This window comes from Malaclemys terrapin, chromosome 8 (genome assembly GCF_027887155.1).
Source record: "Malaclemys terrapin pileata isolate rMalTer1 chromosome 8, rMalTer1.hap1, whole genome shotgun sequence".
NCBI classification, from domain to species: domain Eukaryota; kingdom Metazoa; phylum Chordata; order Testudines; family Emydidae; genus Malaclemys; species Malaclemys terrapin.
This window is the reverse complement of record NC_071512.1, coordinates 39,982,183-40,126,361: the sequence shown is the minus strand read 5'-3', so window position 1 is coordinate 40,126,361 and position 144,179 is coordinate 39,982,183.

Below are 144,179 nucleotides of genomic sequence, written 5' to 3'. Positions count from 1 at the left end.
CCTTATTTACTTCCTCCACATCAATCATGAATTTATAGACCTCTATCATATCTCTCATTAGTCGTCTCTTTTCCAAGCTTATCCCTAACCCTAATCATTTCTGTTGCCCTTTTCTGAACCTTTTCCAATTCCAGAATATCTTTTTTGAGATGGATGATTTTATAGACCTCGATTTTATAGACCTCTATCATATCCCTCATTAGTCGTCACTTTTCCAAGCTTACCCCTTACCCCTAAACATTTTTGTTGCCCTTTTTTGAACCTTTTCCAATTCCAATATATCTTTTTTGAGATGGATGACCACATCTGCATGCAGTATTCAATATAATATTTTCTGTCTTATTATCTATCCCTTTCTTAATGATTCCCAACATTCTGCAAGTTTTTTTGACTGCCGCTGCACATTGAGTAGATGTTTTCAAAGAACTATCCACAATGACTCCAAGATCTCTTTCTTGAGTGGTAACAGCTAATTTAGACCTCATCATTTTATATGTATAATTGGGATTATGTATTACTTTGTGCATTACTTTACATTTATCAATATTGAATCTCATCTGCCATTTTGTTGCCCAGTCACCCAGTTTTGAGAAATCTTTTTGTAGTTCTTCGTGGTCTGCTTGGGACTTAACTATTTTGGGTAGTTTTGTTTCATCTGCAAATTTTGCCACCTCACTGTTCATCCCCATTTCCAGATGATTTATGAAAATGTTGAACAGCACGGATCCCAGTACAGATCCTTGGGGGACCCCACTATTTACCTCTCTCCAATCTGAAAATTAACCATTTATTCTTACCCTTTGTATCACGTTTAACTAGTTACCAATCCATGAGAGGACCTATCCCCCTTAACCCATGACAGCTTACTTTGCTTACAAGCCTTTGGTGAGGGACCTTTTCAAAGGCTTTCTGAAAATCTAAATACACTATATCCACTGGATCCTCTTGTCCACATGCTTCTTGACCCCCCACAAACAATTCTAGTAGATTGGTGAGGCATGATTTCCCTTTACAAACACCATGTTGATTCTTCTCCAACAAATTATATTCATCTATGTGTCTAACGATTTTATTCTTTACTATAGTTTCAACCAGTTTTCCCAGTACTGAAATCAGACTTACTGGCCTGTAATTGCCGGGATCACCTCTAGAGCCCTTTCTCAATATTGGCACCACATTAGCTATCATCCAGTCATTTGATACAGAAGCTGATTTAAATGATAGGTTACATATCACCGTTAGTAGTTTTGCAATTTCACATTTGAGTTTCTTCAGAACTCTTGGGTGAATACCATCTGGTCCTGGTGACTTATTACTGTTTAATTTATAAATTTGTTCCCAAACCTACTCTAATGACACCTCAATCTGGTACAGTTCCTCAGATTTGTCCCCTGAAAAGAATGGCTCAAGTTTGGGAATCTCCCTCACACCCTCAGCCATGAAGACCGATGCAAATCATTAATTTAGTTTCTCCACAATGGCCTTTTCATCCTTGAGTGCTCCTTTAGAGTCTCAATCGTCCAGTGGCCCCACTTGTTGTTTAGCAGGCTTCCTGCTTCTGATGTACTTAAAAAAAAATTGCTATTACTTTTTGAGTCTTTGGCTAGCTGTTCTTCAAATTCTTTTTCGGCCTTCATAATTATATTTTTACACTTCATTTGCCAGAGTTTATGCTCCTTTCTATTTTCCTCACTAGGATTTAACTTCCACTTTTTAAAGGATGCCTTTTTGTCTCTCACTGCTTCTTTTACTTCCTTGTTTAGCCACGGTGGCACTCTTTTGGTTCTCTTACTTTGCTTTTTAATTTGGGGTATACATTTAACTTGAGCCTCTATTACAGTGTCTTTAAAAAGTTTCCATGCAGCTTGCACGGATTTCATTTTTTGTGCTGTACCTTTTAATTTCTGTTTAACTAACTTCCTCATTATTGTATAGTCCCCCGTTCAGAAATTAAATGCTACAGTGTTGGGCTGCTGTGGTGTTTTCCCCGCCACAAGGATGCTAAATTTAATTATATTATGGTCACTATTACCAAGCGGTCCGGCTATATTCACCTCTTGGACCAGATCCTGTGCTCCATTTAGGACTAAATCAAGAATTGCCTCTCCTCCTGTGAGTTTCAAGACTAGCTGCTCCAAGAAGCAGTCATTTAAGGTGTCAAGAAACTATATTTCTGCATCCCGACCTGAGGTGCCATGTACCCAGTCAATATGGGGATAGTTGAAATCCACCATTATTATTGAGTTTTTTCTTTTAATCTCTAATCTAATCTCCCTGAGCATTTCACAGTCACTATTACCATCCTGGTCAGGTGGTCAGAATTACTATCCATAGAGATTCTATGGTACAATTTGGTTCATTTAAGATTTTTACTTCATTTGATTCTACACTTTCTTTCACATAGAGTGCCACTCCCCCACCAGCACGACCTGTTCTGTTCTTCAGATATATTTTGTACCCTGGTATTACTGTGTCCCATTGATTATCCTCATTCCACCATGTTTCTATGATGCCTATTATATCAATATCCTCATTTAATACAAAGCTTTCTAGTTCACCCATCTTATTATTTAGACTTCTAGCATTTGTATAGAAGCACTTTAAAAACTTGTCACTTTTTACCTATCTGCCATTACATGATGTAACTGAATGGGCCTTTTTTCATGTTACTGTTTCATACCTGATCCTACCTGTATTTTTTCATCTTCCATCTTCACCTCCTTACTAGGACATAGAGAATCTCCATTAATAGATCCTCCCCTAAGGGATACCTCTGTCCAAACCACGTGCTCCTCTGCACCTGTCGGCTTTCCCCCAACTCTTAATTTAAAATTGCCCAGGGGTTAAATTCTAGCACCCAAGGTACATGAAACGCTGGTGAGAATGTGGCAGCATAAATGTGACTTAAGACTAAAGTAGAAGCAAAGCAAGGAAGAGAGGACTGAAACAGAATAAGAGGATGGAATGGATAAAGAGCCCAAAACAGTGAGAAAAGTGGAGATGTAGGAGCATAGTGGGTACTGTCCCAGGAAGCAACTATCAAATGAGATTTTGGAGCTAAGAATGCAGGCCCCCATGCTCTCCTCTGTGGGATACACTCAGTGGCAGATTAACCACTGGGCTGACGGCTGGGCTAATTTGGGATCCCCAGAAAAATGGGCACTCCTGCACCCCAACCCTGGTCCCTGGCAGAAGCTACAGGTAGCGGGGTAAGCCCCAGCTTCTGGACCCTGGCTGTGGCCCTGGGACTGGAAGAGCTCTAGCTTCCTGCCATGGTCTCAGGGCTGGGGGAGCTCTCACTCCTGACTGTGGCCCCGAGCTGTAAAGTGGAGGGCAGATCTTGTCCGGTCTTGGGGCCGCAGTGCGGGGGGCATAAAGGAGCAAATGGGAGCCCCGAGCCCTTTTAAATTGCTGGCCCCAAGGCAGCTGCCCCTTTTGCCCCCCCCCCTCCACCCTGCTCCCATCAGCAGCCCGGGGTGGGGGTGGGGGTGGGCAAAAGAGGGCAACAACGTTTAAGTGCTGCCACAGCAGCGCTTTAACATCGGCTGCATACGGGCCGGTACTGGTGGCCACGTTTTACCGTTATGCCGTACCGGCCCACACTGGCCCACTTTCATCCTTGACCATGACCTTTCTGTTCAGCCACGGAGAGGAAAGATGGGCACTAGCCTATTCTGTGGGAGGCCTCACTATTCCTGAGTGAGAATGTGGAAAGTAAAACCACTTTTGCTCATTTTCTGAATGCTCTGGGGAAAACTGAAATTTCCCAATGAGCAAATTACAAGGAGGGATTTTTCTTGCAAAACGAGGAGTGCTTCAGCCAGCTCCCTCTGGAAAATCTTACCTTCTCATGACACAGCAATAGGGAGGAGTTCCACTCCTGGGCTCTTACAAGGTCCAGGTTCCCACCACTGTGTGCCACTCAGCTGCCAAAGAATGACTGAATTGGGCCCCACCTGGCCAGCCGAGAATCCCTGCAGGCTGGGAAGCTCTCCACTGGCAGAAAGCAGCTTAGCTAGTTCCTGTGTTGACAGCTCCCCCCTGACACACACACCTGGACTAGAGAATGGGAGAGGCATGCTGGGGTGGGCTGGACAATTCACAACTGGCCTAATGTCCCATAGAGACTGTGGCCAGTTGGAGTAAGTTAGATCTGCCCCTACACTGCTCTAACTGACACCAGTGGTTCAGGACTGGCGCGGATGCACCAAGATAAGCAGGGATGCATAACATGCTCCTTGATGCCATTCTCCCTCTATCTCCTGCCCTGAGCATATCTCAGTGCACTGAGCAGCTGGGCCTGGGATCTACCACTAGGCTCCTAAGGCCATAATTAAGCACTCAAATAAGTGACCGACTTTTCAAAAGTGTTGAGCACCCCCCACACACTCCCCTGACTTCTGGAAGAGTCCATCTGGAAACTGGGCCCCACAGGAGCCTTCGCTGGGCCATTTTGGAGCTCAATGTTAGATACTCACTTTGAAAATATTTGTAAGAAAAGCTCTTCTGCTCAAGAGCCAAACCCTCAGCCCATCAGTCATGGGCCAGCAAGCTCCCCATTAGGGTGATCAGATGTCCCGATTTTATAGGGACAGTCCCGATTTTGGGGTCTTTTTCTTATATAGGCTCCTATTACCCCTCACCCCATGTCCCAATTTATCACACTTGCTGTCTGGTCACTCTACTCCCCATCCACAGGATGGGCTTTCAGGCATAACAGCCTAGCCACTCCTGGGGTCTCTAAGGAAAACACAAGCACTATGAAGAACTGTTTATGCATGGGGAAACCCTTTCAGACATCTTTATCTACCCGAAAGAACAAAGAAAGTCACAAACCTGATACTTTTAACCCTCTTCAGGTCACCATTAAGCTAGGTTGCACTGTGGCAAACTTGGGGACAGTGGAGAAGAGTGATTTCTGATGCCAGTGCATGTATGGGAGCACTGTTGTTAGAGGCCGCCGTAGCATTAGCAGAGGGAGATCTCTTTGAGTGGTAAAGGCCTGTGCTTTGGAGCTGAAGGGACAACATTTGAGTCCTGGCTCTACAGGAGCATGTGGGTCACCTGGGAAAACACCCTGGTAGGCTCCCTAGTTCTGCCTGCCTGAGAGGCTACAGTAGACTGTACCACTCACTGTAGACTGTGCACTAGTTTAAATATGATCATGTGTGCTCTGCTGCAAGCTTCAGGGTCAGCCCCCTTCAGGAGGGGTCAGACGCATCTCTGGGCAGGGCTGGTTTAGTCAGAGTGGTGTGGTAGCGTTTATTTCAAATAAATATTTTCTAATCCTCATGATTGCAAAGAAAAGTTTGAAAATGTGACTCAAGTGTAACTGGTACAGTGCCATCTGCCCGAGTCTTCAGAGAGACTGAGAAAGCAGCAGCAACACACCCTTGAGCCAGGGAGGAGCCAGCCAACTTACACCTACTGCAGATCAGAACAGGCCCCCAGCGCTCTGGGGGCACTTGGGGTGATGACTGTTCTGTGTCACAATATGGAATTGTCTCTTCCTTGATGGCCATCAGATGCCCTCTGGGCTGCACTCCATCCCTCTGACCTTTTGGTTCCAGGGGTCAGATGGGGGATGGGGTGGGGAAATGATGGTACCAGAATGGGATGCCACTCACAGCAGATTGTGCAGATCTTCACTGTATGATCATCTTTCTCCCTGCCATACTTGGATCAGCAATGAAACTGTTAGCAGTGCTGACATTTAAACCACCATCACTGAGATGATGTATTCCCCCCACACACATCTATGAGCTATTCCTTCAGGCTACCTGCAGACTCAGGCATATGTCACTGCATCAGTTACATGCAGGACATGTTTTCTAGGGTTTTTTTGCAAGCCTAAGGCTAGATATTGACTTTTTTAAAGATGAAGACTGAGATTAAGGAGAACAAGATGTCAATCTAAGGCTATGTCTGCACTGGCAACTGAACAAGAAAACTTTTGTCTTTCAGAAGTGTTAAAAAAGCACACACACACACCCCCCGAAAGACAAAAGTTTTGCCGACGACAGACGCCGGTGTGAACAAGTGCTTTGTCATCAGAAGCGCTCTCCTGCCAACAAAGTTAATGATGCTCATTGGGGGTAGAAGTTTTTTGTCAGCAGGAGAGCAGACAAACAGCGGCTACACTGTACATCTTTTAGCGGCACAGCTGTAGCGAGACAGCCATGCCACTAAAAGCTGTGTAGTGTAGATATAGCCAAAAAAAAAAAAAAGTGCAGATCACTGATCGGGTGAGATCCAGTCCAATTCAAACCCTGGGTTTACTTAGGAATTATGTCCACAGCACCTGGCTTTGTTTTATTCTGCTTGCACTGAGACAGCCATCAGTGCAGTGAGACAGGGCAGCTCTGCAAGGTGTCAGCAAATCAAGAGATTTGTATTTAATGACTGCATTAGTATGGCAGAGATCTTTTCCTCTCCAGAGGTGAGAGAGGCCTTGAGCACCCTCTTTGTGCTAATGGACAAACAGGAGGGTTGGCATCCTGGCTTTGACCAGCCCACTTGATTGCTATATTGATTGTCTGTGCTGATACGCCTGCACAGTGGAGAGGCAGAGCAGCAACAACTAATTTTCATTTAAAATAGACGGGAAAATACAGGAAAGGAGCAGGGTGATGAGAGGGGTGAGAGAAGTGAGAGCATCAGCATGGCTGTCTGGGCATAGCAAGCACTGGGTGTGCCTGTCTTGGTCTCTCCCTTCACTCTGTTCCGGCAGGTCTTTCTCTCTCTTCTGTGCCTCTCTAGGCAGCATTTTCTGGAAATCTCCCATGGCAGCAGTGGCGTGGGAGCAGCTCCCCAGTGGCAGCAGTGCTGGGAATGCTGGTGTGGGAGCACAGAGGCACTTGAGCACTCTGTTCTGTTGGCCTCCCAGCAGCGGTGCTAGTGGAGTGTGCTCCCTACACTGCGTTGGCTGGGAGGGGGTTGTGAGAGGGCTTGAGACTCTTGTCCAGTTACCTTGCACAGGCAGGGACAGTACCACAGAGATGGTGATAAGTGGCTGTTTCTTGTCCTCTCCCAGATGTGACCACGGAGAAAGCCACAGCCCAGCAGCTAGAGCTAGCCAAGCGGCCAGCGAGCGCATAGCCACGCAGAGAAGTGCTGAGATGGCACAGTCACTCTCTACAGATGGATTTTTTAAATTAAGCTTTAATTTCCTCTTCTTCTGATCTCAATCCCTCCCCCTATGTTTTAATGAGCTCGCTCCCCCAGCATATCAAACAAGTCTGATCCCTAGTGCTCTCTCTTTGCAATTCCCAGTGGCTCCTAACCAAGAGATGTGCTGTTTAATTTTGCCAGGCTTCCAGTTTACATTGAAGCATTAAAAAAAAAAAAAAACCCTGAAGGGCTATATTTCTCCCAGCCTATTGATAGAGCGCAATAGGTATTAAATTCTATAATTCTTTCACTGGCCTTTAAGCAGCCTTGCTGTTAATATTTAATGATGAAAGATGCTGGTAATCAGCCCTGTATCCCAAGTGTCTGAATGCTTTATGTTCTGCCTTTGGGAGCCTGATTGTGAACCCAGCCCTCCAGAGCTTCCTACCCCAACTTAATAAACTTTGCCATTCAGGCATCAGTTTCTCCCCAAAGCCTCATAAATCTTCCTCCGACATCCCCAATACCAGGCCCAAGATGAGTAGTAGGCATGAGAAAGGGGGAAAGGGAAGGGGAAGCCAATTGGAGTCGTTGGCCAGCTTCTGTGCTACACCTAAGGAGACACAGCCAAGGAACGGGGGGGCAAAGGTGGCCTTAGACCCTCTTGTGCTTCCCGAATTCTGGTCTGCTCCAGGGGCTGCTCTAATTGACACCAGCTTGGCATGGCTGCCTATGGACTGCACTGCAGTCCAGAACTACCACCAACGCAAAGGCAGGTGTCACAGGTCTGTGTAGACTGGCCGTGTGCTGCTACTCCATGGGGGGTATACTCCTGGGGCCACGCTGCTTCTATGACCCCCTACATCATTGGGGCAGTCTACAGAGGCCATACCAGGGGCAAGAATCTGTCCCTTCGTCCTCAGCAAAGGCATTATTTATGGGGCTGAGTTGGGATTGCTGAGATGCTCCCTATACGTCTGGGTTTCCATGTGTGGTGCACTGGAGCAGAGGTGGGCTGAGCTATTTGCGTGTATTTTAAATAACTGGGGCAGGGGACCAGGATTGAGAAAGCTGTCAGGTGAAACAAGACTGGACCTGAGGCTCTCCTCTCTGACAGCGGATCTCTTCCATCAGGCAGCCTGAGGCCCTGCCATCCCACCCAGTGAGGGGCTTTCCCATCTCTCATGCCAGCCTGGGTCTCACGGAGGTTCGCCGCTGCCTGCTCAGCACTGGGATCCTGGCTCGGGATCCTGGGTGTCAGGTTCCAGGGTTTGATAGTATGTTGGAGTTGACCAGTGTGGGGCAGCTACACCACAGATAATACTGCCTTGGGCTGATTGGCCTCAGGCAAAGTGAGCAGAGCACTGTTACCTGCTAATAGTACTTAGCACTTACATACTGCAGCGCTATTCAGAGCTGTGTGCAAACATGATCTAATTAACCACTGGGAGGGAAGGGAGGATCTTCCTTTCTATTTTACAGATGGGGAAACTGAGGCAGACTACTTGAAGTGCAGTTACGGTAATAAAAGCCATATACACACATGTATGCAGTGCTGTTGTATACACACCACCTTACAGCACAGAATGCAGGGTTTAAGCTGTGACTTTTCTGACTTTGCCACTTTCACTATACCAGTATAGTGAAAGCCAGTGACACCCCATCCCCCTTAGTGTGGATGCAGTTATACCAGTACAAAAGTGCTTACACCAGTATATCTTATTTGAGAAACAAAATACACTGTACCAGTATAAGGCACCTTTATAGGGCTATAACGGCAACCACATTAATGTACTTAGACGTCTGTAAGGCATTTGACTTGGTACCACATGCTATTTTGATTTTTAAAAAAACCTCTAGAATGATATAAAATGAACATGGCACACATTAAATGGATTTAAAGCTGGCTAACTGATAGTTCTCAAAATATAACTGTAAACAGGGACTCATCTTTCAGGGGGTATTTTTCCAGTGGGATCCCACAGGGATTGGTTCTTGGCACCATGCTATTTAACATTTTTATCAATGACCTGGAAGAAAACATAAAATCATTACTGATAAAGTTTGCACATGATACAAAAATTGGGGGAGTGGTAAATAACGAAGAGGACAGGTCACTGATACCAAGTGACCTGGATCCCTCGGTAAACTGGGCACAAGCAAATATTATGTGTTCTAATATGGCTAAATGTAATTGTATACATGTAGGAACAACGAATGTACAGGATGGAGGACTCTATCCTGGAAAGCAGTGACTCTGAAAAACATTTGGGGGTCATGGTGGATGATCAGCTGAACATGAGCTCTCACTGTGATACTATGGCCAAAAAAGCTAATGCTATCCTTAGGTGCATAAATGGGAATTTTGAGTAGGAGCAGAGAGGTTATTTTATCTCTGGATTTGGCACTGGTATGACCACTGCTGACTCCTGTGCCCAGTTCTGGTGTCCACAATTCAAGAAGGATGTTGATAATTTGGAGAGGGTTCAAACAAGAGTCACAAGAATGATTAAAAGGCTAGAAAACCTGCCTTATAGTGATAGACTCAGGGAGCTCAATATATTTGGCTTAACAAAGAGAAGGCTCAGGGGTGACTTGATCACAGTCTGTAAGTACCTGCATAGAGAACAAATATTTAGTAATGGGCTCTTTAATATAGCAGCAAAAGGTCTAACATGATCCCATGGCTGGAACTGCAGCTAGACAAATTCAGACTGGAAAGAAGGCGTAAATTTTTGAGTGAGAATGATTAGCCATTGGAACAACTTACAGAGATTGTGGTGGATTCTCCATCACTGGCAATTTTTCTAGCAAGATTGGATGTTTTTCTCAAAGATCTGTTCTAGGAATGATTTGGGGGCAAGTCTCTGCCCTGTGCTATACAGGAGGTCAGACTAGATGATCCTAATGGTTCCTCCTGGCCTTGGAATCTAGGAATTTATGAACCACGCTAGAGCTTACACTGGTATAAGTATATCAGTCATTAATAACACCCCTAACTGACATCGTTGTAAAAGTGTAATTTTTGTATTGTGGACCAGGCCTAAGATATGTTTTAGTGCATTCACTGTGATGAGTCTTGCAGAGCCAGCATGGCTCTAGGAGAGGGAGTTGGAGTCTCTTCTTACCTGTCCATCATGAACAAAAAGCAGTTAACTGAGGCCTGATGTACACTTAAGATGTAGATTGACCTAGTTACGGAGCTCTGGCTCAGCAATGTTCTTAAGCTTACCTAAACCCTGGTGATTTTCTGTTGAGCTAGATACCACCACTTAGGGAGACAGATTACCTATATAGATAGAAAACCCTTTCCATCCCTGTAGTAAGTATCTGCACAACAACACTACATTGGTACAGCTGCAGCACTGGAGCTGTGCTGCTGGAGCTCCCACAGAGCAGAGATGGTCTAGGATTTTATCTACACTGGGAAAATGAGATATGTTCAAAAACGTGTTAAGTAATATGCTAAAGCTCTAGACTCCACCTACAGGACAGAGAAAGTGATGTTAACAATGTGTTAGGTACATTAGCATGTTTTCTAAAACCTTATTTTCCCAATGAAGACATAACCTGAGGGTATGTCTGCACTTCAAGCTGGAGGTGTACATTCCCGCTTGAGGAGACCTACCTGCCTTTGGGCTCATTGAGCTAGCATGTTAAACAGAGAGTGTAGCCCTGGCAGCACGCAGGGCTATCTGCCTGGAGTATGTACTTAATGTCTTGGGCAGTATGGAGGTGGGGCCCCTCCCACAGCTGCACTCTATTTTTAGCATGCTGGCGCTATCAGAGTTAGCGCAAGTACATCTCCTTGAGGTGGAGCACACACCTACAGCTCTGAGCATAGACTTACCCTTAGGGCGGGAAGTGGGGTGGGAATGTGCAGGGAAAGGAAAGAGACTTGCCCAAGGTCACATAGCATGACAATGGCTGAGTCAGGAATTGAACCTTGGTTTCTAGACACCCAAATCACTGCCACATCCACTAGGCCATGCTGCCTGCAAAAAGCACATGTCAATGCATGAGGCTCAGTGGAAATAATAGCAGTCTGCCAGCTCCCCCATCTCAGAGTGACAAACAGCAGCCATGGCTCTCAGACCAAGGGAGGGAGTTAGGGGGCATGAGAGCATACTCATCCCCTCCTCTCCCCTCAGTGCTGGCACTTGCCCCCATATCTCCCCTCAGGGCTGGCTCTCACCCTTCAGCCCCATCTACTGGCAGGATTAGTTCTCACCCCACCCCATTTCCTGCCTGAATAAGGAGTCACCTCCCCATCTCCTGGCAGCTGTGATGTGCTGTGTTTAAGATCACTGTAAGGGCTCAAATTTTACTAGGAATCTTTTATTTCCATCTGCTCATTCTGACTCTTAACATCAGACAAACACAAAGCAAGAGTCTGTCTCTAGCAGCAAATGGTGCAGGAGGGCACACTGTAAACAAACTAATGAGATTAGTGCCAGTGAGAATAGCCCATGCTATTACATCTCTCTTTTCAAAATGAGAGAATCCTTCAGATACAATTTACTAGCATCATTAGCAGGGTCTCTTGTGTTGCTGCAGAGTCCCTCCCTCCCCTTGGTTCAGCCCTCTGCTGCAGAAAACTTTCAGGTTTCAAATATCACATTCTAGCTTTATGGTTGAGAACTATGTGCAAGCAAGACTGTCATGTTCCTGATTCTGAGGCTGTGTCTACACTCCATCATTTACAGTGGCTCAGCTATGCCTCTGTAGTGCTCCTGGTGAAGACAGGCCAAGCCGATGGAACAGAGCTCTCTCATCAGTTTAATAACTCCTAGCTCTGTGAGAGGCAGTAGCTATGTCAGCGGGAGAAACTCTCCCACTGACATAGTGCTGTCTACACTGGCACTTAGTTTTGTAAAATTTATGTGGATTATTCACACCCCTGAGCGACGTAAATTATACTGAAGTAATTTGTAGCGTAGACATAGCCTGAGAGGTTTAAACTGCTCAGTTTCATCTAAATGGGTATTGACTCTGGAGTATAATGATGACAATGTGTCAACTTTGTTACCTATTTCACTGATTATCATTTTAGCAGAAATATCAGTTGATGTATTTATCTCATAATCTCAAACTGCTTCCCAAATCTTATCAGCTGACAATAGCCCCAATTGTCCCTTGGGCAGCTGAGCTTCCCATGACAACTTAGACAATGTAGTTATGTTTCTTCTCTTGAGCCATCTGCGGCACATGAAAGGTTGAAAGTTAAGAAGAGTATAAGGTTGGTTTAATATGAAAATAATTAATACTAGGGATACTGCACTCACTGTAGTGTTCATTGTCATATTCAGTTCAAAAATCATCTTTACCACTGAAATTATTAGAATGTGCTGTAGACTCTTCAGCCTGGCCCCCAGCATGCTGCAAAATGTAGGTCCCTCTTTCACAGAAAGCACTTGGTCTTCATCATCGATAATAAAGCTACAGGAACTCCGATGGGGTGTCTATTTCTGGTCTCCGCTTGCATTTCCTGGTGGTCTGGGCAGTGTCTCTCACTTAAATGGCTCTGAAGCAGCAGCTTCTGGAACTGTTGTGGCTCCTGCTCCACTGCAGCCTGCTTCAGCCATTCCTTCTGTAAGCAGGGTCTGAATGAACTCTCCCAAACAGCTAGTTGGGGAGGGGGAGAGACTTCAGGAGCAAACTGTATTTACATGATCAGACCTACTCTGCATAGGTATCCAGCAGACAGGAGCTATGTAGCTCAAAGTGATCAACTTTGGCTAGTGTTATGTTACAAATCACTTTAGTACTGAATGCAGAGGTAGTGAAATGTTATGGAGATATACCTATCTCATAGAGCTGGAGGGTACCTGAAAGGTCATCAAGTCCAGCCCCCTGCCTTCACTAGCAGGACCAAGTACTGATTTTGCCCCAGATCACTAAGTGGCTCCCTCAAGGATTGAACTCACAACCGTGGGTATAAGCAGGCCAATACTCAAACCACAGAGCTATCCATTGTTGTCTTTATTGTATTAGTAAAAGGGAGCAGAACTGTGTTGAGGCTGTCCCAATTGAGGGGTCACCGTCAGTTGAAAAGGACTCACTAAGCCAGGGACTTGAAAGCCAGGCACCTGGGAAAGTAAGAAAGATGGGGACAGGTATGCTAGGCAGGAAGCATGGACTCTCCCTAAGGGTCTCTGGTCTTGTTTAACCTCTTTCTCCCCACTGTTCAAAGGTAGAGCAAAATAGGCTCTGTTAGGAGCCTTTTGTTATGTTACATGGTCCCTAGAGCTGAAAACACTGGTAGGGGGACAGCATTTATGCCCAGCCTGTGTCACTAAGAACTGAAAGTCACTATGTGCTGACAATCACTAAGTGTTGGATGGACTCTCAAGAGGTCACAGCAGAGAGGCAAGTGGCAGACAGTGACCAGTGAGAGGAATGGTGGCTGACCAAGTGGAGTGGGACAGCAGCTGGCAGATGGCCAGCCCGAGACTTGATTTAAGCCTGCAGTTTATTCCATCACTGCTACAAGCCTGAACCAAGAACTTTGCCATTACTGTATGTAATTGATTCTATTTAACCAATTTTAGCTCTCATCTATATGTCTTTCTTTTATGAATAAACCTTTAGAGTTTAGATTCTAAAGGATTAGCAACAGCGTGATTTGTGGGTTAGATCTGACTTGTATATTGATCTGGGTCTGGGGCTTGGTCCTTTAGGATCAGAAGAACCTTTTTTCTTTTACTGGGGTATTGGTTTTCATAACCATTCGTCCCCATAATGAGTGGCACTGGTGGTGATACCAGGAAACTGGAGTTTCTAAGGGAATTGCTTGTATGACTTATGGTTAGCCAGTGGGGTAAAACCAAAGTCCTCTCTGTTTGGCTGGTTTGGTTTGCCTTAATAGTAAAGGAACTCCATCCTTGGGCTGTAACTGCCCTGCTCTAAGCAATTCGTTCTGAATTGATATTCTCAGTAGTGTCCCACCAGAAGCCACATCATTACAGAGGCACCCAGGGGTGATGTATAATTTTCCCAGGTTACTGGGTGCGGGCTCGAGATGGTTCTTTGTTGTATTATTGAAAACGAACCCCGATATTGAACCTGGCCCTGGATGCTGCCGGCTCCACCTGGCAGAAGGGTTACACTTCAGAAAGTGCTGCCAGGCCTACTAGGTTTGCTGTTGTTGCTATAGAGCTGCAGCCTGGGCTAGCTGCTACTGTCCCCACTGGTTGAACCACCTTGTTTAGGGCCTCTTCCATTTTCTCCCTCTATGCTGCCCCAGCTCTGCACAGACAGACAGCACAGCAGACCTCGAGCGAACTGCCCAATAACCACAAGATCCATTAAGGCACGAAGGCACCAGGCCAGGTTTATTGTTGACAAAGCATGATAATAGCACCTGACAAACTCTACAAGGATACTAAGACATGTATGCCCGTGACAATGGATGCAGCTTAGAGAATGGCGGGACTTTCCATTCCCCCCTCGGCTGGACCAAGACACTCTCTCAGAGATACCTCTTTATATCCTGATACAAACAAGTTATGTACTGCCACTCTGACGTAGTTAGTATTGCCCCCTGATGCGCTAGTTATCACCCATCACCTGCTGGTTTGAGCAAAACATCTTTATTCATCACATCCTGAGCTTATCTTTTAGGAGGGGTCAGTGTGTTCCTGTTATCCTTGGGGAATGTTTTTGTACCATCCTTGATATCGGAGTGTTCTGGTACCACTTGATATCGGGATGTGTTTGTGTGAATACTCTGTGCCTAGCACTTAGGAATGTGTGTTTCTTGAATATCAGCCCTGTTCTTGCCAGATTCTGTGAATCATAGAATATCAGGGTTGGAAGGGTCCTCAGGAGGTCATCTAGTCCAACCCCCTGCACAAAGCAGGACCAATCCCCAAATAAGTCATCCCAGATAGGGCTTCATCAAGCCTGATCTTAAAAATCTCTAATGAAGGAGATTCCACCACCTCCCATTCCAGTGTTCACCACCCTCCTAGTGAAAAAGTTTTTCCTAATATCCAACCTAAACCTCCACCACTGCAACTTGAGACCATTACTCCTTGTTCTGTCATCTGGTACCACTGAGAACAGTCTAGATCCTTCCTCTTTGGAACCCCCTTTCAGCTAGTTGAAAGCAGCTATCAAATCCCCCCTCATTCTTCTCTTCTGCAGACTAAACAATCCCAATTCCCTCAGCCTCTCCTCATAAGTCATGTGCTCCATGGCAGAGCCTGATGTTTGCTCACAGCCAGATATTTGCTAATTTTGCTTTATATCAACTTTGCTTTAGCTCAGGTCTCATGCCAGGCCTCTGATACAAGGGATTATATCTCAGGCTCTGAGATGCTTCTTCCAGAAATATGTGAAAATTCCAAACAACCGCACTGGCTGTGGTGAGCCAAATCCTTCCTGCCAGAACTGTTTTGAAATTGGTCTGTAAAGCAAAAAAACCCCAACAGCAAGCAAAACATATCCATAAAAAATCACCTTCCAGTAGGGACCAAAATTCTGTTTTGGGCCCAATGTTGTTTAACCCCTTTATTAATGACCTGGATGTAGGAATAGAGAGCATACTGATCAAGTCTGCAGATGACACAAAGCTGGGTGGGGAGTTGTCAACACTTTGGAGGACAGAGTTAAAATTCAGAGGGATCTTGATAAATTGGAGAATTGGGCTATCGACAACAACATGAAATTCACCAAAGACAAATGGAAGGTGTTACACTTACGGAAGAAAACCCAAATTAAAAAATACAGAACAGGGGAAACTGGCTTCACAGCAGCACTGCTAACAAGGAACTGGGAGTTGTGGTGGATCACAACCTCAACATAAGTCAACAATGCACTGTTGTTAATACAATCTAAAATTGCATTTGCTTTTTTTGTAAGAGAGGCATAACATGCAAGTCATGGGAGGTGATATAACCGCTCTATTCAGCGCTGGTTAGGCCTCAGCTGGAGTACTGTGTCCAATTTTGGTCACCACTGTATAGAAAGGATGTAGAGAAACTGGAAAGGCGCCAGAGGTGAGTGACAAAGATGATCAAAGGGATGGAATGCAAGCCATATGAACAAAGGCTGAAGGAACTGGGTATGTTTATTTGGAAAAGAGGAGATTAAGGGGGGATATGATAACAGTCTTTAAATACTTGAAAGGTTGATGTAAAAGAGATGGAGAAAAGTTGCTCTCTCTTGCCACAGAAGGCAGGACAAGAGACAATGGGTTCAAACTCCAGCATAGCAGATTTAGATTAAATCTCAGGAAAAACTTCCTCACTGTAAGAACAGTAGGACAATGGACAGACGGCCTAGGGAGGTTGGGGAAGCTTCTTCATTGGAGGTTTTCAAAAGGAGGCTGGATAGCCATCTGTCTTTGATGGTTTAGACACAACAAATCCTGCATCTTGGCAGGGGGTTGGACTAGATGACCCTTGTGGTCCCTTCTAACCCTCTGGTTCTATGATTCCATGAACCATTGTGGAACATCATAAGAATGGCCACTGATCCATCTAGCCCAGTATTCTGTCTCCTGACAGTGGACAATGCCAGGTGCCCCAGAGGGAATGAACAGAGCAGGCAATCATCAAGTGATCCATCCCGTCGCTCATTCCCAGCTTCTGCCAAACACAAGCTCAGGACACTTCAGAGCATGGTTTTGCAGAGGACAAAAGACTGGTGATTGCTCTCCCCACCCCATGATGAAGATGTGCAAGTGAATTGCTCTCAATACCTGAATTTGCAACTCAAAGCAGAAGAGGGGAAGGAATAAAATGCCCTAAGAAGGAGGAACTGTATGTTTTATGCTGCTTGGACTGTGAGGGAAAGGATTACTTGGCATAAGCAAAAGATCCTCTGTGCTTGGCCTGGGTTAGCCCTAAAGGACATATAGCGCTTGCTTATTATAGAAGCTTTTTGAAGACTGGAACTCATTTGTGTCTGTATGTTTACCTGTTTTAACTCTGTACAAACTCCTTTTCCTATTTAATAAATCTTTATATAGCTTTTTATAGGAGTGGCTACAAGCACTGTCTTTGAGTTATAAGGTGGGATTAATCTGGGGTAAGTGATGGGTCCTTTGGGACTGGGAATAGCCTGAATATTGCTGTGATCTTTTGTATAAGGAACCAGCTATCACAAAGACATGCTCACCTGGGTGATGAGATAGGTCAGAGTATCCAAGGGGACTGTCTGTGACTCCATGGTAAGGCTGTTATAGTGCCTTAGAGGTTCACAGTTGCTAATTGATTGGTGAAATCTAAGTACAGGACTCACACCCAGTTTGGGGTTTGTGCCCTGCTTCTTAACAACCTGCCCTGTGGCGGGTACCCGCACTCCTAAGTCACTTCAGGAGAGCTTGACACTGATATTTATCCATGATCTGGAAAGACAATGTAAAATTTTTGCAAGATTTGACAATGCCATAAAAATGGGTGGAGTGGCAAATAACAAGGCAAGTCAGTTACACAGAACAATATGGCTTGCTTGATAAGCTGAACTCATTCAAACAAGTTTTCACACAGCCAAATGCAAGGTCCTATATCTAGGATCAAAATGGCACTTCCAAGATGGGCACTGTATCCTGGGAAGCAGCAACTGGGAAAAAAATTTAGTGATCATGGTGAAATCAATGACCAGGAGCCCCCAGCGCACTGCTGTAGTTGAGAAGATGAATGTGATCTTTGCACATATAAATGGGACTATGGAGTAGGAGTAAGGAGGTGGCATTACCACTGTAAATGGCATTGGTGAGACTATCACTGAAATATTGTGTGCAGTTCTGGTGTCCACACTTCACAGGGGATGTTGAAAAAGGGAGAGGGCTCAGAAAAAATCCACAAGAGCAATCTGAGGTCTGGACATCCTGTTCCACAGTGAGAGGCTTCAGAAGATCAATCTCTTTAGCTTAATGAAGAGAAGTTAAAGAGATGACTTGATCATGGTTTATAAGCACCCACATTCAGAGATTTCTGAGAGCAGTGGGCTCTTTAATCTGGTAGACAAAGGCAGCAGCTGAGGCTGAAAGTGAAGCTAGCCAAATTCAGACTGGAAATAGGGCAAAAAAAAAATTAACAGTGAGGAAAACGAACCATTGGACAATTTACTAGGACTGTGGTGATTCTCCATCTCCAGGAGCCTTTAAATGGAGATGGGATGTCACGTTAAGGGACGTGTTGCAGCTCAGACGGAGTTTATGGGCTGGATGCAGGAATCAATCTGGCCGGTGCTATACAGGAGGTCAGAGCAGATCATCATAATGGTCCCTTTTGGCCCAAAATTCTATGAATCTATGACCACCTGTCACAGGGTCATTTTCTCACCCCATCGATAGGACTTTAAATGTGATGTCGATATGTCTGTCTGCACCTGAATTACCTTGACCTGTTCTATAGATTTACTCCAGCTGAGGCAGTGGCAGATAGCTCTGCTCCTGGGTGTACAGTGAGTGTGAGCTCAGGATCCAGCTCTGCACGGATAGACCAGGGCCTGCTCCCAGTAGGGTTGCCAGGTGTCCAGTTTTCGACCAGAATGCCCGGTCGAAAAGGGACCCTGGCAGCTCTGATCCACACTGCTGACCAGGCCATTAAAAGTTCAGTCGGTGGCGCAGCAGGGCTAAGGCAGGCTCCCTGCCTGCCGTGGCTCCATGGGGCTCCCGGAAGCAGTGGCATGTCCCTCGGCATAGGGGAAGCCAGAAGGCTCCACGCGCTGCCCTTGTCCCAAGTGCCAGCTCTGCAGCTCCCATTGGCCGGGAATCGTGGCCAATGGGAGCTGCGGGTGGGGCAGCACGCAGAGATGCCTGGATGTGCCTCTGTGTAGAAGTTGGATGGGGGACATGCTGCTGCTTCCAGGAGCCGCCTGAGGGAGCCTGCACCCCTAATCTCCTCCCGCACCCCAACCCCCTGCGCCCGGGGGGGTGTGGAGTTAGTGGGGGTGGGGTCTCTGAGAAGGGGCAGGGCCAAGGCAGGGCAAGGGTTTCGGTTTTGTGCAAGTAGAAAGTTGGTCACCCTAGCTCCCGGGTGCACAGAGTGTGTGAGCTTAGGACACTGCTCTACACGGATAGGCCCAGGCTTACTCCTGGATGTACAGTGAGTGTGAGCTCAGGATCCAGCTCTGTACGGATAGGCCAGGGCCTGCTCCCAGGTGTACAGTGAGTGTGAGCTCAGGATCCGGCTCTGCATGGATAAACCAGGGCAAGATGTCCTGCTTTTCAATACTATTTTACCAAGCTTGGGCCTCTCCCATTCATCTTCATTTTTTCTCTGCTACAAATCTTCAAACCTGGCTTGGTCTCCTTCTCCCTGACTTGTGGCCTCTCTCTTGTCTAGGACAGGCCCATGTTGTCTGCCCCTCGGGTGTCTTTGACAGAAAAGGACCCTGCTATAGGCAGCAGGTCTCTGTCTGATGCAGGTACTCCGCCTAGTCGGGCTGCGGAGCACTGTGAGGGCTGGCGGGTCATCGCTGTGCTGTGAGCAATTGACACTGGCTCTGAAGCCTTCATGGAGTGGGCACAGAGCAGCCATGAAACCTGGGGGAATGTTCCTGGTGTACGGGCATCAGCAGCAGGCACAGCACTGATGGTGCTAGCTCTGCACACTTTCCTCTGCTGCAAGGCTTGTGCCAGGGGCTTGCACCCTGACTTTCTCCAGCTGCTGCAAGGCTGCACAGTTCCCAGGCAAGTGTCCCTTCTTCCCCCTGACTAGACTGCTGTGAGGGACCCCAGCCAATGAGTCCCTCAGGAGTCTGAACAGCCACTGCCCCATCTTGGTGTCCCTAGGTGCATTCTCAGCATGCAGATCCTCTGTCTAGCACCTCCTTTAGAGAGCTGGAACCTGCTGTCCAGCTGCCCAGGGCCTGGGCTCAGTGCTGACCCTTCAGACTCCCCAGTAGCATAGACATGCCCTGTCCCAGAACCCCACCATGTGGTGTGAGCCTACTGGTTATCTCTTCAAGGAGCCGCATGGCAGGCATGCACACCCTGCACTCAGAATGACAGCTCTTGAATAGCACAAAAATCAACAGAACTATACAAAATAATAAACCCGACATGCCTCAGTTTCCTCACCACTCCAGAGCATTCTGGGTCCTCTGGGTCCTTCTGCTGCAGACCATGGTTTGTGTGCTGACCCATGGGGTGTTCTCAGCTCATCTCCTCTCACTGTGGCTGTCCACACTGTGCTTCCTCTTGCCCAGACTTCCTGGGTCTCGCTCACTTGCTTTCTCTCTGTATGTTCCCTGTTTATATACCCTCCTTCCAGCACCTGGCTTTCTTTGTTCTGCATGTTGGTAACTTTCCACTCTTCCAAACCCCCGCCCCCATCCCCTCAAACCCAAGGAGGAAGCATCTGTTCCTAGCAACTCCCTTGGCACATCTGTTGACCAGGTTTTTGGAATTAAGTGCTGCCCTGGTCTGGGAAGATGTCACAACCCTGCTAGCCCATGGTGGATACACATATACAGGAACATTAATGATACAGCAATTTCCATAGCAACAGTGGCTGTCTGGGATGGGCAGGGGGAGAGACACAGGGTGATCCTGCATATTCTGTAACTGCTGCAAGGCCAATATGAGCTGTGGCAGCCAGGGCACAGGGTTGGACAGCCGATGTTCAGGGAGCACAAACCCAGTCCATGCGCCAGGTTCAGCACTAGAGCAGGGACAACTGAGGCCCAGACAGAGTAACTGTCAGGACCCTACCGCTAGTATGTTGATAACAGTTGATAACAGTTTATTTTTATTGCAGAATGTGGGTTGGCTTTGTTCATTTATCTTTTAGGGTTTTAATTCTGATTCTATTTTGTTTTGCATAAACAAGTAAAATAAATAGTACAGCAAGACAGAACTAACTGAGAGTAAAAAGAGAGGAACCTAGCATATTTACGTAGCAGAATGTGTCACACTCCACTCCAACAGAGAACAGCAGGACTCACTCCTGAAAGGCGCTACCAGGAGCCTGTTGTGAAATACAGAGTTTGGATCTCTGTTCCCTCTTTCCCTCGCTTTAGCTACCTCTAGGACAGATGAGAAGGTGCCACATCACACTTCTCCAGCACTTAGCGCCCTTGTGTGGAACATGGCAAGGAGCCACAGTCTATGCTCATCCACAGCTCTCTCAGCACTGATACAACAGTTTGCAGTAACTTTCCAGAGTTGGAAGCAAACCTCTCCTTGGGAAGGTAACGTGAACTCTGGCTGAGGGCTGCCTGCTGCTGCTACGGCAGATAATAAGGTTTATGTTTTATAAGAGAGCAGGTTTTAATAGGGCTTAGTGGATCTGAGTCTCTGCTGTGTCATAAATTTCAGAGACAAGCTTTCGGTGTCACATTGCTTCTTGTTATAATGAAGGGGATTTGAATAGGATGTAATGTAGTTGGGAGCTGAGATATGGCAGCTATTCATCAAGAGAATCTGCTACAGTGCTCAGGGTAATGAAGGCTTTCTTCGATATAGATACACATAGATTGGAGATAGACTTGATGCTCACCCAGGAGTCTCCTTTATTACTGATAATATTAGGACAAAACACTGCTGGGCACTTGGCATGCTCTCTAATTGCATTCACATAGCAGTTGTGTATGTGATGCTCCCAGCCAGGAACTCCATCCCACTGGTGCCCAAAGTGTGGGAAGTAGGTGTGAGTATTGCTATGAATGGTGCTTAGTAAGCACAAGAGAAAGAGCCACTCAGATCCCCTTCTCTTCTGAATGAGACAAAAGGCACAGGCTAAATTCTGGCTTTTTCTCACTAGCTGAAAGTGTGAGTGTAAGTGTATGCCAGGGAGGGATAGCAACCACCTGCATTTCAAGGAAGAAAAGGAAAAATCCCTGGAAAGCCTGATTTGTAAGAGAAAGCATCTACAATGGATTCTTGGAGGGAGAAAACCAACTTTGCCTCACAGTGCATTGCGGCTGGAATGTGGGAGAAAGTGGGTCCTATATTGGCTTGCTATGGAGAATAGGTGCCAAATATAGGGCAGCCTTCGGAATAGGTCCCTTAAAGTAAGGCATATTTTATAGGGGTATGTAGTGAGTCGGTATTGGTGAACCGGGAAGTGGGCGGGCTCACCCGCCTACTACTTTTTTTTTTTTTTTTTTTTCCTCCCAGGATTGCAAGGGCTGCCGGGGAGACCCTGCAGCCAGACAGAATACCCTAGCCCCAGTGGGTAGTGAGTTGGTGTGGCCCCCGCCGCCCCGGAGAGGGTCGAGCCCCAGCAAACACTTGTACAGGGTATAATCATAGAGGGATAACACAGGTTCTCTTAGCCATGCTGCCTACCCTCTGGGCATGTCTGCTGGCAGTGTCCACTTCAGCATAAGCTGCACAAGCCCACTTGAAATCTGTCAGTTTGTGCATGCTGAAAAATGTGCTGCCGCAGCTTCACTGCTCTGGTACCCATGCTGGTAGATTAAAGGAGCTTGGGTACGTCTACCCCAGCTGCAGTCACACGCCTGTAGATGGCCGAGGAGATCTGCATGCAGGGAGCTCATCAGCAGTTCTTACAGCTGCTGCGGAAAGGTGCACTATGCAGCCCTTCTTGCAGCTGCCAATGGGCACTGAGGATGCCAGGGACCTGGCCAAGCCTTCTGGTCACACCCTCTTAGCTGGAAGTTAAAGCTAGACAAGTTCAGGTTGGAAATAAAGCATCAGTTTAAAATGGTGAGTAATTGACCACTGGGACAATTGGCCAAGGCCCATGGTGGATTCTCCATCACTGACAACTTTTCAATCAAAATTGGATGTTTTTCCTCAGAGCTCTGCTCTAGGAATAATCCTGGGGCAGGTCTCTGGCCTCTGTTATCCAGGAGGTCAGAATAGATGGTCACAGTACTGCTTTCTGGACCTGGAATCTATGAATCCCCCCTCCAGTCGCTGGACCACCTGAAGGGTGATAACCTACTACCCTGTTAGCTGAAGTGGCAGAAGTATGTGTAGTTCCTCTAAAGGTTCCAACCTTGCTGATGAGTAGGGCCCTAGTATGTTTCCTAGTAGGCCAAGATTTTTAAAATGTATTATTTACTAATGTTATCTTACATCATTGCTATCTTGAGAGGTCATCATCTTGGGGAGTTTCTGTACTAAACATTTTTATTATTATAATTAATTTTTACATAAGAATGGGCCAACTGGGTCAGACCAATGGTCCATCTAGCCCAGTATCCTCTCTTTCGACAGTGGCCAGTGCAGGTGCTTCAGAGGAAATGAACAGAACAGTCAATCATCAAAGGACCTTGCTGATGGGTTGTCTGAGGGATTGGAGCAAATTTGGTTGCATCTTGGGGCTTGGCTGTTGACAATGGATCATGTGAAGTATCCTGGATGGAAGCTGGAGGCATGTATAGTGGTCAGTAGGTTTCTGGTATAAGGTGGTGTTTATGTGACCGTCACTTATTTGCACAGTAGTGTCCAAGAAGTGGATCTCTTGCATGGACTGGTCCAGGCTGAGGTTGATGGTGGGGTAGAAATTGTTGAAATCCAGGTGGAATTCTTCAAGGATCTCCTTCCCATGAGTCCATATGATGAAGATGTCATCAATGTAGCACAAGTAGAGGAGGGGTACTAGGGGACGAGAGCTGAGGAAGTGTTGTTCTAAGTCAGTCATTTAAAAAAAGCCAAGCCCTAAGATACAACCGAATTTGCTCCAATCCCTCAGACAGAGACAAACACCTACAAGATCTTTATCAAGAATTCTTAAAACTACAATACCCACCTGTGGAAGTAAGGAAACAGATTGACAGAGCGAGATGGGTACCCAGAAGTCACCTACTACAGGACAGGCCCAACAAGAAAAATAACAGAACACCACTGGCCATCACATACAGCCCCCAGCTAAAACCTCTCCAGCACATCAACGATCTACAACCTTATCCTGGAAAACGACCCCTTAGAATCATAGAATATCAGAGTTGGAAGGGACCTCAAGAGGTCATCTAGTCCAACCCCCTGCTCAAAGCAGGACCAATTCCCAGCTAAATCATCCCAGCCAGGGCTTTGTCAAGCCGGGCCTTAAAAACCTCCAAGGAAGGAGACTCCACCACCTCCCTAGGTAACGCATTCCAGTGTTTCACCACCCTCCTAGTGAAATAGTTTTTCCTGATATCCAACCTGGACCTCCCCCACTGCAACTTGAGACCATTGCTCCTTGTTCTGTCATCTGCCACCACTGAGAACAGCCGAGCTCCATCCTCTTTGGAACCCCCCTTCAGGTAGTTGAAGGCTGCTATCAAATCCCCCCTCATTCTTCTCTTCTGGAGACTAAACAATCCCAGTTCTCTCAGCCTCTCCTCATAAGTCATGTGCTCCAGCCCCCTAATCATTTTTGTTGCCCTCCGCTGGACTCTTTCCAATTTTTCCACATCCTTCTTGTAGTGTGGGGACCAAAACTGGACACAGTATTCCAGATGAGGCCTCACCAATGTCGAATAAAGGGGAACGATCACGTTCCTCGATCTGCTGGCAATGCCCCTACTTATACAGCCCAAAATGCCGTTAGCCTTCTTGGCAACAAGAGCACACTGTTGACTCATATCCAGCTTCTCGTCCACTGTGACCCCTAGGTCCTTTTCAGCAGAACTGCTACCTAGCCATTCGGTCCCTAGTCTGTAGCAGTGCATGGGATTCTTCCGTCCTAAGTGCAGGACTCTGCACTTGTCCTTGTTGAACCTCATCAGGTTTTTTTCTGCCCAATCCTCTAATTTGTCTAGGTCCCTCTGTATCCGATCCCTACCCTCTAGTGTATCTACCACGCCTCCTAGTTTAGTGTCATCTGCAAACTTGCTGAGAGTGCAGTCCACACCATCCTCCAGATCATTAATAAAGATATTAAACAAAACCGGCCCCAGGACCGACCCTTGGGGCACTCCACTTGAAACCGGCTGCCAACTAGACATGGAGCCATTGATCACTACCCGTTGAGCCCGACGATCTAGCCAGCTTTCTATCCACCTTACAGTCCATTCATCCAGCCCATACTTCTTTAACTTGGTGGCAAGAATACTGTGGGAGACAGTATCAAAAGCTTTGCTAAAGTCAAGAAATAACACATCCACTGCTTTCCCCTCATCCACAGAGCCAGTTATCTCATCATAGAAGGCAATTAGGTTAGTCAGGCACGACTTCCTCTTCGTGAATCCATGCTGACTGTTCCTGATCACTTTCCTGTCCTCTAAATGTTTCATAATTGATTCCTTGAGGACCTGCTCCATGATTTTTCCAGGTACTGAGGTGAGGCTGACTGGCCTGTAGTTCCCCGGATCCTCCTTCTTCCCTTTTTTAAAGATGGGCACTACATTAGCCTTTTTCCAGTCATCCGGGACCTCCCCCGATCGCCATGAGTTTTCAAAAATAATGGCTAATGGCTCTGCAATCTCACCCGCCAACTCCTTTAGCACCCTCGGATGCAGCGCATCCGGCCCCATGGACTTGTGCACGTCCAGTTTTTCTAAATAGTCCCGAACCACTTCTTTCTCCACAGAGGGCTGGTCACCTTCTCCCCATGCTGTACTGCCCAGTGCAGCAATCTGGGAGCTGACCTTGTGCGTGAAGACAGAGGCAAAAAAATCATTGAGTACATTAGCTTTTTCCACATCCTCGGTCACTAGGTTGCCTCCCTCATTCAGTAAGGGGCCCACACTTTCCTTGATTTTCTTCTTGTTGCTAACATACCTGAAGAAACCCTTCTTGTTACTCTTAACATCTCTTGCTAACTGCAACTCCAAGTGTGATTTGGCCTTCCTGATTTCACTCCTGCACGCCTGAGCAATATTTTTATACTCCTCCCTGGTCATTTGTCCAATCTTCCACTCCTTATAAGCTTCTTTTTTGCGTTTAAGATCAGCAAGGATTTCACTGTTTAGCCAAGCTGGTCGCCTGCCATATTTACTATTCTTTCTACACATCGGGATGGTTTGTTCCTGCAACCTCAATAAGGATTCTTTAAAATACAGCCAGCTCTCCTGGACCCCTTTGCCCTTCATGTTATTCTCCCAGGGGATCCTGCCCATCTGTTCCCTGAGGGAGTCAAAGTCTGCTTTTCTGAAGTCCAGGGTCCGTATTCTGCTGCTCTCCTTTCTTCCTTGTGTCAGGATCCTGAACTCGACCATCTCATGGTCACTGCCTCCCAGGTTCCCATCCACTTTTGCTTCCCCTACTAGTTCTTCCCTGTTTGTGAGCAGCAGGTCAAGAAAAGCTTTGCCCCTAGTTGGTTCCTCCAGCACTTGCACCAGGAAATTGTCCCCTACACTTTCCAAAAATTTCCTGGATTGCCTGTGCACCGCTGTATTGCTCTCCCAGCAGATATCAGGGTGATTAAAGTCTCCCATGAGAACCAGGGCCTGCGATCTAGCAACTTCTGCTAGTTGCCAGAAGAAAGCCTCGTCCACCTCATCCCCCTGGTCTGGTGGTCTATAGCAGACTCCAACCACGACATCACCCTTGTTGCTCACACTTCTCAACTTTATCCAGAGACTCTCAGGTTTTTCTGCAGTATCATACCGGAGCTCTGAGCAGTCATACTCCTCTCTTACATACAACGCAACTCCCCCACCTTTTCTGCCCTGCCTGTCCTTCCTGAACAGTTTATATCCATCCATGACAGTACTCCAGTCATGTGAGTTATCCCACCAAGTCTCTGTTATTCCAATCACATCATAGTTCCCTGACTGTGCCAGGACTTCCAGTTCTCCCTGCTTGTTTCCCAGGCTTCTTGCATTTGTGTATAGGCACTTAAGATAACTCAACGATCGTCCCTCTTTCTCAGCATGAGACAGGAGTCCTCCCCTGTTGCGCTCTCCTGCTTGTGCTTCCTCCCAGGATCCCATTTCCCCACTTACCTCAGGGCTTTGGTCTCCTTCCCCCGGTGAACCTAGTTTAAAGCCCTCCTCACTAGGTTAGCCAGCCTGCTGGCGAAGATGCTCTTCCCTCTCTTCGTTAGGTGGAGCCCGTCTCTGCCTAGCACTCCTTCTTCTTGGAACACCATCCCATGGTCGAAGAATCCAAAGCCTTCTCTCCGACACCACCTGCGTAGCCATTCGTTGACTTCCACGATTCGACGGTCTCTACCCCGGCCTTTTCCTTGCACAGGGAGGATGGACGAGAACACCACTTGCGCCTCAAACTCCTTTATCCTTCTTCCCAGAGCCACATAGTCTGCAGTGATCCGCTCAAGGTCATTCTTGGCAGTATCATTGGTGCCCACGTGGAGAAGCAGGAAGGGGTAGCGATCCGAGGGCTTGATGAGTCTCGGCAGTCTCTCCGTCACATCGTGTATCCTAGCTCCTGGCAAGCAGCAGACCTCTCGGTTTTCCCGGTCAGGGCGGCAGATAGATGACTCAGTCCCCCTGAGGAGGGAGTCCCCGACCACCACCACCCTCCTCCTCCTTTTGGGAGTGGTGGTCGTGGAACCCCCATCCCTAGGACAGTGCATCTTTTGCCTTCCAATCGGTGGAGTCTCCTTCTGCTCCCTTCCCTCACTCTCACAGACCTTGGGAGGCAGGCTGGTCCTTGCTTAGAGACAGCCCCCCAACCTGAAGCAGATTCTCACCAGCAACTACACACCACACCACAGAAACACTAACCCAGGAACCAATCCCTGTAGCAAACCTCATTGCCTACTCTGTCCCCATATCTACTCTAGTGACACCATCAGAGGACCCAACCATATCAGCCACACCATCAGGGACTCATTCACCTGCACTTCTACTAATGTGATATATACCATCATGTGCCAGCAATGCCCCTCTGCCATGTACACTGGCTAAACCAGACAGTCTCTATGTAAAAGAATAAATGGACACAAATCGGACATCAGGAATGGTAACATACCAAAGCCAGTAGGAGAACACTTCAATCTCCCTGGACATTCTATAACAGATTTAAAAGTAGCCATACTTGAACAAAAAAATTCAAAAATAGACTTCAAAGAGAAACTGCAGATCTAAAATTCATTTGCAAATTTAACCCCATTAATTTGGGCTTTTTAATAGGGACTGGGAGTGGCTGGCTCACTACAAAAGCAACTTTCCCTCTCCTCCTGGCATTGACACCTCCTCATCAATAATTGGGAGTGGACTACATCCACCCTGATTGAATTGGCCCTGTCAACACTGGTAAGGTAACTCCCTTCTCTTCATGTGTCAGTATAATAATGCCTGCCTCTGTAGTTTTCACACCATGCATCTGAAGAAGTGGGTTTTTTACCCATGAAAGCTTATGCCCAAATAAATCTGTTAGTCTTTAAGATGCCACCGGACTCCTTGTTGTTTTTGTGGATACAAACTAACACGGCTACCCCCTGAGAGTTGACACCAACTTTTCCATAGACACCTCACTTGACCTCCTGTGTACAAGACCTGGTGCGACCATAGGACCCTGGTTGCAACAATGATCTATACGGTCACAGTTCATGTCAATAACGTCACAACAACATCCCCTGACAAAGAGTTCCATGGGTTGACTATATGTTGTGTGAAGAAGTATTTCCTTTTGTTTTTTTTAAACCTGCTGCCTATTAATTTCATTGGGTGACTCCTAATTATTTTGTTATGTGAAGGATTAAATAACATTTCCTTATTCACTTTTTTTACACCAGTCAAAATTTTATAGACTCTCATATCCCCACTTAGTTGTCTCTTTTCAAAGCTGAGAAGTCCCAGTCATTTTAATCTCTCCTCCTGTTTCATACCCCTAATAATTTTAATTTTGCCCTTCCCTGTACCTTTTCCAATTTCAATATATCTTTTTTTAGGATGGGGTGTCCAGATCTGCACACAGTATTCAAGATGCGAGTGTAATGTGGATTTATATAGCAGCTTTATGATAATGTCTGTCTTGTTAGCTATCCCTTTCCTAATGGTTCTTAACATTCCGTTAGCTTTTTTGACTGCCACTGTACATTGAGTGGATATTTTCAGAGAACCAACCACAATGACTCCAAGGTCTGTTTCTTGTGTGGTAACAGCTTATTTGGACCCCATCATTTTGTACGTATAGTTGAGATTGTTTTCCAATGTGCATTATTTTGCATTTATCAACAATGAATTTCATCTGCCATTTTGTTGCCCAGTCACTCAGTTTTGTGAGATACCTTTTGTAACTCTTCGCAGTCTGCTTGGAACTATTTTGAGTAGTTTTGTATCATCTGCAAATTTTGCCTCCTCACTGTTTACCCATTTTTCCAGATCATTTATGAATATGTTGAACAGTATTGGTTCCAATACAGATCCCTGGGGACACCACTATTTACCTCTCTCCTTTCTTAAAACTGACCATTTATTTCTACCTTTTGTTTCCCATCTTTTAACCAGTTACTGATCCATTAGCGGACTTCCCTCTTATCCCATGACTGCTTACTTTTCAAAAGTCAATTTAAATTAAATACATTTTTAAAAATATATATATTTGTTTTAGAAATCTAGAACTTGTGTTTTGATGTAATTTCCATTATCCTTATGTTAAATTTGCATTATCCTAACAAAACATTTAATTTATTCATATTTTATATGTTGCAGGTCAAAATGAAAATGAAAAAACAAAATAACAGTGCAACAATTTTTCCACTCAAAGGCCTCAAAAAACAACCAAGGTAAAGAACACACCAAGAACCAAGAATATCTCAACATGTCATCTGAAGGTTCAAGTGATGTATCTACATTCGACCAGCCCGAAGCACGAATACAGCTACCTACTGAAGAAACAGTGTCTTCAAAACCTAAAGGCAGTTCCCAATGTTTGTTGGTCAAAGTTTTCCCATTTATTGGGGTTACAGAAGATGGCTACTGGTGCACCTCTTGCAAAAAAAAAAAAAAAAAAAAAATACTTATGAAGAAGGAAAGCTTCCCAGTGCTATCATTGATAAAAGTGGAGGAGCTTGGTTAGCCAGACTGATCAGCAAAACCAGTGCTAAACTATGTGAAAAGGCTACAAAACACCAAGCCTCTGGTCTGCATCAACATACAGAAAGCCTTATAAGCCAGTCAGTTTCAAAGTCAATTTTAGAAGTACTTAAAGAGGCCGTTAAGAATGCTGGAGACACAACTCAGGTCATGTGAACAAACATGGCTGTGGTATCATACTTTCTATTTAATCAAGAGATACCACACAATACCAACTGGAGGCCAATGTTAAATGCATTGTCACTTATTCATCCTGAAGTTGGACACTGATTCCGAACAAGACTAACAAATGCTCTTTCTGCAAGAAACTCAACTGACTGGCTAGAAGCATGCAGTGAAACACTCAGCAGTTGAAAAAGTGAAAAACTCTCTCACAGCATTCAGAAAATGTGCATACGTGGCCGATGAATGCAGCGATGCAAGTGGGCGTCAAGTATTAAATCATTGCATACCTTAGCTTGATGTCTGTGGTAGGCCAGTAGACTCATTTCTAGATGTTCAGGTTATAGAAGACATATTGGCTGCATCTGTGACAACCCACATCTTAGAAGAGTTAAATGCTTGTAAATTGAACCCCAAACAATTGGCTGCTTGTGAATGTGATGGAACTGCACATTTTTCTGGAGTACAAGCTTTGTTTGGAGAAAAGTGTAACACTAATATCTCCTATATACACTGCAGAGGCCATCTACTCCAACTAGCACTAGTACAAGCTGCAGACTCTTCAAAAGAGATTTTAAAAGCCATAAATTTAATGTCTTCATTATATTCATTTTTCAGCAAGAGTCCAAAGAGACTGAACGTCTTGGAAAAAATAGAAGATACACTGGGACTGAAGTTCAAATTAGTCCAACCAGGGAAAACCTGCTGTTCACTAAGTGAGTACTGTGCATCCTGTGCACAGAATAAGGTACAGGGAACCTTAATTCTGGCATTTCTCAACTTTTGGGTGCTGGGCTTTGCAACCTTCATATTTTTTTAATGACATTTTTGTGTCTGATTTAATGTTTATCCTGTGGTAGCACCTAGAGGCCTGTAGAGGTCCTTCTCACCCCTGCAGCACCTCCTGATGGTCATCCAGGGAATTAGCTCTCCAGCCTCTGGAGCACCCTCTGCAAGCCGGTGATCCACCTGTCCTCTCCTTCTCAGCTCCCGTGTCCCTCCCAGGACCCCAGTGCCCCTTGCTCAGGGTGCTGCCTCCTGGCAGTACCCACACACTAGGTCTCCCCTCCCAGGGGAACCCCCACCCACTATCCCAACCTTGCCTCAGCACTAGGCCACTGCTAGTCACCAATTAGCCTGCGCTCCCTGGGGCAGACTGCAGTATAGGCCACTCATCACTGGCAAGGAGGGTTTGGACCTACTGCCTTAGCCTAGCCCTGGGCTACCCTCGGCAACCCCCAGTACCTCTTAGCCTTCCGCTAGGCTGTAGCCTGGGGCTATCCAGGCTGGAGGTCCCCAGCCTGTTCCCAGTCCTGCTACGCTATCCCTAGCTTGCTGCAGCCAGGCCCTTCTCTCTCTAAGTGCAGAGAGAGACTGCTGAGCTTCTGGCTGCCCTGGCCTTATAGGGCCAGCTGAGTCTGGCTGGGGCATGGCCCCAGCTGCAGCCACTTCCCCCAATCAGCTCAGCCTAAAAGCTGCTTTCTCCAGCCACAGTCTCCTCTGGACCGGAGTGACCACCCCTCTACAGAGCATGCTCAGTGTTCTCTGGTTGCCATGCTGGCTGGAACTCTCCTTCCTTCTTCTCCTCTCCAGTTGCCCTGTTAGCTGGAGCTCCTTCTCCCTTATTCCCTGGGTTGCTACTGCTGGCTAGAGCTCCTTCCCTGGACTGCTGCTGCTGCTACCACTGCTACTGAGCATGGGGTGGGGGGGCCTTTGCTGGCCAGCCTCTCCTCCCCACCATCTCTGGAGGGAGAAGCTAGGACCCCACCTTCACCATCACCATAGCCACCTGTGGGGGGTCTTTCCTGCCTGGCTGCCAGGGTTGCTGGAGCTGCTGCTGCTGCGTGTGTCCTGGGGAGCTGCTGGAGCCTGGAGGTGGAGGAAGACGACTACATAGATCATTGGCTGCTGGGGGAGTGCACAAGACTCTAGAGACCACTGTGGAGGGGGCCATTCAGGACTGAGTACTTTTCGAACTGTGCTTTAGTGGTGGGGGTCTAGACTGTGTTTGTTGGGACACAGGGGGTGTGGTGTGGCGTAGCGTGGAGCCTGCCCCCTGGTCCATCTGTGTCCCTTCCCCCCCCCCCCAAACCGCCACCACCACCGTTGCCCTCTCCCCACCCCCACAGCCCATTTACTATCTGCCTCCGCTCCTGCCTCTGGGACTCTGCTGCTCTCCTGGCCTGCCACGCCCTATTGACATCGTTTGGGCCTGCAGCGGCAGGCGGGCAGCCCACACATTGACTTTGCACAAGTGCTCGTGGGCGCACCTACCCCCCCTGGACTGACCCCTTCCCCTTTGCAACAGGCCTCCCAGCTTTGCCCCTTGCTGCCTACCCCATTTGTCCTCTGTAGCCTTTTGCCCCTCCCCAGCTTCAGTTTGTTTGCCTGCCCTGCACTTTTCCCTCTGTAGTTTGGTTCAGTTGTCCCGCCCCAGCCCTGCAGTTAGCCCCTTGGTTCCCCTGCCCCATTCCCAGCCTGGTTGCTCCCCTTCCTTTGCCCCCCCTTGCCCTGATTGACCCCTCCCCTCGTGTGCCCATGCCCCCTCCCATGCGCTTGTGCCCCCCATCACATTTTGGTTAATCACTGCCCCCCGATGTTCTTGTGACCTTCCCTCCCCTAGTGTAGCCAGAGGAGCCGGTGTCGGTGACTGTCCCCCCCCCCCAAGCCCTTGATACCCCCCATCTCCCCCCGTTTGGGTACCCTCTTCCCCTGCCTGCAGCATAGCGGGGAGGAGTGGCTGACCTGTTCCCCCTTTACCTGCCCCCCTTCTCTGGTGTGTTTTTCCCCTCCCACCTCGCTCATTATGAAGGGGAACACGACAGGCGAGCCTCCCCAAGTGGACTCTGCCGTCCCTCCCACGCCTGTCCCCTTAGCCTCTACCTCAACCTCCGCTGCCAAACCACCTGCCACCGCTGCAGCATCGGCAGCGGTGGGCGACGGGGTGACCTCCGCTGCTGCCACATCCCTCGCTCCCTCCAATTATGGGGGAGCTGCCCCAGCCAGCAGGAAAGGCCAGGGCAAGAAAAAGGGAAAGAGCCCCGCTAAAAAGACGGGGCCCTTCATGGCAGGGGCGGCCCCCACTGCTGCGGCCCCGCCACCGGCCGCGGCGTCCCTTCCTGCTGCTCCCTCCACCAGCTCTGCGGGTGCCCCTCCCCTGGCCCCCAGGGCATATGCCCAGGTGGCGGCGGCCCCCCCGCCTGCCGCTACATCATCTCGCCCATCCACCGCCTCTGCTTCCATCTATAGCGGCCTGGGCCCCTTCCCCACCTTGACTAGGTGGCGTGGCATCTGTAGCCTCCAGGTGCCCGCCTCGCCGCACGTGGAGACCTACGTGCGGGCGTTGGCGAGGGTGGTGGGGCCCACGGCCATCGTGGTGGCCTCCAAAATGTATGGCAAGGTTGTCTTCTTCCTTGCCTCGGAGGCCGCCGCCCAAGAGGCGGTGGAGAAGGGCCTGGCAGTGGGGAGCCTGTTCGTCCCACTGGAGCCGCTAGAGGACCTGGGTGTCCGTGTGGTCCTCACCTCCGTTCCTCCTTTCCTTCCCAATGTCGCCCTGCTGCCCGCCCTTTCTACCCTGGGGAAACCGATTTCCATCGTTAGCCCTCTCTCGCTGGGCTGCAAAGACCCCGCCCTCCGTCACGTCCTCTCGTTCCGCCGGCATGTGCAGCTCAAACTGCCGCTGGCTGCACGTGCCGGAGAGGCACTCGAGGGGTCTTTCTTGGTCCCCTATCAGGGGGCCCATTACCGGGTGTACTATTCCACGGGGGAGACCCGGTGCTACCTCTGCCGGGCGATAGGACGTGTCCGGAGGGACTGCCCCTTGGCCCGGCACGGAGGAGCGTCTGGGACCCCCGAGCCCCGGCAGGGCGCTAGCCCCACCATTGCTAGCGCCCCTAGTTGCCCGGTACCCAGAGCCGCCCCTCCTCCTTCTCGGACCACCACTGCTCCCGCTCGGGCCCAAGGGGTACCTCCCCCACCATGCCCAGACGAGCGGGAAAGCCCCGCCTCTGCTACGTGCATTGTGGCGGGGCCTGTAGAGGAGGGTGCGGTGGGGGTATTGCCAGGTGCAGGAGAGGGCCCTCCCCTGGGAGATTCCGCCCCTCCTCCTGCTGCCCCATTGTTACCTCCTCAGGTCCTCGAGCCGTCATCTCTGCCCCCTGACCCAATCCCTGTCACCCAGCCCGCAGACAATGCCATGGAGGGCTGGACCCTAGCACAGAGAAAGCGGGGGCAAGCGGAAGGCTCGAGCTCCGCTCCTGCCATCCGGTGCGGAGGCCCCCCGGAAAACTAGGAAGGGGGGCACTGCTGCCGAGCCTTCTGCCATGCCCGCGGGTACATTGCATCTACCGTTGCCGGCTGGGGAAGCTGTGGCAGCACCAGAGGATGCCGCCATCCATTCTCTGCGGTCCCTCCTCACGGAGGCCCCCGTTGAAACCCCTCCTGTCCCCTTGCCATCTGTATCCGCTGTGATGCCCGAGGGAAGTGTTGCCTCGGGTGCTAGCGGAGAAAACCCTGGGGTTGTGGGAGGTGAGCTCCCTTCTATTTATGAGGAGATCGAGGCCCTGGGTCTGACCCCGGTCACCCAGGGGGAGGACGACCCTCTGCCAGCGGGCCTCGATCTGGCTGACCTCACCCCAACCCCCCCTTCTCCGTCTCCTGTTCCCCTGACCGCTGCTCCTGCCTTAGAGGAACCCCTGGACTCCTTGACCTGCCCGGCTGCGGGTGACACCTCACTGACGGCCGCCGAGCCTCTTCAGGCGATGGCCGGTGCCTCGCGGCCGGGACCTGAGTTACCAGGGGTATCCCTCGTTGGCGTGGAGCAACCGAGTTCCTTCCCGGGTGGGGGCCCCGTTGAAGATTGTTCGCCTCCTGCTCCCGTGGCTGTTCCATCTGCCATAGAGCCTGAGCCCGGCATCACTGGGAACCCCCTTCCTAACCCTCAGACCCCTGAGCCCGACCGAGAGGAGCTACCTTCCAGTAGTCCAGCTCCTGGGGCCCAGGATCCCACCTCTGTCCCTCTTCCCGACCCTACTCCTGCCCCTGGCCCTGCCCTTACTCCTGACCTGATTCCTAACCCCTCCACCTCCTGTTATGCCATTGCCATCCCTGGGACCATCTCCTTCTCTTTCCCAGAGGGTGACCCCCAGAGAGTGGCCTTTGTGTTCCCCACTCCTGACCCGTTAGGGGCTGCTGTCCTCCCTCCGCCGCTGGCCCCCTTTGAGCTGGGGACTGAGGCGGGCCATGTGGCGCTGGTCCATCGGGCGCCACGTCGAGGGTCCGCCCCTTGCCTGCCCATCTCGCTGGGCCACGAGGCCGTGCCAGGGGCCCCAACGGGGGATGACCAGAAGCCAGTGACCCCACCCCCACATACACTGCGAGAATTGCTGCAGGAGTTTTTAGAAGATGTGCGTGGCTCCCGCAATAAGGTGCCGCTCGCTCTCCAGCGATGGGGGGATTTCCACCAGGCCGCGAGGGCCCTCATGGGGGAGGGTAAAAGGACCGGGAAGCAGGGTGCTGTGGCTTACCAGCGGGTCTGCAGCTTCCGTGACTCCTTGCTCACCTTCGGGGTGGGTCACGGTTTGCTGCGTGGCCCAATGGGGGTCGTGAGCATCCCTGCCAGCGGGGATCCCCACCCAGCTCTCCTCATGCCACCTATCACTTTCGCTACATTGAACACCCGGGGCTCCGGGTGTTCAATGTAGGGTGGGTCTCCGCAGGTGCCAGGTGCTCTTCTTCCTGCAGGAAGCGGGGTACTCTGTGGTTTTCCTGCAGGAGACACACACGGATCCGGCTGCCGAAGACAGCTGGCGGCTGGAGTGGGGGGACAGGGTCTATTTTAGCCATCTCACAGTTCGTACGGCTGGAGTGGCTACCCTGTTCTCTCCCGACCTACGGCCCGAGGTGCTGGGGGTTGCCGAGGTTGTGCCGGGCCGCCTGCTGCACCTCCGGGTCCGCATGGAGGGGCTTGTGGTCAGTCTTGTCAACGTCTATGCCCTGACATCGGGCCCAGAGCGGCTGCCTTTTTATCAGCAGACATCCGCCTTCCTCGGCTCCTTGGATCCTCGTGAGTGCCTGGTCCTGGGCGGGGACTTCAATTCTAGCCTCGAGGAGCGGGACCGCTCGGGGACCGAGCAGTGCCCGGCCCCCGCGGACGTCCTCTGGGAGATTGTGGAACATCACTCCCTGGTGGACGTCTGGCGCGACCACTACCCGGACGATGTCTCCACGTTCACCTATGTCCGGGTGGAAGCCCATCGGTCGTGCCACTCCCGGTTGGACCGCATTTACTTGTCACGTCTCCATCTTTCACGGGCCCACTCCTCCGACGTATGGCCGGCCCCCTTTTCAGATCACCATTTAGTCACCGTGACGGCCTCTCTCTGTGCGGAGAGGCCGGGGATGGCCTATTGGCACTTTAACAATAGCTTGGTGGAGGATGTGGGCTTCGTGGCATCCTTCCGGGAGTTCTGGCTGGTCTGGCGAGGGCAGCGGCGTGCCTTTCCCTCGGCGTGGCGATGGTGGGACCTCGGAAAGGTGTGCACCCGGGGCGCCAGCCGGCGGAGGGATGCGGCGATAGAGCAGTTGGAACGGGAGGTCTTAGAGCTAGAGAGGCGTCTGGCCACCAGCCCTGAGGATCCATCCTTTTGCGGGGCGTGCCGGGAGAAGCGGGAGGAGCTCCGGGCCCTCGACGATCATCGGGCCTGGGGTGCTTTTGTTCGATCCTGCATCTGCCTCCTTCGGGAGATGGATCGTGGCTCCCGCTTCTTCTACGCCCTGGAGAAAAGGAGGGGGGCCAAGAAGCACCTCACCTGTCTTCTGGCGGAGGACGGAACCCCCCTCACGGATCCGGTGGAGATGTGCAAGAGGGCCAGGGTCTTCTACGCACTCCTTTTCTCCCTGGATCCGACCGACCCTACCGCTTGCAGAGTGCTCTGGGACGGACTCCAGACAGTCAGGGAGGGTGACCGGGACCGGCTAGAGTTGCCTCTCTCTCTGGCCGAGTTCTCAGAAGCCCTCCGCCGCATGCCCACCAATAAATCTCCGGGCATGGACGGGCTGACCGTGGAGTTCTACCGCGTGTTCTGGGACATCCTCGGCCCGGACCTAGTCACCGTCTGGGCCGAGGCCTTGCGGAGCGGGGTCCTCCCTCTTTCGTGCAGGCGAGCTGTGCTCGCCTTATTGCCGAAGAAGGGGGACCTCCGCGACTTACGGAATTGGCGTCCCGTCTCGCTCCTCAGCACGGACTACAAAATCGTAGCCAAGGCCATCTCGCTGCGGCTGGGGTCCGTGCTGGAGGACGTGATCCACCCAGGCCAGACCTACACCGTCCTGGGCCGTAGCATCTTTGATAACCTCTACCTGGTCCGGGATCTTTTGGACCTTGGGTGTAGGGATGGTCTGTCGTTCGCCCTCCTGTCCCTGGATCAGGAGAAAGCGTTCGACAGGGTGGACCACAGGTATCTCCTGGGCACTCTGCAAGCATTAAGCTTTGGACCCCAGTTTGTGGGTTTTCTCCAGGTGCTGTACGCCTCCGCAGAGTGTCTGGTCAGGCTCAACTGGACCCTGACCGAGCCGGTCCGCTTCGGGCGGGGAGTGCGGCAGGGGTGCCCCCTCTTGGGCCAGTTGTATGGTCTGGCGATCGAGCCCTTCCTCTGTCTCCTCCGTAGGAGGTTGTCTGGGTTGGTGCTTCGGGAGCCGGAGCTGCGGCTGGTCCTGTCGGCGTACGCTGACGATGTGCTCCTCGTGGTCCAGGACCTGGGTGACTTGGTGTGGGTGGAGGCTTGCCAGACCGTGTACTCGGCAGCCTCCTCCGCCCGGGTCAACTGGGTCAAGAGCTCTGGCCTGGTGGTAGGGGACGGGTGGCAGGCGAGCTCCCTCTCACCCACGCTTCAGGCCATCCGGTGGAGCGTGGGTCCGCTGCAGTATCTCGGCGTTTACCTTTCTGCCATGCATCCATCTCCGCCGGAGAACTGGCAAGGTTTACAGGGCAGGGTGACGGAGCGGCTCCGGAAATGGACGGGACTACTCCGGTGCCTCTTCCTTCGTGGGAGGGCACTAGTACTCTATCAACTAGTCCTGTCCATGCTCTGGTACCGTCTCAACACCCTGGTCCCGGCCCCGGGCTTCGTGGCCAACGTCCGGAAGAAGATTCTGGAGTTCTTTTGGCCAGGACTGCACTGGGTCTCTGCAGGGGTTCTCCATTTACCCCTGGAGGAGGGAGGGCAAGCCTGAAGTGTTTGCACACTCAGATCCATGTACACCATTTACATTCCTAACATGGGGCATAAGTAGCAGGGAAGCCTTGAACTTGCCCTCCACTCTGGGTGGCTAGAGCATGCACATGTGCTGGCCCCCATCTCGACCAATACACCAAGGACTGAACCAAGTGCATCCAGAGCTAAAAACATGAGTCTCTCCAGATTGAACTAACTAGCCAGGCTCTGTAGCTGGGGCTGGCTTAGACTCACCACCTCTGTGTTTCGGGCGTTACTTCTGGGGGGAATTCTTCATCACTACACATGCGCAGAATTCATGTCCCCCACAGATTTCTTTGCTTCCCCGCAGAAAAATGACTTCTCACGGGGAAGCAAAGGGAAGCCACAAAAGTGGTCATGCGTCCCTCCCTGCCAGTGTAGTCAGCCTGGTTTGGGTGCCCAGAGCAGACGGTAGAGACTTAAATCACCACCAGGAGGGGGGAGGGGGCTGGGCAGTCGTGCATCTGAGAGAGAGAGAGAGAGAGACACTCTGTTTCTTTCGCTCACTATTGCAGCAAGCTCAGGATGTAGGGGCAGGGCTTTGGTCTGTTTCTGAGGAGGTAGGTGTGGGGCAAGTTAGAAGGTAGGCATGGGGCAAGTTTCTTCTAGTTATTAGTAAGGCTGTCACAGAGGTCATGGAAGTCACGGAATCTGTGACTTCCATAGACCTCCATGACTTCAGCCCTGGAGCCTGGGAGCTGCAGGGGCCCGCTGCCTCCCACAGCGGCAGGGAGCTGGGAGGTACCCCCACTGCCTGAGGCAGCCAGCCCCCAAGCTCCCAGCCACCATGGGCAGTGGGGATACCCTTCAGCTCCCCAGCCACCGCAGGAAAGTAGGGGTACCCCTGCAGCTCTGAGCCCCCCTGGGTGGCGGGTCCCAGAACTCCCAGATAACCCACAGCTGCCCAGCCCCTTCCCATTTTATCATGGATATTTTTAGCAAAAGTGAGGGACTGGTCATGGTTTCCATGAATTTTTCTTTATTGCCCCTGACCTGTCTGTGACTTTTACTAAAAATATCCATGACAAAATTTTAGCCTTATTTATTAGAAATAAAGGGTCAAACCTAATTACATTACTATTAGGCAAGGGAGTTTGGGGATTTCCTCCAATGCTCCTTAGTCCCATTCTCCATCCATTGTATTGTAGTTTAAATAAATTACCAAAATAATTGAAACCAGAGTGATTTTATTGAATTATTTTGACAAATAAAATACGCAGAATTTTAAAATATTGTGCAGAATTTTTATTTTTTTTAGAATTCCCCCAGGAATAGGGCATAGAGGGGGACACATGACACACACTAGCCAGTGGGTTATCCTTCATCTTTCAACACCTCTGTGAACTACCTGCTTGAGGGACGAAGGCCTTAGGAAGTGTGACCATTGCTCCCTCCAGTCCCAGCACACGTGTGGGTCCTCCATGCAACACAGTGCTCTGGCTTGCAGAAGAGCATCTGCTTTAATCAGCCCTAACGACTGGGAAGGCCCTCTGCACACAGAGACAGTGGCCAAATGGCTCCCACAGGGATCACAGCAAAGACCTTTGTGAGGAAGAGCAGATTAAAAACCATCACTATTATGACAAATGTCAATATTTGCACTGTTCCCTAAGGTAAGGCGATCCCTCCAGGAGAGACCCCTTGTATGGGTGTGAAAAAACATGGACCTGAAAACAATACCGCCAGAACCTGACAAAATTAATACAGGACATAGGATAATAAGAAGATATTAACAAGATAATTATCTCTCACCAAATTAGTCCAGAGGGAGTAAAGCATAGCATCTCTGTCGCCTGGAAGGAAAGGAACTGGCAGGGGGAAGCTATTTGCATAATAAAAATAATAATACTCTACCCTTCTCTAGCAAAGGAATAGAATCGTAGACTATCAGGGTTGGAAAGGACCTCAGGAGGTCATCTAGTCTAATTCCGCTGCTCAAAGCAGGACCAACTCCATACTGCAGTGACAGGCATTTTGTGAATGCAGATAGATAAACCCTTCCCACTGAGGAACTCAAAGCACTTTGCACTAATGAATTAAACCTCCCACTCCCAGTTGCTTTGAGATCAGTATCATCCCTGCTGTACAATGGGGAAACTGAGGCACGGAGAGGGGACAGTGACTCATCTAAGCCACAGAGTGAGCATTTAGTAGAACTAAAAACAGAATGCAACTTTTCTCTCTCCCAGAGCTGTGCTTTAATCACTAGACTTGGTTTCTGCCTGTCTGGCTGCAGAACTGATCTGCTCTGCCGTAGAGGACATGACCAGAGACTCGCTTTTTCCCTTTTGGTTTTCTTCTCTATCCCTTCCCTCTACCTCTTTCCTCCTTTCATCACATTTCTCATGCTCCTCTGGGCCCACAGAATGTGCTTTACATGTACTTGTCTCGTCTTTACTATCTGAATCTCACCTGGCTTTATTCTAATGTGATATTTTACAGTTCTTCTTTTTTCTTAAGACCTATTTCTATTAAAAAATCAGTACTGAAATCTGAGTGAATACAACTTGTCTGATTGCCGAGAACTGAAACACAGAGGTCAAGAAATGGGATGGGAAAGTACTGAGTGTAAATACAACTTTGAGGCCTTGTGCCAATATCTTGTGCTTGATTGCTTGCTTGTTTGTTTGAAAAGTGTGAATTGGGAGTGCTTTGTTCCAGGTGGGCCTTGAGTGGGCCTGACTGGTATATAAGGGCAGTCAGCAGCGAACCAGCTGAGCAGCGAACAGCAGAGGCTAACAGCGGGAGTTTCCCTGGGAGCTCGCTTGGGGAGAGCGCACTGAGGCTTTCATCTGCAGATTTCTTTGAGTAGTTCCTGCAACAGTTGAGGAAGTTCTTAAGAGGAGGGTGATATGGAAGGTGAGTGATCAGCTGTTGTCACCTGCACAGGCTGTGCCATGTTTGTCTTTCTTCCACAGGACAGAAGCGACTTCGTCTGTACAAAGTGCAAGCTGGTCTCCATATTGGAAGAGAAGATTCGAGGGCTGGAGAAATGTGTATCGACTCTGCGTTGCATAAGGGAAAATGAAGATTTCCTGGACAGATGTCAGGAGATGCTTCTACGGCCACAATGTTCTGAAGATTCAGAGCAGGCGCAGCAGGGACAGAAGGATTGTGAAGAGGTTTGGCAGCATGTGACCTCCAGAAGGAGAAAGAGGAGTGTCCATGCACCAGCAATGGAGATACAGGTGAGTAATCGTTTCCATGTTCTCTCTACAGGTACTAATGCGGAGAGTGGACTAGATGACCCATCTGAGGGAAGGGAGCAGAAGGAGACTCCACCGATTGGAAGGCAAAAGATGCACTGTCCTAGGGATGGGGGTTCCACGACCACCACTCCCAAGAGGAGGAGGAGGGTGGTGGTGGTCGGGGACTCCCTCCTCAGGGGCACTGAGTCATCTATCTGCCGCCCCGACCGGGAAAACCGAGAGGTCTGCTGCTTGCCAGGAGCTAGGATACACAATGTGACGGAGAGACTGCCGAGACTCATCAAGCCCTCGGATCGCTACCCCTTCCTGCTTCTCCACGTGGGCACCAATGATACTGCCAAGAATGACCTTGAGCGGATCACTGCAGACTATGTGGCTCTGGGAAGAAGTATAAAGGAGTTTGAGGCGCAAGTGGTGTTCTCGTCCATCCTCCCTGTGCAAGGAAAAGGACGGGGTAGAGACCATCGAATCATGGAAGTCAACGAATGGCTACGCAGGTGGTGTCGAAGAGAAGGCTTTGGATTCTTCGACCATGGGATGGTGTTCCAAGAAGGCGGAGTGCTAGGCAGAGACGGGCTCCACCTAACGAAGAGAGGGAAGAGCATCTTTGCCAGCAGGCTGGCTAACCTAGTGAGGAGGGCGTTAAACTAGGTTCACCGGGGGAAGGAGACCAAAGCCCCAAGGTAAGTGGGGAAATGGGATCCTGGGAGGAAGCACAAGCAGGAGAGCGCAAAGGGGGAGGACTCCTGTCTCATGCTGAGAAAGAGGGACAATCGATGAGTTCTCTTAAGTGCCTATACACAAATGCAAGGAGCCTGGGAAACAAACAGGGAGAACTGGAAGTCCTGGCACAGTCAGGGAACTATGATGTGATTGGAATAACAGAGACTTGGTGGGATAACTCACATGACTGGAGTACTGCCATGGATGGATATAAACTGTTCAGGAAGGACAGGCAGGGCAGAAAAGGTGGGGGAGTTGCGTTGTATGTAAGAGAGGAGTATGACTGCTCAGAGCTCCGGTATGAAACTGCAGAAAAACCTGAGAGTCTCTGGATAAAGTTGAGAAGTGTGAGCAACAAGGGTGATGTCGTGGTTGGAGTCTGCTATAGACCACCAGACCAGGGGGATGAGGTGGACGAGGCTTTCTTCTGGCAACTAGCAGAAGTTGCTAGATCGCAGGCCCTGGTTCTCATGGGAGACTTTAATCACCCTGATATCTGCTGGGAGAGCAATACAGCGGTGCACAGACAATCCAGGAAATTTTTGGAAAGTGTAGGGGACAATTTCCTGGTGCAAGTGCTGGAGGAACCAACTAGGGGCGGAGCTTTTCTTGACCTGCTACTCTCAAACAGGGAAGAATTAGTAGGGGAAGCAAAAGTGGATGGGAACCTGGGAGGCAGTGACCATGAGATGGTCGAGTTCAGGATCCTGACACAAGGAAGAAAGGAGAGCAGCAGAATACGGACCCTGGACTTCAGAAAAGCAGATTTTGACTCCCTCAGGGAACAGATGGGCAGGATCCCCTGGGAGAATAACATGAAGAGCAAAGGGGTCCAGGAGAGCTGGCTGTATTTTAAAGAATCCTTATTGAGGTTGCAGGAACAAACCATCCCGATGTGTAGAAAGAATAGTAAATATGGCAGGCGACCAGCTTGGCTAAACAGTGAAATCCTTGCTGATCTTAAACGCAAAAAAGAAGCTTACAAGAAGTGGAAGATTGGACAAATGACCAGGGAGGAGTATAAAAATATTGCTCAGGCATGCAGGAGTGAAATCAGGAAGGCCAAATCACACTTGGAGTTGCAGTTAGCAAGAGATGTTAAGAGTAACAAGAAGGGTTTCTACAGGTATGTTAGCAAGAAGAAGAAAATCAAGTGTGGGCCCCTTACTGAATGAAGGAGGCAACCTAGTGACCGAGGATGTGGAAAAAGCTAATGTATTCAATGCTTTTTTTGCCTCTGTCTTCACGCACAAGGTCAGCTCCCAGATTGCTGCACTGGGCAGTACAGCATGGGGAGAAGGTGACCAGCCCTCTGTGGAGAAAGAAGTGGTTCGGGACTATTTAGAAAAACTGGACGTGCACAAGTCCATGGGGCCGGATGCGCTGCATCCGAGGGTGCTAAAGGAGTTGGCGGGTGAGATTGCAGAGCCATTAGCCATTATTTTTGAAAACTCATGGCGATCGGGGGAGGGCCCAGATGACTGGAAAAAGGCTAATGTAGTGCCCATCTTTAAAAAAGGGAAGGAGGAGGATCTGGGGAACTACAGGCCAGTCAGCCTCACCTCAGTCCCTGGAAAAATCATGGAGCAGGTCCTCAAGGAATCAATTATGAAACATTTAGAGGAGAGGAAAGCGATCAGGAACAGTCAGCATGGATTCACGAAGAGGAAGTCGTGCCTGACTAACCTAATTGCCTTCTATGATGAGATAACTGGCTCTGTGGATGAGGGGAAAGCAGTGGATGTGTTATTCCTTGACTTTAGCAAAGCTTTTGATACGGTCTCCCACAGTATTCTTGCCACCAAGTTAAATAAGTATGGGCTGGATGAATGGACTGTAAGGTGGATAGAAAGCTGGCTAGATCGTCGGGCTCAACGGGTAGTGATCAATGGCTCCATGTCTATTTGGCAGCCGGTTTCAAGCGGAGTGCCCCAAGGGTCAGTCCTGGGGCCAGTTTTGTTTAATATCTTTATTAATGATCTGGAGGATGGTGTGGACTGCACTCTCAGCAAGTTTGCAGATGACACTAAACTAGGTGGCGTGGTAGATACACTAGAGGGTAGGGATCGGATACAGAGGGACCTAGACAAATTAGAGGATTGGGCCGAAAAAAACCTGATGCGGTTCAACAAGGACAAGTGCAGAGTACTGCACTTAGGACGGAAGAATCCCATGCACTGCTACAGACTAGGGACCGAATGGCTAGGTAGCAGTTCTGCAAAAAAGGACCTAGGGGTCACAGTGGACGAGAAGCTGGATATGAGTCAACAGTGTGGTCTTGTTGCCAAGAAGGCTAACGGCATTTTGGGCTGTATGAGTAGGGGCATTGCCAGCAGATCGAGGAACGTGATCGTTCCCCTTTATTCGACATTGGTGAGGCCTCATCTGGAATACTGTGTCCAGTTTTGGGCCCCACACTACAAGAAGGATGTGGAAAAATTGGAAAGAGTCCAGCGGAGGGCAACAAAAATGATTAGGGGTCTGGAGCACATGACTTATGAGGAGAGGCTGAGGGAACTGGGATTGTTTAGTCTCCAGAAGAGAAGAATGAGGGGGGATTTGATAGCAGCCTTCAACTACCTGAAGGGGGGTTCCAAAGAGGATGGAGCTCGGCTGTTCTCAGTGGTGGCAGATGACAGAACAAGGAGCAATGGTCTCAAGTTGCAGTGGGGGAGGTCCAGGTTGTATATCAGGAAAAACTATTTCACTAGGAGGGTGGTGAAACACTGGAATGCGTTACCTAGGGAGGTGGTGGAGTCTCCTTCCTTGGAGGTTTTTAAGGCCCGACTTGACAAAGCCCTGGCTGGGATGATTTAGCTGGGAATTGGTCCTGCTTTGAGCAGGGGGTTGGACTAGATGACCTCTCGAGGTCCCTTCCAACTCTGATATTCTATGATTCTATGATCTTCACGCACCAAGTGAACCCCTCAGTGCACAGCAGCTTGTATTTCCATGCAGCAGTCTAGACCCACATGATCAGCACCAGGCACATCTGCTTGGGCAAAGCTAGAGAAGTTCTGGCCATGGCTAGCTTAGCAGCCAGCTGCAGGGCAGCATGGAGGCCAGGGTAGAGAAGACGCAGCATTTGTGCTTGACCCCAGAAGGGGCTGTGAAAGGTGTTAGTGCCCTGCAGGGGCTGCTCAGAAAGAGAATGGGAGAGGGGACAGTTAGATGCTATTTGTATTCAAGGAGCTTGTGACAAAGTTCCTCCTCTATCTTGGTGGGTCCTGCGCTTATTGGTGGATTTTCTTGCCTCAGAGATTCACCATGTGGGTTGGGGAACAGCCCAGAGACCTTCCCCTCTGGAAGAACCCACAGTCCATGTCAATTGGGAGGTTTGGGGGGAACCTGGGCCTGCCCTCTACTCGGGGTTCCAGCCCAGGGTCCTGTGGCCTGCAGCTGTCTATAGTGCCTCCTGTAACAGCTGCATGACAGCTACAACTCCCTGGGCTACTTCCCCATGGCCTCCTCCAAATACCTTCCTTATTCTCACCACAGGACCTATCTCCTAGTGTCTGATAACACTTGTGCTCCTCAGTCCTCTAACAGAACACACTCTCAACTTCTTACTCTTCACACTCACACCACAAACTGAAGTGAGCTCCTTTTAAAACCAAGGTGCTCTGATTAGCCTGCCTTAATTGATTCTAGCAGCTTCTTCTTAATTGGCTCCAGGTATCCTAATTAGCCTGCCTGCCTTAACTGCTTCTAGCAGGTTTCTGATTACTCTAGTGCAGCCCCTGCTCTGGTCACTCAGGGAACAGAAACCCTGTCTGACCTGGGACTAATAGATCACTCTCCTGTAGCCCTCTGGCCTGAAGGGAGGGGGCTGCTCCTCCTCTTTCTCTGCTACCTGCTTGCTGGCTGGCTGCTAGACCCACCCACACCCTTGGGTGCTGCTGCTCCAGCTACAGCCCCTTGGGGGGGGCCTGCTGACCCACTCCCCAGAGGAGGGGAGGGAGAGACCCCAACCATTGCTCCTGCTGCTGGGGATGCCACCACCACCTCCACCTGAGAAGGGTCCTTCCTGCTGGCCACCAGACTGCCGCCTGGAGCTGCTGCATTTGCTGCTGGGGAGCTGCTGGAGCCCTGAGGAGAAGAAAAGGACCATCTGCCAGTGGGAGAGCGCGTAGGAATTCTACAGACCACCGTAGAGGGGGCCCTCCCAGACTGAGTAACTTTTGAACTGTGCTCTTGTGGTGGGGATCTAGACTGTGTTTGTGGAGACACGGGGGTGTGGCATGGAGCCTGCCCTCTGGTTCATCTGTGTCCCCCCCCGACCCCCACCATCATCGTTGCCCCCTCCACCACCCCCACTGGCTACTCACCATCTGCCTTGGGCTCCTGCTTCTGGGACTCAGCTGCTCCCCAAGGCTTGTCACGCCCTGTTGCCACCATTGGGCCTGATACAGCAGCCAGCTTGCAAGGACTTTCTTTTTTGTTGCAAGTGCACGTGCCCCCCCCCCCTTTTGGACTGACCCCCTCCCCCCTACAGCAAGCCCCCAGCTTTGCCCCTGTTACCTACCCGTTTGCCCCTTACTGCCTTTTGCCCCTCCCCCTTGCCGCAGCCCCTCGCTAGCTCCAGTTTGTTTGCTTGCCCCGCCCTTTCCCTCTGCAGCCTTTGTTTGTTTGACCCCCCCAGCCTCCGAAGCTAGCCCCGTGGTTCCTCTTCCCCACTCCCCGCCTGGTTGTTCCCGTCCTCCTGCGGTCCCCTTGCCCTGATTAGCCCCTCCCCTCGTGCGCCCATGTCCCCTCCTATGCGCTTCTACCCCTCCCCGTTTTTGTTTGATTCTATCTCACTGCACCCCCCGAAAGCTGTTATATCCTCCCTTCCTTGGTGCAACAAGAGGAGACTGAAACCTTCCCTGAGTCGGTGACTGACCCCTAGCCCTTGATAGCCCCCCCATCTAGCCCCTGCTTTTTTGGCGCCCTCCTCCCCTGCCTACAGCCTAGCGAGGAGGAGTAGTCGACCTGCTTCCCTCTTCCCTACCCCCCCTCCACTGTTTGCTCTCCCCCCGTCCTCATTATGGCAGGGGACGAGGAGAGCGAGACCCCTCGGGCACACCCTGCTGCCCCTCCTCCACCTGCCTCACCATCATCCCCCCTAGCATCTACCTCAACCGCCGCTGCCGAGCCACCTACTACCACCCCCGCTGGAGCGCCGGCAGCGGTGGGTAACGAGGTGACCTCCGCTGCTGCCATGTCCCTCGCCCCCTCTGACTCTGGGGGAGTCCCCCCAGCCAGCAGGAAGGGCCAGGGCACAAAGAAGGGTAAAGACCCCGCTAAAAAAAGCCAGGCCCTCCATGGCAGGGGGTGCCCCCACTGCCGCGGCCCCACAACCGGCCGCGGCATCCTTCCCTGCTGTTCCCTCCACCAGCTCCCAGGGCATACGCCCAGGTGGCGGCGGCCCCTCCGCCTGCCACTACATCACTCCCCCATCCACCACCTCTGCTACCATCTATAGCGGCCGGGGCCCCTTCCCCACCTTGACCAGGAAGCATGGCGTCCGTTGCCTCCTGGTACCCACGTCGCCCCACGTGGAGACCTACGTGCGGGCGTTGGCGAGGGTAGTGGAGCCCACGGCCATTGTGGCGGCCTCCAAGATGTACGGAAAGGTCCTCTTTTTCCTAGCATTGGAGGCCGCCGCCCAGGAGGCAGTGGAGAAGGGCCTGGCGGTGGGGGGCGTGTACGTCCCCCTGGAGCCGCTAGAAGACCTGGGCGCCCGATTGGTCCTAACTTCTGTCCCTTCCTTCCTTCCAAATGCCGCCCTGTTACCCGCCCTCTCTACCTTGGGGAGGCCGATCTCTGTGGTCAGCCCTCTCCCATTGGGCTGCAAAGACCCAGCCCTCCATCATGTCCTCTCGTTCCGCCGGCAGGTACAGTTACAACTACCGCCGGCGGCACGTGACGGTGAGGCACTCAAGGGGTCCTTCTTGGTCCCCTATCAGGGGGCCCGCTACCGGGTGCATTATTCAACGGGGGAGGCCCGGTGCTGCCTCTGCCAGGCAATAGGACACGTCCAGAGGGACTGCCCCTTGGTCCGCATGGAGGGACATCAGGGACCCCCGAGCCCCGGCAGGGCGCCGGCCCCTTCATCGCCGGCGCCCCTAGCTGCCCGGAGCCCAAAGCCGGCGATGAGGTAGGGATATCGCCGGGCATAGAAGAGGGCATGCCCCAGGGAGAATCCTCCCTCCTACATGCTGCCCCACCATTGCCTCCCCGAGTCCCTAAGCCTTTGCCCTTGCTCCCTGACCTGGCCCCTGTTAGCCAGCCCCTGGATGATGCCATGGAGGGCTGGTCCTTAGTACAGGGGAAGCGGGGCAAGCGGAAGGCTTGAGCTCCGTTCCTTCCGTCTGATGCGGTAGCCCCCCAGAAGACCAGGAAGGGGGGCACCGATGCTGAGCCTTCCGCTTTGCCCCCGGGTGGGTTTTGTCCACCATTACCGGCTAGGGAAGACGTGGCAGCATCGGAGGATAGCACTACCCTTCCTCCGGAGTACCTTCCTATGGAAGCCCCTGATGGAGCCCCTCTCGCCCCCTTACAATCTGAAGCCCCTGCATGCACCAAGGCGAGCGTCGCTTCGGGTGCAGGCGGGGAGAGCCCTGGGGTGATGGATGGCGATCTCCCCTCCATTTATGAGGAGATCGAGGCCCTGGGTCTGACCCCGGTTACCCAGGGGGAGGACGACCCTCTGCCAGCGGGCCTCGATCTGAGCGGCCTCGGCCCCCCTTTTCCCATCTTCCGTCCCCTTACCCACTGCTTCCACTCCCGCCTCTGAGGAGCCCCTAGACTCTTCCACCAACCCGGCTACAGATGGCACCCCGCTAGCGGCCACCGAGCCTCTTGAGGCGACAGCCAGTGCCATGCAACCGGGACCCGAGTCGCCAGGGAATTCCCTCATGGCTGAGGGATGGCCGACCTCCTTTCCGGGTGGGGGCCCCATCGTTGATTCTCCACCTACGGATGCTGTGGCCTTACCATCTGCCTTGGAGCACGAGTCCGGCATCGCCGAGGGCCCACCTCTCTCCCAGCAAATCCCTGAGCCCATTTGCGGGGTGTTACACACCCCCCCCCCCAGTGGCCTGGCTGCTGGGACCTCCGATCCCAATATTGCCCCTTCCCCTATTCCTGATTCCAGCCCTACCCCTGACACCTACCCCGTCCCTGTCCCCTCCACTTCCCGTGATGCTTTTGCCACACCTGGGGCTGTCTCCTTCAATATCCCAGAGGATGACCCCCAAGGAGCGGCCTTTGTTTTTCCCTGTCCCGACCCACCAGGGGCTGCTATTTTCCCTCCGCCGCCCCCCATTGAGCCAGGATCTGAGGCAGGCCACGTGGCGTCGGCCCATTGGCCCCCACGTCGAGGGTCTGCCCCCTGCTTGCCCATCTCTGTGGGCCACGGGGCTGTGACAGGGCCCCACTGGGGGAAAGCCATAGATCAGTGACCCCGCCCCCCCATACGCTGAGAGAGGAGCTACGGGAGTTCCTTGAGGACGTCCGTGGCTCCCGCAACAAGGTACAGCTTGCACTCCAGCGATGGGGGGATTACCATCAAATCCTCTGGGCCACGAGGGCCCTCATGGGGGAGGGTAAGAGGACCGGGAGGCAGGCCGCCGCGGCCTACCAACGGGTCTGCCTCTTCCGTGACTCCTTAATCGCTTATGGGGTAGGTCACGGATTGTTGCACGGCCCGACGGAGGCCGTGGGTGTCTCTGCTAGCGAGGATCCCCTCCCCGCCCTCCTCATGGCACCGATCATCTTCGCAACATTAAACACCCGGGGCTGTAGGATGGGTCTCCGCAGGAGCCAGGTGCTCTTCTTCCTTCCGGGGGGGGGGGGGGGTACGCTGTGATTTTCCTGCAGGAGACCCATACGGATCCGGCCGCTGAAGCTAGCTGGCAGCTGGAGTGGGGGGACAGGGTCTATTTTAGCCACCTCACAGTTAGTACCGCTGGAGTGGCGACCCTGTTCTCCCCCGACCTACGGCCCGAGGTGCTGGGGGTCGCCGAGGCTGTGCCAGGCTGCCTGCTGCACCTCCGGGTCCGCATGGAGGGGCTTGTGGTTAATCTCGTCAATGTTTATGCCCCGACATTGGGCCCGGAGAGGTTGTGTTTTTATCAGCAGGCGTCTGCCTCCCTCGGCACCTTGGATCCTCGCGAGTGCCTGGTCCTGGGCGGGGACTTTAACGCCACCCTTGAGGAACGGGACCGCTCGGGGACCAAGCAACACCTGGCCGCCGCAGATGTCCTCCGGGAGATCGTCAAACATCACTCCCTGGTGGACGTCTGGCATGACCACCACCCGGATGACGTTTCGACATTCACTTTTGTCCGGGTGGTGGTCCATCGGTCGTACCACTCCCAGTTGGACCGCATCTATATGTCACGCTTCCATCTTTCTCGGGCCCACTCCTCCAGCCTTCGGCCGGCCCCTTTTTCAGATCACCATCTAGCCACCGTGACTGCCTCTCTCTGCGCGGAGAGGCCGGGGCCGGCCTATTGGCACTTTAATAATAGCTTGTTGGGGGATGTGGGCTTTGTGGCGTCCTTCCGGGAGTTTTGGCTGGCCTGGCGAGGGCAGTGGCATGCCTTTCCCTCGGCGCGGCGGTGATGGGACCTGGGGAAGGTGCGCGCGCCCAGCTCTTCTGCCATGACTACACCCGGGGCGCTAGCCGACAGAGAGATGCGGCGATAGGGCAGTTGGAACAGGAGGTCTTAGAGATGGAGAGGCGTCTGGCCACCAGCCCCGGTGATCCATCCCTCTGCGGAGCATGCCGGGAGAAGCAGGAGGCGCTCCGGACCCTCGAGGACCATCAGGCGCGAGGTGCCTTTGTTAGATCCCGCATTCGCTTCCTTCAGGAGATGGATCGTGGCTCCCACTTCTTCTATGCCCTGGAGAAAAAGAGGGGGGCCAAGAAGCACATCACCTGTCGTCTAGCAGAGGATGGTACCCCCCTCACGGATCCGGTGGAGATGTGCGAGAGGGCCAGGGCCTTCTTCGCACACCTTTTCTCCCCAGATCTGATCGATCCTAACGCTTGCAGAATGCTCTGGGACAGACTCCCGATGGTTAGCAGGGGCGACCGAGACCGGCTGGAGCTGCCTCTCACTCTGGCCGAGTTCTCGGAAGCCCTCCGCCGCATGCCCACCCATAAATCTCCAGGCATGGACGGGCTGACCGTGGAGTTCTATCGCGTGTTTTGGGACATCCTCGGCCCGGACCTTGTCACCGTCTGGGCCGAGTCCTTGCAGAGCGTGGTCCTCCCTCTTTCGTGCAGGCGAGCCGTGCTCGCCTTATTGCTGAAGAAGGGGGACCTCCGCGATTTATGGAACTGGCGTCCCATCTCTCTCCTCAGCACGGACTATAAAGTCGTAGCGAAGGCCATCTCGCTGCGGCTAGGGTCCGTGCTGGCAGACGTGATCCACCCAGACCAGATGTACACTGTCCCGGGCCGCACCATCTTCGACAACTTGTATCTGGTCCAGGACCTCTTGGAACTTGGGTGTAGGGATGGTCTGTCGTTCGCCCTCCTGTCCCTGGATCAAGGCGTTCGACAGGGTGGACCACGGGTATTTCCTGGGCACGCTGCGAGCGTTTGGCTTTGGGCCCCAGTTTGTGGGTTTTCTCCAGGTGCTGTACGCCTCCACAGAGTGTTTGGTCAGGCTCAACTGGACCCTGACCGAACATGTCAGCTTCGGGCGAGGAGTACATCAAGGGTGCCCCCTCTCGGGCCAGCTGTACGCTCTGGCGATCGAGCCCTTCCTCTGTCTCCTCCGTAGGAGGTTGACGGGGTTGGTGCTATGGGAGCCGGAGCTGCGTCTGGTCCTGTCGGCGTACGCCGACGATGTGCTCCTCGTGGTCCAGGACCTGGGCGACTTGGTGCGGGTGGAGGCTTGCCAGACCGTGTACTCGGCGGCCTCCTCCGCCCGGGTCAACTGGGTCAAGAGCTTTGGCCTGGTGGTAGGGGACGGGTGGCAGGCGAGCTCCCTCCCACCCGCACTTCAGGCCATCCGGTGGAGCGCGGGTCCGCTGCTCTATCTCGGCGTTTACCTTTCTGCCACGCATCCGTCTCTGCCAGAGAACTGGCTAGGTTTAGAGGGGAGGGTGTCAGAGCGGCTCCGGAAATGGACAGGACTACTCCAGTGTCTCTCCCTTCGAGGGAGAGCACTGGTGCTCAATCAACTGGTCCTGTCCATGTTCTGGTACTGGCTCAACACCCTGGTTCCAGCCCTGGGTTTCCTGGCCAACCTCCGGACGTTGATTCTGGAGTTCTTTTGGCCAGGACTGCACTGGGTCTCTGCGGGGGTTCTCCATTTGCCCCTGGAGGAGGGAGGGCAGGGCCTGAAGTGTTTGCACACTCAGATCCACGTCTTCCGCCTCCAGGCCCTGCAGAGGCTCCTTTATGGTGCAGGTATTCCAGCGTGGAGCGTATTGGCGCACCCCTTCCTGCGCCGCTTCTGAGGGCTCCGATATGACCGGCAGCTCCTTTGTCTCCATCCGAGAGGTCTTCCGCGAGACCTCTCCGGGCTGCCAGTCATATTGGTGACCAGGTCCGTGGTGGCCACCATGGGGGCAGATCTCCTCGCGGAGCCCCTGCTACACACCCCCCAGCTCCGTGTGCAGGTGGCGGAGTCCCCCATGGTGCGCCAGAGGTTGGTCCTGGCAGAAGTCACCAAAGTCGGAGACCTCCTGGACTACGACTGGGGAGACTGGCTGGATCCCCTGATGCTCGCTGTGAGCATGGGGCTCTCCAGACCTCGTACTCCCCAGCGCGTGCTTCAGGAGGTGAGGGCCGCTTTGCCGCCTGCTGCTCGGGACTATCTCGACCGGGTCCTGCGAGAGGGCACGCCCCGCCCACCCTCCACTCCGAGCCCTCCAGACCTTTTCATCGGGCCTCTGCCCCGTAGACCCAATCACACACACACCCCGTCCCTTCGCCGTGAGCCGGCTGCACAAGCTGCAGCCGGTTCTGTTCCGGACCGCGCCAAGAAAACCTCTATACACGCTCGTGCTCCATGTTCTTCATGTTCTCACCCTTGCGTCCCGCCCTGATACGAAGTGGCGGGATCTCCTGCCACCTCTGGAGGGTCAGAAACTCCGGTGGGCTAGCCTTTATTCTACTCTGATCCCGAAGCCCACCGGGGACATAAGTTGGCGGCTCCTTCACGGAGCCGTGAGCACAGGCGTGTACTTGGCGCGGCTTTCCCCTATCCCAGACACCTGCCCCTCCTGCAGTGTGAGGGAGACCCTGGCGCATGTTTACCTGGAGTGCGCCAGGCTGCAGCCCCTATTCCAGCTCCTCAAGGATATTTTGTTAAGATTTTGGTTGCACTTTTCCACTCACCTTTTTATTTATGCTTTCCCTATCTGTCGCCCCACAAAGTCACGGGACCTCCTGGTCAACCTCCTACTGGCCCTAGCAAAACTGGCCATTTATAAAACCAGCATGAGGAGGTTGGCCGATGGAGTCTCCTGTGACTGTGGGGCCTATTTCCGGTCCTCCGTTCGTTCACGTATCCGGGCAGAGTTCCTCTGGGCGGCATCCACTGACTCCCTTGACACCTTCGAGGAGCAGTGGACGCTGTCCGGGGTTCTCTGCTCGGTGTCCCCGTCAGGTTCCCTTCTTTTGACCCTCTGACCTCACTCCTGTCCCTGTTCTTTTATTAGTTGTCCCCCATAATTTTTTGGTCTCCAGGTCCTGTGGATCCCAGCCTAAGGGGATCCTTTAGCAGGGGCAAAGCCCGCCCATATCCTGTATCCCAATAGGACCAGACTCCTGTACCCCACTGGTCTGGGTCTGTCACAGGCTTCATATTTCCCAAACAGCAGGATTCTCACCCAAATCCAGATCCCATCTTGGCCTATTTAGTCACCTTTCCAGAGAACTGGCTCACTAGCAGCTCCAAAAGTCTGCAGTTTCCTTATGCCCCAAATGGCAGGGAGCCCCAGGAAGCAGCGACTTTCCAAACAACAGCTTTGCCTTTGAGATGTAATTATTCTACTAAATTCTATTGCACATATGGTAAATCACTTAATTTTTATTCTTCTTTGAAATCTTTTCTCTTGCAGCAGTTTCCCTTTCACCACTGTAAAGTATCCCCAAGATTTCCGGTATAATTGTGTTTGTCAACCTACCTCCAAACAACTGACTTTTTCTGCTCCCCTAGATGGCAACTGAAGCCCAGCATTTCTCTGTCTGGCTGCAGCCTGGCTGAGGGAAAAATGGCTGGCCAGAGGGCAGGAAGAGTTGAATTTTGGTTAACACAATGGGATGCTGTTGCAAATGGGAGCAACACTGAGTTGGCCTGTGTGGCCAGGAGCATTGGGAATGATGCTGGGAAGAGCTGGACGCACTCAGGGTTCAGAACAGAGGAGAGCTGTGCCGACTGTCTCCTTGCCCCATCCTGCTTCACCAGGAGTGTCATAAAGCCACAAACCTGTTTGGATATGTTCTTAGCAGGCTTCAATGGCAGAGCTCGTACCCAGGGTTTTCAAAACCCAAAGCAGTGGTAATTTAACTGTTTCACTCCAGGCGCTGTCAGGAATAAATCAATGGGAACACAGTGCTTCCGGCTGATGAAAAATTGATATAAGTCAGCGTGCTCATACCTAAAACTACAATTTCTTACATTTAAGCACACACAGACATAAGCAATAGGTTTAGAACACCCCAAATAATTACCTCGAATCTGAGATGACATTGAGTAATTAACAGCAAGTTGGCAATGGCTAGTCGCTTCCCCACTGGGGAGTCTATGTCAGGAAAGTCTCTCAGGATTGCTTCAGAGAACTGCTCCCAAATACACTCTATAGTCTTTTTATAACTAACTCTTATAAGAGATACAGCTCATAGTGACCCCTACTGGGTCATCACCTCTCCTAACTTCAAAAAACTACTTATCAACAAAACATTCCTAACCATCTTAATCATAATAAGCTTCTATATCAAAGGTACCCAAACTCAAGGTCTCCATCCACTTATTTTATTTGTCTCAATTTGTTGATTCTGTTCTCCCCTCCTCTCATTCTGATTAGCAGAAATCGCAAGCCTGTAGCTAGCATTGGACCTTGCCTTCAGAAGCCCTGCTTGTTCAAATTAACCCTTAACTATGTGGTGTTCTATTTTATTAATTCATGGAAGCTGAATGCACACACTATGGTTGCAATTAGCTTCACCAAATTCTGGGGTAACAACACTCCTCCATTCTGGAGCAACAGAGCTTATAGGTTCAAGCACCCACATAGACATCTATTATTATTAATTATCGTTATTACCTGCCTTGCAGTAGTGCCTATGGGTTCCAGTGATGGACCAGGGCTAGCTCCACTCTGCTGGGCATTGCACAAACCCAGAAGAAAGAGACAGTCCCTTCCCCGAAGAGCTGGCCATCTGGATATCTAGGATTGTCACACTAGATTGGAGCAGGCTCTATCTAGACCTCACTGTGTATGTAATTTGGTTATTTTACACCAGGTGTTCCATAAAGTCACTTGACCACAACTGCTTGTGCTTTATTGCACTACTGGTGGGCTTGTGCAGCTGTTTGCGTCACTCTTCCTTTGTGTCTCTTATGTTCTTGGGTTTCTGAGTGTATGTCAAGAGCGTCCTTTAGTGCTGAGTTCTAGGAGACCAGACCCTCAGTAACTTAAATACTAAATAAATACTATGGAATGAATGACTGCTTCCTGGCTTCTTCTGGCTATGCAGAAAGAAGCATTCTCCCCATGGGCCAGGCTGCTGAGCTCTGCCAAGTGCAAAGCCAACTGAAAACAATGGCTCAGTGAGCTAGAAAATGCTTGGGCTGTTATGTGAAATTCCTCTGCACCAGCCCTGTCGCTTCTGTTCAGCCTTGCACCCAGATCTACCTTTGATATGCATCCCCCATAGTAATTAAAGGTGACACACCACTGGAAAAATGATAGGGGTGGGCTTTGTGGGTTTGCACTAACCCATCTCCCCAAACTCTCCTGCCCCTTCCCTGCTTCCCCGGCAAGATGCCAGGCACTAGCCACAAAGAGCACATAAGGGGCAAAAGGCAAAATGTTTGGTGCCACTTTCAATTAGCAAATTGTTTTATCTTCAGGTTCCTAGCTATAAATGCATTATAGCGGCTGTGAAATGCCTCCCTTGGCTAACACGATGGATGCACAGGATATTTTTTTAATTTGAAGAATAAAAAAGTCCTGTTTCTACACTGAAGGGTCCTTGAATCTACTTTCTGTGCTTTTCGCCTCCAGCCCCATGTGCAGCAGAGAACAGCTCAGGCACTGGGAAGCTGCCTGCCAAGGCACTATGCCTGTGTCAGTGTTACAGTATGGCTAATAACCCTGTAAAGAAGCAACTGCCTGCTGGCTCCCAGTGGAGAAATATGACCTGACATGTGGATCCAGCTGCCATGAGCAGCCTCTGGAAGGAGGGGCACTCCCCAACACTGCTTTGCTCTGGGAGATGTGGCCCTTGAGTCCCTGCTGGGTGCGAAAAGGAAGTAGGGGCATTCCACAGGTCATGTGCAAGCCAAGGAGAAGGGCCAGCCCAACAGGAGATCCAAAAAATGGTGCTTCGGCTCTCTGCACTGTTCCCAGCAGCCCTGGTGGCATGGCCAGTCCCAGTCCCTCCAAGGAACGGGCAAAAAACAGACAAAAGGGAACTGGGTAAGACCAGAGACCCTCGATTCACATACATATGGGTTGGGTCCAGAGATAGAGACCACCCAGCCAGGCAGGGGATTGGGACTGGGCTGAGATAAGCATGTGGACAAGAGTGATTAAGTGGATATTGTGTACTTATATTTTCAGAAAGCTTTTGACAAGGTCCCTCTCCAAAGGTTCTCTCATGGATAAGTAACTGTTAAAAGACAGGAAACAAATGATAGGAATAAATGGTCAGTTTTCAGAATGGAGAGAGGTAAATACTGGTGTCCCCCAGGGGTCTGTACTGGGACCAATCCTATTCAACATATTTATAAATGATCTGGAAAAAGGGGTGAACAGGAAGGTGGCAAAATTTGAAGATGAGACAAAACTACTCAAGATAGTAAAGTCCAAAGTAGACCGCAAAGAGCTACAAAGGGATCTCACAAAACTGGGTGACAAAATGGCAGATGAAATTCAATGTTGATAAATGCAGAGTAATGAACATTGGAAAACATAATCCCAACTATACATATAAAATGATGGGGTCTAAATTAGCTATTAGCACTCAGGAGAGAGATCTTGGAGTCATTGTGAATAGTTCTCTGAAAACATCCACTCAATGTGCAGCAGCAGTCAAAAAAGCTAACAGAATGTTGGGAATCATTCAGAAAGAGATAGATAATAAGACATAAAATATCATATTGCCTCTATATAAGTCCATGGTGTAATGGGTTCGGTCACAGAGACCCCCTTGGGACTGTCACCTGACCAGCTGGAATTACCTCTGAGCCCATTTTCTCTGCCAGTTTGGGACTCCAGAACCCTGTCTTTTTGAGCCAGACATGCTAGCTTGCTGCAACACAGATCCAGGTCTGGTCCACACCCCTAAAGCTGCAGACTTTAACCAAAAACTGCTCAGCATTTTACCTACCTCCAGCACCCAGACACCCAGCTCCCAGTGGGATCCAACCCCCCAAACAAATCTGTTTTACTCTATATGAAGCTTGTACAGGGTAAACTCATAAATTGTCCACCCTCTATAACACTGTTAGAGAGATATGCACAGCTGTTTTCTCCCCCAGGTATTAATCACTTACTCTGGGTTTAATAATAAACAAAAGTGATTTTATTAAGAATAAAAAGTAGGATTTAAGTGGTTTCAAGTAATAAGAGACAAAACAAAGTAAGATACCAAGCAAAATAAAACAAAACATGCAAGTCTAAGCCTAATACATTAAGAAACTGAATACAAGTAAATCTCACCCTCAGAGATGTTCCAATAAGCTTCTTTCACAGACTAGGTGCCTTCCTAGTCTGGGCCCAATCCTTTCCCCTGTACAGTCCTTGTTAGTTCCAGATCAGGTAGTAACTAGGGGATTTTTAATGATTGGCAGCCCCCTTTGTTCTGTTCCACCTCCTTTTATATCTTTGGCATAAGGCAGGAATCCTTTGTCTCTCTGGGTCCCTACCCCTCCTTCTAAATGGAAAAGCACCAGGTTTAAAATGGATTCCAGTATCATGTGACATGGTCACATCTCACTGTAAGACCTCATTCTTCATTACCCACTTCACATACACAGGAAGGCTTGCAGGTAATTAAACCCATTCACAACCAAAAAATGGTGTCCAGCGTCACAGGAGTTAGCTGAGCAGGGCAGGGTGGGGAGCGAGGCCTCCATAACAAACATGCCCCCACAGTGAGAGGCACCACGCAGGACAGTCAGTTGGAGCCTGCATCAGAGCAAGGAGGAGACAGCGGCCGGGCGCGGCGACCAGCGCGGCCGAGGGATGGAGCCATTGGGGAAGGCAGGATGCAGTCCTGAGCTCAGGTGAGCTTCGCCCTCCAACGCGCCGCGCCTGGGGCTGGGCACAGCTGCTTCCTGGGGCGAGGGAAAGTGAAACTAAACCCTGCAGCGCGACAGAGGGGAAAGGGCTGGCGCAGGTTCCACTTCCAAACACCGACACCTCCCCCCCCCGTGGCACTGTGCCAATGCGGGGAGCCGGCCCTGATCCCCAGGGAGATCCTCACCTGCTCCCTGGGAGAGCCCTGCTCTGCCCTCCTTGCCCCTGGTTCCCCCCCGGAGGGCGAAGTACTCAGAGCCTGGGAACGTTTAAAAACCCTGTGAGCTTGGGGCATTCTCAGCCTCCTCCTTGCTCATAGGTTCCCCCGGGCCAGAAGGGACCATTGTGATCATCTCCTCTGACCCCCTTGTATTAATTCTAATGAACAATGCCACATTATGCAATATTCATTTTTGAAAGTTTATAATAAGTGATGCTTCGGGGGGCGGGGGGCACAAGGTGGAAGTTTCGCCTAGGGCGCAAAATATCCTTGCACCGGCCCTGGGCCAGCGCCTATATTCAGGAGACTGTTAGAAGCAGCAGTGAGGGCCCTGTTGTGCTAGGCACTGCACAAACACGGAACAAAAAGACAGACCCAGCCCCGAGGAGCTTACATTCGAAACACCACCTATCTGAGCTCAGGGAGAGGCAAAATCCCAATTTGCTACAGTCTGGGAGACAAACTGCTAATGGAGAGGCAAACTGGTTCCCCCATAAAATGCACTTGGCCTAGCGGAACATGAAATGAGATAAGAACCTCCAGACCCTGAGTGCAAATCTCATTTCTTTCATTCACTGGTGTTAAAATTTTGGCATACTGTACTTCATGCATCTTATTAATCAGCAAGACTTCATATCCCAGCAGAAACCCACCAGCCCTCATTTTACAGAGAAGTTCTGGCAGAGCTGAGAGCAGAATCCAGGTCCTTAATAAAACAGATTCAAGTTTCAGCAAGAAAGAAGTAGCCAGATCTATGTGCTTGGCTATTCTGTCTGTAACCCCAGCTCTAGCAAACACACACCCCCTCCCTGAACCAAGAATGCAACCCAGGAATCCTAATTCCCACTCTTGTACTGCTTTGAAACTTCCCTGTTTTTTATAGTAGGTGTTTTTGTATGTAATATCTATCCCTAGGTCTCACTCTTGTGTAAATGTTTATTGGGAACTGGTATCACTAATTAGCTGCAGAGCCTTTCCCATGTCACCAGTGTGAATTCAGCCCAGCTCAGTAGGGGTTAAAAGCTGTTGGGTCATTTCAGGGGCCCCTGTATGGGATGACTCTGGGGCAACTGTCAATTCCCACATTACATACTCACCCCATACTTTGCACTGATTGGCCGACCCAGCAGAGCAGCCTGGGCCATGGGGACTGAACCATCCATGGCCCCAAGCCACAGCCCCCAGACCAGGGTGAGGCTGCTGGCACTGCAGGGGGTGGGGGAAGCTGCCCTGCTGCTGCCCTGCTGCTGCCCAGGGATAATCAGAGGGCTCATCCCCATAGCGAGGAATCAGATGCTTTGTCAGCACTAAATCCACCCACAATTTTTTAAAAACCTGAAATGCATGGTTATATGCAATTTATTTGCAAATATGCAAATAAGCGTATTAGCTGATTTGCATGCATTTTTCAATTGCTAGTGACTGTGTGTGCCTTGTTTTTAACCAAGAGGCGGCAGCTCTTCCCCACTGCGTCTGGACATTTCAGAGGCAGGTCTACAAAAATCCCATAAAAGCTCCACACCATGTGGCTGCACCACTGCCTCCCACATGGGCTGCTAGCTCCTCTCAGCCCTGTCTAGACCTGTGCATGTCTGCTCTCCCCAGCCCTTCAGAGGCTGCTCCTCTTGGCATCCCCTGGGCTCTACCTGAGCCAGTCCCTGCTGCCTGTCCAGCCCTGTACCACAGCTCCTGCTGGCTGCCCTCACCTGCAGGCCCCCCATCCAGCTCCCTCCGTCCCTTCCTCGATGCCTGTGGCCTTGTCCTTGTCTCTCTGAGATGGGGTGGGGCAGTTCTTTGCAGCCTGTGTGGCCAGAGCAGTGAGGGTTGCTGGTGCTGCGAGGATTTTCCTGGGTCCCCTGTTACTCTGCAGGCAGCCTGACTTCACTTTGATTATTCAGAGTGCTCAGGGCCATGTCTCAGCACATGGATTCCCAGACCCGGCTGCGTGCAGCCCTGGCTGCTAGTGCTAGCTCTCCTCCTGCTTTCCCACTGTTCCTCTGGGGACCCAGGTTCCTCACTAATAATGGAACATCTGGAACGGGGAGGAACAAGAAGCCTGCACCCAGGGCTTGCTCTCACAAAAGCAAAGGGCAGAACACTCTGTAACTGCTACTGGGGGCAGACCCAGGAGGGTCAAAGACAGGAGCTCCTTCAAGAGCAGTTGTGGGAGGGAATGGGGAGGGAGTACCGGTAGATTGGAGCAGACACATTGGTGATAAATGAAAACAGAGACAGTGTTGGGAGAGGCAAGGGCCATGCCTGGGAGGTAATCCCATGTTTATGGCCAGACCTGGACTCAGAGACAGGCTTTCTTCTATCTGCCCATTCCACCCCACCTCCAAATCCCTCCGGCCCATTCTCCAGCACATCAGATTTAAACTTCTTGCTGTCTCCTCCAATGCACTGCACAAGCCTGCCTTAGCGTGTCAGCTCTGTGGGTCATAGAATGGGTATATTGGTTTGCTCTATGAGGTGTGTTGCACACTCCCAGAGGCTCCCCAAGGCCAGAGACTGGCACTGGGACTGGGGAGCTGGGAGGGGAGAAGGCCAGAGAAGGTGTTTTGTGGGGTTTTCTGGTCCCAGAGTAAGAATTGTGTCTGAACAGGCTGAGGCTCTGGTCTCCGAGACCAGGAGAGGGTTAATACACAGCTAACAGAAATCTCCTTCAACTGCCTTGTTAATTTATTGTCCTAAATGCTCAGTGATTAATACTGGAGTGAATTCAATTGCAGGTGACACAGTGACAGGAGAAGCTGAGGAACATGTTTCCTTCTGGGGGAGTTTCTCAGCATAGTAGCCAATCAGAGCGCAGGATTTGCTCACTGTAGAGTAATTGAAACCTGTCAGAGAGTGGAGTCAGTGTCTGTTAAGCATCCCTATCCTCTGGTTGGCTGAGACTGTTTCATTTTAGTGTAATATTCACAGATATTGCACTGATGTGCCAAACACTCTAGCTTTCCCAGGGCACATGCATGAACCCTTCCATGTACAGAGGGGGGAGGCCAACCCAGAGCATCCGGATCCACTCTGGATAATCTAGGTAATGGTCTTAACGGGCCCCAGAATAACCAACACTCACGGAGTCTGTGAGTGGCACACGCTGGACTCATCTGAATATTGTTTTGCCTGGGGATGTTAGCTATGCCAGGAATATGTCAGAGCCAGGCTGTTGAGCATGCTGGGTAATGTGTGGCCAAAAGCAGCTGGAGTCGATCTGCCCCATACCTTTTCAGCAGGGCGGTTAGTCACCCTGAGACTGGCTGAGCGTTTGAAACGGCAGCTAACCTGGCTGAGGGATGGAATGGGACTGGCCTGTAGCAAAGCTAGTCGGACTATCCACAGTGTCTAGTCCTGCTAATGGGGGACTCTAGGAGAGAGTCAGGAGATGAGGCTCAGTCTCCAGGGTGACCTGGGCAATCCTGGGGTAACTTGGCCTGCTAGTGAAGGGATTGGGAGAGTGCAACAGTGGCAGGGCAGCCTGCCCCCTTGGAGCACAGGGCATCTGGGCAGCTCCTCTCTGACATACATGCTGCCCCTCCCAAGCCTTGACAGGGACTGGGGCCAGCCAGTCCCTGCTGGTATAACTTCAGGAGCCAGCAGCCTTCTCTGCAGAGAGCAATACAGCTTTGGGAAGACAAAAGCTAAAGTGCTTTTAAATAAAACCGAGGTTTCTCTAGGCAGCCCAGCTGTTTATGCAGGATTTGACAGCAGTTCCTACTTTTTAAGATCATGATACTTTAATGGGCAGCTGGACAAGGGAGGGGGAAGCAGACTGAGGAGAGCCAGGAGGCTTTGGGCTCACAAATCAGGGCTGGTGCAGGAGTTTGGGCTCTTTGCTGCCCTCCCCAGTCTCTGGACGGGAGCTCAGTACCCACCTGTCATCACTGGTGGGGAGGGAAGTGCTGGCTGGATGACTTGGCACGCCGACCCGGTGATAATAGAAAGCGGGCTGCCTGGATTCTGAGTGACTTATGTGCACAAAATACAATTTGCTTTGCTAATGGTTTTTTGCCATTTTGGTGCTGAGGAACTTTTCAGAACTCATTACCATGTGCCAGGCTCTTTAGATTTTTCTCTCTCTTCTCAGGCGATTTGTTAGAAGGGATTTTTTGACAATTTCACTGAACTATATGTGAGAGCAGGTTAACCCCTCAGTGCTCAGAGCCTTTCTTTCTCATCTGCATTGGCTCAGTCCCTAGCCTGTTTCTGCTGCCTTTATCAGAGGAGACCCAGGGCCAGCTACCACCCACAGGGTATCTTGGACTGGACATTGCACTTGGGATAATCATGCTGACATCCCCTGCACATTCCCCACCTCACTCTGCTGAGAAAGCTGCCCCCAGGGATAGAACTGCAACAGGGAGAACTCTGCAGTGAGTGGGGAAGGCTGGGAGAGGGACTGAACGAGGTAGCCAAGTCATAAACCTCCAGTGGGCTCACGCTGTAACCAGTCACACAGGCACCAGCACCCTAACCTGGGACTCCTGTCAGCCAGCAGCATGCGCTCCCGCAGCAGAGCTGCCAAGCAGCAAGCTGAGCTGCAATGCACCCAGCCCCAGGGTACACATCCACATCCCAGTATTCCTGGGGAATTCTGGGGTGATTTGGGGCTGCTCAGCTAAAGCCTAATCCTCTGATGTGGCACTGCCAGGTAACAACCATAGGGAATGCCAGTTCAAATGATGCGTGTGTGTAACTCTGCTCTCACAGGGCATTGGCCACAGAACTGCGGGTTACATGTGTTGGATGGCTCTTCTAGGGGCATGTGGGCCCTGTGCATCATGGGTGGATTCATTCCTTGGCCTGCAGTCAGCGGGTTCTGTATAGTGTCTCTTGGCAGCTGGACTGCTTGCAGAGTTCTCCGGGCAGCCTCGCCAGGGGCTGCACTGCCTTCTGCTGCAGCAGAGCCTACCTGCACCCCCCCAGCAGTAGAAAGCCAGGCAGGGGAGCAGGGGGTGATTGCACAGGGCCTTCCCCAACTCCCCTTTACTGAGGGCCCTGCAGGCAGGCACAATACTAAGCCAGAAACGGATAGCACTGGCTTGGGCATTGGTACTGCCAGGGCAGCCAGTTCAGTGCCCCCATGCCAGTCCACAGAGGCCTCATGGAAAAGTAAAGCCATAGAGCAGCAGAGCCCAAGGCAGAGAGAGGGTGAATGCAAAACTCCCTCCCCACTCCTCCCCGACCCCACCATGGGCAAATCCTACCCTGGGTGCAGCAGCCTTCACTGACAGCAGGCAAAGGCGGGGCTGCTCCCCGATGCCTCTGGGGCAAGTGTGAATTTAGCCTATAAAGCTTTTCTTGATATTTAACCCAAATTTCCTCTACTGCTTCTTAACCCCCTGGACTGTTGTTCTGGCCAATGAGAATATCCACCCAAACAATGCAGGGCTCCAGCGGAGACCTTCCCAGTACAGTGCTCCTGCTGCTACAGCCTAACAGAGTCCTTGCTGCAACCCCATCTCCTCTTACTGGTATTCCTGCCCAGCAGTTATCCCTAGGGTCGATAAGAAGATTAATCCCTTCTTTCTGAGCCACTTTACATTTGTCTGAATAGCATCTCACTGCATTGATTTCATTCCATTGCTTCTATTGACCAGGGTTGTAATCTTATCCTCCAGAGTATGTGCAAATTGGATTAGCAAAGTCTCCACTCCAGTTTCCAAGATGCTCAGGAGAATATTTAACTTGTACCTGTGGGTGCCCCCACCCACCTGCTTCTCTGCCAGCACTGTAGCATTCATGATTACTTTCTGTGGTTACCTTAGTCATTCACCCTGCTCGCATCGCCAACACAGAGGTCTCTAGTTCCCTCTGAGAATCACTTGGGGACGCATGCCCGCTATTTCCTAAAGCCTCATCTGCACAGGTGTGGGAGCTGGGCTCAAACATAAATTCCCTTCATGTTCACAGAGGAGCTAAAGCTCAGCTGTATTGTGCCACCTCTCTGTGCAGCTATGGTACCTTTTCACTCTCGCAAGCTAAGCAGGTCCTGACAGGGACAGAACTTGGCTGGGGAAAGTCGAAGAAGCTAGGTGAGGATGGGGTTCCTCCATTAGCTGTGCTCTTCCCTGGGAGCTAGCCCACTGTGGAGGGGTGCTGTGCTGGGGGCAGTGCATCCTCTTTCATGAGACATAAAATGAGGCCCTGAGGCTTGTGATCAGTAACCCCACAGAGCTTTTCCTCTAAGCTGGGATGGTAGCCCCAGTGACTTGGCCTAGCCAGCCCCAGTGACCTGGCCTAAGCCCAATGTAGCTAATTCCATTCTGCCACCATCAACTCCACAGCAGCCTTGCTGACTGTGATGTTCCCCACTGCTTGCTGGAAGCTATCCTGTAGCCTTGCTTCTGTGCTGCAGAGACAGCTGCTGTGTGGGGCCCAGTGCTTCTACCATTCACTCCTTCTGAACCAAGGGCTGTGTGCAGCACTCTGGGAGCCTGCAGGCTCCAGAAGTTGTAAGATGTTATTTGTTATTATAAATGTATTCCTCTTACCTGCTACAATTATTTTCATATAAAAGTAAGTGAGGCTGGTTTGGCTGTATTTATTTTTGACAACCTCTTGCTGAGCAGCATTTACTGTCTCCTTTTCCTTTGGGTGCTTCCAAGCTAACCACCTTATTAATTGTTCTAGCAATTTACTAGCAATTGGTGTTAAACTTACTGGTGTGTAATTTCCTGGATCCGCTTATAGGTACAGTGCTGGTGCTTGTCCTTGTCCAGTCCTTGGGACCCACCAGTCTTGCATGAGTTCTCAGACATACTTGCTAATGGTTCCACTCTTTCCACCGCTAACTCCTGCAGCACTCTGGTGAATTGCAGTTGTGTTCTGCAGCTCTGAATGTGCTCAGTTTCTCTGAGGATCTTAAACATGTTCTGTCCTAGTTCTACCTTTACCAGTGTAATACCTGTCCCTTCTTAGCTAAAGCATCCTCTGCCTCATATGTACTAGGGTTGCCAACTTACTAATTGCACAAAACCGAACACCCTTTCCCTACCCCACCTCTTCTCCTATGCCCTGTCCCTGCCCTGCCCCTTCTTCGAGACCCTAGCCCTGCTCACTTTATCCCCCCTCCCTCTGTCACTCGCTCTCTCCCACTCTCACTCACTCATTTTTACTGGCTGGGGCAGGGGGTTGAGGCGCGTGAGGGGGTGCGGGCTCTGGCTGGAGGTGTGGGCTTGTCTCTTCTGTTTTGTGTGTGTTTGCCTTGTTAGGAAATGGGATCGGACTTTAACAAGAATGACAGCTCCAGCCCAGCACAACTAACAACTTCTCTTTTCTCCAAAAGGCCAGTTATTACTGTCATTGATACCATCTAAGAGACTGTCTTGTAAGGACAGGGGAAAGGGGACAAGGGATGTGGTTACTATGACAGCCTTATTCAATACTTTGCATTTCAAATGCTTGAACTTTTTCCTGCTTTTCTGTATTTTTAATAAACTGTTAACAGGTGTTAAATGGGGTGTTGCCATGGTAGTAAGCAGGCTGGGGTCTCTGGGTACCACACCCCAAATCTTCTTTAACCTTGTGTAATGTTGGACAGTGACTGGGTCATGTTAGCACCTTTGACCTTTTAGCCCCTTTATTCCATCAAAATAATACAACAGCATGTGCAGTGATCCAGCCGGGAAGGGACAAATGCGGGATCACCGTGGCCAACTCCTTGTCCAGCAGGCAGGGACAGTGTCTTTGCAAGCTGGAGGTGAGAGAATGGGAGTTCCTTGTGCCACCCGATCTTAAACCAAACTTTGCACCCTCGATAATCTGTACGTTATTCCCTGATAACCAGAAACTTCTATGCTCAAACTCTGTTCACTTTTTTTTAACATCATCTTAATAAAATATTTAAATTGATGCTTCCTGTTCATCCAAGCTTAGTGTGGAGTCAAACAGGACCCTGGGGCTGTGCACCGCTTTGACAAATGGAGGGACAATGGGGGATGTTCAATGGATGGTGTAGACAACGCCCCAGCCCGTTCTTCAAAGGACTTCCCCTTTCCAGCCAGCATCCCTTTGATGAGCTCAGTGACTCACTCCCAGTAGCCCTCTTCCTGCTCAGTGCTCACCACTTCCTCCCACTCTTTGTTATTCAGAAATGTTCAACAATCACTTCTGTGAATGGAGCACAAAAGTTCTCTGCAAGTATTCACTGTCACGTAGTTGTGATAGGGTAGATAAGTCACATGGAACTGTTTCTGTTCCCTCAGTGAACTGATGCACAAACATTTGATGCTCCAATATTTCCATGCAAATCTAAAATTTGATTTTCACAAATAGCTCCACAACTGATTGAAATTCATTTTCCATAAATCCTCAGGCCAGCTCTGCCCAACTCACCAACGCGTGTGAAAAGTGGGGCACACACTCAGCCCAGTGAATTCATTTCAATTGCAAAGCAAAGAGGTGCTGAACCCAGGACCAGGAGTTTCCCAGTTCTGTGATGCACTCACTGATCTGGCACGGCTGGCGTAGCAGGAAAGGAAAGGCTAATCTGTGTCAGCAAGTAACTCCCATCCCTTCAGACCTGGAGGATTCATGGTGCCTGGTGGAGGACAGTGAAACAAGGGAATACAATATGCAGGCTTTCTAATGGAAAATGAGTTGTGGCTGATGGCAAAGAGAGGGGATCAGATGTGGCTCTCTTTTGAAGAAGACAGCGAGGAAGGAAGGGTACAACTCCTGTACATCCATTCTCCAGAGACCGAGGGAAAAAGAAGAATGTTATGTCTCAGCATTCATCCCCATGAATCTCTCTGGCTACCAGAGCTGCAATCTGGGACACAGGCCCTTTAAAATGTGGGATAAAAGATGTAAATTAGGAGTGGCCAAAAAAATTAGTGGAGCAGAAGACTGCAAATGATGCAGAGCTAATTCCTTAAGTGTAAGACTGGCTGCCAGTGCCCTCTGCTTCTCAGACCCACAGTCTCCGTCCAATTACAGCCCCCCTGAGCGAGCATGAGGAGGGCAGATGGATAGAGCTGGGACACTCTCAGTTCTCCATGCTTATTCCTCCTGGACACCTGTCCTGGCCCATGGGGCTTTGTTTCCTGGGCAGGGAGCTGGTTCCACTAGTCTGCCATGTGGGCTCCTGGGGTTTGCTTCTGATTTGGTCCCTCCCATGCACAGCTGGTGGCAGGGCTGCAGATCCGGCCATACCACACAACCCTGCACATCAGCTTCTGCCGCCTCGCCCACCTCACAAGGAAAAGCGGAAAGTTTTTTAATATACTTTTATTGGTCTGTAAATTTATTTTCTCTCCCCACCGGCTTGGATCGATGTTTTCAGTTTATCGAAGTCCCAGGCACACAGATTAAATCCTCTCCCTCTATTACACTAGATGGGTTTTTATTCTCCTTCTGATTGCTGGGAAATAAACACAGCACAAGCCGGGAGGGGAGGGCTGGCTAACCAATTTCAGACCTGTTTATTCCCCTCTAGCCTCAGAGCCATTAAACAGGTCACCTGCTCTAGAAATCTGACGAGCCCCTTCCCCCAGTCCCCTTTCCGCCTCTCCCCCTACCTCCCACTTTCTCTCTTCCCTCCCCCTCCTTTCTCCCCTCCATTCCCCTCTTTCATCACTTCTCCCTTCCTCTCTTTTTCTTCCCCTCCCTCGCCCTGCCTGCTCCCCTCTTCCTCCCCATTAATTTTAGTAGAACAATAATAATTAGGCAGAGCAGCCTCTAACACAATTGTTTCAGCCTGAGCAGGCAATTAGGGCAGGCAGTGAGGCTAATGAATGGTGCAGCGGCTCTCTCCCGCCCTGCTGCCTGCCCCCTCCATCCCTTTCCCGACACTGGGCAGAGCCGCGTCGATTGGCTCATGAGCTGCGCTTTCTAATGCGGCTAGGAGCTGGCAGGCAGTGCAACCCCCAAAGCCCTGGGAGAGGAGATGGGATTAGCTGGGCGACAGGAGCTGTGCAGTAAGCGAAGGCTGATGAAAGGAGCCAGGAGCTGCATGCAGAGGGATGGGGACAGGGCTCAGCTTTACCGAGCTGTGGTAAGGGAACTCGTCTCCAGAACGAAAGCGACAGGCCATGTGAATTCCCAGGAGCCATGGGGGCCTGCTGCACACACCGCCAGGGGCAGGATGCGCTCCTTGCACTGACACAGCGTCACTCAGCCCCCCACCACCTGCCCCACACAGCAAGGGGCCACCAGCTGCTCCGGACTGGCTCATGCAAAGCCAACCCAGGAGGGGTGCCACCATAACGGCAAGCATCAAGAAGCTCCAGGGCAGCTGCAGAGCCTGGCCTGGGTAGCCTGTGTTCCCTCAGCCAGTCCCATCCCCATGGCCGAGCAGCCACTGTAAAATGTTCATGCCAACCTCTCTGCAAAGGCAGCATGAGTTCTTGGAAACTTGCTGCACTTCTGAACTGGAGCTGTCCACTCCATGTGTGATGGGAGCGAGGGGCCCCAGAGTGACCAGAACTGGAAGGCAAGACAAGCCCCAGTCAGCCAATGCAGCAGCTCCCCACTCTCAGCACTGCCCCGCCTGGCGCCCGACAGCCACTCACGTTGCATAATCTCACCCAGCACCTGGCAGGGCAGCCTGCGTGCACCAGGCAGTTACCAGGTTGTGGTCAGGAGATGAGTAGCGGGGTTGGGGTGGAGCCGGGTCAGGAGACCAGGGAGTCAGGGCCAGGCACAGGTGACAGACAGCAGGCAAGTAGCAGAGTCGGAGACGAACCAGGGTCAGAAGCCGGAATCTAGGGCCCAGAGCAAGGCAAGGGCTGGAGCAGAAGCTAGTGGGCACCTACACCACAGCTCAGACAGCTCCTGGTTTATATACCAGCATGAGCCAATCAGTGGGCTGCAGGGGGCTGCCATTCAGGCCGGTACTTCCTGTAGTATCTAGCTTCCCAGAGTCCTCCAGCAAAACTCTAGCCTAAGCTTCCAGTGGCAATGTGGAAGTGTCAACGGCCCAGATCCCCCATAACCCCAGCTTACAGTCCCACAGGGTCTAACATCCTTCCCCCCTTTGGGGTGATGCCAGTCCAGGCTCATCAGAATGACTCCTGTGGAACTTCCCCACCAGCTCAGGGGTGTTGATGTGGGAAGCAGGCTCCCAAGGTGCTCCTTGAAGCTCCCATTGCACCAGAGAGTATAGGCATCCATCGGGAAGTGAGGATGGCATGCACTTCGTGCTCCTTGTGGGGTGGTCTGTGGTGGAGGTAGATACATGGACATCCAGTCACTGAAGCACTTTGCACCAGAAGCAAGAGGTAACCTGTGGGCCTTGGTCTGAACGTATGTGGTCTAGAAATCTCTGGAGACAAACCATGTCCTGCACCAGGAGCTGGGCAGTAGTCTCGGTGGGGGCAGGTGGTTGCAGAGCACGATGGGGCCATTTTAGTCAGATTGTCCATGACTGTTCAGACTACTGTCTGGCCATTCCACACTGGGAGTTCCACAATGAAGTCTGGGCTCATAGCAGACCAAGGCTTAACTGGCATATCCAGGGGTACAAAGGTGTCTAGGAGTCTGGTCTGGAGCACCTTAGACAGCACTCACAGGAATCCATATACACTTGGGCTTTGGCCCACATGCAGGGCCACCAAAATTTGGGCAACCATGTGGGAGGTCATGAGGCAGCCAAAATCACCTGCCAATAGAGCATCAGGGCACAGGCATAGCATCTCCAGACAGGGACACCCCAAGGAGACATATACGCCCTTGAAGTATGTTATCCCATTCTGCATGGCATAGCCAATGATTTTAGTTTATTGTTCATTTATGGTGTGACGTTATGATTAGCTAACATGTTATGACATGTATAATAGTCATACTAGGCCATAGGCTTAAGAAATACTCGACTTAAGTAAGTGACCAAAGAATGATTCTATGGCACAAGATTATGGGAAAAGATGTACCAAGGGGTGATATTGCAAAGTAATATAGATACGAGTTATTTTCTGCTTACAAGCAGTGGTGGATTACCCACTGGGCCAATGGGGCCTGTGCCCAGGGACCCGGGGCAATTGGGCGGCCACGGAAAAATGGCACCTCCCTGCCTCGACCTGCTCTGTCCGCTCAGCAGGGTTGGGGTGCATGGTCAGGGAGCAGGGTCGGGGTGCAGGGACTTGCCCCACTCCACCCGCCCAGCGTTCCTGCCAGGGAGCGGGGCTGGGTGGAGCAGGGCTGGGTGGAGCAGGGCAAGCCCCTGTGCCTTGACCCCGCTCCCTGGCAGGGGGAACAGAGGGCACTGCAGGCAGAAGGGGTGGGGAGGAGCCCCCACTTCGTCTGGCCCAGGGCCCGACAAAACTCTAATCCATCTCTGCTTACAAGGTACCCGGTAGTCACATTTTTCTAATCCATGCCCTAACCGCAGGGTGCACTATGTGTGTAAATGCTAATGAGATATAGTCAGAATCACATTACAAAAAGAGGGCACCCAGATTAGGAAAATTGAGCTCCCTATGGGAGATTCCCCTAGGAACCATACCTCTACTGATGATCAAGCCAGGAGAGACCCATCAGACCCTAACACTGTTGTCAAGGATGTGAGTATAACTATATTTGTAACTTGTGCATAGGTCTGTAAATCAAAACTTTAATTGTAACTTTAATAAAACTTGTAAAACAGACTAGACCTTGTACTTGTGAATCTATGTATGGTCACTAGCTTTGGTCTTTATGTATTCCTAGAGACTCTAAAACTGAAGCAAGTAGCAGAGGTGATTTTCACTCTGTTGAGCTTAAAACTGTAGCCACCAGAGCTGAATCTAAGGTGGTGTAATAACATTGCAAAATTCACCTTGAATAAGATAAAAGGCTACAATGGAATGGTGCATCTTAACACTTAATGTTATAAACTGTGCTCCTTTGGCAAGTTTGTCTTCTTTTGAGGCGCACTGGATGAGAGAGACAAGGCCTTGATAAATGCAGCATTGACAAAGTTGCTAGGCTTGAGGAGGTAGAGTGGCTTGGGAGATGTTCCTCATTTTTCTGGTAGTATTGCCCCTTTCAGGATAGAGCATCAACTTTCCCATTTCAGTTTCCCAGGCAATAGCTAACTGTAAACTCAAATCAAGAGAAAAATAAGGCCCACCCCACTGTCTCTGGTTCAAAGCTTGGGCCTTGCAGGCACTCAAGGTTCTTATGTTCAGTAAAAGCCTATACCAGGTGCTTCACTCTCTCACTGTGATGATGGCATTCTTCAAACGCAGTTTTGATTGTGAGCAGCTCCTTGCCCAGCATGTCATAGTTCATCTCTGTTGGGGTGAGGTTTTGAGAGTAGAATGCACAAGGGGGTCTGAGTTGCTGTGACAGTACCACCCCAAGGGACAAGCTGGACGCATCTGCTTCCACTATAAATGGGCGAGTCGGGTCAGGGTGTGCCTGAATCAGAGCCATGGTGAGGGCAGTCTTCAGCTGGGCTTCAGGTGACCTAGTGAAGTGAACAGCTTTATGAAGGAGAGAGGTCGGGGTCTGTTTGTTCGGAGAAGTTGCTGATGAATTACCTATAAAGATTCACAAAGCCTAGGAAACACGGAAGTTCTTGGAGGGCCCCGAGTGCTGTCCAGTTGCAGATAGCTTCCACCTTCTATGAGTCCATCTGAATACCCTCCAGGGAGATAATGTAAGCTAAAAATTCAATGTTGGCCTGGTTGAAGGTGCCCTTCCTTCAGGGGTGTCTCTATGTATTTTGCAACAGAGGGTCCTGTGGCACCTTTGAGACTAATAGAAGTATTGGGAGCATAAGCTTTCGTGGGTAAGAACCTCACTTCTTCAGATGCAATTTACTTGCAATTTACCCTCTGTTGCGTTTTACAGATTCAGACTAACACGGCTACCCCTCTGATACTTGACTCTATGTATTTTGCCACTCCAAGCACGGCAGTCAGGCAGCTTTCGATGGCACGCCTGCAGGAGGTCTGCTGGTAACGCGGATTTGGCGGCATGCCTTTGGGAGGTCCGCCAGTCCCATGCCTTCCATGTACCCGCTGCTGAATTGCCGCCAAAACCGCGGGACCAGCGGACCTCCCGCAGGCATGCCACCGAAGGCAGCCTGACTGCCGCCCTCATGGCGACCAGCAGGCCCCGCCCCCCGCTGCTTGCCGCCCCAGGCACATGCTTGCTGCACTGGTGCCTGGAGCCGCCCCTGCCTTCCTTGGTTTGGCATACAAACCATGCTTCCATAGTCACCCCAGGATGGCCCAGACATGATGGCAGTGCTGCTCAGGGCTCTCAGAAAACACCAATGTGTCATCAAGGCAGATGATCACATACTGCTCCAGGAAGTCCCTGAACACCTTGTTTACAAAATGTTGAAATGTTGCAGTGGTGTTTGTTTGTCAAGCCAAACGGCATTCTAGATATGGAAAGTGCCCGCATTGAGTACAAAAAGTAGTCTTCCATGCATTCCCAGGCCTCATGTACACTGGATTGTATGCTCCCCAAAGATCCTGGTAGTCCACAAGTGTCCCACAATTCCGGGATGAGGTACCGATTACAAATAGTCACCTGATTCAGTGCACGATAGTCTATGCAGAGGCATAGTGATCCATCTTGTGTTTGCACAAAGAGGACTGGTGCTCCCACTAGAGAGGTGGCTCTCCAAATGAAGTCTCTTGTGAGATTTTCCTAGCACTTCTAGCTCTGGTTCAGACATGGTGTATATCCATCCGGAGAGCGTCTTTGCCCCAGATTTTAGGTCTATTGGACAATCGTAGTCCCTGTGGGGATGGTGATTCAGCATTTTTCCTTTCAAACATGTCCAGACAGTCTTGGTATTAGTCAGGGAGGTGAGGTTCTGGCCTGGAGTCACTCCCTTCTGGTTAGCCCCCACCGTCTCATTTCCAAGGGCCTTACCCATCCTGGGGCCCAGGGAGCAGGTCACCTGGGGATTGGTTGATTGGTTGGTGGCAAGCTTTCTGGCAATATTCAGAGGAGAAGCTAATGCTCCTCCGCCCCCAGAAGATACACAGGTGATGGCACTCCAACCAAGGAATGCCAAGAATTACAGGGAAAAACGGAGAGCAGATTGCATCAAAGCATATCATTTCCCAGTGTCCTCCCAGTATGGCCTGTAGGGGAATGGTCTCTTGGTTAATCAGTCCTGACGATAGGAGCAACCCATTAGTCGTCCCCACGAGGTCCAATGTGGGTTTGGGCTGTGAGGGATCTGGCAGGTTTGGGCTGCCTTAGCATCTAAAACATTGGCAATGGCCCTGGAGGCTCTTGTCACCAGCTGTGGGCAGATCTGCTTCTCCTGCCGCAAATCCGCAAGCGCAGCAGCGATTGGAAATGTGTGGAGAGCTCATAGTTCCCAGGTCAGGCTCTACGGAGTGTTGTGGGTGGTTCTGGAGTATGACACTCTGGTGATGCCCAGACTGTAACTCCCTACTAGGCCTGGGCTGCTCCGTTTCCTGAGCTCTTTGGAGCTGGACAGATGGTGAGGGCATGTCTTGGCGCCCCACAATAAAAGCAGAAGGTCACCTTCCATCAGCATTGTTTCTCTTCTAAGGTCATGCACTGGCGACTCAGGTCGACCAGCACACTCCCACCCACCCTATGGCCCACTCACTGCACTGCCCCCACCCAGCAGCACACTATGGCCCAGTCACTGCATTGCCCCACCAAGCACCCTATGGCCCACTCACTGCACTGCTCCCACCCAGCACCCTACAGCCCATGCACTGCACTGCCCCCACCCAGCAGCACCCTATGGCCCAGTCACTGCACTGCCCCACCCAGCACCCTATGGCCCATTCACTGCACTGCCCCACCCAGCACCCTATCACGGATATTTTTAGTAGCAGGCATGGACAGGTCACGGGCAATAATGAAAAATTCACGGAAGTCATGACCTGTCCCTGACTTTTACTAAAAATATCCATGACAAAATAAATATATCCTATCTCCTAGAACTGGAAGGGACCTTGAAAGGTCATTGAGTCTAGTCCCCTGCCTTCACTAGAGGACCAAGTACTGATTTTGCCCCAGATCCCTAAGTGGCCCCCTCAAGGATTGAGTTCACAACCCTGGGTTTAGCAGGCCAATGCTCAAACCACTGAGCTATCCCTCCTGGGCAGCTGCTAGCCCTCCTGGGCATCTGCTGATGGGCTTGGAGCTCCAGGGTCCCCCTCCATTAGTGGCTCCAAGCTGTAGGGGTTCCCCTTGTTGCCCAGGGAGGCCGGGAGCTCCGAAGGGTTCCCCTGCTACCAGCGGTGGCCGGCAGTACTGAGGGGTCCCCCCTGCTATCAGCGGTGGCCTGGAGCTGTGGGAGTTCTGGCTGCCACTCGCTGTGGCTGGGCATAGCGGGGGTATCCTGCAGCTCCCGGCCGGCACTGGCTGAAGTCACGGAGGTCTTTGGAGCCTTACCTATCACCTGTTGACACTACACACTCCCACCCAGCACCCTACAGCCCACTCACTGCACTGCCCCACCCAGCCTATGGCCCACTCACAGTACCCTTGCACCTTGCACCCTACAACAGGTCCTCACCCAGCACCTTATGGCCCACTCACACTGCACACTCGCATCCCAGCCCTCTCACATGGTATGCTCTTACCCAGGAACCTGCGGTACACTTTCACTGCACGATCTCACTCCCCAACCCTAAGACTTCCTCACAGTCATCACTCCCACTCACCAATCCCATGCCATCACATGCCCAACCCGCCACCAGGTTAAATTCTCCCTGAGTATTTCCCAGAGCCCCGGGGCTAGGGACTTCAGCCCCATGGGAGGTGCGAGGGCTCTCACAGGTTTAAAAATATTTATTGCAGCTCTGCTCTGGTTGACTTTGACTAAATTTAAGCCCTGCACTCACCCCTGCCCAGTGACATCCAGCACAGCTATGGCAGGTGGCATATGTGCGTCTTCAGTACAAGCAACCCATGGCACTCAGAGTGTGGGCTCTTGAGGTCAGAGCGGCTGAGCTGGAGGAGCTATGGGAGACAGAGAGGTACATAGAGGAGACTTTCCAGGACACAGTAGAGAGGTCCCACCCCCAGTCTGACTGCCTCGGTGCTGTTGAGGAGGATGTATTCTTGCCAGCAAGTTAAAGAAGTATGGATTGGATGAATGAACTATAAGGTGGATAGAAAGCTGGCTAGATAGTCGGGCTCAACGGGTAGTGATCAATGGCTCCATGTCTAGTTGGCAGCCGGTATCAAGCGGAGTGCCCCAAGGGTCGTTCCTGGGGCCGGTTTTGTTCAACCTCTTTATTAATAATCTGGAGGATGGGATGGATTGTACCCTCAGCAAGTTTGTGGATGACACTAAACCGGGGGTAGAAGTAGGTACGCTGGAGGGTAGGGATAGGGTCCAGCATGACCTAGACAAATTGGAGGATTGAGCCAAAAGAAATCTGATGAGGTTCAACAAGGACAAGTGCAGAGTCCTGCACTTAGGATAGAAGAATCCCATGCACTGCTACAGGCTGCGGATCGACTGGCTAAGTGGCAGTTCTGCAGAAAAGGACCCGGGGATTACAGTGGACAAGAAGCTGGATATGAGTCAACAGTGTGCCCTTGTTGCCAAGAAGGCTAAAGGCATATTGGGCTGCATTAGTAGGAGTATTGCCAGGAGATCAAGGAAAGTGATTATTCCCCTCTATTCAGCATTGGGGAGGCCACATCTGGAGTATTGCATTCAGTTTTGGTCTAGAATTTATAGAAATCGGTTGTATACAGCCGATTGTGTGTCCCCCCACATAAAATGCTCTAAGTGCTCTAGTCGGCGGACTACTAAGGGTATGTCTACACTACGAAATTAGTGGGGCTGGCAGACGTGGGGCTGCATTGCTACACAGCAGCAGCCCCTTGCCTTTTGGTAGAAGATGGTATATTACGATTGGTATCCGTCGTCATCGTACTGCAGAGGCTATCAGTCATGCTGCACCGTCGGCTGCCAGCTTAAGATGTAAAAAATAGATTTGTTCTGTATTCATTTGCTTCCCCTTCCTCCGTGAAATCAACGGCCTGCTAAGCCCAGGGTTTTCAGTTTAATCTTTGGGGGGACCATTCTGTGTGACAGTTGTTTGTGTTTCTCCCTGATGCACAGCCACCTTTCTTGATTTTAATTCCCTGTTCCTGTACCTGTACGCCATGTCGTCACTCGGCCCTCCCTCCCTCCCGCCCTCCCTCCTTCTCCTGGTCCATCAGATACTAGTTTCGCGCCTTTTTTCTGACCAGGCGCCATAGCTAGCACTGGGATCATGGAGCCCGCTCAGATCACCGCGGAAATTATGAGCACTATGAACACCACGCGCATTGTCCTGGAGTATATGCAGAGCCAGGACATGCCAAGGCGAAACCCGGACCAGCTGAGGAGGCGATTGCAGCGCGGCGAAGAGAGTGATGAGGAAATTGACATGGACATAGATCTCTCACAAAGCACAGGCCCCAGCAATGTGGAAATCATGGTGTCACTGGGGCAGGTTCATGCCGTGGAACGCCGATTCTGGGCCCGGGAAACAAGCACAGACTGGTGGGACCGCATCGTGCTGCAGGTGTGGGACGATTCCCAGTGGCTGCGAAACTTTTGCATGCGTAAGGCCACTTTCATGGAACTTTGTGACTTGCTTTCCCCTGCCCTGAAATGCCAGGAGACCAAGATGAGAGCAGCCCTCACAGTTGAGAAGCGAGTGGCGATAGCCCTGTGGAAGCTTGCAACACCAGACAGCTACCGGTCAGTCGGGAATCAATTTGGAGTGGGCAAATCTACGGTGGGGGCTGCTGTGATCCAATTTGCCAGGGCAATGAAAGACCTGGTGATATCAAGGGTAGTGACTCTGGGCAACGTGCAGGCAATAGTGGATGGTTTTGCTGAAATGGGATTCCCAAACTGTGGCGGGGCCATAGACGGAACCCATATCCCTATCTTGTCACCGGAGCACCAAGCCACCGACTACGTAAACCGCAAGGGGTACTTTTCAATGCTGCTGCAAGCCCTGGTGGATCACAAGGGACGTTTCACCAACATCAACGTGGGATGGCCGGGAAAGGTACATGATGCTCGCGTCTTCAGGAACTCTGGTCTGTTTCGAAAGCTGGAGGAAGGGACTTTCTTCCCGGACCAGAAAGTAACCGTTGGGGATGTTGAAATGCCTATCGTGATCCTTGGGGACCCAGCCTACCCCTTAATGCCATGGCTCATGAAGCCGTACACAGGCAGCCTGGACAGTAGTCAGGACCTGTTCAACTACAGGCTGAGCAAGTGCCGAATGGTGGTGGAATGTGCATTTGGACGTTTAAAAGCGCGCTGGCGCAGCTTACTGACTCGCTCAGACCTCAGCGAAAAGAATATCCCCATTGTTATTGCTGCTTGCTGTGTGCTCCACAATATCTGTGAGAGTAAGGGGGAGACCTTTATGGCGGGGTGGGAGGTTGAGGCAACTCGCCTGGCCGCTGATTACGCGCAGCCAGACACCAGGGCGGTTAGAGGAGCACAGCAGGGCGCGGTGCACATCAGAGAAGCTTTGAAAACGAGTTTTGTGACTGGCCAGGCTACTGTGTGAAACTTCTGTTTGTTTCTCCTTGATGAACCCTCCAAACCCCCCCTCCCGACCCGGTTCACTCTACTTCCCTGAGGATAACAAAGAGAGATAAGGAATGAATATTGTCTGCATGCCAGCAAACACCGGGACCATATGCTGCCATGCTTTATTATGCAATGATTCCAGACTATGTGCTACTGGCCTGGAGTACATGAAGGAGAGCTTTCTGGAGATGTCCCTGGAGGATTTCCGCTCCATCCCCATACACGTTAACAGACTTTTCCAGTAGATGTACTGGCCGCGATTGCCAGGGCAAATTAATCATTAAACACGCTTGCTTTTAAACCATGTGTAATGTTTACAAATATTTACAAAGGTACACTCACCAGAGGTCTCCTGTGTGCCCTGAGGGTCTTGGGTGAGTTCGGGGGTTACTGGTTCCAGGTCCAGGGTCACAAACATATCCTGGCTGTTGGGGAAACCGGTTTCTCCGCTTCCTTGCTGCTGTGAGCTACCTACAGTACCTCCATCCTCATCTTCCTCGTTCCCCGAACCGTCTTCCCTGTGTGTTTCTCCATTGACGGAGTCATAGCACACGGTTGGGGTAGTGGTGGCTGCACCCCCTAGAATGGCATGCAGCTCCGCGTAGAAGCGGCAAGTTTGCGGTTCTGCCCTGGACCTTCCGTTTGCTTCTCTGGCTTTGTGGTAAGCTTGCCGTAGCTCCTTAATTTTCATGCGGCACTGCTGTGTGTCCCTGTTATGGCCTCGGTCCTTCATGGCCTTGGAGACCTTTTCTAATACTTTGCCATTTCTTTTACTGCTATGGAGTTCAGCTAGCACTGATTCATCTCCCCATATGGCAAGCAGATCCCGTACCTCCCGTTCGGTCCATGCTGGAGCTCTTTTGCGATCCTGGGACTCCATCACGGTTACCTGTGCTGATGAGCTCTGCGTGGTCACCTGTGCTCTCTACGCTGAGCAAACAGGAAATGAAATTCAAACGTTCGCGGGTCTTTTCCTGTCTACCTGGTCAGTGCATCTGAGTTGAGAGTGCTGTCCAGAGCGGTCACAATGAAGCACTGTGGGATAGCTCCCGGAGGCCAATAACGTCGAATTCCGTCCACACTACCCCAATTCCGACCCGCAAAGGCCGATTTTATCGCTAATCCCCTCGTCGAAGGTGGTGTAAAGAAACCGGTTTAAAGGACCCTTTAAGTCGAAAGAAAGGGCTTCGTCGTGTGGACGTGTCCAGGCTTAATTCGATTTAACGCTGCTAAAGTCGACCTAAACCCGTAGTGTAGACTAGGCCTAAGATGGGTGAACTTGAGTGCCTGGTATTAAAAGAGGATAGTGACAAAATAGGCATCAGAGAATCTTGGTGGAACAATGCTAATCAATAAGATTACATAATACCAGATTGTCACAGGGTCCACTCACTGCACGTGGCGCCTCCTCCTAGTGGCTCTGAGGATTAGCTCTTGCCAGGTGCTGTCTTCCCCTGGCTATGTCTCTACCCATTGTCTCTTTCACTCTGTGGCTCCTCTCACTCCCCGAGCTGCAGCTTCCTGTTTGTGGCTTGGCCTTCCGGTAGGGTTGCCAACCCTCTAGGAATTAAAGATAAATCTTTAATTCAAGATTATGCCACAGGATGAAACCTCCAGGAGCGCATCCAACCCCAAACTGGCAACTCTACCCTCGGCTAAGTCATAAGGTCCTCCCCTTCTGGGGAAATCAAAGTCCTTCCAGACCAGCTATCTGGCTGGTGTCTCCAATGCCTTGCACCACTTCTCAGTGGCTGGTAGGGAAACCCAGGCTTGCCCTCTGCACTGAGTTCCAGCCCAGAGACCCTGTAACAAGCAGCCAAGGTCTGTAGAGTCCTACCCCTTGCTGCTGTTTCCCTGGGCTTCTTCCTACTTATCTGGCTTCTCCCTCTTCCTGGGTTTGCCAATCCAAGCTCCCTCTTCTCAGGGAGTGACTGTAGAGTACTTCCTAAGAGCCCCTTGCTGCTAAACAGCACCTGGGCTCTACACAGGCCCTTCCTTCTCTTGCCCAGCTGAGCCCATTTCTATTTAGTGGCCTGCTTCCTGTCTCCTTCAGGTGCAGCCTGGGCATGTAATTGGCCTCCCTACTCACTTCAACCCCTCCAGGCCTTCGGGGGGAGGGGCACCCCATCACACAGGGTATAAAATATAGAGGAATGACTGAGTAGGTCATGCTGGTGGGGGAAGGGGGTGGCCTTATCTGTGAGAGAAAATGTAGAGAAAAATAAAGGAATAATCTTAAATGAATCAAATGGTACCATAGACTCTCTATGGATAGAAACAGCAACAAACTACCAACCACCTGACCAGGATGGTGATGGTGAAATGCTCAGGGAGGTTAGAGAGGCTACAAAAATAGAAAACCCAGTAATAATGGAGGATTTCAACTATCCTCATATCAACTAGGAGCATGTCACCTCAGGAGAGGATGAGAAAATTTTTTTTGAGATACTATAACATAAATAACAAGGAGTCTGGTGGCACCTTAAAGACTAACAGATTTATTAGAGCATAAGCTTTCGTGAGTAAAAACCTCACTTCTTCGGATTACTCACGAAAGCTTATGCTCTAATAAATCTGTTAGTCTTTAAGGTGCCACCAGACTCCTTGTTGTTTTTGTAGATACAGACTAACACGGCTACCCCCTGATACTATAACATAAATGACTGCTTCTTGGAACAGTTAGTCTGGAACCCACAAGAGGAGAGGCAATTCTTGATTTAGTCCTAAGTGGCGCACAGGATCTGGTCCAAGAGCTGAATATAGCTGAACTGCTCTGTAATAGTAATCATAATGTAATTAAATTTAACATCCTTGTAGAGGGGAAAAATACCAAGCAACTCCCACAGTAGTATTTAACTTCAAAAAGGAAAACTACACAAAAATGAGGCAGCTAGTTAAATGGAAATTAAAAGGAACAACCACAAGAGTGAAATGCCTGCAAGCTGCATGGAAACTTTTTTAAAATACCATAATAGAAGCTCAAACTATATGTATATCCCTAATTAAAAAAACAGTAAGGGGACCAAAATAATGCCACCATGGCTAAACAACTGAGTAAAAGAAGTGGTTAGAGACAAAAATACATCCTTTAAAAATTGGAAGTTAAATCCTACTGAGAGAAATAGGAAAGAGCATAAACTCTGGCAGGTCAAAGTGTACTTCGACAAGTCATAAGAAAATTAGAAGGGCAACTAGCAAAATGCACAAAAACTAACAGCAATTTTTGTAAAGTACATCAGAAGCAGGAAGCCTGTTAAAAAGTTAGTGGGACCACTGGTCAATCGGGGTGCTAAAGGAGCACCTGAGGAAGTTAAGGCCATTGCAGAGAAGCTAAATGAATTCTTTGCATCAGTCTTCACTGCAGAGGTTGTGAGGGACATTCCCACACCTAAGCCATTCTTTTTAGGTGACAAATCTGAGGAACTGTCTTTAGAGGAGGTTTTGGAACAAACTAATAATTAAACAGTAATACATCACTGGGATCAGATGGTATTCACCCAAGTGTTCTGAAGGAACTCATATGAAATTGCAGAACTACTAACTATGGTATCTAACTTATTGCTTAAATCAGCCTCTGTACCAGATGACTGGAGGATAGCTAATGTGATATCAATTTTTAGAAAAGGATCCAGAGGTGATCCTGGCAATTACAGGCTGGTAAGCATAACTTCAGTACCCCACAAATTGGTTGAAACTATAGTAAAGAAAAGAATTATCAGACACATAGCAAATTTTATTGGGGAAGAGTCAACACGGCTTTTGTAAAGGGAAATTGTGCCTCACCAATCTATTAGAATTCTTTGAGGAGGTCAACAAACATGTGGACAAGGGTGATCCACTGGATATAGTTTTGTACTTGGACTTTCAGAAAGCCATTGACAAGGTCCCTCAACAAATGCTCTTACGCATAGTAAGCTGTCATGAGATGAAAGGGAAAGTCATCTCATGGATCAGTAACTGGTTAAAAGATAGGAAGCAAAGGGTGGGAATAAATGGTCAGTTTTCATGGTGGAGAGAAGTAAATAGTGAGGTCCCCCAAGGCTCTGTACTGAGTGCTGTTCAACATCTTCACAAATTATCTGGAAAAAGGGGTAAATATTGAGAGGGCAAAGTTTGCAGATGATATTAAATTACTGAAGATATTTAAGTCCAAAGCTGACTGCAAAGAGTTACAAAGGAATCTCACAAACCTGGGTCATTGGGCAACAAAATGGCAGATGAAATTGAATGTTGATAAATGCAAAGTAATGCACATTGGAAAACATAATCCCAATTATACATACAAAATGATGGGGTCTAAATTAGCTGTTACTGCTCATGAAAGAGATCTTGGAATCATCATGGATAGTTCTCTGAAAGCATCTGCTCAACGTGCAGCAGTAGTCAAAAAAGTTAACAGAATGTTAGGAACCATTAGGAAAGGGATAGATAATCAGACAGAAAATATCTTTATGCCACAGTATAAATCTATGCTACGGCCACACCTTGAATGCTGAGTGCATTTTTTCAGGTATTTAAAAGGGTGTCATAAGGAGGAGGGAGAAAACTTGTTCACCTTAGCCCCTAAGGATAGAACAAGAAGCAATGGGTTTAAACTGCAGCAAGGGAGGTCTAGGTTGGACATTAGGAAAAAGTTCCTAACTGTCAGGGTGGTTAAACACCTGAATAAATTGCCTAGGGAGGTTGTGGAATCTCCATCTCTGGAGATATTTAAGAGTAGGTTAGATAAATGTCTATCAGGGATGGTCTAGACAGTATTTGGTCCTGCCATGTGGGCAGGGGACTGGACTCGATGACCTCTCGAGGTCCCTTCCAGTCCTAGAATCTATGAAATTCTGGTCACCCCATGTCAAAAAAGATATATTAGAATTAGGAAAAGTACAGAGAAGGGCAACAAAAATGATTAAGGATATGGAACAGTTTCCGTATGAGGAGAGATTAAAAAGACTGGGACTGTTCAGCTTGGAAAAGAGACGAATAAGGGGGGTTATGACAGAAGTCTATAAAATCATGACTGGTGTGGAGAAAGTGAATAAGGAAGTGTTATTGACCCCTTCACATAACACAAGAACCAGGGGTCACCCAATGAAATTAATGGGCAGCAGGTTTAAAACAAATGAAAGGAAGTATTTCTTCACACAATGCACAGTCAACTCCTAGCCAGGGAATGTTGTGAAGGCCAAATCTATAATGAGGTTAAAAAAATTAGATAAATTCATGGAGAATAGATCTGTCAATGGCTCTGAGCCAAGATGGTCAGAGACACAACCCCATGCTCTGGGTGTCCTTCAAGTTCTAACTGCCAGAAGCTGGGAGTGGATGGCAGGGATGGATTACTTGGAAAATTGCTCTGTTCTGTTCACTCCCTCTGAAGCACGTGGCATAGGATATCGTGTTAGATAGACCATTGCTCTGACCCAATATGGCCATTCTTATGATCTTTACGTTCTTACCCCTAGTCCCTCCAAACATTTACTCCATGAAATCCTGTTGCCAAAGGCTGCCCTGGGAGATTGGCTCCCAGCTGCCATGGATTTCCAGTGGCATGATGTGTATAGAGATGAGGAAAGAAGGGCTGTTGGGACAGACTGGTCATGGCACACCACATCCCTCTGCTAGTTTGGGCCAGGATGTTCCACATGCACTGCAGGCTGTTGTGCTTTTTGTGGTGCTGCCATGCCCAGTGTGTGTAGCTGCCAGTCTGGGGCTGGCACAGACAGCTCCATTCCTCCTGAAGACTCCCCACCCCAGAACAGAGGAGAGGAGTGGGAGTGGCAGGCTGATCCCTCATCCCAGCAAAGCAGAGGTGCAGGGACACATTGGGGATGAGGGGGTCAGGGTATCTGCAATGTGACAGAAATGCCACCTCCACCATACTGCACTGGCTCCCCATTGTCCTGCTGCCTGGCAGATCCCTGAGTCTGCCTCTCTGTTCTGCCCCTGCCCCCTTTCATCCCACCCTGCCTGCCCATCCCTTCTGCCCTTCACCCCCTGCAATCAAGCCAGCCTGCTTTCTCCACCTCCATCACACTTCCTGGGAGCTCAGGAAAGACAGTTCCCACAGTGGCTGAAAGGGATGATTGCTGGGCAACCGTGTTCTGTCCCTGAGCTCTGCTAGACTGCAGCTGGGCTGTGTGATGTGTGAGTGGAGGGGAAAATAAGTGTGTTCTTGGTCCCATGTGTTAAACTGGGGCAGGGATGTGCAAACCCCACAGGCCCCACACTGACAGCATGTCCTGCACTGCACCTGATCTGCAGAGATTCACCCAACCTCACTCATCAGTGCACATAGAGAAGCGCTCTTGTTTGGGCCTGTGTCTGCCTGACAGAAGGGCAGAAACCACTGCTGGTTGGATTGGTCACCTATAAAACCTACCCACTGCTCACATGTCAAAGCTGGGGTTTCTGGAGGAGGATGAAGGTACAAGTGACCTTTGTCCATGGGTCCCCCGCATGCATCGTGTCCACGCAGCAGATAGCTCCATTTCCCTAGAACAAGATGGAGATGCTCTGGTCTGATATGCTGCTCCAGAAGTGTATTGGGGTGTACAGGAGTTTCTAGGGGAGAATTCCCCAGCACCGGAGCAGCAAAGGGCTGATGTCTGGGGGTGTGCCAGGGGTGGGCTTGGGGTGGTAGAGGTTACGTCAGGGGCAGGAGGGAGTGTGCCCATAATGCTGAGTGCTATAGGGGACTCTGGGCTGTACTGCAGCCCATATTCAATTTTGGGCAGGCTGCTGTAAATTAGAAGCCTCCCCGGGTCTACGCTAATTTATGCTACGGCCTGTTTTGGCTCCTGTAGCAGCTCAGATTCCTAGAGCACAAAGATAGCATAACTCCTGTCTGTTCTGCGCCTCTCAGGCCATACAGCAAATAATCTAGCCCACTGCCCATCCATATACAGCCCCCAACCACTAGAGTTACCATATTTCAGCAAGCAAAAAAGAGGACGGGAGGAGCCCTGCCCTAGCCCCGCCCCTCCCACTTCCCGCCCCCCTCAGAACCCCCAACCCTCCCCCCGTTCCTTGTCCCCTGACTGCCCCCTCCTGGGACCCCTGCCCCTAACTACCCCCCAGGACTCCACCCCCTACCTAAGCCTCCCTGCCTCTTGTCCCCTGACTGCCCCAACCCTTATCCACACCCCCACCCCCACACAGACCCCTGGGACTCCCACGCCCCATCCAACCACTCTCCACCCCCTGACAGCTCCCCCACAGAACTCCCAACCCATCTAAACCCCTCTGCTCCCTGTCCCCTGACTGCTCCGATCCCTCTCCCCACCCCTGCCCCCTGACAGCTCCCCCCCAGAACTCCCAACCCCCCATCCCCCCGCTCCTTGTCCCCTGATTGTCCCCTCCTGGGACCCCTGCTCCTAACTGCCCTCCAGAACCCCACCCCCTACCTAAGCCTCCCTGTTCCTTGTCCCCTAACTGCCCCCTCCTAAGACCCCCCCAACTGCCCCCCAGGACCCTACCCCCTACCTGTACCCTGACTGCCCAAAACCTTCTCCACCCCCCCAAAAAGCCCCCCCCAAACTCCCGACCCCCCCCGTCTCTTGACTGCCCCCTCCAGAACCTCCCTGCCCCTTCTCCTGCCCCCTGGCCCCCTTACCCCGCCGCTCAGAACATGGTGTTGGGGCTCTGTGCGGAGCCGGACACGTGGCTGCGCTCCCCAGCACAAGACTCATAGACTCATAGACTTTAAGGTCAGAAGGGACCATTATGATCATCTGGTCTGACCCCCTGCATGCTGCAGGCCACAAAACCGTCCCTACCCCTTCCCTTGACTCTGCTGTTGAAGTCCCCAAATCCTGTGTTTTAGTGACTTCAATTGGCAGAGAACCCTCCTGCTAGCGATCCCTGCCCATACTGCGGAGGAAGGCGAAAAACCTCCAGGGCCTCAGCCAATCTACCCCAGAGGAAAATTCCTTCCCGACCCCAAATATGGCGATCAGTAAGACCCAGAGCATGTAGGCAAGAGTCTCCAGCCTGACCCCTGTTAGCCATTATACTATTTACCTGCCATTGCTTGGTATTCCTTTGCTAATATGTTTTACTATTAAACCATTCCCTCCATAAACTTATCTAACTTAATCTTAAAACCAGACAGGTCCCTCGCCCCCACCGTTTCCCTCGGAAGGCCGTTCCAATATTTCACCCCTCTGACAGTCAGAAACCTTCGTCTAATTTCAAGCCTGAACTTCCCCACGGCCAGTTTATATCCATTCGTTCTTGTGTCCACATTAGTACTAAGCTGGAATAATTCCTCTCCCTCACTGGTATTTATCCCTCTGATATATTTAAAGAGAGCAATCATATCCCCCCTCAGCCTTCGTTTTGTCAGACTAAACAACCCGAGCTCCTCTAGTCTCCTTTCATACGACAGGTTTTCCATTCCTCTGATCATCCTAGTGGCCCTTCTCTGCACCCGTTCCAGTTTGAGTTCATCTTTTTTAAACATGGGAGACCAGAACTGCACACAGTACTCCAAATGAGGTCTCACCAGCGCCTTATATAATGGAAGCAGCACCTCCTTATCCCTACTAGATATACCTCGCCTAATGCATCCCAAGACCGCATTGGCTTTTTTCACCGCCACTTCACATTGTCGACTCATAGTCATCCTGCGGTCTACAAGGACCCCTAGGTCCTTCTCCTCTTCCGTTACTTCTAACCAATGCGTCCCCAGCTTGTAACTAAAATTGTTGTTAGTCATCCCTAAATGCATCACCTTACACTTTTCACTATTAAATTTCATCCTATTTCTGATACTCCAATTCACTAGCTCATTCAGGTCTCCCTGCAGAATATCCCTATCCTCCTCCGAATTGGCAACGCCTCCCACCTTCGTATCATCCGCAAACTTTATCAGTCCACTCCTGCATCCGTTCCGAGGTCAGTTATAAATAGATTAAATAAAATGGGTCACAAAACTGAACCCTGAGGAACTCCACTGGTAACCTCCCTCCAACCTGACAGTTCACCCTTCAATACGACCCGCTGCATTCTCCCCCTTAACCAATTCCTTATCCACCTCTGGATTTTCATATCGATCCCCATCTTTTCCAGTTTAACCAATAATTCCTCATGGGGTACAGTATCAAACGCTTTACTGAAATCCAAGTATATTAGGTCCACTGCATTTCCCTTATCTAATAGGTCCGTTACTTTCTCGAAGAAGGAGATCAGATTTGTTTGGCACGATCTGCCCTTCGTAAAACCATGTTGTAATTTATCGCAATTGCCATTAACCTCAAGGTCCTCAACTAGTTTCTCTTTCAAAATTTTCTCCAGCACCTTGCACACTACAGATGTTAAACTAACAGGCCTGTAGTTACCCGGATCACTTTTTTTCCCTTTCTTGAAAATAGGAACCACATTAGCTATTCTCCAGTCTAACGGAACAATCCCCAAGTTTACAGATTCATTAAATATTATCGCTAATGGGCCTGCTATTTCCCGCGCCAATTCCTTCAATATTCTCGGATGAAGATCGTCCGGTCCTCCCGACTTAGCCCCATTAAGGCGTTCAAGTTTTGTTTCTACCTTGGATATGGTAATCCCCCATCCTGTATGCCCCTCTGTCATGGTGCTAGTATCCCTAATACCTTCATTGGCCTCATTAAACACCTCATTGGCCTCATTAAACACCGGTCCACACAACCCGGTCCCTGCCCCTGCACAGTGCTGCGGGAGCGGGGCGCTGGGCTGCCGGGGAGGAGGGGCTGCCGAGGCTGATGCAAATGGCCCGGCAGGCCAGCCGGCTCAGAATGCGGGGGGGGGAGGGAGGAGGAGCTCTACAGCTGCTCCGGATTCTAGCCCTGCAAGCTGCAGGGGGAAGGGCTCTGGCTGCCAGAGCCCCAGGTGAGAGGCTGACTTTCCTGCAGCCCTCCCAGCCGCACCTCGTTCTGCCTGGGAGGGAATCCCGGACATTTTGAGTGATTTACAAATTCCCCCCCGGACGCTATTTTTAACACAAAAAGGAGGACATGTCCGGGTAAATCCGGACGAATGGTAACCCTACCAATCACTGTCCTGTTTTGTCCCCACTGGGCCTCTCAGCATTACTGCTTTCCAAGCATCTCCTTCCCACTCTTCGTGGTGCTAAATTACATTTCCCCAGATGGATTAGTTTGTATTTATTCAGGATGAATCTCATTTGGCTATTTCCTTCCTATAGCTGACCTCTCTCTGTCCCATTATATTATCTCTTAGCTCTCTGTCCTCACTGGTGTGTGCAGCACCTTCCCATTTAGTAGCCTCTGTACGTTCAATTAACACGCTCTTTACCCTCCCTCTAACAGACCAAATGGAGATGTTAAAGGAGCCTGGCACAGATCTGTACAGTAACCCACTAATGGTAATAAAATACTTTGCACTTATACTATATGTTTTCCACTGGAAGATTTCAGGGCACTCTGCAAAGCTGGGTAAGTATCATTATCAAAATTCTCTGTGAAAGGGAAGGGAGCCCTGGCCTCGAGGCAGACTGCCTGGCAGGCTCTGGCAGCCCTGGGTGTTGGGGCAGTCCACTTGGCAGGATGCCCTGGAGCTTCAGAACCCGGAAGTGCGGGTTTCCTAGCAGCCCTGCAGACAGGTGAGCTGGCAGCAAACTTGCCTAGGTTTCGTAGGAATTTCAGCAAAATCGAATCATCTCCATGAACCGTCTGGATTTTGCTGAATTGCCAAATTCCAACACAGTAATGTTTTGTAGGAATTTTTCCAACCAGCTGTCAAGGCTGTATCCCCACTTTGAACTTTAGGGTACAAATGTAGGGGCCTGCATGAAAACTTCTAAGCTTAGCTACCAGCTTAGCTCTGGTCCGCTGCCACCATTCCAAGACTAATTTCCTTCCCTGGGTAGCCTTGAGAGACCTTCACCAATTCCCTGGTGAATACAGATCCAAACCCCTTGGATCTTAAAACAAGGAGAAATTAACCATCCCCCATTCTTTCTCCCACCAACTCCTGGTGAATACAGATCCAACCCCCTTGGATCTAAAACAAGGAAAAAATCAATCAGGTTCTTAAAAAGAAGGTTTTTAATTAAAGAAAAAGGTAAAAATCATCTCTGTAAAATCAGTATGGAAAATAACTTTACAGGGTAATCAAACTTAAAGAGCTCAGAGGACTCCCCTCTAGTCTTAGGTTCAAAGTACAGCAAACAAAGATAAACACTCTAATAAAAGGTACATTTACAAGTTGAGAAAACAAAGTAAAACGAAGACGCCTTGCCTGGCTTTTTACTTACAAGTTTGAAATATGAGAGACTTGTTTAGAAAGATGGGGAGAACCTGGATTGATGTCTGGTCCCTCTCAGTCCCAAGAGCGAACGCACTCCCCAACCAAAGAGCACAAACAAAAGCCTTCCCCATCCCAAGATTTGAAAGTATCTTGTCCCCTTATTGGTCCTTTGGGTCAGATGCCAGACAGGTTACCTGAGCTTCTTAACCCTTTACAGGGAAAAGGATTTTGGAGTCTCTGGCCAGGAGGGATTTTATAGTACTGTACACAGGACAGCTGTTAGCCTTCCCTTTATAGTTATGACACCAGCTCTAATTATTATCCTCCCTCTATCCTGTAAGGGTGGATGCTGATGCACAGAGCACTCTCCTGACTCCTAGCACAGACTAGACAACACCCCTCCGAGTACCAGACATATGAATAAAGAGTGGTGATTTTGTCCTCACCCACAACTATTTCACATTTGGGGACAATATATACCTTCAAGTCAGCGGCACTGCTATGGGTACCCGCATGGCCCCACAATATGCCAACATTTTTATGGCTGACTTAGAACAACGCTTCCTTAGCTCTCGTCCCCTAACACCCCTACTCTACTTGCGCTACATTGATGACATCTTCATCATCTGGACCCATGGAAAAGAAGCCCTTGAGGAATTTCACCATGATTTCAATAATTTCCATCCCACCATCAACCTCAGCCTAGATCAATCCACACAAGAGGTCCATTTCCTGGACACTACTGTGCTAATAAGCGATGGTCACATAAATACCACCCTATACCAGAAACCTACTGACCGCTACACTTACCTACATGCCTCCAGCTTCCATCCAGGACACACCACACGATCCATTGTCTACAGCCAAGCTCTAAGATATAACCGCATTTGCTCCAATCCCTCAGATAGAGACAAGCACCTACAAGATCTCTATCAAGCATTCTTAAAACTACAATACCCACCTGCTGAAGTGAAAAAACAGATTGACAGAGCCAGACAAGTACCCAGAAGTCACCTCCTACAAGACAGGCCCAACAAAGAAAATAACAGAACACCACTAGCTGTCACCTTCAGCCCCCAACTAAAACCTCTCCAGCGCATCATCAGAGATCTACAACCTATCCTGAAAGATGATCCTTTACTCTCACAGATCTTGGGAGACAGACCTGTCCTCGCTTACAGACAACCCCCCAACCTAAAGCAAATACTCACCAGCAACCACACATCACTGAACAAAACCACTAACCCAGGAACCTATCCTTGTAACAAACCCCGATGCCAACTCTGTCCACATATCTATTCAAGTGACATCATCATAGGACCTAATCACAGCAGCCATACCATCAGGGGCTCATTCACCTGCACATCTACCAATGTGATATATGCCATCATGTGCCAGCAATGCCCCTCTGCCATGTACATTGGCCAAACCGCACAGTCTCTACGCAAAAGAATTAATGGACACAAATCTGACATCAGGAACCATAATACTCAAAAACCAGTGGGAGAACACTTTAACCTGTCTGGTCATTCAGTGACAGACCTGCGGGTGGCTATATTACAACAGAAAAACTTCAAAAACAGACTCCAACGAGAGACTGCTGAGCTGGAATTGATATGCAAACTAGACACAATCAACTCAGGATTGAATAAGGACTGGGAATGGCTGAGCCATTAGAAACATTGAATCTATCTCCCCATGTAAGTATTCTCACACTTCTTATCAAACTGTCTGTACTGGGCTATCTTGATTATCACTTCAAAAGTTTTTTTTTTCTCTTACTTAATTGGCCTCTCAGAGTTGGTAAGACAACTCCCACCTGTTTATGCTCTCTGTATGTGTGTATATATATCTCCTCAATATATGTTCCATTCTATATGCATCCTAAGAAGTGGGCTGTAGTCCACGAAAGCTTATGCTCTAATAAATTTGTTAGTCTCTAAGGTGCCACAAGTACTCCTGTTCTTTTTGCGGATACAGACTAACACGGCTGCTACTCTGAAAAGAGTGGTGAGTCGCAGAAGACACTGGAGGAGTACATACCTATAGAGGGCCCCATCTGGAATCTCTGGCTTCTAGGTAAAACAGTACTAATTTGCCATTAGAAACCCCAGGAATGCAATGTGAATGTTACACAATTAACACAGATAACTGTCAGGAAATGCAAGAAGTCTAGCTCCTTCACTTGGGCCCTGAACACACGAGGCACCAATTGTTGTAGTTGCACTACTGCCAAATACAGAGGTAAATTATTAAATGTCGAACATCAGTATTTGTGATAGAACAGTGCAGTACCAGATCCAGTGGCTGTGCTCCACCACAGGAGGCAGCATCACAACAACCAGCGTCACATTCACAAGGTACGTTTACATTTCTCTTTAATTCCCCTTTACTCTCCATTTGCAACTGGCGAATTTGCCATAGTGAGTAAGGCTCTCTGGCAAGTGGGTGGTGTCAGGCAGAAATCTGGTCTGAGAGACACATCAGGAGAGGAACAGAGATAATTATAGCGATTCCTAGATTCAAAGGCCATAAGGGACCACTGTGATCATCTAGTCTGACCTCCTATATAACACTGTCCAGAGAACTGTCCCCAAATAATTCCTAGAGCAGATCTCTTAGAAAAACATCCAAACTTGCTTGAAAAATTGTCAGTGATGGAGAATCCACCGTGACCTTTGGTAAGTTTTTCCAGTGGTTAATTACCCTCATTGTTAAAAATATTTGCCTTATTTCCAGTCTGAATGTGTCTAGCTTCAACTTACAGCCATTGAAGCATTATGGGCACATCCCCTGCTGCCCCTGACATAATTTCTCTCACCCTGAACCCCAGCCCTGGCATGCACTCATGCTCAGGGCTGCGTTCTCTGCTAGACTGAAGAGCCCATTATTAAATATTTGTTCCCAAGATAGATACATATAGAGTCTGCTCAAGTCACCCCTGTGACGTTATTGATATAATCTGGGACCATATAGATCATTGTTGCAACCAAGGTCCTGTAGTGGCACCCAAATCTTGTATAAAGGGGGTCAAATGGGGTGTCTAAGACAAGGTTATGGTTTACTGGTTATAATTATGCTGTCTATATGTGTGTATCAGTTTTATAGTTGAAGTTATAAATATTGGCTATATACTGTCTGTATTGCAAATTTATGCTATGCTTCTGGGTGATATCCCAGACAAGCTGGTGTTAGCTCTGCCGAGCCTGCTTGATGGCCCATTAAGAACCATCAGCTATACAATGGACTCATTGAGAAAAAGCAAATATGCCTTAAGACGCAGCAAAGTATGCAGGGACTGGCCCATGTGACTCCAGACTCCATTTTGCTGTAATTTTCCACAGTAAGAACAAAGGTGTTCTTAAACCTGGAAAAGACTATAAAAGGCTGATGCCTCATCTCCATTTGGTCTTCAATCCTGCTTCATACCTCTGGAGGAACTTTGCTACAAGCTGAAGCTTTGAACAAAGGACTGAGGACCCATCCCATCTACCTTTGAACGCCTCTGCAATCTGTACCAGATCCCCGAGGGTCAGTGAATGCCCGTCCTGCTGACCAGACTGACTGGAAAAGCCAGGGAGGTATTTAATGAATTGGAGGAACAAGAAGCCTTGGATTATGAGCGGTTTAAAGATTCTGTGTTAAGGCGGTTCAAGGTTACTCCTGATTCTTACAGAGTTAAGTTTAGAAAGTTTAAGATGTCTAATGATTGTACTTTTGTAGAATGTGCTCATAAGCTGAGGGGTTTTGTTAAAAAGTGGGTTATGGGAGAAAAGGCGCATGGGAGTTTTGAAAAACTGCTGGATTTAATAACTTTGGAACAATTCTTAGACATTGTGCCTGACCATGTGAGAGCAGCTGTGTGTGATAGGGACCCTGAGTCAGTCCTACGGGCTGCAGAGATTGCGGATGCCCATACCCAAAACAGGGCTCGAGAAGGGTATAAACCCCAGGGGAAAACTAATCACCATTCTCCCCAGTTCAAGAGGAGGGAAGGATTTAAAGGTAAACCTGGCCCTGACTCTTCTAGAGGAGCTCATTGGGGCACAGAGGATAGGAACTCTCGCCCCAAGAATGAGCAGGTGAAATGCTATCACTGTGGTGTGCTTGGCCACATAAGATCAGATTGCCCAACCCTGAAGGGCAGCCCAAAACCAGCAATCCCAAATGCCACGGCAAATGCTAACCCTGTTGTTATAAACTCACAGGCAAACTACACCGAGCCCAGCGCTAGTGCCCTGTGTGCAAATGCTGTTTCTGTGGTCTCTGAAGAATTTGACCTTAAGAGGCTCCTGCACTGAGTTTCAGAGGCCCCAGGTTGGAACCCTGCTGTGCCGGCAAGCAGGGATTTGCTCTGGAAGTCTCTGAAACTTGGGGAGGTTTGTCTACACCCAGCGAGAGGCTGAAACCTCCTGCTTAGTGTGGTGCATCTCCCCCTCTAGTGGCTAGGCCGGCCAGCTAGAGAGTGATGAGTCGGCTACAGCCTGAGCTAAGTATCAGAGGGGTAGCCGTGTTAGTCTGAATCTGTAAAAAGCAACAGAGGGTCCTAACAGAAGTCTCAAAGGTGCCACAGGACCCTCTGTTAGCCTGAGCTAAGTGACATGTGTCTCCTACTGTGACAATGTGGTTCTGGCGGAACCCAACTGAGAGTGGCAACTCAGGACAAATTGCTCAAATAGGGCAGTTACAGCCCAAGGCTGGGGGTTTTTCCACCTCTAAGGCAAACCAAACCAGCCAGACTAAGAGGACTTCGGTCTCACCCCACTGGCTAACTGCAAGTCTCACAAGCAATCTCCTTAGACACTCCAGTTTCCCAGTATTACCACCAGTGCCACTTGTTATGGGGACGAATGGTTATGAAAACCAATACCCCAGTAAAAGAAAAAGGTTCTCCTGATCCCAAAGGACCAAGCCCCAGACCCAGGTCAATATACAAATCAGATCTTACCCACAAATCACGCTGTTGCCAATCCTTGAAAATCTAAAATCTAAAGGTTTATTCATAAAAGGAAAAAGATAGAGATGAGAGTTAGAACTGGTTAAATGGAATCAATTACATACAGTAATGGCAAAGTTCTTGGTTCAGGCTTGCAGCAGCGATAGAATAAACTGCAGGTTCAAATTAAGTCTCTGGAATACATCCCCTGCTGGGATGGGTCCTCAGTCCTTTGTTCAAAGCTTCAGCTTGTAGCAAAGTTCCTCCAGAGGTATGAAGCAGGATTGAAGACAAGATGGAGATGAGGCATCAGCCTTTTATAGTCTTTTCCAGGTTTAAAATCACCTTTGTTCTTACTGTGGAAAATTACAGCAAAATGGAGTCTGGAGTCACATGGGCCAGTCCCTGCATACTTTGCTGCGTCTTAAGGCATATTTGCCTTTTCTCAATGAGTCCATTGTATAGCTGATGGTTCTTAATGGGCCATCAAGCAGGCTAGGCAGAGCTAACACCAGCTTGTCTGGGATGTCACCCAGAAGCATAGCATAAGTTTGCAATACAGACAGTATATAGCCAATATCTATAACTTCAACTATAAAACTTATACACACATATAGATAGCATAATTATAACCAGTAAACCATAACCTTGTCTTAGACACCCCATTTGACCCCCTTTATACAAGATTTGGGTGCCACTACAGGACCTTGGTTGCAACAATGATCTATATGGTCCCAGATTATATCAATAACGTCACAACCCCTTAACCATCTCTTTGTTAAGGTAAATTTGTCTTTGAGGCTATCAGTGTAAGGCGTGTTTTCTAATCCTTTAATCATTCTTGTGGGTCTTCTCTGAACCCTCTCCAATTTATCAACATCCTTCTTGAATTGTGGATAGCAGAACTGGACATGGAGCGGTAACACCAACAGCAGTCGCACTACTGCCAAATACAGAGGTAAATTAACTTCTCTGATCCTACTCAAGATTTACCTGTTTAAAACATCCAAGTATCACATTAGCCCTTTTGGCCACAGGGTCACATTGAGAGCTTATGTTCACCTGATTTCCAGTTACATTTTGAGACCTATCCGCCAGTTTTTAATCTATTTAATACGTGCCATGTTAATTTTATTTAATTCTAGATTTTTAATCAAATGTTATGTGGTACCAAGTTAAACACCTTACGGAAGTCTAAGTATATTAGGTTTATCAACCCTAATATTACTTTTATCAATCAAATTTGTAATTTCATCCAAAAGGATATTAACTTAGTTTGACAGCATCCATTTTCCATAAACCCATGTTAATTGTCATTAATTCCCTTACCTTCCTTTAATTCTTGATTAATGGAGTGTCAAACGAGCCACTCCTTTATCTTGCCTGGGATCGCTGTCAGGGTGACAGACCCATAATTACCTGGGTCATCCTGTTTACCCTTTTAAAAATTGGCATAACTTTAGCTTTTTTCAGTCTTATGAAACTTCTGCAGTGCTCAAAGACTTTCAAAAATCAACAGTAAGAGTCCAACGAGCTCCTGAGCCAGCTCTTTTAAAACTATTGGAAGAAAGTTACTGGACCTGCTGATTGAAAGTCTAACTTTAGTAACTTCTGTCTAACATTCTACCGAGATACTAGTGAATGGAAAGAGTGTTACCAGCATATGATCAGACTTTATCATCTGTTTTTTTCCCCAAATACAGATCCGAAATATTTATTGAATACTTCTTCCTCTTCTGCATTATGATTGATAATTCTACTAGTTCCATCTAGTAATGAACCAATACTGTCAGGATTTTTTGTTCCTAATATGTTTTAAAAATACAATCTTATTATCCTTAACTCTGATAGTCACAGATTTCGACTTGTGTCCCTTTGCTTCCCTTATCAATTTATTACAGTTCCTAACTTCTGATTTATATACATTACTATCAACTTCCCCTTTATTCCATTTATTTTATATCTATTATAGCTGCCTTCACTTTTCCTCTAAACCAGGTCCATTTTTTAACTAGAACAGCCATCTTCCTCAGAGCTGTGGCTTTTGGGACATGTAGTAAGGTGTTCTTGGATGATTCCCAATGATCAATCACATTTATCTGATTACATTCTTCTTCCCAGCTGATTTGGCTCATAATTGTTTTCAGCTTTGTGAAATTTACCCTATTAAAGCAGCAAGTATGTATATTAGTGGTCTTTACTTTATTCTGCTTGTACATTATAAATGTGATCAAGTCATGATCACTTGTACTTAAGCTACCAATAATTTTTATAGCACCCTGGGTGGACATGGTGCTTAACAGATATAAAGTCAGAAAAGGACCTGGGCAGAAGATAGCTAAGTAGTTAAAGACATATTGCTGTGAATCAGGATGTGAGAGAGGTGCTAAAACTAGCAGAGGATTTCATGGCAAAGCATTTCTATCAGCTTTGCTTTAGTTTTGCCTGCATGTTGGCTTGCAGTTGTTTGCATTGCCATGTTAACTTCTTGGGCATTCATGCTGCTTTCATTTGGTTTTGTTTAATACCTAGCCCTGCTCAGGAGCAGCTATAGCAATGAGCACTCTTCCCCTACTAGCCTTTCCTGGCCTTTCTTCCACACATCAGAGCACGCACGCGTATGCACACATACACACTTGCACATACACACACACACACACACATGCATATATATGTGTTCACTCATGTGTATGCAGACGTTCATACACACAAATGTGTGCTCACATGCATGCACATAATGTTGCTAAGAGAGGCTTTGTAGTAAAAGCGTATTTTCAGGAGAGCCCTGAGGGAGGGAAGCAAGGGAAGCAGACAGCTGCATGGATGACATGGAGACAAGAGGGGGCAGCAGAGACTAAGGGGGTGCTTAGCTGGAGGTGTATGCTCTGTGCCACTCCTGCCTGGCTGCTAGTTGGCAGCCTGGGGCCTGGTGAGAGTCAGACTGAGTATCTCTGGAGCCTGCCTGGGCTTTGCAGAGGAGGCAAGACCCCAGGTGCACAGAACGTGAGCGGATGCCCCCGGCAATGCCTCCCCCCCCATCCCTCAGTGTAATGTACTGGAGCGGGGGCCAGATGAGGGGTTGGGCAGACTTGTCCAGGGTGTAAGTGGGGCCAATCATTGACTTCAATAGGGCTGTGTCCACTCCCAGCAGAGATGGACTGGCCCTGCATAGGGCTGGGGTTATGCTATTAGTGAGTCTGTGCACATTGTCTTGTTTGATTGTGGCCAAAGACTTTCTCTGGACTAAGCTAAAGCCTGTCCCTGCCTGCCCTGCTCTGTTCTTCCCCATCCTTGGCTGTGCCTCCATCCCCGACTCTTTCTCTGTCTTTGGCCTTGGTTTTCTCTGTTTTTCTTCCCTCTCCCTCCACTCTACAGCTCTTGCTCCACTTCTTTCCTGCCACATCCCTCCCGCCTGCCAGCATCTCCCTCGGCCTGGAGCCTTTGCTTCCTATCTGCACCCCATCCCCTCCGTCCCACAGCCTTTCACAGTGTGCCCCCCTTTTCCTTCAGTCAGCACCTTGGTCAGTGGATTTCCATGTGTGTGTGTGTGTGTGCAGTGTGCATGTGTGCGATGTGCGTATGTCCATGTGCAGTGTGCATGTGTGCGGTGTGCATCTACAGTGTGCGTGTGTGTGTATGGTGTATGTGTGCATTGTGTGTGTGTGTGTGTGTGTGTGCATGGTGTATATGTGTGTGTGTGTGTGTGTGTGTTGAGCAGGAATTTGCACACCTGCCAGCATCCTCAAAGCAAACAGAAGTAGACATGCGCTTGAATTTATATTTGAATAAATGTAAATAATTTACATACATATGAATAAATTTACATGGCATTATGCTGATGAAAGGGGAAGCTCCATCCCAGGGGGACGGGGGTTGGATGCTCATGTGATGTGGATTTCTCTGAGCCCAGCCAGCAGGGCAGGAGCCTGCAGGACTGGGGAGGTGGAGTGCCTTAGTGTTGGGGGGCTGTGAGTGTGTGTGCCTGTCCCTTACTGTTAGGGTGACCAGATGTCCCATTTTTAAAGGGACAGTCCTGTTTTGGGGCACTTGTTCTTATATAGGCACCTATTACCCCCAACCCCCTGTCCCATTTTTTCACAGTTACTATCTGGTCACCCAACTTACTGTGGGTGTATCGTTACGTGGGTGTGGAAGACCAGAGCAGCTGACACATCAGTTGATCCCTGCTGCTCGCTGTGCCTCACTACACCACTGACTTGTTTCCTGCATGTGCGGCGCTGATGCTCTCTGTATCTTTCAGAGCATTTGGCTGTGCTCAGGCTGCAGTTTTTCCACTTACTAGTCGACCTGGATGAGTCATGAGCTCTGGGCTGCCTGCTCTGCCCCGTGATGAATGTACTGCATTGATCTACGCACTGCGAGGGGCAACATTCCCCTCCTTCCACCCTCCAGCCGGGTGAGATTGAACAGCTCTAACATCCCACTCCCCCTTGCCAGTTCCCACTCCTGACTCCTGCGTGAATGGTCTCTCCTGGGGTCTTTATCCACCCTCCTGACTTGCCCCTCTCTGAGGCAGAACAGGAGCTGTCCCAGAGCAGGTGGTGCAGCTGGAAGCCTGGTGGATGGGTTGGTTCCAAGAGGGACTGGCCATGGGACACAGGACAGAGGAAAAGACAGAAGGAGGTGACTTCCTCTCTTCTCACCTCCCAACCTGGCACTGGGTTGGACAAAAATGTGACCCCAGCGAGGGAACAGCTGAGGTTTGGGGACCTTTACATCTTTCACTCCCAAGCCTCGGCTCTCTGGGCTGGGGGATGAATAGAGACCTGGAGCAGACTGGGCTCTGCCAGCCTCTCTCAGGCCTGCCAGAGCCAGACAGGGTCATTCAGTGGATGGAGCCAGCAGGTGTGTGTTGCACATTGCAGGGGTCAATGGTGGGGCTGGGTGCAGTGCGGAATCCCCCAAGCACCCTCAGAAAAGGTAAAAGCAGGTATAATAGGAAGCACAGACAGCAGCGTTAACCAGCACTCGCCCAGCGATTGACATTCTGGGGTCTGTGCCCAGGCCGTGCCATCGCTAGGGTGGATTCAGCCGTGCAGGGCTGGCTGTGGACACACTTCCTCTTTCTGTAGAAATTGTTCAAACCCTCCCACTCCAGCTTCACCCACAAGCTGCCACCACCTGGCCTTTGCTCCTCCCTGCAGTTCTTAGGGTGTGATAGCAATCGGCCTGCTGCTCTGAGAGAATCATAGAATCATTGAATATCAGGGTTGGAAGGGACGTCAGGAGGTCATCTAGTCCAACCCCCTGCTCAAAGCAGGACCAACCCCAACTAAATCATCCCAGCCAGGGCTTTGTCAAGCCTGAACTTAAAAACCTCTGAGGAAGGACATTCTACCACCTCCCTAGGTAACCCATTCCAGTGCTTCACCACCCTTCTAGTGAAAAAGTTTTTCCTAATATCCAACCTAAACCTCCCCTACTGCAACTTGAGACCATTACTCCTTGTTCTGTCATCTGGTACCACTGAGAACAGTCTAGATCCTTCCTCTTTGGAACCCACTTTCAGGTAGTTGAAAGCAGCTATCAAATCCCCACTCATTCTTCTCTTCTGCAGACTAAACAATCCCAGTTCTCTCAGCCTCTCCTCATAAATCATGTGCTCCAGACCCCTAATCATTTTAGTTGCCCTCCGCTGGACTCTTTCCAATTTTTCCACATCCTTCTTGTAGTGTGGGGCCCAAACTGGACACAGTACTCCAGATGAGGCCTCACCAATGTCGAATAGAGGGGAATGATCACATCTCTCGATCTGCTGGCAATGCCCCTACTTATACAGCCCAAAATGCCATTAGCCTTCTTGGCAACAAGGGCACACTGTCAACTCATATAAAGCTTCTCGTCCACTGCAACCCCTAGGTTCTTTTCTGCAGAACTGCTGCCTAGCCACTCGGTCCCTAGTCTGTAACAGTGCATGGGATTCTTCCGTCCTAAGTGCAGGACTCTGCACTTGTCCTTGTTGAACCTCATCAGGTTACTTTTGGCTCAATCCTCTAATTTGTCTAGTTCCCTCTGTATCCTATCCCTACCCTCCAGTGTATCTACCACTCCTCCCAGTTTAGTGTCATCTGCAAACTTGCTGAGGGTGCAGTCCACCCCATCCTCCAGATCATTAATGAAGATATTGAACAAAACCGGTCCCAGGACCTTGGAGTACTCCGCTTGATACCGGCTGCCAACTAGACATGGAGCCATTTATCACTACCCATTGAGCCCAACGATCTAGCCAGCTTTCTATCCACCTTATAGTCCATTCATCCAGCCCATACTTCTTTCATTTGCCAGCAAGTATACTGTGGGAGACCGTATCAAAAGCTTTGTTAAAGTCAAGGAATAACACATCCACTGCTTTCCCCTCATCCACAGACCCAGTAATCTCATCATAGAAGGCAATTAGGTTAGTCAGGCATGACTTGCCCTTGGTGAATCCATGCTGACTGTTCCTGATCACTTTCCTCTCCTCTAAGTGCTTCAGAATTGATTCCTTGAGGACCCGCTCCATTATTTTTTCAGGGACTGAGGTGAGGCTGACTGGCCTGTAGTTCCCGGATCCTCCATCTTTCCTTTTTTAAAGATGGGCACTACATTAGTCTTTTTCCAGTCATCCAGGACCTCCCCCAATCACCATAAGTTTTCAAAGATAATGGCCAATGGCTCGGCAATCACATCCGCCAACTCCTTTAGCACCCTCGGATGCACGGTGATTGAAGTCTCCCATGAGAACCAGGGCCTGTGATCTAGTAACTTCTGTTAGTTGCTGGAAGAAAGCCTCGTCCACCTCATCCCCCTGATCTGGTGGACTCCCACCACGACATCACCCTTGTTGCTCACACTTCTAAACTTAATCCAGAGACTCTCAGCAACTCCCCCACCTTTTTTGCCCTGCCTGTCCTTCCTGAACAGTTTATATCCATCCATGACAGTCAGGGCTGGCTCTAGGTTTTTTGCCGCCCCAAGCAAAAAAAAAAAAAAAATTGGCTGCCCTCCCCTTTTTTTTTTGGCTTTTACACATTTGCACTTTGCAATTTTTGTTTTGTTTTGTTTTTTTTCTTTTGTTTTGTTTTGTTTTGTTTTTGACTGTTTAAAATTTTTAAAAAATGAAAACAGAAAATGAGTAGTTAGTGAAATAAAACAATTTCCTACTAGCATACTCATTTACTCACTGGGCCGACCATGAAGTGAGCTGGGCTGTGTCTCCCTGGGCAGAGCTAGGGCTGCCCCTGCGCTGGAGGCCTTGGCATAGGCAGGACGTCAGTGCCAACCCCAGGGCTCATGTGGTCTGTGCAGGTAGGACCAAGTCATGCTGCTGGCGGGCTACCCAGCCTGGGTGTCACTGCTGAGTAGCCAGAGGGGCTGGAGCTGCGTGGGAGACACCGAACAGCTTTGCCTCCTGTCTCTTCTTCCCCACAAGCACGCCCGGGGCCTTGGCGCTGCCCTCCAGAGCTGGGCATCGGAGCCCCATGCCGGCAGGAGCAAGCAGTGGGTGTTGGAGGGGTGGGAGAGGAGGCTGCATGGTCTCTCCAGCCAGGGCACAATCACCTCTGCTCCCCTGGCACCAATCCCAGTCTGAAATGGCTGTAGCAGCCCTGCCCACGGTCCCACATCTTGCTATGCAGCGTGGGGAGGGGAGGAGGCTCTGAGAGCCGGGCTGCGGCCCGGCTCCCACACTGGCCTAGGGCTCCTGTGGCTGGAGGGGCAGCAGACCCCAGGAAGCCCGGCTCGGGGCAGCCTCAGCAAGACCCCAGAGTCCCGGGCGGTCATCCTGTGGCGTGGCCAGGGACAGAGCCAGCCGGGTGGGGGGCACCGCCTTTTGATCTCACGTGGATCGAGCTGGGCGGCTGAGGGGTTCGGCTGCTGCGGTCCGGGGCAGAGCAGCCGGCAGCTGGTGATCTCAGGGCAGCGTGCCCGGGTCTCCCACTCCCCAGGACCCCCGCGAGCCGGCCGCGGGCTCAGCCTGTGCAGCGGTACGAGTTCGGCTCAGCCAGGGGTGCCGCTCCCCTCCCCGGGCAGGAGGCGGTGCAGAGGGGAGAAGGAGGAGGAGGAGGAGGAGGCAGAGGTGGGGACAAGTCAAGGAGGAGCCTGCAACCGGCGCTGGAGGAGCAGCCCGCCCGGCCGCCATGTTCCACCGCCACACCCTGCGCTCCGCGACTCGGGCAGGGCTACGCTACCAGCTCCTGCCTGAGGGGGGCTGGCTGCTGCCCGTGGGAGAGCGTCAGGTACACGCTCCCCACTGAGCTGGCTCCCCCTGCCCCGCCACATAGCCTCGGCGGCACCTGGTCAGAGAACAACAGGGCAGTCAGGATCCAGCCCAGGACACTGCCTCAGGTCGGAGCTGGGGCCCCCGCATTATGCTGCCCCTGGCAATTTGCCTCCCCAAGCACCTGCTTGTTTTGCTGGTTCCTAGAGCCGCCCCTGATGACAGTACTCCAGTCATGTCAGTTATCCCACCAAGTCTTTGTTATTCCAATCACATCATAGTTTCTTGACTGTGCCAGGACTTCCAGTTCTCCCTGCTTGTTTCCCAGGCTTCTTGCATTTGTGTATAGGCACTTAAGATAACTTGCTGATCGTCCCGCTTTCTCAGTATGAGACAGGAGTCCTCCCCTCTTGCGCTCTCCTGCTCGTGTTTCCTATCGGTATCCCATTTCCCCACTTACCTCAGGGCTTTGGTCTCTTTGGAGAGTTAACAGGGCAGTCTGGGATGCTCCCCATGCCCCTCGCCATGCCAGTTACACCTTCACCTGGTGCTGAGCAGCAGGCTGCCCCGAGGAGACCACCTGCAAAACACAAGACTCTGCAAACCTTGCTCAGGCCAGGAAGGGCTGCTCTTGTCCATGGAAGTCCTGTGCCCTTACCCCTGACCATGCCCATCTGGCAGCGGTTGCCTCAGGTAATGCCAGCATGCTTGCAAGGCACTCTCACTCCCATCACTGAGACCTGCCTCCTGCCTTGACACCAGCACGGCCAGCCTCATCTCCAAGGGACACACTGGAGTTGCAGTTCCATGCAGCTGGAAGGCTTTGGACACTCTGTCCTTCTGGTGGTTCCCTTTCCCTGTTCTCTGTAGCTCTAGTGTCAAAGGAGCAGAGAGCTGCAGACAGGCTTAGCCCTGTGGGAATGCTGCTGCTCGGTGCAGAGCTCTGGCCAGTCCACAGTAATGGAAGATCCTGACCTGGACAATAGCCATTTCCGTGTGCCAGCAGAAGAAGCCCCCTGGCCAGTTACTCATGAGAAGGTCTCCCAGTTGGTGGGTGGCTTATTTCCTGAAGCAAGAAGGTTTGTCGTCCTGATCATTTTTTTTCCTTTCTGGTATTATCATGGATATTCCTAACATTCATCACAAAATGTAATCCTTTCTGGCATCCTGCTGAGATTTTTGGCCTCAATACTTGTGACTGTGAGTTCCACAGGTTAATTATAGGTTAGGTAAGAAAGTACTTCCCTTTATCCATTTTTAATGTGTTGCCCTGTTCTAATGGTAGGAGGAATGGGAGCTCCCACTTTATCTTCTCTTAAGCCATTCTTTATTGTCTCTGACTGGAGCTGTACGGTGACACACAGGTCTTGTGGTGATAATTAACTTAGAACCCAGCAATGCCTATGAGTCATCCCAACTCTCCCCCTGTACCCCCACTGTGCATCACCTTCTACTTATTTACAATAGAAAGAATTTCATCTGCCACAGCTTTGCCCAACTTCATGGGTATGTAACCTGGATCACATTGGAAAGGCCTGTTCTGTGACAAATGGTACAGTCTGGAATTAACGGTGCAAGTAGTCTGTCAGCCAAAGTCAGAATTCTTCCTATTTTGCTGTGCACTCCACACTTTATGATCAAGAACTAGTGCACACACCTTGCATGCTGGCCTGGACACACACCCATATGCACTCCTATTGTTACTGACACACGCACACTGTGAGTGAGCTCCAAACATTATCACCACTGCTCTTGATGCTGCATAAACTTGAGCAGATTTGGAGAAGTCTTCTTTGCTTCCATGTCCCTGGCTGTGAATTTTCTCATGTCTCTGACTGAATTCTCCCTTCCTCAGTATCTGGACTGCTCACCCAGAATCCAACATGTCTGACCTGTGGCCAGGCTGGGATTCCAGTTCAGTTCCACCCTGCACTTATATCCAGTGACTCCCTCTTCCTGTGGCTGGACAACAGGGGTTGCATGCTGAATCGCAAGGATGGTAGGGCTGCTGCTCCAGAGATTGACAGTTCAGAGCGGCTGTGGGGACAGAAACTGGGCAATGGAGGGGTTGTCTCAGCAGAAGGTGTAGTAGGAGGGGCTGGTGAATGATTGGGCTAGCATGTGAGAAGCACAAATAGGTTTGACTGATACACAGTGGAAACACCCATCAATCAATTTGTCAGAGTAAAAATGACTATCAATTCAATACAAATCTCTGGATTTCTTCATACCATCATTTTCTTCCATTAAATTATTCATTTGGTAATAAATCTGCTCCGCCCTTTCCCACCCCCCAGCACCCCAGAGCCAGAATTTCACATGGCTGTTATCTCCTATTTCAGCACAGAAGGTTCCCAAGTGCCACAGAGGTGGTGTGAGTGCCTTAGTGCTGGCCGTTCCCTGTGGCAGTGACAGAGCACCCAGGAGGCAGCTGGGTCCCTCTGCTGAGAGGTCCGAAGGAGGTAAGGTAGTAGTTGAGTTTGGTGTCCCATTGCTGTAGTAGAGCACTGTGCTGTGCTAGGCGCTGTGATATAGCAGAGGTGATCCAGGGAGCACTCAGGTTCTGGTGGTGTGTTCCAGCATGGGGGGATGCAGTTGTGTCTCAGGGCTGGATGTTTCTGTTGACTGTAACAAAACAGAGGGGATGCAGTCCTGCTGGAGATCCCTGGGAATCCTGGCTGCTGAGATACAGCAGAGTTGACCCAGCTGCTGTATTATAGTGGAGAAAATGCAGTCACGGCTCAGTCTTGCTGGTTCCTGAAAGCTGTAATATGGCAGAGGCGGGGCAGTTGTGTTTCCCTGGTGCTGCAATATCATGGAGGGAGGACAGTCCTGGGTGCTGGGATACAGCAGAGGTGATGCAGTCGTGAAAATCTCTCTCCCCACTGAGCTCTACTGCAGTCTCTAATGCACACACTGTTTCTCTAGGGCAGACTCTGACTCTCCTGGTCTTCTGCCCAACTTGGGGCCTTCTAACAAAGATGTTTGAAGAAAACCTCTTGCTGCCCTCTCAGTGTTGGGAGACACAGGACCAGCACATACTCCTTGGGGAAACACTTCAGGGCAGACATCCCAAGGACCAGAGAAAACATGAATCCTGCTCCCCCAGACAGTGCAGAGTCCTGCAATGTGAAGTTATTGACAAAACTGTGACCATATAGATCATTATTGCAACCACTATTATATATTTGCAGCAAATATTGTACAAATGTTGTTGTGTGAGGTGTCTATAAAGAGGTTATGATTTGCTGGTTATGATTATGCTATCTGTATGCATGTATAATTTTTGTATTTAAAATTATGAGTATTGGCTATGTACTTGTATCTCAATGTGTTTGATTCTAAGTAGACTCAGTGAAGCATTTGGTCAGGCTCTTGAGAAGGGACTGTTCTCAGTAAGTGCCCAGTCAAGAAACACTTAACTGACAATGGACTTTGGGAGACGCCAATCCACATCTGAGCTTTCCTGGGAACATTCAAACTAACATGTAAACAATGGCATCGGCCTGTAAAGAACTGAGTCATGCATGGACATGTGACTTTCCCATGTGACTCCAAACTCCAGCTTGCTGTTGTGATTTCCACAGTAAGAACAAAGGGGTGTCCTTCCACATGGCAGAGGATATAAAAGACCCTGGAAACCCCTCCATTTTGTCTTCAGTCCTGCTTCTGACTTCTGGAGGAACTTTGCTACAAATTGAAGCTCTGAACAAAGGACTGAATGACCCATCGAAGCTGTGGATGTATTCCAGAGACTTGATCCTTGAGGGGGCCATTTAGGGATCTGTGGCAAAAATCTGTCTGGGGATTGGTCCTGCTTTGAGCAGGGGGTTGGACTAGATGACCTCCTGAGGTCCCTTCCAACCCTGATATTCTATGATCTATGATTTGAACCTGCAGTTTATTCCATCACTGATACAACCCTGAACCAAGAACTTTGCCATTACTGTATGTAATTGATTCCTTCAACCAATTTTAGCTCTCATCTATATTTCTTTCCTTTTATGAATAAACCTTTAGATTTTAGATTCTAGAGGATTGGAAACAGCGTGATTTGTGGGTAAGATCTGACTTGTATATTGACCTGGATCTGGGGCTTGGTCCTTTCGGATCGGGAGAACCTTTTTTCTTTTATTGGGGTATTGGTTTTCATAACAATTTGTTCCCATAAGACGTGGCTGCTGGCGGTGATACTGGGAAACTGGAGTGTCTAAGGGAATTGCTTATATGACTTCTGGTTAGCCAATGGGGCAAAACCAAAGTCCTCTCTGTTTGGCTGGTTTGGTGTGCCTTAGTAATAAAGGAACCCTAGCCTTGGGCTGTAACTGCCCTGCTCTAAGCAATTTGTCCTGAATTGATACTCTCAGTTGTGTCCCACCAAGGCAGCATTATCACAGACCAGAGAAAACATGATCCCCCAGACAGTGCAGAGCCCTACAGAGCAAGGGCCATGGGAACCACCCATCTGCTTCTAGTTTCTTTGCTTCCACTGCTGAGCTGCTCCTGTGGAGGGATGGTTCCCTCCTTCCCCATTCTGTTTCTGGATCTGCCGCCCAGTGCTGGGCTCTCTATGGCTGAGGACTCACCCTTTTGAATCCCCTCTTGCCAGCAGGCGCCTGCCACTCAGCCCAGGAACCTCCTGGATACAGTAGAGACTGGCAGGATACATTAAGAGCATCCCCTCTCCCCAGCGCAGCCTGGCCTTGGGGGAGAGAAGAATGCATGAGAGTCCAGAAACTCCTTCCAGCCCAGGACATGGGCAGAGGAGAACTTTGTACGGAGCAGCAGTTCCCAGACTGTGGTGTACAGGGCACTTGCTGGCTGGCTGCTCATATGGTGCTAGTGCAGTGCTCCCTCTTCACATTCAGCTGAGAGAGGGGAAAGAGGGACAAATTAGATACAGAATAGAGGGCACCATTAACTGCTTTCCAGGGGGACAAATGCTCATTGTAGTGACAAGTGTAACCTGTGCACTAACCCATCCCTAATGGTGCCAAGTGGGTGCTGCAGCTGCCACCTGAATAAATTGCAGTGGGGAATATGAGAAGTGGGACTGATGAGGGGGACGGGAAGGAAGGGGAGGCAAATCAAGGGAAAGAAGAGGGGAGTTGTGGGTGTGAGGCGAGGGGAAACAGGAGGGGAGAGGCAGGGGCTGGGCAAGGGGGTGTCGGGTCTGGGAAGTAGGCAGCTGGATCTAGTGGTTGGAGCAAGGATTAGTGTCAGAGTCAAGCCAAGGGGTGGACCTGGAGTCTAAGGGCAAGGATGAGGAACAAGGCAGGAAGCAGGAACCAGGAGCAAGGCAGGGTACAGTGTAGCAGCCAGGTAGAGTCCAGTTGTATGGACAACTTCCTGTGCCGCTCTTTGGTTTTAAATAGGAAGCCCTGACTAATGAAAGATCCTTTGAGCAGGGGTTTGGACTAGATGACCTCCTGAGGTCTCTTCCTACCCTGATATTCTATGATTCTATGATTCCAACCAGGGCCCAAGGAAGGCCTCCCTGATGTAGCTTCAGGTTTCATGGTCTTTCTTCTCAGCTGGTTAGTAGCAAGCTGTTGGAAGCAGGGAAGTGACAGTTGACTGTGAACCCCCCAGACCCAGGATGAGACCCATGAGGTTGTGACAGGGCTAGGTGGGGGCTGGGCGAGGGCACCGACTTCCTCCGGACCCCAGAGGTGCTTAACCCCCTGCTCCGCCCACCTGCCCTCTTCCCCCAAGTCCCCACCCCTGCCCTGCCTCTTTCCGCCCCTGCTCCACACCGCCCTGCCTCTTCCTGCCCAGTTCCACCCCTTCCCCCAAGTGCACCCCATCCCTGCTCCTCCCCCTCTCTCCAGTGCCTCCTGCATGCTGCGGAACAGCTGATCGCGGCAGGTGGTAGGCACTGGGAGGGAGGGGGAAGAGTTGATCGGTGGGGCCGCTGACAGATGGGAGGTGCTGCAGGGAGGAGGATCTGGCTGCCAACAGGTGGTAAGCACCCACTAATTTTTTTCCGAACGCAGAAAGTTGGCTCCTATAGGCTGGGAGGGGAAGTGTCTGTAAGACAGTGCCTTTGTAGAGTCATAGATTCCAGGGCCTGAAGGGACCTTTGCAATTGTCTATTCTGACCCCCTGTATAACACAGGCCAGAGAATTGTCCCAAATAATTCCTAGAGCAGATCTCTTAGAAAGACAGCCTGTCCTGATGTCTGGTTGAAGACTGGAGTGTGTTTAAGAAGCACTTGTACAGAAGACACCCAGAAGTTGATCTGGCTTTGTGAGGTGCTGAGACACCCCTGCAGGGAGTGTCGGGGAGATGATGGTATCAGCTCATGGGTTCTGAGCAGGGGGTTTAGAGGGGTCTCCCCGACCAAAAAAAATGTAGAGAACTGATGCCAGGTCTATTTTCTCACTATGTCTAAAGCCTGTCTCCATCTAAGCAGGTTACCCAGCCTCTCAGCCCGCGTAAAGCCTGGGGTGTGTGTAGCACTGCTCTCATTCTCCTGCTGGTTGTTTTTCCCTTTCCCAGTCCACCCACCACCCTCCCACTGGCATGTAAGTGACACCTCCTACATCAGTTTCTACATCAACTTACACTTGCTTACAGGCTTACCAACATGTCACTTACCACCACCATCTGTGTCACCTCTGTTTCTGGCCCAGAATGTGCAGTGTGTCACCTTGGTGGAGTATTAACTACAGAATGCTTCTGAGGCGGTCAAGCATAAACCAAAGCATATGTCAGCTCTCCTTACATTTACAGACGAAAACATCACCTGGCACCATCAGAGACATGAGCACATGTTGAGCGATCAACTCTCTGGAATGCAGTGCCTGACTATGCTCCATCTCCAGGAGAGCCAGCAGACAGAACCTGAGTTTCAGAGGGGTAGACGTGTTAGTCTGAATCTGTAAAAAGCAACAGAGGGTCCTGTGGCACCTTTAAGACTAACAGAAGTATTGGAGCATAAGCTTTCGTGGGTGAATGCCCACTTCATCAGACGCAAGACTTCATCCCTGGGGTTAGCCGGCTCCCAAATGTCTCCACAACCTTTTGATACTAGGGGAAAGACTTTGGTTCTTTCATCTTCTCATGCTCAGAACTAAGTGAATGGATTTTTCTCTCATTTTTAACACAAAGCCATGAATAAAATTCCCTGGAAGTGGAAACCTGGCCCCTCTCAGTTAGCCCAAAGGAGACTTTATCAGATAATAGTTTGCAGCAGCTTTTCATGAAATAAACACATGTACATATTGGGGTTCAGGAAGTGGGCGGGCGTAAGCCCGCCCACTGCTAAAGGGTTCCCCCCCCCCAGCCTAAGGGGAGGATCCACAGGGCCTGAAACTCAAATGATTACGGGGGACAAGTAATGTAAAAACAGGAACAGGAGTGCGGTCAAAGGGTCAAAAGAAGGGAACCTGACAGGGACACCGAGCAGAGAACTCCGGACAGCACCCACTGCTCCTCAAAGGTGTCAAGGGAGCCAGTGGACGCCGCGCTGAAGAACTCTGCCTGGATACATGAACAGACAGAGGACCAGAAACAGGCCCCACACTCACAGGATCCTCCATCGGCCAACCGCCTCTCCCTGGTTTTATAAATGGCCAGTTTAGCCAGGGCCAAGAGGAAGTTGACCAGGTGGTCCCGTGACTTCATGGGGCCATGGAAAGGGAGTGCGTAAATAAGACTGTGAGGGGAAAAGTGCAACCAAAAATGCAACATAATAGTGGTGAGAGCCGGTGTAGGGGCTGCAACCTGACGCACTCCAAGTAAATGTGAGCCAGGGTCTCCCTCATGCTGCAGAAAGGACAGGTGTCTGGGACAGGGGTAAACCACACCAAGTACACGCCAGTGCTCATGGTCCCATGAAGGAGCCACCAGCTGATATCCCCAGCAGGCCTCAGGACCAGGGTAGAATATAGTCTGGCCCACCCGGGCTTCTCACCCTCAACAGGTGGTAGGAGGTCCCGCCACTTCGTATTGGGGCAGGACATGAGGGTGAGGAAGTGAAGGGTGTGGAGCACGAGCATGTATAGATGTTTCCTTGATGCGGTTTGGAAATGAACCGGCTGCAAGTCGTGCAGCCGGCTCACGGAGAACGGGCGGGGGGGCCGGTTGGGTCCACGGGGCAGGGGCCCGATGAAAAGGTCCGGAGGGCCAGGGGTGGGCGGGGCGTGCCCTAATGCAGGACCCGGTCGAGGTACACCCAAGCAGCGGGCAGCAAAGAAGCCCTCACCTCCTGAAGTACGCGTCGGGGAGTACAAGGCCTGGAGAGCCCCATGCGCCGAGCGAGCGTCAGGAGATCCAGCCAGTCTCCCCGGTTGTAGTCCAGGAGGTCTCCGACTCTGGTGACTTCTGCCAGGACCAACCTCTGGCGGGACTCCGCCACCTGCACACGGAGCTGGGGGTTGTGTAGCAGGGGCTCCACGAGGAGATCTGCCCCCTCGGTGGCCGCCACAGACCTGGTCGCTGAGAACAGTTTCCAGGTCTGGAGGAGGTCCTGGTAGAAGACCGGCAGCCCGGAGAGGTCTCGCGGAAGACCTCTCGGATCGAGATAAAAGAGCTGCCGGTCATATCGGAGCCCTCGGAAGTGGCGCAGAAAGGCGTGCACCAGTACTCTCCATGCCGGACTACCTGCACCAAAAAGGAGCCTCTGCAGGGCCTGGAGGTGGAAGAAATGGACCTGCGTGCAGAGGTACTTCAGGCCCTGCCCTCCCTCCTCCAGGGGCAGATGGAGGACCTCTGCAGAGACCCAGTGCAGTCCTGGCCAAAAGAACTCCAGAATCGCCCTCCAGAGGTCGGCCAGGAAGCCTGGGGCCGGGACCAGGGTGTTGAGACGGTACCAGAGCATGGACAGGACTAGTTGATTGAGTACGAGTGCCCTCCCTCGAAGGGAGAGGCACCGGAGTAGTCCTGTCCATTTCCAGAGCCGCACCGTCACCCTGCCCTGTAAACCATGCCAGTTCTCCGGCGAAGACGGATGCGTGGCAGAAAGGTAAATGCCGAGATAGAGCAGCGGACCCGCGCTCCACCGGATGGCCTGAAGCACGGGTGGGAGGGAGCTCACCTGCCACCAGTCCCCGACCACCAGGCCAGAGCTCTTGACCCAGTTGACCTGGGCAGAGAAGGCCGCTGAGTACACGGTCTGGCAAGCCTCCACCCGCACCAAGTCGCCCAGGTCCTGGACCACAAGGAGCACATCATCGGCGTATGCCGACAGGACAAGCCGCAGCTCCGGCTCCCGAAGCACCATCCAGTCAACCTCCTGCAGAGGAGACAGAGGAAGGGCTCGATCGCCAGAGCATACAGCTGGCCTGAGAGGGGGCAACCCTGCCGCACTCCCCGCCCGAAGCTGACCGGCTCGGTCAGGGTCCAGTTGAGCCTGACCAGACACTCTGTGGAAGTGTACAGCACCTGGAGAAAACCCACAAACTGGGGTCCGAAACCTAACGCTCGCAGAGTGCCCAGGAGATACCCGTGGTCCACCCTGTCGAACACCTTCTCCTGATCCAGGGACAGGAGGGCGAACGACAGACCATCCCTACTCCCAAGCTCCAAGAGATCCCGGACCAGATAGAGGTTATCAAAGATGCTATGGCCGGGACAGTGTAGGTCTGGTCTGGGTGGATCACGTCCTCCAGCATGGACCCCAGCCGCAGCGAGATGGCCTTGGCTATGATTTTGTAGTCCGTGCTGAGGAGCGAGACGGGACGTCAATTCCGTAAGTCGCGGAGGTCCCCCTTCTTCGGCAATAAGGCGAGCACGGCTCGCCTGCACGAAAAAGGGAGGACCCTGCTCTGCAAGGACTCAGCCCAGACGGTGATTAGGCCAGGGCCGAGGACGTCCCAGAACACGTGTTAGAACTCCATGGTCAGCCAGTCCATGCCCGGTGATTTATTGGTGGGCATGCGGCGGAGGGCTTCCGAGAACTCGGCCAGAGAGAGAGGCAACTCTAGCCTGTCTCAGTCACCCGCGCTTACTGTCGGAAGTCCGTCCCAGAGCACTTAGCAAGCGGTAGGATCAGTAGGATCCGGGGAGAAAAGGTTTGCGTAGAAGGCCCTGGCCCTCTCGCACATCTCCACCGGATCCGTGACGGGGGTGCCGTCCTCCGCTAGGAGGCAGGTGACATGCTTCTTGATCCCCCTCTTTTTCTCCAGGGCGTAGAAGAAGGAGGAGCTGCGATCCATCTCCCGAAGGAGGTGGATGCGGGATCGAACAAAAGCACCCCGGGCCCGATGATCGTCGAGGGCCCGGAGCTCCTCCCGCTTCTCCCGGCACGCTCCGCAAAGGGATGGATTTTCGGGGCTGGTGGCCAGACGCCTCTCTAGCTCTAAGACCTCCCATTCCAACTGCTCTATCGCCGCATCCCTCCATCGGCTGGCGCCCCGGGTGTAGTCGCGGCAGAAGAGCTGGGCGCGCACCTTTCCTAGGTCCCACCATTGCCGCGCCCAGGGAAAGGCATGCTGCTGCCCTTGCCAGACCAGCCAGAACTCCCAGAAGGACGCCACGAAGCCCACATCCTCCAGCAAGCTATTGTTAAAATGCCAATAGGCTGGCCCTGGCCTCTCCGCACAGAGAGAGGCTGTCACGGTGACTAGATGGTGATCTGAAAAAGGGACCGGCCGGACGTCGGAGGAGTGGGCCCGTGAAAGATGGAAGCGTGACAAGTAAATGTGGTTCAACCAGGAGTGGCACGACCGATGGGCTTCCACCCGGACATAGTGAACATGGAGACATCGTCCGGGTGGGGGTCGCGCCAGATGTCCACCAGGGAGTGATGTTCCACAATCTCCCAGAGGACGTCCGCCGCGGCCAGGCACTGCTCGGTCCCCGAGCGGTCCCGCTCCTCGAGGGTAGCATTGAAGTCCCCGCCCAGGACCAGGCACTCACGAGGATCCAAGGAGCTGAGGAAGGCGGACACCTGCTGATAAAAAGGCAGCTGCTCTGGGCCCAATGTCGGGGCATGGACGTTGACAAGGTTTACCACAAGCTCCGCCATATGGACTTGGAGGTGCAGCAGGCGGCCAGGTACAGCCACAGCAACCCCCAGCACCTCGGGCCATAGGTCGGGGGAGAACAGGGTAGCCACTCTAGCCATACGAATTGTGAGATGGCTAAAATAGACCCTGGACCCCACTCCAGCTGCCAGCTGTCTTCGGCGGCCGGATCCGTGTGGGTCTCCTGCAGGAAAACCACAGAGTACCCCCCCTCCCAAAGGAAGGAGAGCACTTGTTTACCTGCGGATACCCACCCTACAGCCCCAGGTGTTCAATGTTGCAAAGATGATAGGTGACATGAGGAGGGCCGGCAGGGATGCTCACAGCCCCCACTGGGCTGCGCAGCAAACCGTGATGCACCCCGAAGGTGAGTAAGGAGTCACAGAAGATGCAGACCCGCTGGTAAGCCATGGCGCTTTGCTTCCCGGTCCTTTTACCCTCCCCCATAAGGGTCCTCGCGGTCTGGAGGATCTGATGGAAATTCCCCCATCACTGGAGAGCGAGCGGCACCTTATTGCGGGAGCCACGAACGTCTTCTAAAAACTCCCGCAGCAATTCTCGCAGTGTATGGGGGGTGTGGTCACTGGCTTCTGGTCATCCTCCACTGGGCCCCTGGCACGGCCCCGTGGCCTACCAAGAAGGGCAGGCAAGGGGCAGACCCTTGACGTAGCACCCGATGGGCCGGCGCCACACAGCCCACCTCAGACCCCGGCTCAATTGGGGGCAGCAGCGGAGGGAGGATAGCAGCCCCTAGTGGGTCGGGACTGGGGAACACAAAGGATGCTCCCTGGGGGTCAGCCTCCGGGAAAGAGAAGGAGACGTCCCCAGGGGCAGCAATGGCTTCACGGGAGGTGGAGGGGATAGGGCCGGGTTCAGGAGTAGAGGCAGGGCCGGGGTCAGGAGTAGGGGCAGGAAGAGGGACAGAGGCGGGATCCTGGGCCTAGGAGCTGGACTACTAGGAGGTGGCTCCTCTCGGTCAGGCTCAGGTGTCTGAAGGGTAAGAAGGGGGTCCCCAGTGATGCCGGGCTCGGGCTCTATGGCAGGTGTAACAGCCACGGCAGCAAGAGGTGGATAATCTTCAGCGGGGCCCCCACCCGGGAAGGAACTCGGTTGCCCCACCCCAATGAGGGATACTGCTGATAACTCGGGTCCCGGCTGCGAGGCACTGGCCGTCGCCTCAACAGGCTCGGCAGCCATCAGCAGGGTGTCATCCGCAGCCGGGCAACTCGAAGAGTCCAGGGGCTCCTCTGAGGCAGGAGCAGGAGCAGCAGTTAGGGGCACGGAAGATGGAGAGAAGGGGGCTGGGGTGAGGTCGGCCAGATCGAGCCCCACTGGCAGAGGGTCGTCCTCCCCCTGGGTGACCGGGGTCAGACCCAGGGCCTCGATCTCCTCATAAATGGAAGGGAGCTCACCTCCCACCACCCCGGGATCTTCCCCACTAGCACCCGAGGCGACGCTTGCCTTGGGCTTCGCAGGGAGTATAAGTGGCAAGGGGGCAGGAGGGGCTTCAATGGGGGCTTCCACGAGGAGGGACCGCGGAGAATGGATGGTGGTATCCTCCGGTGCTGCCACACCTTCCCCAGCCGGCAACGGTTGATGGAATGTACCCGCGGGCAAGGTGGAAGTCTCGGCAGCAGTGCCCCCCTTCCCGGTTTTCTGGGGGGCCTCCGCACCGGATGGCAGGAGCGGAGCTCAAGCCTTCCGCTTGCCCCGCTTTCCCTGTGCTAAGGTCCAGCCCTCCATGGCATTGTCCACGGGCTGGGTGACAGGGGTTGTGTCGGGGGGCACAGATGATGGCTCGAGGACCTGAGGCGGTAACAATGGGGCAGCAGGATGGGGGGCGGATTCCCCCTGGGGAGGCCTCTCCCCCGTGCCCGGCAAAACCCCCACCGCACCCTCCTCTGCAGGCCCCGCCACAATGCACGTAGCAGAGGCAGGACTCTCTCGCTTGTCTGGGCATGGTGGGGGAGGTACCCCTTGTGCCCAAGAGGGAGCAATGGTGGTCTGAGAAGGAGGAGGGGCGGCTCTGGGTACCGGGCAACCAGGGGCGCCAGCAATGGTGGGGCTGGTGCTCTGCCGGGGCTCGGGGGTCCTGGACGCTCCTCCGTGCCGGGCCAAGGGGCAGTCCCTCCGGACACGTCCTATCGCATGGCAGAGGTAGCACCGAGCCTCGCCCGTGGAGTAGTGCACCCGGTAATGGGCCCCCTGATAGGGGACCAGGAAAGACCCCTCGAGCGCCTCTCCGCCACGCGCCCCGGTGGCAGTTGGAGCGGCACGTGCCCGCAGAACGAGAAGACGTGACGGAGGGCGGGGTCTTTGCAGCCCAGCGAGAGAGGGCTGACGATGGAGATCGGTTTCCCCAGGATAGAAAGGGCAGGTAGCAGGGCGACACTGGGGAGGAAAGGAGGAACGGAGGTGAGGACCACACGGACAACCAGGTCCTCCAGCATCTCCAGGGGGACAAACGCCCCCCACCCCCAGGCCCTTCTCCACCGCCTCTTGGGCGGCGGCCTCCGAGGCAAGGAAGAAGACAATCTTGCCATACATTTTGGAGGCCACCACGATGGCCGTGGGCCCCACCACCCTCGCCAACGCTCGCACGTAGGTCTCTACGTGCGGCGAGGCGGGCACCTGGAGGCAACGGATGCCGTGCCTCCTAGTCATTGTGGGGAAGGGGCCCAGGCCACTATGGATGGAAGCAGAGGCGGTGGATGGACGAAATGGTGTATCGGCAGGCGGGGGGGCCGCCGCCACCTGGGCATATGCCCTGGGGGCCGGGGGAGGGGCACCCGCAGAGCTGGTGGAGGGAGCAGCGGGAAGGGACCCCGTGGCCGGTGGCGGGGCCGCGGCAGTGGGGGCAGCCCCTGCCATGGAGGGCCCAGTCTTCTTAGCGGGGCTCTTTCCCTTCTTTTTGCCCTGGCCTTTCCTGCCGCCTGGGGCGGCTCCCCCAGAATAGGAGGGAGTGAGGGACGTGGCAGCAGCGGAGGTCACCCCGTCGCCCGCCGCTGCCAATGCCACATTGGGGGTGGTGGCAGGTGGTTTGGCAGCACCGGTTGAGGAAGAGGCTAAGGGGGCAGGCGGGAGAGGGGTGGCAGGGCTTACTTGGGGGGGTTCGCCCGCCGTGTTCCCCTCCATAATGAGCAGGGAGGGAGGACAAAACACACCGGAGAAGGGGGCAGGTAAAGGGGAAGCAGGTCAACCACTCCTCCCTGCTAGGCTGCGGGCAGGGGAGGAGGGCACCGAAACTGGGGGCAGACGGGGAATATCAAGGGCTTGTGGGGGAGGGACAGTCACCGACACCGGCTCCTCTAGCTGCACTAGGGGAGGGAAGGTCACAAGAACATCAGGGGTGCAGTGATTAACCAAATGGGGTGGGGGGCACAAGCGCATGGGAGGGGGCATGGGCACACGCGGGGAGGAGTCAACCAGGGCAAGGGGGTGGCAAAGGAAGGGGAGCAACCAGGCTGGGAATGATGCAGAGGAACTAAGGGGCTAACTGTAGGGCTGGGGTGGGACAACCGAACCAAACTGCAGAGGGAAAAGGGCGGGGCCGGCAAACAAACTGAATCTGGGGAGGGGCAAAAGGCTACAGAGGGCAAATGGGGTAGGCAGCAAGGGGCAAAGTTGGGAGGCCTGTTGCGAAGGGGAAGGGGCCAGTCCAGTTGGGGAGGTGCGCCCACGAGCGCTTGTGCAAAGTCAATGTGTGGGCTGCCTGCTGTTGTAGGCCCTAAACGATGGCAATAGGGCGCAGCAGGCCAGGAGAGCAGCAGAGTCCCAGAGGCAGGAGCGGAGTCAGCCCCCCCCATCCTGAAAATACATTGTACCCATGACTGCCAGTGGGCATTGGCAATCCACAGTCAGAGCCCCTGAGAAAGCCGCTACTGCCTAGGAGCTCTGGGAGGTGGTCATAGTAGTCCCTGATGATGGTGGTGGTGGTTGCGATTAAGTATATCCCCACCCTGTTTCCCCAGGAATTCTCTTCATCTTGTTCATCCCCGCAGTACAAGAGTACACCCCGAATAGCTGTTTCGACACCTGCTCCAAAATCAGAAATGTATTTCCCAACCCCATCACATTGTTGCCCAGTATGTCCAGTCCCAACAGACTGTGCTTTATGGCTATCTCATTCTCACGAGTTAAACCCTCCATCTCTCTGCCCACCTCCACAAGCCACAGCACAAACTGATCTCCATCACCCCGGGGCATCTTCCCCAGCCGACTCAGCAATGCATCCCAGTTCTTTAGGGACAAGGGAGAAAATTCTGCCTGGACTATTGTTTGTGGACCGTGGTCCTGCCCCCAACCACCATCAGGGACTACTATGACCACCTCCTGGAGCTCCTAGGCAGTAGCCGCTTTCTCAGGGGCTCTGACTGTGGATTGCCAATTTATAACGCCCACTGGCAGTCACGGGTACACTGTATTTTCAGGATGGGAGGGGGTGACTCCTTTTCTGCCATTGGTGGGGCAGATGATTTGGGACCCCCTGGTCTGTTACTTCCCTGATTATACTGATATAGTTCATCCTGTAAATCTGCCACCCTCCCAACCAGTTCATCCCTCTCCCGCCAAATTGCCTCACAGAACTCCTCTGCCCATGCAGTGTCCCGTGGCTTTAAATCCACTACCTCCACCGCTAGTATGGATTTTTCCATTAAAATCCATTGTTGGTCCACTATCCCCTCCAAATCCTTAATATGCTGGAGGAGATCAGCTTCCCGTTTTACCCAGTATACCACCCTAGTGCACAGACCTTGTAGTACCATCCCTTTTTTCTGATATTGCTTTCCCTTGGAGTCCCACAAAACCTCCCCTATCTCCTTCTCAATCTCATCTCAGTTGACCCCTGAACCTAGTATGGGCCCTAATTCTTTCATATCCATTTATTTTCAAAATCCATTACCCCGGATTGCCGGAACCCACAACTACCATCATGAGAGCCTGCCATACTCCCGCCAAACAGCTGCTCACACAGTTAGCAAGACAAACTTACCTGGCTGCTACTCACCTGTCCAGCGTGATGCATCCGAGTCACATCACCAATATGTCAGAGGGCTTTCCCTTCACCCTCTCCCCTGGTTCTTGTCATGCAGGCAGAAAGCAGAAGACCAGAAGTCCAAAGTGCTGGCAATGCGATGTTTATTGGGGTTAGTTTCCAGCAAGCATGTCTATAACTCTGACGCCGCAGAGCCTTGTTTCCCAGTGTCCCACTCCCCTCCCCAAACTCCCCAAAAAGGAACATGACCATAAGTTGTAAGGGGTGGGACTGTGGGAGTGCATTTCAGGTAACTATGCCTGCTAAGGAGGGAGGGGAACGGGACACTGGGAAACAAGGCTTTGAGTAACAAGGTGAATAGCAGCCAGGTAAGTTCCTCTTGCTAACCATGTGAGCAGCTGTTTGGCAGGCGTATGGCAGGCTCTCATGATGGTAGTTGTGGGTTTTGGCAAGCCGGGGTAACCTATGTCCGGGTGGAAGCCCATCGGTCGTTCCACTCCGACCAATCCTACCGCTTGCAGAGTGTTCTGGGACGGGCTCCCGACGGTCAGCATGGGCGACCGGGACCAGCTAGAGTTGCTGCTTGGGTCTACCTCAACCAGGCCCTGCGCGAAGGCACGCCCTGCCCACCCTCCACCCCTGGTCCTCTGGACCTTTTTATCAGGCCCCTACCCCGTGGACCCAACCAGCCCCCCCGCCCCTTCTCCGTGAGCCGGCTGCACGACTTGCCAAGGAAACATCTATACACGCTCGTGCTCCATACTCTTCACTTCCTCACCCTCGTGTCCCGCCCCGATACGAAGTGGGGCTGGCGCTCTGATGGAACTAATGGAAAAACAGGGACAGGAGTGAGGTCAAAGGGTCAAAAGAAGGGAACCAGACGGGGACACCGAGCAGAGAATCCCGGACAGCGCCCACTGCTCCTCAAAGGTGTCAAGGGAGCCAGTGGACGCCACCCAGAGGAACTCTGCCCGGATACGTGAATGGACAGAGGATCAGAAACAGGCCCCACAGTCACAGGAACCTTCATCGGCCAACCTCCTCTCCCTGGTTTTATAGATGGCCTGTTTAGCCAGGGCCAAGAGGAAGTTGACCAGGAGGTCCCGTGACTTTGTGGGGCCATGGATAGGGAGTGCATAAATGAGAAGGTGAGGGGAAAAGTGTAACCAAAAACGCAGCATAATGTCGGTGAGGAGCCGGTGTAGGGGCTGCAACCTAGCACACTCTAAGTAGACATGAGCCAGGATCTCCCTCACGCCGCAGAAAGGACAGGTGTCTGGGACAGGGGTAAACCATGCCAAGTACACGCCCATGCTCACGGCCCCATAAAGGAGCCGCCAGCTGATATCCCTGGCAGGCCTCGGGACCAAGGTGGAATAGGGGAGGGATTGGGGGAAGCCCAGCAAATACCGAGTGCGCCCTGATCCCGGCGGCCAGCAGGGGATCATCCCGGCAGAGCTCCCCGTCCCAAGAGCCGATGCGACTGGAATATGACAGGGAGCTGAGACTGAAAGAGCTCGAGTTAAGGCAGCAAGAACTGAAGCAGGAGTGGGAAGAGAAGGAGAAACAATGTCAGCATGAGCAGGAAGAGAAGGAGAAACAACTTCAGCATAAGCGGGACCAGCGTCAGCATGAGCTGGAACTGGCCAGGCTGAGGAGCAGTGGGGCCCTGGCTGTGGTGAGCGAGGGGGGACCCAAGACTGCAAAGAGCTTTGATAAGTGCTTCCTGGCCCTGCGTAAGGAGGTGGAGGACATGGATACCTTCCTGACGGCCTTTGACGGTGGGTGGGACCCCATTCAAGGTGCCTGTGGCAAGGGTACACCTGAAGTGGGGGGCCAAGGAGGGCCCCAAGGATGTGGGAATGCACCACCATTTGCCCACTGAAGTGTTGATGGGGGTGGGACCTGGAGGACTGGCCAAGCGACCCTCTGGGTGCCCTGGTCGTGACCCATAGTCAGAGCCAGCGAGGGGCACTGCACCCTGACCTTGGGGAAGGTACCTGGCCCGAGGCACAGGACCCTAACCTGGTGGGAGGGACAGGCCAGTGACACAGCTCAGGGGGGCTGCGGTCTCTGGCCCAACCGGTGAGAGAGAGCAGGTGCCCAGCCCTGTCCCAGCTGCTGAGTTCCAGGCTGAGTTGCAGAAAGATCCCTCCTTGCAGAAGATAAGGTACCTGGCGGACCTCAGGGCGGTACAGACCATGGGGAGAGGCTGCCAGGAGAGGTTCCTGTGGGAGAAGGGGTTCCTGTACCGAGAATGGGCTCCCCCAGGGGAAGTGGAGTCGTGGGGGATCAGTAGGCAGCTGGTGGTTCCCCAGAAGTTTCACCACAAGCTACTGTACCTGGCCCATGACATCCCTCTTGCAGGGCACCAGGGAATCCTGCGCACCAGGCAGAGGCTGCTACAGAACTTTTACTGGCCTGGGGTCTTTACCAATGTTCAACAGTACTGCCGATCCTGTGACCCCTGTCAGAGGGTGGGGAAGGCCCGGGACAAGGGGAAAGCAGCGTTGAGGCCTTTGCCCATCATAGAGGAGCCTTTCCAGAAGGTGGCTATGGACATAGTGGGACCTCTCAGCAAGACAACCCGGTCAGGGAAGAAATAAATTCTGGTGGTGATAGATTTCGCCACCCGCTACCCCGAGGCAGTGCCCTTATCGTCCATTGAAGCGGACACTGTGGCAGATGCGCTGCTGACCATTTTCAGCCGAGTGGGGTTTCCCAAGGAAGTCTTAACAGACCAAGGGTCCAACTTCATGTCGGCCCTGCTCCGGTGCTTGTGGGAGAAATGTGGGGTCTGGCACAACTGGGCCTCAGCGTATCACCCCCAATCCAACGGGCTGGTGGAGAGGTTCAATGGGACACTAAAGATGATGCTAAAAATATTTATGAACCAGCATCCGCAGGACTGGGACAAGTACTTACCTCACCTGCTGTTCGCGTACAGGGAGGTACCCCAGGAGTCTACTGGGTTTTCGCCTTTCGAACTGTTATATGGAAGGCGGGTAAGGGGGCCCCTGGACCTGATGAGAGACGAATGGGAGGGGAAGGCCACTCCTGATGGAGAGTCGGTGGTGGAGTATGTCCTGACCTTCCGGGAACGACTTGCCAAGCACATGGGCCTGGCCAGGGAGAATCTGGCCCGAGCCCAGAGGAAGCAGAAGGTCTGGTATGACCGCACAGCGTGGGCCCGCGCCTTCGCCACCAGGGATCAGGTGATGGTCCTCATCCCCGTGAGGAAGAACAAACTCCAGGCCGCATGGGAAGGGCCCTTCAAGGTTGTCAAGCAACTAAATGAGGTAAACTATGTGGTGGAGCTGTCGAACCGGGCGCACCACCGCCGGGTGTACAAGGTGAATATGATGAAGCCATATTATGACAGAGGGAATGTGGTGTTGGCCGTGTGTGGGCACTGAGAGGAGCAGGGAGGTGACCCTTTAGTAGATCTATTCCCTGGGACAAGAGCTGGTTCCCCCCTGGAAACAATTCCCCTCTCTGATCAGCTAACCCCTACCCAGCAAGCTGAGATTGGAGGGGTGCTGCATCTGTACCGACAGCTGTTTTCCAACCAGTCTGGACGCACTAATCTGACTGTCCACCGGGTGCAGACAGGATCGCACCCGCCTATAAAATGCTCCCCCTTCCGAGTCACAGGGAAAACTGCTCAGGACCTGGAAAGAGAGGTCAATGACATGCTGGCTTTGGGGGTGATCCAGCCGTCCTCCAGCCCTTGGGCCTTGCCGGTGGTGCTGGTCCCCAAAAAGGACGGGTCGATCCGGTTCTGTGTGGACTATCGGAAGCTCAATGCCATCACTGTAGCCAATGCCTACCCCATGCCCAGGCCTGACGAGCTCCTAGACAAGCTGGGAGGTGCTCGGTACCTTACCACCATGGATCTTACAAAGGGCTATTGGCAAGTGCCGCTGGATGCAGATGCCACGCTGAAATCGGCCTTTATCACCCCTCTGGGGCTCTGAGTACCTGACCCTGCCTTTTGGCCTCAAGGGCGCGCCAGCCACCTTCCAGCGCCTGGTGGATCAGCTACTGAGGGGGATGGAGAGTTTTGCTGTGGTGTATATTGATGACATCTGTGTCTTTAGCCAGACCTGGGAGGACCACGTGTCCCAGGTTAGACAAGTGCTGGACCAACTCCAGGAGGCTGGGCTGACCGTAAAAGCTCATAGACTCATAGACTTTAAGGTCAGAAGGGACCATTATGATCATCTAGTCTGACCTCCCGCATGATGCAGGCCACAAAAGCTGACCCACCCCCTTTCCCTTGACTCAGCTGTTGAAGTCCCCAAATCCTGTGATTTAAAGACTTCAAGTCGCAGAGAATCCTCCAGCTAGTGACCCCCGCCCCATGCTGTGGAGGAAGGCGAAAAACCTCCAGGGCCTCTGCCAATCTACCCTGGAGGAAAATTCCTTCCTGACCCCAAATATGGCGATCAGTAGAACCCCGAGCATGCAGGCAAGATTCTCCAGCCAGACCCTCATTGACCATTGATACTATTTACCAACGATTGCACGCTGTTGATTAATTGACTAAAAACACGTTATCCCATCAAACCATTCCCTCCATAAACTTATCTAGCTTAATCTTAAAGCCAGAGAGGTCTTTTTCCCCCACTGTTTCCCTCGGAAGGCTGTTCCAAAATTTCACCCCTCTGATGGTTAGAAACCTTCGTCTAATTACAAGCCTAAACTTCCCCACAGCCAGTTTATATCCATTCGTTCTCATGTCCACATTAGTACTGAGCTGAAATAATTCCTCTCCCTCACTGGTATTTATCCCTCTGATATATTTAAAGAGAGCAATCATATCCCCGCTCAGCCTTCTTTTGGTTAGGGTAAACAAACTGAGCTGCTCAAGTCTCCTTTCATACGACAGGTTTTCCATTCCTCTGATCATCCTAGTGGCCCTTCTCTGTACCCGTTCCAGTTTGAGTTCATCCTTTTTAAACAGGAGACCAGAACTGCACACAGTACTCCAAATGAGGTCTCACCAGTGCCTTGTATAACGGAAGCAGCACCTCCTTATCCCTACTAGATATACCTCGCCTAATGCATCCCAAGACCGCATTAGCTTTTTTCACGGCCACGTCACATTGCCGACTCATAGTCATCCTGCGGTCAACCAGGACTCCAAGGTCTTTCTCCTCCTCTGTTACTTCCAACCGATGCGTCCCCAGCTTATAACTAAAATTCTTGTTAGTCATCCCTAAATGCATCACCTTACACTTTTCACTATTAAATTTCATCCTATTTCTATTACTCCAATTTACAAGGTCATCCAAGTCTCCCTGAAGAATATCCCGATCCTTCTCCGAATTGGCAATACCTCCCAACTTTGTGTCATCCGCAAACTCCTACATTTGGTTCCGAGATCAGTAATAAATAGATTAAATAAAATGGGACCCAAAACCAAACCTTGAGGAACTCCACTGGTGACCTCCCTCCAACCTGACAGTTCACCTTTCAGTATGACCCGCTGCAGTCTCCCCTTTAACCAGTTCCTTATCCACCTCTGGATTTTCATATCGATCCCCATCTTTTCCAATTTAACCAATAATTCCTCGTGCGGTACCTTATCAAACGCTTTACTGAAATCGAGATATATTAGGTCCACCGCATTTCCCTTATCTAAAAGGTCTGTTACTTTCTCAAAAAGGAGATCAGGTTGGTTTGGCATGATCTGCCTTTTGTAAAACCATGTTGTAATTTGTCGCAATTGCCATTGACCTCAAGGTCCTTAACTACTTTCTCCTTCAAAATTTTTTCCAAGACCTTGCATACTACAGATGTAAAACTAACAGGCCTGTATTTACCCGGGTCACTTTTTTTCCCTTTCTTGAAAATAGGAACCGCATTAGCTATTCTCCAGTCCAACGGTACCACCCCCGAGTTTATAGATTCATTAAAAAATATCGCTAACGGGCTTGCAATTTCTCACGCCAGTTCCTTCAATATTCTCGGATGAAGATCATCCGGTCCACCCGATTTAGTCCCGTTAAGGTGTTCAAGTTTGGCTTCTTCCTCGGATACGGTAATGTCAATCCCCCCTCCTTTATTCCCCTCTGTCACGCTGCCACTATTCCTAAGCCCTTCATTAGCCTCATTAAAGACCGATGCAAAATATTTGTTTAGATATTGTGCCATGCCTAGATTATCCTTAGCTGAGAAGTGCAAGGTGGTGATGGCTTAAGTATCCTACCTAGGTCACTGGGTGGGAAGCGGCTGCCTAAAGCCAGAACCAGCCAAAGTGGAGGTGATCAGAGACTGGCCTGCCCCCCAAACCAAAAAGCAGGTCCAGGCCTTTATTGGGATGGCGGGATACTATCGAAGGTTCGTGCCCCACTTTAGTGCCATAGCCGCCCCCATCACTGAGCTGTGCAAGAAGGGAAAGCCAGACAAGGTGGTCCGGACCAAGGAGTGCCAGAAAGCGCTCCGGGCGCTGAAGGAGGCTCTGGTCAGTGGCCCAGTTCTGGCAAACCCAGACTTTGACAAGCCCTTTTTGGTGTTCACCGACGCCTCAGACATGGGACTGGGGGCGGTGTTAATGGAGGAGGATGAAAAGGGGGAGAGACACCCGATTGTGTACCTAAGCAAGAAGTTGCTACCCCGGGAGCAGAACTACGCGGCCATCGAGAAGGAATGCCTGGCCATGGTGTGGGCCCTCAAGAAACTAGAGCCATATCTCTTTGGGCGACACTTCACAGTGCACACCGACCACTCTCCCCTGACCTGGCTGCACCATTTGAAAGGAGCCAATGCCAAGCTCCTGAGGTGGAGCCTGCTCCTGCAGGATTATAACATGGACGTGGCCCATGTGAAGGGAAGTGACAACCTGATAGCGGATGCATTGTCCCGGAGAGGGGGCCCTGAACTTCCCCAGGTCACTGGTCAGAGTGACCCTGCTCAGTTCAGTCTCGAAGGGGGGAGAGATGTGATGGAGCAGGGAGCAGGGCGGATTTGACCTGGGAATGTAGCCTGGGAGTTACATTGAGCTACCTGAGCTGTAACCTGAGCCAGGAAGTGGGGTGGGGGGAAGTGATACCTTCTGCCCGGGAGACAAAGGAGAGGAGGAGCAGAGGGGAGGGGGGAGAGAGCTGCTGGAGGGATTTGGGGATTTTTCAGTTTGGGCTGGGAGGTGCAACGCAGGGAACCCCAAGCTGGGGTCTAAGCTCCCGGCACTCCCCAAGAGGACTTGATTGAGGGGTCCTGGTTGTATCTACAAGCTCTGCTGTAGACTGTGTTCCGGTTATACAATAAACCTTCTGCTTTACTGGCTGGCTGAGAGTCACGGTGAATCACAGGAAGCTGCGGGTACAGGGCCCTGAGTCCCCCACACTCCGCGACACATGGGCACGGTGCTGGCTGGATCCCGTGGACAGCCCATGGGAGCTACCCCAGGCAGGGGCACCAGAACCTGGTGGGGGTGTGGAGTTGCTGGAGAAATGGTTGGAGCTGAGTGATCCGCAGTTTGTGAGGCACTTACAGATGCAGCACCCTGAGCTTGTTCCTAACTGGCTGCCTCAGCTTATGAAGCAGGTGGATGTGTGGAGACAAATGCATCAGAGGGGAGAGCCAATCCATGCTATCACCCTGGGGGGTCAGTACCGGGTGGACAGGAGTGGATTGGCTCAGAGGGGAGGGTCTAGGGCAGCGGTTTTCAAACTTTTTGTATTGCTGACCCCTTTCACACAGCAAGCCTCTGAGTGTGGACCCCCCATTATAAATTAAAAATGGGGGAGGGGTATTTTAATTTAATGAAGACTTAGGGCTGTCAGCCCCATGGAGCTGACAGCTCATGACCCCCATGTAACCACCTTGCAACCCCCTGAGGGGTCATGACCCCCAGTTTGAGAACCCCTGGTCTAGGGGAAGGGGCTGTGGCTTTGGGGGGATACTCAAAGATGATCAGCTCACTCGGGTGGATGTTGCAGCAACCCCCATTCTACTCTCAAAGCCAGGATAGGGGCTAGGGATTCCCAGATGCCTTGGCACATGGAGCCCCATCTCTAGATGTGTTGTTGCTGTCTATACTTTTCTTGGCTTAGGTTTCCTTTCTTCCTAAGTCATTCTTTTCTCTCTATCCCCTCCCTTCCACTCTCCACTTCTTCTCTCTCACTCCCCACCCCTCCGCTTCTTCTCCCCCCATCTCTAAAAGTATTTATGGTTGAAGATATGGTTGCCAGGTAATATGGAATGTCTTTACTAATTAGTCCCTGGAAAGCGTTTCAAGAAAAGCAGTAAAAACTGACAAAAAGGATCAGGCCCAAAGATTGAAAAGTTTGTGTCTGCATGAAGCAGTTTTGTTTAAAGCCATAGCCCCTCCCAAATAGGCTAAAAGAGGGGCAAAAAAGGGAAAAGGGTCAAGTCAGAGTTCTTGATCCCTTGTGGGTGAAAATTTGGAAACAGCTTTTAAGACTTGTACATCCTGGAATTTTTGCTACAGCTGGCTGAGCAAGCAGGGAGAACGCCTGGCTTTTAAATCAAGGAGTTTTAGTGGAACAGTCAAGCCCTAATAATGTTGCCTCTCAGCTATTACCTGTGAATAAACTTAAAGCTGGGCACAGTAGAGAAACCATTACAGGCCTGGTCTGCTGTACAGGAAGGGAAACTGAGGTATCAGCACCTCATGAATTTCATAAATAACCAGGGATAATTCACCTTTTCCCTTAAGGGTAGAAACCATTGAAACCTGGCCTGCCTATAGAACAAAACACAGGAAAGTATGGAGGTAATTGTTCTGTTTTCCTGCAATCAGCAAGGAGATTTGTAAAAGGAAGAGGTATTTTAAGCACTAATTTCCCACCCCGAAAGGGAGTAGGAAAATGTTCTTTTGTCTTTCAGAACTTTAGAAAAGGTGGTGCCAGCTGAAGAGCAATTCAGGATACCATGGATCGCAACAGGCAACTAGGGTGGTCCCCATGAGTCCTGTGGGAGTAATGAGAAAGGGAGGAACTCACTGGGAACTACTGGGGGATAGATGTGGAGGATGCAATGGTGTAAATTGGACAATAGTTATGTTAAGCAATTGCTTGTCCAGAGAAAATATTTGGATGTGTCCCTCCCCGATGGCAATGGAGGAGCAGACCCAAGAGCCTGTTGCCAGGGGTGCACAATTGAGTGTAATGTAAATGGGATATGGAGTGTTCTGCTGGGACTGAACACAATTCTGTAATATAATACTTGGGAGTACAAGTGCACCAGCATCTGGCACACATATCTACATGCTGCCATAGAGACTTTGGAGCACAAATGGATCTGTGGAACTCATTGCTGTGAACAATTGAATCAGTGCATATTACCCGATTCCATACCAAGTGGTCGAGCTGCTTTGGACAATACCCCACTTCTCTGTGGATATTCAATGGACTCATGATATGGACAAAAGCATGCAAAACCTGCAGGAGCAGCTCAATGCACCTGCCAACAATTGGACATATTTAAAATATATTCTCCAGAATGATGTTAAAAGGATTTTAACCCTGTCAAAAGAGGAGAAGCAGTGTTTCTTGTGTTGGCCTAGATATTGGGCTATACGACAATGGTCAGGACTCTCAATGTTACTGTGGATCATTATGGCTAGTGGCCTGTTGTTAAGTATGCTAATTCTGCAATGTATATTGCAGTGGTTCTGGGGGGCACAGACCAACAAAGCACAACCATTGGTCATAACACGTAAAGCAATGTAGGCCCTCTACCAAAGTGTAACAGATAACCCAGACCCAACCTTCTCGGGCCCATCACTATGGGAAGTCTGGAACACTAATTGGAATACATGCAGTATGCCCATACGAGGAAAGGTGCAGGGCATTATACTGCACAGAGGGAAGTGGGGCAAATGGACCACTGATATATTCCATCTTGATACTTGGCCCTTTCAAGAAATGTGCTGTCACATCTGGGCAGGAGGGTCCCAGAAGAAAAGTGGGGAAAAAAGGGGGTGGAGTGTTAGGAGTGCTAGTGACAATGTAGGATTCAGGCCTATATTTTCACCTGAGATAGAATTTTGGGTCTTGTTTGCCCGTTTGATTCTTGATACACTTATATTCTTGCTAATATGTGTGAACAAAGGACAAAGACACTCTGTATTGTGCTTTTGCCTAAGCCAGAGGGTTTGTTAGTATAATGGGAACAGATAAGAGCAGTTAAAGTGTTACTGGGCATGGTGGGAGTATAATATACGGGCGGGTGCACACTTCAAGACTGCCTCAACTCCTATCTCAAGGCAAGGTCAAACAACCAGTCGGGAGGGGTAAGGGGGGTTTGTGGGAAAGATAAAACACTAAAGGACAAAGAAATGCCTGCCCCTGACTGGAGCACAACCTCACTCCTTACCCCTCCCATGGGGTACAGAAAAGGTGGGACCAAAACCCCAGATCCACGCCCCCCCCCCCCAAAAAATGGAACATGACCATAAGGGATGGGACTGTAGGTATGCATTTCAGGTATAATTATGCCTGCTGAGGAGGGGAGAATGGGACACTGGGAAACAGGGGTCTGTGGCGTCAGAGTTATGCACGTGCTTGCTGGAAACTAACCCCAATAAACATTGCATTGCCTGTACTTCAGACTTCTGGTCTTCTGCTTTCTGTCTTTGTGACAAGAAACAGAGGAGAGGGTGAAGAGAAAACCCTCTAACACACCCCAGGGCTGACCCCTCAGGTGAATGCTGCCATGAAGCCCAGGCTGAGGGAGAAATGGGTCCCAATGTAAGAGGTGTCTCCTGACTGTGTGACATGAGGGAAGAGCAGGAGTAGTCAGAGCCCATTCAGACCCAACTGAGAGACTAATTGGTTCTTTTTGTTTTCCATACTCCAGGGTGCTCAATGGGCTAGGAGTGGCCCCGGTACTGCCTGTATCTGGGCTGGCTGGGGAAGAGCACAGGGGCTGGAGTGCTGTTGATCGTTCTGGCTGAGGGGTGGGGCCCTGCCTGTGGTCGATGTGTAGAAAAATGGAGCCCCTGAGGATACTGTGTGGAACTGTGACCTTCCCCTCTGAGGGCGCTTTACTGAGGAGGTGAGAGCAGAATGCTCCAATCCTACCTAGTGCAAACTGGGATTTGCAGTAATCTGCAGGGCCAGCCCACAACAGTTTGGCACCTGAGGCAGGGAGCTCAAATGATGCCTCCATGCCCCCTCGATGGGGCCAAAACTTTGAAAGGGCTCAATTCTGCCTTCTTCCTGTTCTACTCCTCTCATGGTACTGCTCTGCTACCTACCCCAATAAAGGAGAACTAACAACTTAAAATGCCTTGTTCAAAAATTTTAAGTAACACTTAACTTTCAAACGCCTGAACAGCAAATGTAACTTTTCTTGTCTGCATAGTGAACGCTGGCATTTTTATCTGTTTGAATAATAAAAATGATGCTTTCTGTGCCTTCTTGGTTGCAAAGATTTGAACTGCTTCCTGAAGGTCCACAGTTTGGGCCAGCTCATGCTTTATTGAGATGGTTGCAAGGCCAACCAGCCTCTCCTGTGTCATTGTGGAGCGTAGATGTGTTTTTATTAATTTCAGCTTGGAGAAGCTGCATTCTCCACTGGCAACTGTTACAGGAAATGTTAGAAGTATGCACAGAGCAACAAAAGCAGTTGGAAAGTGGGTGGTCATTTTATTTGTGCACATATATTCCAGAACAGCCTTTGGAGTTGATCCTGCTGAAGTGTATCTTGAAAGGGCTTTCAGTTCATCACCTAAATCACTCACATCAATATCGTGCATGTCATCATGTGTCAACACTGTCTCTAGTGCCCTGCATTGCTGGTGTAGGTCTTCTTCAGGTATAGTGAGGAGTTTTGGAATATCATACAACATTCCAAATATATTACTGTGTTCCTTGAGCTGCCTGAAACATTCAACTGTCTGTATTGCACAATCTAGTACCTGGTTAAAGAATTCAACTTTGGAATTGTTGTTTGGGGTCTCTTATGGGATTATCCCATGCCTCGTAATCAAAATGTTGTCTTCTTCGGTGACTCATATTCTTGAATGGGTGGGAAAATAGCTTCAGTGTGAAGTTCCTCTGCCAACTTCTGTGCACTCTTCAGAACATTTTGAAATCCCTCATCTGACCGGTAAGACTGTAGGTATGACTTTGCTTTGTCCAGTTGTTCCATTGCTTCAGATATATCAAGGTCAACACCTTGGAGTCTCTTGCTTACAACATTTATTTCAAAGAGTATGTCATGCCACAACACTAAGCCACACAGAAATGTGAAGTTATGTATGTTTCTGGTGATTCCATTGCCCTCTGCCACTGTTCTCCCACAAACAGCTCCTGTCATAGCATTATCCTCCATAATGGCAACTCTGGCATCATCTATCTTCCCAATTTGGTGTTTGATAGGCTTTATCGCCTCCACTCAACTTTCCCATTGTGTGGCACTCAGTGGTTTCAGTGTCAGAGAGGATGTTCCCAGATGTTGCTTCAAAATTTGCCGTCGATGAGTTGATGCAGAGAAAAATACATAGATTCTTTGAATTACATTTAAAAATTCAGCAGCCTCACTAGAAGCTGATGTTCCATCACTGACCACCAAGTTCAATGAATGAGAATTGCATGGGACAAAAAAAGCTCAAGCATTTAACTCTTGGATCCGTGTCTGCACTCCTCTGTTCTCTCCTCTCATGTTGGCACCATTATCGTAACCCTGACGTCTCATGTCAGCTATCGCATTTCCTGTATCTTCTAGCTTTTTAAGATGCACATTTGTCATATCAGCTCCTGTAGTATCATCAATGTCAATAAATTCTAGAAAATGGTCTCTGACAGTCACCATTGCAGGGACATTTTCACTAGGTTCTGTTGTTGTTACAAAATGCACCATTAAAGTTGTTTGTTCTGTGTAGCTGATGTCAGGTGTGCAATCCAGAACAACGGAGTAATACCTTGCTGACTTCAGATCTGCCACAATCTTCTGTTTGACTTTTGTTGCCAGTAACTGTATGATCTCATTTTGATTTTTTTTCCCAGGGTAGCAGTGTGTGTACATTTCTTGGGTGGTGACTCTACTTAGATGCTCCTGGAGTACAGCATCAAACTCAGCCATCAGCTCCACAATTTTAAGGAAGTTTCCATTGTTTGGCACATACAGCTGATCTGAAGTGCCACACAGTGCTAGATTTTAGGTAGCAAGCATTCTCACAATGTCAATGAGCCTTTTCAGAACATTTTGCCAGTAAAGAGACTCTGATGCAATCTTCTCTTGTTGCTGATCATCTATGGTGGCTGTATATATTGGGTTCCGGGAAGTGGGCGGGCAAAGCCCATCCACTGCTAAAGGACCACCCCCCCCAGCCTAAGGGGAGGACCCACAGGACCTAAAACCCAAATGATTACGGGGGACAACTAATGAAAAACCAGGGACAGGAGTGCGGTCAAAGGGTCAAAAGAAGGCAACCAGACGGGGACACCAAGCAGAGAACCCCGGACAGTGCCCACTGCTCCTCAAAGGTGTCAAGGGAGCCAGTGGACGCCACCCAGAGGAACTCTGCCTGGATACGTGAATGGACAGAGGATCGGAAACAGGCCCCACAGTCACAGGAACCTCCATCGGCCAACCTCCTCTCCCTGGTTTTATAGATGGCCTGTTTAGCCAGGGCCAAGAGGAAGTTGACCAGGAGGTCCCATGACTTTGTGGGGCCACGGATAGGGAGTGCATAAATGAGAAGGTGAGGGGAAAAGTGTAACCAAAACCGCAACAAAATGTCGGTGAGGAGCCAGTGTAGGGGCTGCAACCTGGCACACTCTAAGTAAACATGAGCCGGGGTCTCCCTCACGCTGCAGAAAGGACAGGTGTCTGGGACAGGGGTAAACCGCGCCAAGTACACGCCCGTGCTCACGGCCCCATGAAGGAGCCGCCAGCTGATATCCCCGGCGGGCCTCGGGACCAGAGTGGAATAGAGGCTGGCCCACCGGGGCTTCTCACCCTCAACAGGTGGCAGGAGGTCCCGCCACTTCGTATCGGGGCGGGACACGAGGGTGAGGAAGTGAAGAGTGTGGAGCACGAGCGTGTATAGATGTTTCCTTGGCGCGGTCAGGAAACGAACCGGCTGCAAGTCATGCAGCCGGCTCACGGAGAAGGGGCGGGGGGGCCGGTTGGGTCCACGGGGCAGGGGCCCGATGAAAAGGTCTGGAGGTCCAGGGGTGGAGGGTGGGCGGGGCGTGCCCTCGTGCAGGATCCGGTCAAGGCAAACCCGAGCAGCGGGCGGCAAAGCGGCCCTCACCTCCTGAAGTACGCGCCGGGGAGTACAAAGCCTGGAGAGCCCCATGCGCCGAGCGAGCGTCAGGGGATCCAGCCAGTCTCCCCGGTCGTAGTCCAGGAGGTCTCCGACTCTAGTGACTTATGCCAGGACCAACCTCTGGCGCACCGCGGGGGACTCTGCCACCTGCACACAGAGCTGGGGGTTGTGTAGCAGGGGCTCCGCGAGGAGATCTGCCCCCCCGGTGGCCGCCACGGAACTGGTCGCTGAGAACAGTTTCCAGGTCCGGAGAAGGTCCTGGTAGAATACCGGCAGCCCGGAGAGGTCTCACGGAAGGCCTCTCGGATCAAGATAAAAGAGCTGCCGGTCGTATCGGAGCCCTCGGAAACGGCGCAGGAAGGCGTGCGCCAATACGCTCCACGCCGGACTACCTGCACCATAAAGGAGCCTCTGCAGGACCTGGAGGCGGAAGACATGGACCTGAGTGTGGAGGCACTTCAGGCCCTGCCCTCCCTCCTCCAGGGGCAGATGGAGGACCCCTGCAGAAACCCAGTGCAGTCCTGGCCAAAAGAACTCCAGAATCACCCTCCGGAGGTCGGCCAGGAAGCCCGGGGTCGGGACCAGGGTGTTGAGACGGTACCAGAGCATGGACAGGACTAGTTGATTGAGTACCAGTGCCCTCCCGCAAAGGGAGAGGCACCGGAGTAGTCCTGTCCATTTCCGGAGCCGCTCCGTCACCCTGCCCTGTAAACCTTGCCAGTTCTCTGGCGGAGACGGATGCGTGGCAGAAAGGTAAACGCCGAGATAGAGCAGCGGACCCGCGCTCCACCGGATGGCCTGAAGCACGGGTGGGAGGGAGCTCGCCTGCCACCCGGCCCCTACCACAAGGCCAGAGCTCTTGACCCAGTTGACCCGGGCGGAGGAGGCCGCCGAGTACACGGTCTGGCAAGCCTCCACCCGCGCCAAGTCGCCTGGGTCCTGGACCACGAGGAGCACATCGTCGGCGTACGCCGACAGGACCAGCCGCAGCTCTGTCTCCTGAAGCACCAACCCCGTCAACCTCTTGCGGAGGAGACAGAGGAAGGGCTCGATCGCCAGAGCGTACAGCTGGCCCAAGAGGGGGCACCCCTGCCGCACTCCCCGCCCGAAGCTGACCGGCTCGGTCAGGGTCCAGTTGAGCCGGACCAGACACTCTGCGGAGGTGTACAGCACCTGGAGAAAACCCACAAACTGGGGTCCGAAGCCTAACGCTTGCAGAGTGCCCAGGAGATACCCGTGGTCCACCCTGTCGAATGCCTTCTCCTGATCCAGGGACAGGAGGGCGAACGACAGACCATCCCTACACCCAAGTTCCAAAAGATCCCGGACCAGGTAGAGGTTATCAAAGATGCTATGGCCCGGGACGGTGTAGGTCTGGTCTGGGTGGATCACGTCCTCCAGCACGGACCCCAGCCGCAGCGAGATGGCCTTGGCTATGATTTTGTAGTCCGTGCTGAGGAGCGAGACGGGACGCCAATTCCGTAAGTTGCGGAGGTCCCCCTTCTTCGGCAATAAGGCGAGCACGGCTCGCCTGCACGAAAGAGGGAGGACCCCGCTCTGCAAGGCCTCGGCCCAGACGGTGACTAGGTCTGGGCCGAGGACGTCCCAGAACACGTGGTAGAACTCCACGGTCAGCCCATCCATGCCCGGAGATTTATTGGTGGGCATGCGGAGGAGGGCTTCCGAGAACTCGGCCAGAGAGAGAGGTGACTCCAGCCAGTCCCGGTCGCCCGCGCTGACTGTTGGGAGTCCGTCCCAGAGCACTCTGCAAGCGGTAGGGTCGGTCGGATCCGGGGAGAAAAGGTGTGCGTAGAAGGCCCTGGCCCTCTGGCACATCTCCACCGGATCCGTGAGGGGGGTGCCGTCCTCCGCTAGAAGGCAGGTGACGTGCTTCTTAGCCCCCCTCCTTTTCTCCAGGGCGTAGAAGAAGCGGGAGCCGCGATCCATCTCCCGAAGGAGGCGGATGCGGGATCGAACAAAGCACCCCGGGCCCGATGATTGTCGAGGGCCCGGAGCTCCTCCCGCTTCTCCCGGCACGCTCCGCAAAGGGATGGATCCTCAGGGCTGGCGGCCAGATGCCTCTCTAGCTCTAAGACCTCCCATTCCAACTGCTCTATCGCCGCATCCCTCCGTCGGCTGGCGCCCCGGGTGTAATCGCGGCAGAAGAGCCGGGCGCGCACCTTTCCTAGGTCCCACCATCGCCGCGCTGAGTGAAAGGCACGCCGCTGCCCTCGCCAGACCAGCCAGAACTCCCGGAAGGATGCCACGAAGCCCACATCCTCCAACAAGCTATTGTTAAAGTGCCAATAGGCCGGCCCCGGTCTCTCCGCACATAGAGAGGCCGTCACAGTGACTAAATGGTGATCTGAAAAGGGGGCCAGCCGCACGTCGGAGGGGTGGGCCCGTGAAAGATGGAGACGTGACAAGTAAATGCGGTCCAACCGGGAGTGGCACGACCGATGGGCTTCCACCCGGACGTAGGTGAACGTGGAGACATCGTCCGGGTGGTGGTCGCGCCAGACGTCTACCAGGGAGTGACGTTCCACAATCTCCCGGAGGACGTCCGCGGCGGCTGGGCACTGCTCGGTCCCCGAGCAGTCCCGCTCCTCGAGGGTAGCGTTGAAGTCCCCGCCCAGGACCAGGCACTCACGAGGATCCAAGGAGCCGAGGAAGGCGGATGCCTGCTGATAAAAAGGCAGCCGCTCCGGGCCCAATGTTGGGGCATAGACGTTGACAAGATTGACCACAAGCCCCTCCATACGGACCCGGAGGTGCAGCAGGCGGCCCGGCACAACCTCGGAAACCCCCAGCACCTCGGGCCGTAGGTCGGGGGAGAACAGGGTAGCCACTCCAGCCGTACGAACTGTGAGATGGCTAAAATAGACCCTGTCCCCCCACTCAAGCCACCAGCTGTCTTCGGCGGCCGGATCCGTGTGGGTCTCCTGCAGGAAACCCACAGAGTACCCCCCTTCCTGAAGGAAGGAGAGCACCTGGCACCTGCGGAGACCCACCCTACAGCCCCGGGTGTTCAATGTTGCAAAAGTGATAGGTGGCATGAGGAGGGCTGGGGGGGATCCCCGCTGGCAGGGACGCTTACGGCCCCCATTGGGCCACGCAGCAAACCGTGACCCACCCTGAAGGTGAGCAGGGAGTCACGGAAGCTGCGGACCCGCTGGTAAGCCACAGGACCCTGCTTCCCGGTCCTTTTACCCTCCCCCATGAGGGCCCTCGCGGCCCGGAGGATCTGGTGGAAATCCCCCCATCGCTGGAGAGCGAGCGGCACCTTATTGCGGGAGCCATGCACATCTTCTAAAAACTCCCGCAGCTCTTCTCGCAGCATATGGGGGGTTGGGGTGGCTGGCTGCAGATCATCCCCCATTGGGGCCCCTGGCACGGCCCCGTGGCCCACTGAGATGGGCAGGCAAGGGGCGGACCCTCGACGTGGAGCCCGATGGACCGGCGCCACACGGTCCGCTTCAGACCCCGGCTTAATGGGGGGCGGCGGCGGAGGGAGGACAGCAGCCCCTAGTGGGTCGGGACTGGGGAACACAAAGGCCACTCCCTGGGGGTCACCCTCTGGGAAAGAGAAAGAGACATCCCCAGAGGCGGCAATGGCATCGTGGGAGGTGGAGGGGATAGGGCTGGGGTCAGGAGTAGGGGTAGGGCCGGGGGCAGGAGTAGGGTCAGGAAGAGGACCAGAGGTAGGATCCTGGGCCCCAGGAGCTGGACAGCTGGAAGGTAGCTCCTCTCGGTCGGGCCCAGGGGTCTGAGGGTTAGGGAGGGGGCCCCCAGGGATGCTGGGCTCAGGCTCTACAGCAGATGGAACAGCCACGGCAGCAGGAGGTGAATAATCTGCAACGGGGCCCCCACCCGGGAAGGAACTCGGTTGCCCCACGCCAACAAGGTATACCCCTGGTAACTCGGGTCCCGGCTGCGAGGCACCGGCCGTCGCCTGAAGAGGCTCGGCGGCCGTCAGCAAGGTGTCACCCGCAGCCGGGCAGGTCAAGGAGTCCAGGGGTTCCTCCAAGGCAGGAGCAGCGGTCAGGGGAACAGGAGACAGAGAAGGGGGGGTTGGGGTGAGGTCGGCCAGATCGAGGCCCACTGGCAGAGGGTCGTCCTCCCCCTGGGTGACCGGGGTCAGACCCAGGGCCTCGATCTCCTCATAGATAGAGGGCAGCTCACCTCCCACCACCCCGGGGTCATCCCCGCTAGCACCCGAGGCGACGCTTGCCTCGAGCATTGCAGGGGGTATAGGTGGTAAGAGGGTAGGAGGGGGTGCAACGGGGGCCTCTGCGAGGAGGGACCGCGGAGAATGGATGGCGGCATCCTCCGGTGGAGAGGAGGAGAAGGCGGGAGAGCTCCAGCCACCAGGGCAGTCACAGAGGACACTGAGCACGCTCTGTAGCAGGGTGGTTACCCCACTCCTGAAAAAGTCTAGGCTGATTGGGGAAGCAGCCACAGCTGGGGCCACACCCCAGTTAGGCCACAGCTGGCCCTATAAAAGGGTTGTGAGCCAGGGGCTGAGTCAGTCTCTCTCTAGCCTCAGAGGGAGAAGGACCTTGTTGCTTAGGTGCTCTGGGCACCAGGAATAGAGCAGTGCTGGGGCAAGGAAGAGGAGCTAGGGTGCTCCGGCCTGGCAACTCCCCATGCTGCAGGCCTTGGGAAAGGCCAAAGCAGGTACTGGGGTTGCAGAGGTACAGCCCAGGGTTAGGCAGCATGTCCAAACCCCCTTGCCGATGATGAGTAGCCATGACAGACTGCAATTTGCCCCAGTGAGCAGGAGCTAGATGAGGACTGGCAGTAGCCACTGAGGAAAGGTGGGTGAGATGGTTGGGGGTATCCCCTGGGAAGGGATACCCAGAGTGTGGAGGAATTGCTGGGGCAGAACCCCAAGGTAATGGGGCACTGGGATCTTGGAGGGACATGGGGCCAGTGGCAAGTGAGCCGCCGGCCAGCAGAAGATGCTCTGGACTGGAATTGAGCTAATTCCCAGGACAGCCAGCAGGAGGTGCCGCACCAGTGAGTCATTGCTTCGCTACAGTGGCCTTTAACCTTAGTCTCATCTCAAGCTCTTTCCACCTATGGAATGCTCTCTGGTGATTTGCTGCCTTCTCATGGCATGCCAGATTTTTCCAGTCCTTTATTCCTGTAGAACCCAATGTGGCTGGAACATTAGACGGGAAGAGTTTGCAACAAAAACAGTATGCAGCATTCTGGATTTTTGAGTACATAAGCCATGGCCTCTCCACTTTGTCACCATTGGGAATTTCACGCCAGTAATGTGTTGGATGGAAACTTTTATTTTCATTGTCTTTGGGGAACATGAAGTTTTTCACTTGCTGTGGTCCATGCAGTACAAGGAAGTCCCTCAGGCTACTGCTCAAGTGGGTCCACAGTCCTGGATCATCTAGACTTAAGGAATTAAACTCAGCAGCAGCTCTTTCTTGTGCCTCCACCACACTTTTCTCTGATCTACACTTTTCTTCAAGAATATGCATGGTTACATCTATTTGAGAGGGAGATATGGATGCTGAAGTAGCTGCCAGGTCACCTACACTCTGACTAACTGGAAGATCAGGCATCTCCTCACCACTCACATACTCACTGGGGCCAGAAGGCTCACCGTGAACATTTGTGTCTATGTATCTCAGGAGAGCTCCTTCCTGCTTAGATAGAAAAGCTTCTTTTGCTTTCTTTCTTTTTCTGAATGCTGCCCCGGAGGGGCGTTTTCTTCTTTCACTCATAACTGCTGTTTTCTGCCAGCTATAGTGGCTCTCCACACTCAGTTGAAGGGGACAAATAAGCAGGCTGGTAGCAGGGCCTGAGTGAGGGAAGATATCAGCATCTTAAGGGCCTAACTGGGGTGACCAGATGACAAGAACAAAATATCGGGACACATGGAGGGGGGGCGGGAGGTGCCGCTGAGGGGGAAAAAAAAAAAAAAAAGCCGGAGTGCAAAATATCGGGACAAATGGCGTCCCGACCATACGTCGGTCGTGATTTTATCGGGACGTCTGGTCCTACTATTTCAGTTGAGTGCCTGTTCTCTTCAAGTGGGTTCAGGGAAGCAGAAGGAAACAGGAAGCTCCCTGAGAAACTGGTAAAAAGAACAGGAGTACTTGTGGCACCTTAGAGACTAATACATTTGTTAGCCACAAGTACTCCTGTTCTTTTTGTGGATACAGACTAACAAGGCTGCTACTTTGAAACCTGAGAAACTGGTGTTAATCAGTCCAGGCTCCTGGGGGTACATAAGAGGCTCCTTCTCCTCTCTGTCCCTGCAGCTCCTGCTGCTTTCTGTTATTCCCTCTCACCTTTTCTTCTGCCTACCTGTTATGTCTCTTGTGCCCTCCTTCCTCCAGCACAGCACTCCACCATCTCTGTGCACCTAGAGCAGAGAGACTACATATGCACCAACAGCAGACACAATTTTCTATATTCTGGGTCCTAGTGGTGCCCCCCCACAGTCTGGCACCTGAGGAGGCTGCCTCAGTTTGCTTCATGGTCAGGCCAGTCCTGGCTAGAGGGTAGAGCACAGTGAGATGTACTGAGGGACAGCACTATACAAAAATAGGCATTATTATTACTCTGGCCCGGGTATTGAGTGCTGGGGCCAGCATGCCCCAGGCAATGGCCCGTATTGTGTAAGCCCAGGGCCATGAGCAGAACTTTGAACAGGGAATGCAGTTTTCCTCACATCCCACCTGGAATGAGGGACCGTCCTGGATGGGACCTTTGCTCTGTGGGAACCCAGAAGGAAAGTCCCTGCAGTGACATACCTGGGCAGAAGGAGGTGGCGCCATCTGTGCCCTCCCTTCCCTACAAATACCCCAACCCAAACAATTCCTCCCCAGGGCTACCCCAGGCTGCAGGAGGGGGTGCCGGGATCCCCTTCCTGCCACTGTTCCCCAGTCAGGGGAAGGAGCTGAGACCTCCCTTCTCTGCCAGCTTGCCCCAGCCATGAGGAAAGCTTCCTTCCCCCTTGAGGGAAAGGGGAGGTCAGAGCTGCGCAAGGGAGTGTGGGGAGGGGAGGAGAGAAAGGGGTCTGTGCTGTGGGGGAATGTAGGGGGACTTCATCTTTGTCCCTCGAGCCCTCCCACAGCCACGCCCCACTTCTGTCCCACTTTAACATGCCCCACTGACTCCTTAGGCCCTGCACTCCGCCTGCATCCTCAGCCCAGCTCCTCAACCTTGTGGGGAAGCTATGCTGGCCAGGCAGAGAGCGGAGACAAGAAGAGACGTGGGGGCTGGGAGGTGTTCTGTGGCTGGGGCACTCATTGCCAAGGAGCCTGGGGCAAGGGAGCGGGGAGCTGGGTTGTGGAACGTGGCAGTGCTGTGAAATTATTTCTAATTGTTATTCTCATTTGGGCTCGGGTCAGTGCTGGTTCACAGGGCAGAAAGCGGGCTCTTCCCTCTCTGTGGTGTTCATCGACTGTCCTGCCCACCCTGCTAGGGTTTCTTTTACACCAGAGGTGGGCAAACTATGGCCCGTGGGCCACATCCGGCACACGGGACCATCCTGCCCGGTCCTTGAGCTCCCTGGCCCTTCCCCCACCTTCCCCCTCCCCCACAGCCACACCGCTGCACGGGCAGCACAGCTTGCGCCTGCCCACCTCCCAGGCTGTCCTGCCGCTCTAAGCGGCATGGTAAGGGGGCGGGAAGCGGGGGGGGAGGTTGTGTAAGGGGCAGGAGGTCCTGGGGGGCAGTCAGGGGACAGGGAGTAGTTGGATGGGGCGGAGGTTCGGGTGGTGGTGGTCAGGAGACAGTGAGCAGGGGGGTTGGCTAGTGGGTGGGGTCCCAGGAGGGAGCGGTCAGGGGACAAGGAGCAGAAGGGGTTGGATAGGGAGTGGGGTCCCAGGAGGGAGCGGTCAGGGGACAAGGAGCAGAAGGGGTTGGATAGGGAGTGGGGTCCCGGGAGGGGGTGGTCAGGGGACAAGGAGGAGGGAGGGTTGGATGGGTGGGAGGTTCTGAGGGAGGTAGTCAGGGGGACGGAAGTGTGAGGAGGTGGATAGGGGGCTGGGGCCAGGAGGAGGCACAGCCTTCCTACCTGGCCCTCCATATCATTTCTCAACCCCGATGTGGCCCTCGGGCCAAAAAGTTTGCCTACCCCTGTCATATACCCTCATGTCCGTATGGTTTCCACTTCACATTTTGAATAAACCAAGGACATTAACCACTCAAAATGCCATTCATGCAGCGTTCCAGTGTCCCTTGGGGTCTCGGGTCCTTGCATGATGTGGTGAGGGGCTAAGGTAAACCTCTCAAACCCAGGAAATCCAACACCACCCTGGCTCTGCCCTTTCAGAGTGATGCCCCAACATGGCAATAGCACCCACACTAGCATTCTGCCCTCCCAGAGGCTATGCGGTTGGGAATGGAGCACAGGAGCACGTTAGGTCAAAGTCTAACTCTCTTTGCTAAGGCAAAATCCAGGCTTAGGTCAGACATAGCAAACAGGAGCCCATCCCCCAGCCTGTACTCAGACACTGAGCAGGCACCACCCAAACCAGCCAGGCTTGTGAAATGTTACACCCCTTCTCTCCTGTCCTGAGGAATCCACTGAGACTGCACTAGCTCTCACTAACCCTGCAGACCACTACCATGTCTGCCCAAGCTGCCCACAAGCCCCATGGCAAGAATATCCCTGTGCACAGCTACTGTCACAGCCTATAGAGCTCAGCATTGCCAGAAAAAGACTTATCCTTTGGAGTACATGCGCACCTCTCCTTTCCTCACAGTGCTAGCTCTGCGAGCCTTTCCCAACTAATCCCTGCACCAGTCACTGCAGCTAGACCTAACACTGGGAATGCAGCCGGAGCGCCTGCTGGAATTCCAGCCTGGGGAATGTCTCACAAACAATGGCACGCTCTTCTCATCATTTTCATGTCTACTTCTTATGCCGCCACCCCCCACCCTGAGTCAGTCCCAGGGGTGATTGACAGCTCTGGGGCAGCCTTAGGGGTGGCCTTGGAGGGGTTGTGTGTAGCTTATCTTTGTATTTCCTGGTTTGTGTGTGTGGGGGGGGGAAGGTTGTTACCTTAACTCTTCATTCCCTGGTTCTCAGAGTGTTTCGATTCTTTCCCGTTCTGGCAGGGCAAGCGTCAGTGCTGGGCAACTCTGTGTTAATAACGGTTTTGTGTAATTCATATCCTCACAGCTCGTGTGGCCATTTCCCCACATGTCAAGAGGGTTCAGTACATCCCTCCGCCCCTGCCTGAGTGGAGAGTTCTGGTCTGGCCATGCTTTACACAGGGGCAAGGCAGGGGAAATCAGACCCTTTGATTTTGATGCACTATGGAAATCAGAGATGGGACCAAGGATAGCACCTGCAAGGACCTGGGAACATTTGCATGGCATCAGGTAACATGGATGGTACAGGATGCAAATGAAAGCAAACCCCAGAGCCCTCTCTGTCGGGATTAGGTGTCTGCCACAGTCAGGTTTCTGCAGACAGAGGCAGAGAAAATTAACCTTTTCTGTGCCAAATCAATTGCAATGTGCCTACGAGGCGTGGGGAACACTGCTTTGTTCCCATCTCCTACATTTCACTGCAGCCAGCTGTAGAAGCTCCTGGAAATAGAGAGCAGATTGTCCAGCCGTCTGGGCTCAGGGGATGAGAGAGAAGTGGCAGCCAGACTTCAAGAAGGGCCCAGGTATGCTGACTGGGCTTGGCCTTGATTTCAGCAGATCTGGAGGAAGCAGGAACTGTTCCTAGAGAAAATCAGACACCCTCCTGGCCAATTTAGGCTCAGCTAAAGCCCTGCCATGGCTGAGAATTTATTCCACCACGTAACATGCCATCTACAACTTTGCATGGTATTCTGAGTTCAGGCCTCGGTGGTTCTTCCCCCAAGGGCTCCCACCAGGCCAAACTCTGCCCCTTTGCCCTACACACATCAGCATAAGGTCTTGCAATGCATCATCCCACCCCACAAGGCAGGAGGAGGGGCAGAGCTCTGGTTTATCCTAGGGAAAGGCAGAGGAAATTTGTTTTTCAGAGCCCCAGGAGGCCCTGCAGTTAGTGCGCATGCTGGACGTGGGGGGCGATTGCTTTCAGGAAGGAAGCAAGACAGCAGCACAAACAGGAGCCACTAAGGATCTCAGCCTGGTTCCATTCCCCACTGCACAGCTCCTGTTGGGCGGCCCTGGCGAGCGCCAAGCAGCCGAAGGAGCCCAGGGCAGGTTCAAGGGGTTCCTCTCACTGCATCACCTCAAAACAGCCCAGATCCTTGAGCCAGCTCTTCTGCCCTGCCCTGCCCTGCCCTGCCCTGCCCTGCCCTGCCCTCCCCTCCAGAAGCAGGACAGAGCCCTGAGGGAGTCACAAGACAAGGGCAAAGGCAACTATAAGCTTCTCCTCCCGGCTGGAGCCCCGGGCCCAGGCCGGTGGGCCGTGTGGCTGGCTCCATGTGTATGTGTTAAGGGCCTGGAGCTAAGGGGACAGAGCCAGGTTATGGGATAAATCCAGCCCTGATAGAAGCAAGTCGAGCTCCCTCCTCCTGCTCACCCTGGGCAGATAAATCGTAAATTCCCTGCTCCTGCCCAGGTTCTGAGACCTTGCTCCCCCCAGGGCTGCCCAGAGGATTCAGGGGGCCTGGGGCAAAGCAATTTCGGGGGCCCCTTCCATAAAAAAAGTTGCAATACTATAGAATACTATATTCTCGTGGGGGCCCCTGCGGAGCCTGGGGCAAATTGCCTCACTTGCCCCCCGCTCCCTCCGGGCAGCCCTGCTCCCCCCTGCCATGGGGTTGGGCTACCCCGGTCCCGCAAGCAGCTGCGGAGGAGCCTTTTCCAAAGCCTGAGAGCTCGATGATTCCCGAGAGAATTAAGGGAGCAGGAACTCCCTGGCCAGGCCGGGCGGGAGATCAGTGCCCGCAGCCTGGGGAGAAAAACTGATCTTCAGGCTCAAGGAAAACAAAGACTTCTCTCAGTCTGAGCAATGGTGGTGGCTCATGGCCCTGGCAGGGTCGCGGGGAGCAGCCCAGCTTGGCACAGGGTCGTGGGGAGCAGCCCAGCCTGGCAAAGGGACACTGGGAGCAGCCCAGCCTGGCAAAGGGTTGCAGGA